This window comes from Zosterops lateralis, assembly GCF_965231275.1.
Source record: "Zosterops lateralis genome assembly, chromosome: Z".
NCBI classification, from domain to species: Eukaryota; Metazoa; Chordata; class Aves; order Passeriformes; family Zosteropidae; genus Zosterops; species Zosterops lateralis.
Window position 1 is genome coordinate 54229706 of NC_139800.1, and position 144179 is coordinate 54373884.

A 144179-nucleotide genomic window follows, 5' to 3' on the forward strand; every position below is an offset into this window, starting at 1 on the left:
AGTCATTGTTTCTTATGCTGGAAAAACTGCATCCACAGTGATGAAACAAAATCCATTTTTCTAAAAAATTACAGAAAATTGTCTGGAGTCACAGAGAAAAGTATTTGTGAATTACTGTGGGAAGTAAAACCTATGATCATTAAAAATATGAAAAAATCAGCCTGCATGACTTATTGAAATAGAGTCTTTAAGCACTGTTATGTTAACAGGTTTTTTCCATCACAAAGTTGTCTGTTGTCTCCTTTGAAAGCTAATGGTGCTCCACCTTGCTCAATTCTGAAAGGATTTGGCTTCATGCCAAGCACATTTAAGTGAAGAGAGAAATCACAAAACTCAGTGAAATTCAGAATAAGATGAACAAAAATTTACTTGTTGAGATAGTCAAGAACTGAATTTTTTGAGACAAAAAAGGTAATTTATTTCACTTGTCAATCTTGATTACTTTTTTGCTAAAGCTGATTAAGTGCTTCTGCTTGATTATCTGAATTTGAGATGAATGGCAGACTGGTCTCTGGATGTCAAACCAACACTTAGCTTTAAATGACTACTCACTGCCAGGCTCTGCATAGCTCTGACTACCTGCCCACTAAATGAATTTCCATTCATTAAGAAGCCCCATTAAAATCATTGAGGACACTTAACATAAGAAGGGTAACAAAAAAGGACAAAACCTGCCTCCTACTAAATTGGCATTGATATTCAGTGTCACAATGTCTTTCTGATTGATATTCCTTCAGTGAAAGGGACAAAAATGCAGAATTATCGAAAGGCAAGTTAAAAGTTTTATTCCAATGAAAAAGGAAAAGTTCTGTAGTGAAATGATCTGTTCTTTGTAAACCCAAAATTATTAAAAACTTTGTATGCTTTTGACATGTAAAATACAAGAGTAATCTGCAAATACAGAAAAAGTGAGCATAAAAAATTTATTCCTGAAGGGCTTTTTTGTTGTAGCTGAGTTAAAAGACAGACATGGTCTCTTGGGGACATGAAGACAATGAGACGTGCATTATTTTTCTATCCAGGTGCACAGAAGAAAGAAAAGGAATCAAAAGGAAAATGGCACTCCAGGCCGACTGTCATGCAAATGTTTCAATAGCCAATCTCCTCTTCAATAAGCTGTTTTCCTGCCAGATATCCCTCCTGTAAGCAGAAAAGTTCCTCTCTGTTTTTTTTCCCAGGTCTTCTTAGTAGCAAGAATTGACTTACTCTAAAAGTGGTTGTTTTATGTATTGAAAGATTGCATTAATATTTCCTTTTATGTTCTCAGCCTTGCACACAAATGATTATTTTCCTCTTCATCTGCTGCTTTACTGACTTTAAGTCTGCCAGCTGGAAGGGACAGGATAGTGACTCAGCTGGAAGTGGAGAATTAGTGAGTGAAATAAACTCACAGGTTTTGTGCCTCTCACACTCTCACTCTTGCGGTGACACAAGCACAGGGAAGAAGATTGTGAGTGGTATAGAAGGTCACAGTCTGCAGTCAGTCACCACATCCCAGGAGCAAGGACTCTTCAAGGGCAGCCTTGCTCATCCCAACAGCTGAATGAGAAGAGACTAAAAAAGGACTTAGTGAGCTGATAAAACATCATACAACAGGTAAGCTGAGAAATATACTTTGTGCTTAGGGAAATAGAGCCTTGCCAGTTTGATGCACTCAACAGCTGGAATAATTTTTTGAGCCAAAAGCTTCAAAAAAGAGATAATCAGATTCCATAATACTATTTCATCACTTTTTTTCCTTTTTGTTAATATTGATCAATTGATTTTTCTTTAAGCCTCTCTAAGTCTTCAGATAGCTGATGTTAATTTCATTTGAGCATGCTTTTGCTGAGGACACAAGGATTTCCTTTTTCAAATATGTGTTTCTACTCCGCATTGAGGTGAGCAGGACTAGCTGGATTGTGGGGTATTTTTCAATGCAAATAAAGCCACTGCTCTATAGCTTTACTGGATCACCAGTGTCTCTCAAACCTTAGATACTGCTTAAGTTTCAAATAACCACCAGTGGTCATTTATATTATAACTGGATTTGGGGATAGAGTCACATCTGAGTTCACAGTATAATTTGATAGAACACAAACGGCAGATTGAAAACCTTGTCCTTTATTCTGTGTTCCCCCATTAAATTTATATTCTACTCAAAAAAACAAAGACAGGAACTTTGAAAGATTTTTTCCCCCTCCTCTTTTTCACCTGCGAAGAGCTGAAATCTCGCCTTGTAAGAACTTCTATGAATGAAATAGAAAGAAGCGACTTTTTTTTTTTTTTTTTTTTTTTTTTTTTTTTTTTTTGCTAGAGGTGTTTGGACGACTGATATTGCTTACAGGATTCAGTTTTTCCTTACATTTTACTGTATAAACTTCATCACTATTTAATTTAGACCTTTTTTCAAGACATTAGTATATACTCCAACATTATTCTCTTATCTAAGTCTTGGCTATGCGTTTTCTTTTGTAAACTCAACACAAGTTCATCATGGCCAAATTTCTTTTCATTTTGTTTCCACTTTTCTATTGCTTCTTCTAATTCATAACTCTTATATAGAGGTACAAAATCAAAGATTTTCTATAGCCTGAGGATTCTAACAAGATCAAAGCTTTAAGATTGTACTTTTGGTTGTTAATCTGCTGAGAATTCATCTTAAAATATTTAAACTGTGAGAGAGATTGTGTCCTGATTGCATATCCCAGTACAGGCTCAAGGAAATACTCTAATATCTTTTAAGTTTCTGTTAATGTTCCCACAGTGTGAGGGAGGTCACAGCATACTACTCTTGGAAATAACCTTGCATTGCAGGTGCCTGTTACACAAATACCTCTGTAAAAATTAAGTGGCCATTTTTATTTGGGGAAAGGAAACATGCAAAATTTCTACTTTCTTCTCAGGTGGTACTTCCACTGCAGCCCATATTGGTTTTGTAAACAGCTTGGAAATTCTTGAAATACAATCAGTTGATAATTTTGGCTTTTTCTCATAAATGTGTAATTTTAGTAGAAAATTATGTATATTTTTAATATTATTGTCTACCATGGGATAAGTTGCTACATCTTGTGCACCTTGAAAAGATGTTCAAACATTTGTGTCCCAATAGTAGAGCATGTTCTAAAACAAACAGATCTTGAAATTCTGTGGCATTCAATAAGTGCCTGACAACTTGGTTAGCAAAGTAACTGGCTTTGTCTCTGCTTGCACAGAAATGTGAAAAAAATCAGACAGTTCATGTGGAAGCTGAGCATTTGCAGCTGAGTGACACAGTAGATTCATGCTTGTTTTGTCCTTCTGTGTTGCTTTTACAGATCAGAAAAGCCAAACAATTACCTTAGACTAGAAGACCTGTTCATGCCATTGTGGTATTTACAAGCTCCTTTGGAAGCTCCTGTGTGTAGTCATATATACAGATGGCAATAGGGTATTTTGTGGAAGTTGTTGACAATGTATTGAATCAGAACAGACACAATTAGCATGGTTAATGGCTAGAGAGGAGGCGGAAAAAAAAAGCTGTTTCTTCTAGTATGAATGCAACGCTTTTCAATATAAATTGGAATAGTTCCAAAATCCAGTATAAATATGAAGGTTTCTTCCACAGAAATTCTTGCTGCAGGTATATAGGTGAAATTCCATTACAGTAACTATAAATGTATCTATACATCTCTATATAAATCTGTCTGTAAACATACAAATATGTTCTGTAGTTATTTTTCTGTCCCTTCTGATTCAGACTGAAAATACTTTTCAACTGTCTGTCATAAAAATTGAAAATTTCTGTATCCTAAGTCAGAGAATGGCAATGGTTTAGAAGGTATGTGAAAATTGTGATTTAAAAAAAAAAAAAAAAAAAAAAAAAGAGAGAGAGAGACTTTTTCCCTACTCTGTTGTGTAAGGTTTGCACTCTAAAACAACTGGGTGTTTACAGCAAACCAAAGGCAACAATCCGAGTCTAAAAATAATGCAATATGATACTGACATGCCTTGACACTCTGCAGATGCTATTTGCATGAAAACACTACTGATGTGGGTAGTGCCAAAATACTTATGAAATATCTGCAAGGTCTCTTAAGTCCCAGCAGTTCTGTGCCAATGCCATGCTTCCTTTGAAGTCAGGGATTAGTCACAGCCTCAGTGTTCTCGTTGGCTACTCTGTGTACCTTGTTGCTATTTCCTGTGGAACTCTGTATGAACTGTTGTCCTGCAGCTATGAGGGAGGTTGGAGACCTGGCTGACAGAAACAAACTGGGCTAGGAAACCAGAGAGACAGTTTTTGTTCTTGGCTTCACTTGTGTGAATTGTTGTGTGACCTTCAGTGAGTCACTGTGGTGCTGGCCCTGGAGTCTCTCACTGCTCCATTGCAGCACGGCAGGAACAGGGAGTGAGGAAGCTCTGGGATCAAGGTGAAGACAGAGAAATCACTTACCAAGTACTTTCTCGATCCAAACCTGCAGTAAATTAATTTAATTCATTGCCAGTTAAAATTAGGGTAGGATGGTGAGGTACAAAGATAAAAAATTAAAGCAACACCTTTCCCCAACACCTTCACCAGGCTCAGCTTCACTCTACGTCTTTTCCCCACAAGACAGTGCAGAGGGATGGGGAATTAGGGCGGCACTGTGTATCAGAGATACTACTTCTTTCTCACATCATTACCCTGCCCCAGCAGGAGTCCTTCATGAAGAATTCCATCCTCCATGAACTGCTACAGCATAGGCTTATCTCCATGGGATGGTCTGACATGAGACACATCCTCCTTCTCCTTCATCTCTGAGCTCAGTGTCCCTGATCCTGTTTTATATTATTTTATTTATTTATTTATTTATTTATTTTTAATATTTTGGGATTTTGATCTCCCCCTCCCTATTCTGGCGTTTTTAGACTTTCTTACATACCTTAACTGCAAATGTTGGACACCTGCAGCTGACACAGTCTTGTATTTTCTTTTGCTTTCCTTCACTCTTCCTTGTCCATTTATGATTCCATTCTTGTCTAAAATTTTCAGAAAGTATAGACAACTCTGCACCAGTGTTATTTCATGACTATTACAATTGAAATTGAAGGATGATTTTATTTTATTTATTTCATGTCATTTCATTTCATTTCATTTCATTGAGAGACACAGGTACTTCTATCTCTGTGAAATGGAAGCCTTATTTTGGACAGAAGTTGTTGAAATTTATAAAATTTTCCTTCAATTAGAAATATATCAGATCTGGAGATTTTTAGGAACAAATATGCTGCACAACATAATTTATCAGACACATACTTGCAGTTACAGCTTGCCTTTGCTAGAGCAAATTACAATGATATTTAAGTTCCTTTTTCCCCTAGTTTTAATAACTACTTAGGTGCTTCTTGTTATAAAATGACATCCAAATGAGAGTCAGATCCAGCCCTCTGGTCTGTTGCCTTCCTGCTGAGCAGCCTAAAACAAACTGCTTGAGGTCCTGAGAAATATCTTCGGGCATTGGAAGTGCAGGAAGATGTCCATGTGTGATCACAGTCCTGTTTACTCTCTTGCATCCCTGTGTTCTGACTGGGGAGCACTACTGATCCCTGGGCATCAGCTCATGTTACATCCAAAGGAGAGAACTGAACAGGGAGCAGAAGGAAGTTCTGCCTCAAGCTGCGGAACTAGTTTAGTGTAGAAAATATGCACATATATGCACATATTGCACTATGGAAACTGTGCAATGCTGCCAAGTCATTCTCTAGACACATTGGAGACACCTGCAACTGAAGTACTTAATGCAGGTGTCTAGTGTATCAAACTCCTAATCAAGATATAACTTGTTTTTTAAATCTTGCAATCTCTAAGAAGTCTCTGGCCCAATGGAATCTTTGGGCTTGAATTTAAGTCATGGATAGGATAGCCTTTTATCTTGATAGAGACCCTTAAAACAAAAATAATCTGAGACAATAGGAGTATACAATTGAATTTACTCTAAATTGCTAAAATTCATCTAGAATTTGTAATCCGATATTTATTATAGCAACAACTGGATGTTTCTCTCAGTGGGAAGATAAGAACTTTTTGCAGCAGAAAAGGGCTGAACTGGAAACTAATGAACTTCCTCCTATTGTAGTTCTTGGCAGCTCTTTGCAGTCTTGAAAATGTTCCTAACTGGCACCAAACATGATGTGTTGGCTCACTGCTGGATATGAATGACCATTATGTGCCATGGCTGATGTAAATTAAAATTATGGTGGAGTAAAGAGTAAGCAACTGCCACTTAAGTATACTTCATATTATATATACAGTATTATATACACTAAAGTAGTATTTCACTTTCACCAGAGATAGTCGTGCTGCTGCTGACTCAGAAAAATGCAATAGTCTGATCTCTGCTCTAGCAAGGTAATTTCATTACCATAAAAACAGGCACTCTTGAGAAGAACTCCAGGTCTCCAGGCATCAAACCTCAGATCCTTCTGATCTGTGTGTCAAAACTTACCCTAACATCAAGGAGTACCAGATGCCCTTGTTGAAACCTACTGAATTTACTACTATTCTCTCTTTGGAGGAATTATTCCATACTTCTGGTCCAGTCACATCATCATGTTCTGTTTATTTCTTGTTTCTCACTTTTCACATCTGGCAGATGAATGTCAAACCCATTATATGTCCTTCTTTTCCTCTGTCTCAATCAGCTAATCATTTTCCAGATCACCTTTTGACAAAAAATTCTGCTTCTATTGTAAGCATGATTTCCTCTAATTTTTTATTTTGCTTAGCATTGACAAAGCTTTCCCACAGGCTTTGGGAAAGCTTTTCTGAGTGTTATTTTATCTAGTTTGTTGACTGAATTGTTGTGTCAGTTTTGGCACGGAAGTTGAAAAATTGCATTTAAAGTTGAAGTGTAGGTGAGGTGCAGCTGGAAGGGAAACACTGAAGTAATGCAAATACAGCGTAGGAGAAAGTAACAAACATGACTGACCTTGGCAGACCTTTTGACTTTAAGTCTTGGCATGTATAGGGACACCACTGTCACAGCTAAAATGCCTCAGCTCTGATCAAATATTTGTATTATTTTATACTGCCATCTTTGAAAGAAACCTATATAAAAACATGTATTGTCACACTGATGGACGTTGCATGGAGCAATCATTAGTGCAGCTGCCAAGTGCTTTTCAGGAAGCAGTATCAACAGCAATTTTCTGACTTCTCTCTGCCTCTCCATAGGGAGTATTTTTCATATCAGTTTTATGCACTCATCAGATGAACAGACTATTGGTTTCAGTAATCTTCTGCAGCAGCTTCTGTAACTCCAGCCCCCTATGCCTAATATTTGTCATAATAACTGAGCTTATTTCACAAAAGTCTCTTAAGTAGTAAAGGAGGAAGGACAAAATCTTTCCCTCCATCCTTAAGCTTCAAAAGCTTTCCTTGAGAGAATGTTATTGGAGATCTAAGTAGTAACTCTGAATGATTAAATTAAATGTAAGTCTGAAATTATTTTTTGTAGCTACTTAACAGTGATGAATCTGAATATAACTAGGAAGATTTGTCTCTCCCTAAAACTGTGTTCTTCAAACAGCTGTTCTTAAAAATAAAATGAAGTGTTTATCTACATCCTTTTTTGTTATTGTGGGTGTTGAAGGGTCTTCTCTGGACAGAGAAAGGAGCAAAGTTACCTCTTTGGCAACTCTAAATAGTGTGAGCCACTCAGAATCTGAGGGCATCCTGAAACCAAAGTCACTCGGTATTCCTCTAGGCTTGTACTGAGAGATAAGATAAAATTTCCATTGATTTTTGGTTTGCATCTTATCTTCCCAGTTTATTTCCAGGTGCAAATGATGAATACAGTCCCAGTCTGTAAACCAGCTTAGATTATATGAGTAGTGTCATAAGAAATTAGTGTTGGATTTGCTGAAGTCTGAAGACACTTATTTTCTCCATTCTCAGCCATTTTTCATTTTATTTCTGTTTGCAATGACTGTTTATGTTTGCCAGTAAGAAAGTTTCTGTTGAAGTGCCTGGCATCTAAATATGAAATCTGATAGGCATTTCTACAAGAGAGTTTTTACTTCTCATCACATTCATATAGTACTAACTGGTTTTTAATTTTTTAAAAATAATATTTCCCTTCTTGAAAAAAGAAAAAAGAGGGGTCATTGAGGCATTTAAAATAAAAGAAACTTGTACTTCAGGATGAATCCAAGTACAACTCACTTTCTTGATTAGAGTTTACAGAACAAAGATGACAGAATGTACAAGATGATCTCAAATGTATTTTGTTCAGGAGCCTCTTTCCTGCAGTGTCAAACCTTTTTTCAGTGATGATAATTTTGCAGTCTTCTGTTTTTTGTTACTTAATGATGGTCCAACTGCCCCACTTGTCCTGCTTGACATGACCCTGAATTATTTCCTGTGGAGCAGTAGCCAAACGGAATGCCTGGCATTGCTAAAGAAAAACTTGTGATAAAGGATTGGGGGTAAGTAATAAGAGAGAGTTTTAGATGAACTAAAAGAGAATCAACTTCAGGGAAGTAAAGCATGTGGAAAGCTGTCTACTTGAGGATGACAGTGAGGTTTCTGATATCACCTCACTGTTTAGTGACTTTAGACAGGACAGTGTTGGGCCTGGCAGTACCCCAGGGAAACAGTACTTCCATCTCCAGAGTAGGGCACTATTTATTCTCCAATAAGAGTAAAGGAACCTGATGTTCTCACATGTCTCTACATTTCAAATATGGAAATAGTATAGGCTTTCCCTTTTGTGACATATTTTTCAGCCTTTTGAATAGAGTGGGAAATAGTGAATTTCAAACAGCTACATTTATCTTTGTAAGCCTTTACTATCAGCAGATAAATGCATTTTTGGCTGCATTCACAACAGTGTTGCTTGCCACATTAACTAGAAGAGTTTATATGTAAAAATTAGTATCTTATTATATTAAGATTGATAACCAGGTAATATTCTGTTTATATCTGCTAAAATATCATGATTTTAGTTGACAATCTTGAACTGAAAACTAGAGATACTTTTGACACAAGCATCTACTCTTGTATTAACAGGTGGTGAAAAGAGCTACATGAGAAACAGTGGGGACCTATCAGTTCTTCCTTTACAGGCCTCAAAGGAGTCTTTGATGAGAAGCAATTGTGCTGATCCTCACCTACTGAGGTAGTGATAATACATGATCTAAGTGGGAACAAATTTTCTTCCTTCATGATATTCACACTAACCCACAGTGCATCTCTCTCAGGGGAATTTAAGAGAAAACAAAATTTAAAGACACTTACTGGAACACATGGTCCAATTTGCTGCATTCACAGACAGTTATTTCTGTAATCCCTTTAAAAACATGATCAAGCTCCACATTTGAGCTGGCTAGAAATTTTAATAAGAGCAATTTCTAGGATGCTTTCAGATTATGACTATTTTTTGAGTTACATATGTTTTTCTTATTTACAATCTAAATGTATTCATAGTCAATTTATCCTGCTCCTCCTCCTCCACTCCTTGCCTTGTGGTTTAGGCAAAACACTGATAATTTCCTGTAATCTTTTAATCTTTCACTGTTATTGCCAACCATGTAACTACAAGGAGAACTGTTCCTTCTGCAAGGAAACACTGTTAATGAATTGGGTTTTAAAAGTTCTGAGTATTTCCCAGAGGAATAGAAAAACTGCTTAAGGTCAAGGAAAACATTCTCAGTGCTGTAGTTATGCCATCAGAGTTGTAATTCTTTGCAGTCATGTTACACTTCAGCTCAATCTGTGCTCCTAAGCAGTGTGACTTAGCAGCTAACAAGGTTGTTGCCATGGTACTGATGTTGGCATGCTCACATTTTTTGAAGGCAGTAGTGAAGTTGTCTCAAAGAAGTATACTAGTCTCATCCTCTGATCTGAAAATCTGCTAGTGATTGGAAGGCACTGGGTCAGTCTGTGGAAAACATTCAATTTCCCAACATTATCTGGAAGAAATATGGCTGTTTTGGTCTGAGCCTGCTCCTTGGCATGAACGAATGGATGTGAAGGCAATTGGTTAATTCTTTTTGAAAACACACTCCCCATCTGGCCTACAGTGCTAATGAACCTGTTCTCTCTCATTCCTTCTCACTGTGGAAGACTGAGAAGGATGTTCCTAACTCTGGAACTCCTGTGCTGAAGTTTTGAGGTGATAACACTGTATTTCTACAAGCGAAACACTCAGGCATGCAAGGTTTAAAAATAAGTCTAGGGATATATTAGTATTTCTTTCAGCATAAAATGGAACTGTGAAACTGTGCTTGTTGGTTTCTCCTTCAGCATTGAGTTTGTATTTGATATTTGTATATGACTATTGATAAAATTGACTCTCTGTGGATTTTCCCGTTTTCATTTTGATTTTGGTTGTTTTTCGTTTGGGTTTTTTTTTTTGTGGGGAGAGGGGGAGAGTGGGAGGAGACCCTCCCCTCAGGCTGTATTATGACCTACTGAGTTTATAATTAGAGGCAAACCAAAATAGCACCACCAGAGAGTGCAGCAATGATCTCATTAAAAAGCCAACATTTGCTATAGAGAAAAACTGATGTTTAAAATGACTTTAGGTGGAAATTCTTGACAAGCTAGTTCACTATAATGATCACTAACATGTCTATTAAGGTTGCATTTCTTTTTGAGAATTCATCAATTTATTGTAGAAATGCTGAATAAAGGCGTAATTTTTTTTCTAATGTGTCATCTAGAAGTGGACTAAGATGCCATTATTTGCCATAGAAGCAGCAAAATAAAGGGCTTATAAGTTCTGAACTCTTTTTGATACCACAATTAGTACTGCTGCAGTTTAACCATTAACTAAGATGCCATAATTTGCTACTGAAACAGAAAAGTGAAGAGTTTATAAGTCATGAACTTTTCCTCATACCACAACTAGTATTGCTACAGATTAACTGTCTAGTACCTACTTTAGGTTGGTTGATGGGCATCCTGTTTTAAATAATTTTTAAAAAATTACTTAAAACAGGGAAAAATAACCACCTGGGAAGTGAGGTTTAATAAAGACTTGCTCTATTTCAAGTATTTACAAAAAAGGAGAAAAGAGTTTATCTTGACTTCATGCAGCTTTCAAGACACCTGAAAGCCTTTTGGTGAGGATGACAAGCTGTAATATCCAGCCTCCTCAGGTAGATGGTTCAAGGCATTGTTCTTAGCTACAAGTCTGTAGTGAGCAGAATGGTTGCTGAAGTAACTCTAAAACCAACTCTGAGTTTCAGATTAGGTTTACTAAAAGTGAAGAATCTCCGCTGAGCTGTTTGTAATTTCCATGAAAGATGGGTATAAGTGTTTATGGGACTGTCTGTGGCTGCCAAACCCAGCACATCCTTTCACTTTAAGTGTATAAGTAGTGCATATATTCATAGAAGCTGAACTGTACAGTCTTTATCACATGCCCCAGGCTGGATATCTCAACTGAGTACTTTATGGGACAGAGATTTAATGGAGCAGGGGAGAAGTATGGCACGTGGTGAAGGTTATCAGGAAAAGGCAGTGAACTAAGGGCTGGAATGAAAGATCAGTAAAAGGGCAGGATTGCAGAGAAGAAACAACATCTGAACCAGCCTTGGAATAAAAGGTCTTTGGAGGTGACACAAAAGGACTGGAAGTGCCAGGGGAGAGCAGATACGGGTTGCAGAGCAAAAGAATGTGGAATGAGATTCACAAACCTGGCTCTTACTTCTTTCATTCCTCATGCAGAGTGATCTCTGTAGGAAAATAATATCCTGTTGTATGATTTAAATCTATCAGGAAGTTATCGAATCACAGGACAGTTTGGCTTGGAAGGGACCTTTAAAGCATCCCATCCAAATATTCTGCCATGGGCAGGGACATCTACCACTAGACTAAGTTGCTCCAAGGTCTGTGCAACCTGATCTTGAATACTTCCAGGGATGGGACACCTACACATTGCTCTTTGTTTCAGTGCTTAAGTATCCTCATCATAAAAAGTATATCCATGTATCCAATCTCAAGCTACCCTTTTTCAGCTGAATATCATTGTTAATTGTCCTGTGTCTAAAGGCCTTGGTAAAACCTTTATTCTCACCTTTCATTTAAGCCGTCCTTATATAGGGAAAGGCAGCAACACAAGGTCTGCCCAGCGCCTTGTCTTGTCTAGGAATAACTCCAACACTCTCAGCCTCTCAAGGGTGTTTCAGCCCTCTGACCATTGTCATGGATCTTCTCTGGACCTGAGCAAACAGGTCCACCTCTTTCCTGCCTCTCCTAAATGGACGCCCTCTAGAGGGATATCAAGAGATTTTCCCTGTGGGAAAGAGATGACCAAACCTTCAGTTACAGTAATATTATGCCTAAGTGAGTGGAACAAAGCTAGGTGAACTTATAAACCAAATTTCTGTAACAGAAATGCTGTGAAAGCATTTGTCATATGACAGTAGAAGAAAGCAAGTAAAAAATTCAGGTAAAATTTGATTATCCAAAATCAGTTTATTCAGTCTTTGTGTCAAGAATACCCTCTACTATTCATTAAATAGGAATACTAGAAATTCTAGGCTTTTCATTCTAACTAAGGAAATCTTTGTTTTATAGTGCATAAATGACTCAAATATATGGGAAGACAGTCTTAAGAATATGAAAAGAGAGTTTTAGGTGATTGAAGAAGTGATATAGTGACATGCAGATAGGAAATATACTTCCTTTCTTTAATTAATGTGCACTAAATTCTTGATCTTGAAACTTTCACAGACTCAAAAGTTCAATGTGAATGCAAGCCAATCATCACTTTTTTACAAATATAGAATCAACATTTAGTCGCAAGTTGCCTTAGAAATGTTTGCTTAAGTCGTAGCACTTTGCCCAGTCATTTGAAGTTATTTGAAGTGTTTGAGTTACTTATTTGAAGTGTCACGTACATGAAGTACCTATTCAAAAAGTCTGAATTTTGGCAAGGGTTTTTCCTCATTGTGTATTAATTTTTGTTGCTGTTGTTTTTGTCTTCATTTTTTGCTTATGGTGGGTGATACGTGGGGGATTGGGGAGTTTCTGCACTACTTCCACCTTGCTTTCTGTAACCACTGACAGAATCACTTTCAGTAGCACCTTCCTCTAAGCAGGAAACAGAAGAGGAGGGATTCTTTTACGTGGTAAGCACTTTAGATATATTCCTTTAGATCAGAGAAACCTTGAGGTGAATGCATGATCTGTACCAGAATTCCCTCACTTTAGGATGAAAATGAATCTGTTTCATCTGCTTCCTACAGAGTCAAACTAGAGAGTTCAACACTAGAAATACACAATACAGTAGTTTGGGTAAGAAAATAAGGGCTTTTTAAGAGGGTACTGCTTTAAATGTTCACCATGTGCCTTTTATCTGTTGTGCCACTGAACTACAGCACACTTCATTGAGAAATTTCCAAGTTTCCGAGTTTTACAATAATATGGTTTTAGAGTGCTTGTTTTAGCAGATTAATAGAAATTGCTGAAGAGGTTATTTCAGAGCAATTTTCTGTCACTAAGAATCCCATGTCTGTTGTGGACCAAATCAGCTCTGCTATCATGGGAAAAGGTAGTTCCCTCTCTGTCCACTTTCTTTTCCTTCTCAGCTCCCATGTCACCCTGACTAGTCCCCTTGCATACCGTAGGATGTCCCTGTAAGGTAGAGATCCATCTCTGAGAGAGCTTTGCTTCACAGTGTCTGGTCCAGGATCATGATCTGAGAGCCTGCTGTGCAGCTGATTCTCCTGGGGCCTCCTTTCTCATTTTACCACTGTTAAGGTGTGCCCAAATCAAGCTATTTCTCTGTCTGCTTACTCCCACCAGACCTGACAAAATGAACTAGCTGCAGTCTGTTTATCACATGTAGGCTCTTCTCTCCCTCTTTCCAAAGGTGTTAAATATGAAAGCTAGCGTCAGTTTCAGTGCCTCTGAAAAGCCCAGGAATGCTGACCCTCAGCATTGCAAACCTCCAGCTTGCTGTCCACTGTGGAGGCACATAAAGAGTGCAATCCCAGAAGCTTGGTTGTAGGAAAACTCAGTTAATAGTTACTCCTTAGATTATTGAAAGGTTCCTGTCTTCCTGCCTGTATATATTTCTGAGACAAAACTCCTCCAAAGCAGACTGCAAGGGTTGATGTGGATGAGAGAAAGGGATATCCCCAGTGAATGAGTTGGGGCCCTCCATCAGACTTATTGTCAGGCCCAGAGGGTGTTTGTGACAAGTAGCTGTGCTGGCTGTACAGAGGGCTTGTGACACAGCAGGACACCTAAGCAGCCTGGCTGGAGCAGGGGATGGTCCTGGGTGATCTCCAGGGACTCCCACTATTCCCGCCAGCCCTCCAGCCTCCACTAGATTGTGATGTTACTGCTTAGTCCCACCCAGATCTGATTTTGTTGTTGCACAATTAGATAATTTCACTGGGGTAGTTGGAAGAACATATAAGAATTTTCTAAGCAAAACACAAAAATGCTCATAATCCCAAAGACAAAACTAACCCTGTGTGACTAAGAAATGCATATAAATAAAATGGCAAACATCTAGAATTTTTAGTAAACTAGAAATCAATACTGACTTTTTATTATTTCATCTCTTGCTATAATTGTAAGACACTTTAATAACAAGACCACGTCATAGAGGTAACATTTTATATGAATAGTGGTGGTATTGCAAAGTCTGAGATTGGTCTGAAAAGAAAATGGTTTCTTACAAGTCATTTCTTCCTTCTTTTCCCACTTAATTTACTTTAATTTATACCTGAAACCCTGCAGTGCTAACATAATCTGAAATCTTGAAAATTTTAGAGGAACTTTAGAAAGCTTGTTTTACTGCTTAGAATGTTTACAAGTCAAAGTCCAAAGAACAACTTTAGGTTTTTTACAGTTCACTGCAGAAGCCGTACCCCTCTATCACCTATAGATTCTTTCAAAGTCATTAATTTTTCATACTGAATAAATTGCCAATCTTTGATGCACTGACATAGTATAAAAGTGAAGACAAAATCTGTTGGACATGTTATAGAAATAAAACCCTATTTTAGAGGCTTGTGTGCATCAGCATTTCAAAAACCATTTCTATGATGCACTATCACACACTACAAATCAACAGTTATCACTGATAATCTTTTATTAGGCAATTTCCATTTCAAAGAGTTGGTGTTAATTTTTCATCTTCTTCTTATCCCACCCCGATATCCTTCACAGAAAAAATTAAAGGACGTTTATTTTGAAACAAAAGATAAGGTGACCCAGTTTTACTTTGAATAAGGCACTTCCATATACAAGTAGTCAGATGGATAAAAATTTACTCCACAAATGAATAAAAAATATCTCTTCATCTTTTTAAAATGTAGCACTATTTTCATACATTCATTTTAGAGTCCTGGAAGTAATGGAATGTTTTGCTCCAATGTATTACATAAAGTGTGAAAGAACATTCAATCTCCACAAGTATTTCTGATTGTGGTGCAGATTTTGGTCTCATTTATTTTTACAGTAGTGCATTCTGCTCTTCTTTGTGGAGTTGTCTCCAGCTTAAATTTTGTACCACGTACCAGAAGGAAACTCTAAAACCTTCACAAAATCTTGTTATATTCTATAGTCATCCTTTTCTTCACAAGGAGGGTTATGCTTAAAAAAGTATTTATATGCTTAGCTTTTCTTAGAAGTCTCTAAGCACAAAATTAGATATTCAAAAGTTTTCTGCTCAATTTCATCTCAGTCTTCAGGCTCTGAAGGATTTATTATTCTTCAGCCTCTGAACTTCTCTACAGACAGCATTCAGCAGCATGTATCCCTCCTTTGCTTAAATACCTTTGGATGCTTCTTACATCAGTCTCTTCAAAAACAATCGCAGCTCATTGGGAATATTTTCCTGTTGACCCATGAAGTGATTTGACCTCACACCTACCATGCTGCCTTGCTTCTTAACTTACAATGTACTCTCCAGAAGTACGTGCTTCTTAACTTACAGTGTACTCTCCAGTTCTGGTTGAACAGTTCTGTTCCTATGAAGCTGTTCCCCACAATCCCCAGCCTACAGCAGACACTCCACTTGCTTCAGAGTGTTTTGGAATAACTGTTGTGTATGTGAGTGCACAAACACAGACTCATTGGGCTTGGACAGGTGTCTGAGATCCTTCCAAAGAATGTGTTCAAATTTCAACTAATTGCTGGTATTCCTGCTTGCACTCTAGTTGATATTCCTTCTGTTTAGATCACAGTTATTTCAATCTTCCTTGCCTTAAATTTCATTATTAACTTGTTCTATTACAGTCTTTGTTAGTTTTCACTTAGCAGAGTTACTCAGCAATGAGTAGGTCCTTTGTCACTCTTCTTGTTGCTGTCAGACATGTCTGTGAGAAACTGAAGATGAGGCTTTGTTGTGCTAGCTTTGAACAATAAAGACTCGAAATAAAGTGCCCCAAAAAGTGTGGAAAGAGAGACAGCTCACAAGGCGTTTTTGTGTTGGCTGCTGACAGCTCAGGCTGTTTTTGCTGTGGTATCTCTTGGTTGGATTTGCCATCGGGCCTGTCCCTCCATTTTTCATCCTCTGAAGTGCTGTGGTGTGGGTGCTTGTGCGCTTGTGTCAGGTGGCACCATCTAATCTTGGCTCTGACTAGGTGGGAGACTTGTGGTGACATTCTCTGGCTTACAGCTGTAACTTTTTACTGTATTCCTCACAGGGCAGCAGTTGCTGCTTTAGCTGCTTCTATAATTTCTCACCCACCAGACTGTTGTTCTGCCACTGCAAAACATGATGGGCATTTCTCCTTGAACTTATTCCTCATAAAGGGGCAATGTAGAAACACATTGTTGGGTTAGATATGTAGATGTGAAAATCTCCAGGCTGCAGTGCCAGTGAACTGAAATATTTTATAGTCCATTCATAGAGTAGTAAGGCCACAGTAAGTACCTTGGCAGGCATAGGACATGTCCATCTGCAGATTCAGCTCATTTCATTCAGCAATTTTCAAAAAAGTTTGCATTTTAAATAACAACTTGGATGTGTTCCTTTTCTTTATTTAGAATGTACAGATTGGAACAGCTGATCCCTATGACAGCAATTATCATGATATTTTGATATAATTGACACACAGACCATACAGCAGAAAATGAGCACCTACAGATTAAGGTGTCCAGTGGGAGAGTATAGTCCAAATGCTGATTGAAGATGATTTCTTGGGGGGATTCGTTTGTTTATAAGTAAATGAGTTGCATTAAGGCTAATCAAAAGGAAGCAGCTGCTCTGTGTTTGTGTACCAATTCTTAAATGGTATTGAAAAGTAACAGAAGAGAGCTGTTACAGGGACATTTTAAAAAGTCATTATTTGGTTTCTCGGGAAAAATTTGCTTAGGAAAAACTGTTTAAGCCAGAAATCATGTACTTGTTTCTGCAATTTGGAAGCGGAACTGTAGTGTTATTCCTTAGTACTCTCCCCTTATTTTCTGTGAGGGGACGAATTCAAGTCACAACCATCTGTAGTCAAAGGCTTGAATTGCATCAGGATAGGTAGCTGCAAAGAGTTTCTCTGTTCATTTGAGTTAAAGCATTTTCACTAGAACAATAGAGAGACTAGAGAACAATGAGGATAGAGGACTTCTATTATCTATCATCTCACAGCGAATCAAATACTGAAGCACATGTATGTGGCCCTTCAGTACCACTTTTTGCTTCTTGTACCATTGAGAGGGCAGCCAACAATTTTCCTTGCTTTGCCCAGGTCCTTTTGCTTTTTCTTTCCCTGAGGAAGGTTTTGTGGACTGTCTTGCAGTCTATTCCTGCTGCTCCTTAGGCATCTTCTGAAATCTATCAAGTGAGATGCAGTTTGTCTACTGGTTCTCTTAACTGGGAAAAAAAAAATACAGTGATTAAAAAACTTGAAGCTATACCTCAAGTGACTGAAAACAGCACATGGCACCAAAAGATTGTTTAGTGTCTAGCTTCTGCCTGCACTAGGTGTGCAGCCACTCAGTATTAGGCACCATCTACACGTAACAGAGAAATTTTCCCTGCCTGGAAAATTGCTACAGAATAACCCCAGGAAATGTGCAGGTGCAACAAGCAGGAGAAAGGATATAAATCAACAGTGAAACAAAATTGGTTGGTAAAATAAGCAATGGTCAAAGCGTACCATCTGCTTTTTTTGTAGAGCCTACAAATCACTAAACAATGGCTGGAGTGAGTTTAAAAGCATTTGAGGAAAGAAAAATTATGCTGCTGTGGTTTCTGAGCATATGTGAAAAACTAGATTGCAATTGTATCTGCATATTTTCCAATAATTCATAGGGTATTACAATTCAAGGCTATGTTATTCAAAAGTATTTCTATTTCTGAACTAAATTCCTGATGGCCAAAGCAGCAGCTATGCTTACAATTCAGAGGCACATCTCTGCTGTCAAAACTCCAGGAAAAGCATCTGTATTGGAAAACTTTCTACGAGCCAATGGCAACTTCCTTCTTTTCTGAAGGAACATAACTCAAAACTGCTGTGACTTGTGACTTTGCCACATTTCCTCAAAACACACGGAAAAAATGCTACCTTCAAAAATGTGATCATATGTTAAATCAAAATGTTTTCTGAGAGCCAGATCTTTGGAAATTTATCCCCATAGGAGTAACATGCCTCTGCTTCTTCTGGCAGCTTCACTGAATGTAGACTTCAAACTGTGTAAAGGATCAGTACTGCCCTTTGCTAAAGAAATTTTATCCTTTCTTTCCTATATCAAGAGATTTGATAATATAAGAGGTACTGTGAAGCACATCCCAAATATACTAATGACCTAAGAATTGGATGCAAAATACAACTCTAGTTCCACATCACATACTTCAGTGAAATTGTCACTCCCTTTATTGAGACTTGCCGCATTATCAAGACGATACCAAAATCTACTGCATACGGTCTCCATTTTATATTATCCATTATATCTGAACTGTGAGCCTTGTGGCAGGTACAATTCCTCCTCCCAAACCCCACCTGCCTTGAAGTCTTATACCATGAACATCAGAAAATTGTAGTCCTGCCAAGTTGTTATTGTCACTAAGAGCAAAACAATAGTATTGGTCTAATATTTTAAAATAGGACTGGTTTTGATTACTGATGAACTTCTTTTTTTCATTTATTACACTAAGTTACAAACAATAGAAAGTAGAACGCAAAGTAATAGTATGCTTTCCTGCTGTTTCCCTGCTGACACTACAAGTACGTCCGAGATTAAACGATTCTGTTCATCTCCACTGCTTGTCTCATACCCTCTTTTAGGTGTATTTCATCAGTTATGTGGGAGAAAAACCCACTTCATTTGCTTTTTTTCTAGGCTTTTTAAAATGCAAGATTGTAATAGGCAAAATACTTGAAAGCTGCTATATGTCCTGTGGACAGCATTGTAACAGAGGGAAGCAGAAATACACAGAAATGCTAAAGAGTTAGGACTTCCCGCCTGGAAGGCCAAGGTGTGTTATCTAAGCTGTGTCAGGCCAGATGATAATATGTATTGCAGCTGGTAACCATCAAGGGATCAATTCATGTTCTGCTCCACCTGTTTTAGCAGTGTGTGAACAAATATTTGGGCATTCAGTAATCTCTTGTGTATTTTTTCTTGTTTGATAGGTTTTATTGTTGAATGAAGTCTTGAGGCATAACCTGCTTATGTTTTCAAGTAGCTAGCAGGTGTAGTCTGCTCCTATGCCATGAAAAACCCTGTATTTTGTTGTTTCTGTTGTGGTCTAATGAGGCACAAGAGTCTTACATTTCTGTTACAACTGTTCATTATTCATCATAGAGCATGCAGTTAAAACAAATACGTATTTTCTTACATTTGCATACCTCACAAGGGCTACATTCCCACGCTTTACTATTATGTTTCATTGCAGCATACCTCAGATGATGATTTGAGATTTTCAGGGAGAGTAAAAAAAGGTCATTTATGTGGAGGGTGTTGCAGATATTATAACAAATTTGAGGCCATAAAAGGTGAATAAAATTTCCAGTGATTGTTTTCCTATATGATTCTTAAAATCTAGGACATATGTGAAGTGTAAACATAGTATTTTTTCTTGGTTTTCTTGCAGAGAGTCTGAAACACTGATTTTATATATATATATATATATACACACACACACATATATTTAACACATATTTATTTTTGCTAATTTTATGAGAGAGGAGAAAATGTTTGTGAAGAGGAATAGCTTCTTTGCAATCTCTTTCTTAGTGGATTGGAAAAATCAAGGGAAAAAAGATGCTTGAGTCCTGGCTTTCTTTTTTCCTGCTGAAAATATGTGGGACAATTTACCCTCTGAGCTCTTTGGAGAAAAAAAATTATTTGTACATAGAAGTGCACTTGGACAGGGAAGGAATCAAAGCCTGTTCACCACACTTCCCTGCTTCCACCACAGTTGTCTGGCATAGCTCAACAAGGTAGGTAATGTGACAGAAAGAAACTCATAATAACTAAACGCAACCCTGATTCAAGTGCAGTCTCTACCAAGTACCATTGGGTTCTGGACAGTTTCCAACATTACAGAAAAACACAAGATCTTCTTCAGATTAATGTATATGTGATATAAAATTAATCCTGGAACTACGGGAGTTTTCACTGTTGTCTGATGCACTCTGAGGGGATTTTAGTTTAATTTCCTTTGGAAAGGAAACTGAGAGAAATCCTGTTCTTTCTATAGACAATAGTTGCCACTGTAATTTTTCCATGTGTTGTCTTGTAAGACACCAGTCTAAGCACTACAATTTCTGTAACCTTGCACGGGCTGTCACAATTTACCAATTTAATTGCTCTGCTACTGTTTAAGGCTGCTGGACTTATAAGTGCATCCAACTTTCTTCAGAAAATACTGAAACCAGATTTAATGAGTCAATATAGAGGAAAGGAAAGGAAAGGAAAGGAAAGGAAAGGAAAGGAAAGGAAAGGAAAGGAAAGGAAAGGAAAGGAAAGGAAAGGAAAGGAAAGGAAAGGAAAGGAAAGGAAAGGAAAGGAAAGGAAAGGAAAGGAAAGGAAAGGAAAGGAAAGGAAAGGAAAGGAAAGGAAAGGAAAGGAAAGGAAAGGAAAGGAAAGGAAAGGAAAGGAAAGGAAAGGAAAGGAAAGGAAAGGAAAGGAAAGGAAAGGAAAGGAAAGGAAAGGATGGGTATGATGAGCAATAGGAGGGCTTTGTAGCTAGCAATGTGCAAAATGTATGAGGATTTATCTTAAGTGGTTTTTTTTTCCCTGTCTGTCAAGTCATAAGTCCTTGCGCTCTCTTACAATGTCTTTCAGCTCCCACTGTGTGGCTGCAAGGGACTTACTTGTAAATTTCATCTCTTTTCCTCTCATCTGTTTGACTACTCAAACTTGGTGACTTCTAAAAGATAAACAAAAATCCAGACATTTTTCTTGCAATTGTCTTGGGAGAAGGCTTATTTCTACAGGGTGCATTCAGGCATCTTTGTGTTCATCTTTGTTTGCTGACATGCTATCTGGTAAGCTGTGGCAGGTTTTGGGCTGCTACACAGCTTTACCATCCTGGAAATAAAACTCTAGGTAAAAAAAAACAACCTGTACAAAATGAAAAAACAGGAAACCTACCAGGCCTTTTTGCATAGACAAGATTCAGGTATTATTTGTAGCCAGATGTTACATTATCTTGGATTCTTACCTGCTGACAGGAAAAAATCAAAGAAAACTCAGCAGACTTTTGCTAACTACTGAATAAACATGTTGCTATTATTTTTAGTTGTCTAGTGATTATTAGAGGTTTTTTTAAATCACTTCACAGTTAAAGAAGTTTATGTTTTAGGATCCTCTGTGAATGAAAAAAATAACAAAAAAATTGAAATATCAAAAAAAAAAAGTATCACCTACTACAGAAGAATGGATATATATTTAAAATTGCTCAAGAGCCATGCAATTTCCCTCTAACTTTTGATAATTTTCTCTTCCTTGGGGTTTTCTAAAAGAAGGGGTAAGGACAGCATAACTAGGAATTTTTGGCTTTGATTAGGTATTAAATTTTGTTTCCAGTCTTGCTGCAATAACTTCATACAGACATTCTTGGTGGGATGGGGTTTTTTTGTTGTTTTGTTTTGTTTTGTGGGGTTTTTTTTTTTGTTTGTTTTGGTTTTTGTTTTGTTTTGGTTTTGTTTTTGTTTCTGTTTTTGTATGTGCATTTATTTTCAATGATCTTACCGTTAATAAATCAGAAATTAAACTTGAGGATTTCTTTTTACTTTTTTACTCGTGTGGCTGGTCCAGTTTTTGCCTCTAGCTTTTAAAAGCATAACCTATTTCTCTCACCATTAAGAATCATCTGCATTTTTTCATGACCTTCATGCAACGAAACACTAGCATTGCTCTTTTTCCAAGGATGCAGTTGTTAAACAAACTTGGCATTCAGTGGTGACCATTTAAGTTACATTAGCCGTGGTTTAGAGTTGTGATGTGAAAATATGACTGCAGTCAAGTTCCTCCACTTCCAGCTGGACATTTAAGTGTAAAACATGCCCCAAAGTGTTTCAGCAGGTGGTCACAGCTCTAGAAGGACACTGGGAAACATCTTATTTGCATGTACAGTCAGATACTAATACTGTAGGAGGTGTACATGGTAATACATCTCCCTTTTCCTCATTTTTCTGTCCTATCCTGTTAGGATTTTTATTCACACTCAGTTAATTAAGTCAGATACTTAGCAGTACCTATAAATAAATATATCTTAGCATTGATGTCATAGTAAGATTTAAGATTTAGTTTCCTTGTATACAGTGTAGTCTCCATAAACATTTGGCACTCTAAAGGGTGCTCCTTGGGGCACTAAAAGAATTGGATGTTTGTACACTCTTCTGCCATATCACATAAACACCACAAGTAAAGGGCATAAAATTTCCTTGTTCCTATTCTCTTCTACACTGATGAAGAGCAGCATCTGAGAGGTGGGTTTGGCTCCCTGGTTCTCTCTTTTTGTAATGTAAACAAACATGGGAGTTCTGGTACTAACTTAGAATAAGTAATGGGATACAAGCTGTGGAGCTCATAGCCATGTGCCTCTAGAAGATTTGAAAGATCCTCTTTCTCTTCAGAAGCAGGAGTGCAGCAACCATTGTATGGTTTATTAGTTTCAGGTTGGCATGGACTGCTGCTACTTGTTCAATTGATGTTCAAGTCCAAACCTCTGGCAATCTCAAACCAAAGTGTTTCATGGTCACTAAAGAAAGGAGTTTGTAGGCTGCAAAGTTTGGACCAGTAAATCTCATTTGTTGTTAGTGCAATGTCTTTCAGCTTTTGTGCTAGGTTAAGCTTTGGATGGGTTACCAAAGATAAAAGGAACTCACAACCCTGGATAGACGTGCATGACTTTGCAGCAATTTGTGGGGAAAAAGGAAAGGCAAAAGGATTAGTCTGCAATATTTCACTAGTATGGTGTTAAAATTCCTCTAAGTTATGTTTTCATGATTAATGTGGTAGAATTAAAACAGTTAAAAATTTATCAAGTTTCACTTGGATGTTCACTTCAGAAATGTGGTGGATTGAAAAGCTATTTTCCTTGGATTGTTTGCTACAGCTCTTTGCCAGAACTTAACATGAAGGGATGGAGAGGATCTTTCCAGTGTTAGTTATTACCTTCAGGACAATGAGAACCATATTGACATTACCATGTTGTAGAGGTCACTCTGAAAAGGAGGCTGAGCATGATTTCCAGTGGTTCTGGATTAGGAACTGAACTCTCACTTTGGGCAATACAATTTGAACCATTGTACCAATTGACTCAGTAAGCATCTCTCTCTGTTTATCATCTTGCTTTGAGAGAAACATGAGAAAAACCTGAAAGATATTTTCAACTTGTTATTCAGATATTCTTTTTCATAAATTGGTAAATGGTTTTAGGTCTACAAGCTTCATTTTCTCTCTGAATGCAATAAGAGCAAACATACAAACAAAAATTAAATTTATTTTGCTTGGACTTCGGCTGTGCTAGCAATATTTAAAAATTTGCATATTTCCTGTATTTCACCTCTGAAATTTTAGAGGGAACTTCCTCTTTGAGGGAAACATCTGCATTTTATGATCTGGTTTGGAGCAGACATTAATTTCAAAATGTCAGTAGGATAGGGTGATTTCTTCCTATTTCTGCTGATTGCAGTCTCATTTTGAAACCATAAAATGGTTTGGGTTGGAAAGGACTTTAAAGATCATCTAGTTACAACCCACCTGCCAAGGGCAGGGACACCTTTCACTAGACCAGGTTGCTCAAAGCTCCAACTAGCCTGGCCCTTAACCCGTTCAGGGCTGGGGCATCCACAGCTTCTCTGACCAACCTGTTCCAATGCCTCACCACCCTCACAGTAAAGAAATTCTTCCTAAAAATGAAACTTTCCCATGATGTTTTCTTCTCTATTCTTTTAACTTTTTTGAACGTTTTTCATTGAAAACATCAGAAGGATCATTCTTTCAAAATAAAGCAAGCACCAACCAACACATTAGGGCAGAACAGAAGTAAAAAGTGTCTATATAAGATTTGCAGTCCACCTCTGTCTTGTCAGCCAAATGCTGCTGTTGCTAGCACACCTTACCCCTGAGATGACACATGAGGTTGAGAAGCTCCAGGTAGAAGAACAAAGCCCTATCTTTTCCCACCTCCAGGGAGCTCTGTCTGCCTTAGTCTTCTTAAAAGAATATATACATCTAAGTCAAGAGCAAAACAGATACTCTCTGTGATGTGCAAAATGATCACACAGTTTTCTTGGACATTGCCTCTCATTTTTGCTATCAAGAGGGCCTGTGGATGTAGGCTTCTTCTCCACAACAGCAGGAAAAGATCAAGTACTTAGCTCTCATACAGAAAAGCTGCAAATGCTATTTGTTTTTATATGGAATTTCTTCCATAAGATATGAAGATATATTGGCTTTTAATTTCTACTTTTGTTGCAGGCTGATGGAAGCAAATATTTAATCAAAACATTCTATTTACTGGAATGATAGAATCATAGAATGATTTGGGTTGGAAGAGACCTCAAAGAATATCTAATTCCAACCCTTCTGTTATGGACTGGGACACCTTTCACTAGACACTTTTACAAAGCTCCAACCAACATGGCCTTGAGCACTTCCAGAGATGGAGGCCATCTGCAATTTCTCTGGGCTACCTGTTCCAGTGCTTCACCACCGTCATAATAAAGAATTTCGTCCTAGTATCTAACCTAAACTACTCCCAGTTTGAAACATTTCCTCTTTTTCCTGTCACTACATGCTCTTTTTAAAACCCTCTGTCCATCCTTCTTCTCAGCTCCCTTCAGGTACTGAAAGACTGATTTGGTAAAAAATTAAAAAAAAAGGAAGAGAGTAATTATGATCCAAAAGAAGCAGTGTCTCCTACTCACTACAAAGAGGAATTATTTACAAGGCAGCTAAAATGTCATTCAAAGGTGGAGGAATGTAATGAAGAAAAGTTTTGGCAGAAAGATTTCAATTCTTGCTTTAAACTGCTCAAATGAGACATCAGTGCACAGAAACCCCAACTGTGAACAAAATTAATGCTCTGCAGCTATGCAAATTTTTAACATGCATAGGAGGATAACAATACGATAGAATAGATACTCTGCATTGTAATGCTGCCAGTGACTGTTGGATCAAAGACAATGAAAAAATTTGATGATGTGTATCACATTGTGATAAGAATCTATTAATTAGTACACACTTTTGCATGCCAATGTATTCATAGATTATGCAGCTTGCATGAGAGTAACAATGGGTCTGGAACAATGGTATGTGTTCAGGATTTGGTTTTGAATTACTGAATAAATGGTAGCCCATAGTGTTAATCTGCATTAGAAACTTTCAAAACAATTCTCATCTCTGCAATACCCTAGCTAACTGGCTTTACAGGTCAGCTAGGTCTGGTGGATTGCAAGAAACATTAATATTTTCTTCCATGTTTGTATAGAACAACCTATCTGAGAGAGAGAGTATACAGCACGTCTGTTTCTTTTCCCCTTACATGATTATGGTCAGGAGACCTTCTACAGGGGAAATTTTGCAGGGTGGAAGAATGAACTGACATCTTCTAGAAAAGCAACCCATGAGAGCCTCAAAGAGCCATACTTTTCTCTCTACTTCTTACTGGCTTCACTTGCGGGCTTTGCCTCACTCCAGAACGCAGTGGTCTTGATATCAAAAGCTGGTGAAGCAAAACTCTTTAGCATCAATGTAACATTAAAAAACAGACATTCTTTATTCATCAAGATGTACAATATGCTCTGAAATTCTGTACATGCTGAATACAGAAAAGGCTTCTGTTTATATATTTCACATGTATTTTCATTGGTTTTCCTGGAACGAACATGAGATAATAATTTCTTCAAAATCATTAAAATATGTTCACTCCCCTTTGTGCACATGTTCTTCTGTCTTGGAGATCTCTTTGGTGGTCCCTGGTGGTTGGTGACCCCAAAGCCATACCTGACAGCCTGATGAAGTACTTCTTTCAAAGTTAGGAGAAAAGTTGGCCTAAGTGGGCTGGTTACAGTCCCATTCTTCTTCTTGGTTAATGTTTAACCTGATCCTACAGAATAAGCATTGTGTGGTTCCATGGGCTGGTAGTTTTTGAAGAATAAGCATTGTGTTAATCCACAAAGTGTGCAAATGGCCCTTCATCTGGTAACAGTCTTAGAGAACTCCTGCAGATGGATGTGCCCCTGGAGCATGAAAACCTGCAATGAAAACAAACTAGAGCCTCAGAAGAACAAACTGAAATGGGCTTTGACATGTCACATTGTAACTAAACTATTTCTAAATTTTTTTTTCATTAATAGATGCATATGCTTTCCACATACAAGATTTGCCACAGTCCTGGATGAAGAAGATATGTAGCAAGGTTGCTGCAGAGAGGTTGCTCTTTAGGTGGTTGCAGTGTATAGTGAGCTGAAGGTATAAAGGGGCAGTTGTCTTGATTTGGTGGTCTGCTCATTCATTTTTGGTAATTAGGACAATTTGAGGTGCATATAAGATCATGGTCTACTAAGGGGTTTTTTTTATGTAATCTATCCTCTGATATAAATAATTTCAGACTCTCCTAGCCTCTCCATGCCAAAGGCTGATTTCAGACATCTCAACTTAGTTTCCTTTAATTTTTAATGCTTTTCTGAAGAATTAAGATTTTAGATTCAGCAGTAACTAGAGAAACCTCTGTTAGTGATTATCACTATGAAAGTCAGAGAGAATGAAAAGCTTGAAATTTAAAAGAAGATTGTCACTAGTGAGTAGTGTCATTTCCTCAACCAAACTATGGATCATTCCTTTAAATGCTATTGTTTCCAACCAGGTTATGCAATTTCCAAAGGAGGAGCAAGAAAAAATGTTAATAAAGATAATTTTGTGATAATAGCAGGAAGGGAGGAGAATATTATTGGATTTTAATCAGAGAGACTACCTGTACCATATTTAAAGTATTTTCAACTTAAAGCTTTTCTGCAGGAATAAAGAAGAAAGGGTGAACATGCAGCTTTGTTTACTGCGGGTATCAGTCCAATTGTATCATCAGAACTAACTATACTTGAAATAAATAAAACCATTTGTTACTCTAAATTAGAAGCATCATAGAGAAAGAAATCTATTGTTCTGAGACATTGACGAATTTGGCTCAAGAGGTCATTGCCATCAGCAGACAAAAGCTGACACATGCTGCATTGTGCTGCACTGCACGTTGTGCTCCAACAGGCATGCAAACACAATGTTGTTCACTTTGCGTCACATGCCATTGGTAAAACACCACAGTTCTGAAATGTTACAGAGAACTGCCTGTCCTTGTGCGCCTGTAAATAGAATTTAAAATTGTGTCACATGTGCCATAAAAGGGAACTTTCAATTATGTCACCCTCACAGAGCAGCTGATAAAAAAGACCAAGCCAGGAACAATACTGGATTTTATTTTTTTAATAAATCTTAATTAAAACTGAAACAACTATGAGTTTGGAGAAGGAGTCTTCCCTCCAGTAATGTGTCAGGGAGAAAAACACAAGGTAGGTCAGGAAGCATGGGTTTTTCTAAAAAAATCTTTGTTGTGCTGGAGAGGCAATGAGAGACAGCAGTAGTGACTGTGGCAAGAATTACATGCACTGTTGTAGATTAGGTCCAGAGCAGAAAATTAATTACCTAAACTTGTGAGCCACTACACACATTGGGCCAAGAATATGTCATGAACTTTTCGAAAACTAGTTCAGCACAGGAGATGAATATTCAGCTCTCCTAGACCCAGTAACAAGGAATACAGTTAGAAGAGACTTCTTAAGATTGTCTACTTCATTCCCAGCCTGAGGAGCTTTTCCAGAAATTTTCCTGGCAAAAGGTGCTTTTCTAGAAGATTCTGTATTCTTTCTTGCATAATACATTCCCTCTGTTAACCATCCATACCATCATAGACATATTATCTATATGCAATTCAGGATTATTGCTCTTATCCTACATCCAAGAGACAGAGGGAAATACTTACTAATTCTTTCACTGAAATGTAGTTTCTCGACTAAACAAATATCCCCATTGTTCTTGATTCCCTCAACACCTGAAATTTTGTTACCAGTTGTTGCTCTTCTCTGAAAGCTTTCCCTTAATATAATAGTTCCTCAACTGTGATGCTTAGAGCAGAGTATTTCCATTAGTAAGGCTTTCACTCGTGTCGGTCCTTAGTCAGTTTGACTGCTGATAGTCCTGCTAATAACTCAAATGATGCCATATTGGAAAAGTATGGGTTGTTAAAGCCTCTTTGATCTATGAGTCATTCTATCCCCAGGTTCTTTCCTACAAAGCTGCTTCACAGATGTTCTTCCAGTTGAACTTGCTCAGTTCATTATTCCCACAGAAACATAGCATTGTGCAGATTATCTCCTTGACTTGTCAAGATAATTTTGCATGACTTCTTTCTGCCAAAGTGGGTGCAATCTTTTCCACTTCACACACAAAAAAACATATTAGGTGCACAGTCTACTGAAGGGTTCAGTATCATTAATGTAAAAATGCATTTGATAAATTTTTACAGTTTAATGGTGAAGCAATAAGGACTACTCTGACTATTATTTTTTAATCAATTCTATGTTTGGTTTATGGTAGCTCCCATGGAACAGTATTTCTGCAGTAAAATTATGGAAAGGTCATGAGAGACAGACAAAACTCTCCCTAAATTAAGAGATATTGTATCTACTCTCTTTTATCTATCTACAAAACTTTCGAATACTTTTTTTGCCCTTGAGGAGATTGTCATAGACGGCAATGTATTTTTCGTCTACTTGTAGCTTTTACGTTAGAGAAACTGGTGTCTGGAATGCCAGAAGGGAATTGCCTAAGAGAATTGAGTATATGATATCTCAAGGTCTATTTCATCCTGATTTTCTGTGATAGAAAGACATTGCTGGCTAGATTGTTCTTTGGCACTCTGCTAGCTTTATATTAGCCTGATGAATACATCCTCCAGAGACTTATCACATAAAACTCAATTATATGTGCCCCAAGAAAGAGGTGGAACAAAGATATACTGGGTTGTTAGGGAAAAATATATTTTGGAAAGTGGAGACATGTTATGCAGGTATACATCATCCTTAATTAAGGATTGAGCCCACAGTGAAATCTTAGTGGAGTCTCTGCTTACATATCTTCTTTGCAGTTGTTTATTTTGTGCTTCACCAACAAAAATATCTTGTCAGTTTGAACTGAACTCCTCTCTGCTCTGCTGTCATTTCCTACTTGCAAAGCCACCAACAAGTTTCAAGCACTTTGCCTCTGAAGTTTTGAAACCAGCACAGTTTAAACCAGAGTCCATGGAGTAGCAGGAACCATTGGCACATCCTAGTCTCACACCTAAGCTTGCGTCCACCTGTCTCTTTGCAGAGCAGTGCTGAGACATAACTCTGCACCACCATTTCAGAAGGAACAATGGGTAGAAAGAGAGAACTGTGAACCATACTTTAAAGAGAATGCTCCAAGATGCATTGAAAAGAGACATAGTAACTGCTTTTCTTTGTGACTGTCGAGGTAAAGAGTATAGAGGGGATAAAATGTTTTATTTTCCATTTTAACTACATATGATTACTTTTTGTTTATTTCAGAGAGGTTTCCAGTTCCAATAATGGTTTGTAGCCACCTAGCCTTGTTGTTGTTACTATCCTAGCAGTGCAAGAGCTTAATAATAATTTAATGCACACAGTCTAGAACCCGGACTTTTGTCTTTACTAAAATTCATTTTTTGATCAAGTATTAGTTATATAACGATACATCTTTTGTTTTAATCCAGATCTTGCATTGTACAGGTAATGAAGTTTGACACCTTGTTTCCATGTTCTCCACTGCGCAAACACATTAACCAAGTGCACATAGAAACTACATGACAGTTATTTTAAAACTCCCAGGAGGCTTAGACAGAAAGATTGGATTGCACAGAAGATAAGCAGAGAAAGAAACTATAGTGCAGGGTATGCCACTTCTGAAAGCTGAGTATTTTCTAAACCATGTACTTGTCAACCCTGGTTTCTTCTTTTGGTAAGAAATATAGTTTGTCTGTTTCTTCTGGGGGCACAATGGCAATTCTTATGTCTCAGTAAATGTGAGTTGTAAAATATGTTATTTCCTGCTGTAAATAACAAATTACATAGTGAGCTATTTTGTTTTGACTTAGTAGGTATTCTGGCACTATCTTAAGAAGCTGGTTTTTATCTGTTGTTTCCAACGTTTCTTTATGGTCCAATGGTCTGTTAATTTTTTTTATACTACCTCAATGACTGGTCTTAAGAGAAAGTCTATCTGTTATACTAAAGTAGGTGGAGATTTGATTTGTAAAACAATTTGTAAGCTCTCATCCCTTCTTCTGTACATGCAAACACATACACTGAAAATATGGATGTGAGCATTTGAAAACTTGAGATTATCAGCACAAATACTGGCAGATAAGTGAATTCATTGTTGACAACCTTATGCTGATTTTTTAATAAAAAGTTGCATATTTCTGAACTTTTCTCCTTTTATATTTTTATTCACAAACAAAAGAGTCAGCAAACTCACTCTTCCCAAATATAGAAATGTGTTAAATATGAAAATATTTGCTTATGATGTAAGGGATAACATGCTCTTTTTATTAATTTTTCAATAAATGTATCAGGTATTTAACCACTCTTGTACACATAGTAATTTACTCAGGAACCACATAGGCTTTTTTGAGTGCTGGGAAGATACAAGGCAGTTTACCCCAAAAGTGAGTGATGCCTTTCCTGCTACTAGTGAGAGATGTAGGTTGCTGTGCTTCTAGTTTGACCTGTTACCACAAGGAATGTAACTTGCAAGAGCAGCATAACACATTAAAAATATAAAGGGTTATACCCAGGCCTATAAAAATACTCAAGGTTATACCCAGACCGGAGTCCATTTTCACTTATGCCCTTAATCAAATCATAATATAATATGAAATGCTTACATCCAGCTGACTGAAACTCTTGCCCTTTGAAATATTTTCACTGTGTTCCAGACTTGAACTAGCGACACAGACATTTTTCCAGTCTTTTGCTCAGGGTATTAGACAATGTCCCACTTTTTTTTCCACTGTGTCAAGCCATTGTGAAAGCTAGGATCTGCTGCGAATGATCACCTCTGGAAAGACAGCACTATCGGCATAAAACTACACCTGTGACTATGGACAAAATGTCCCTGGGCTTCACTTGGTTTCTAAAACATTTGTCAGCTACTGCGAAGATCTTAAAACTGAAAAACCACTTTCAGGAATCTTGTGTGAAATGAAAACATGTTTGTTTCATTTAACTTGTATAAAGTAGGCAATTTCATAGAAGTTGTAGAAACCTTTGAAAAATAAATGTATCACAGTAGACTCTTTAGCTTACAGTTCCGTGAATTCGAAATTGGACATTGGATCTATTCTAGAAAATAATGCAAGTCTAAGGATATAAGACCAAGCTTCCTGTGTTAATCCCTCTCAAGCCTAGTGCCACCTGGAATTATCTTGTTAAAAAGGAGGGGGAGAGTGAGGGGTATGTGAGTGGGTGGATGGATGGGTGTAGGGGGGATGTGTAGACATAAATACTTAGTCTGGATCAATATTCAATGAAAACTCCAATCCAATTCTGTAATCAGAAGGTGGGAGATATGATTATTCCTCCAGAATCTTACAGTAAACAAGTATGCAGTGGGTTGTCCTGTCTGGATCAGGTCGCCAGTATGATGCACTATAATAAACTTGATATATAATAGCTATGTTTCGGGAGGCTTCTTTATGTTTTGGGTTTTTTGGGATTGGGGTTTTTTGGTGGTTTTTATTTTGTTTTAGGGTTTTTTTCCCTGATTGTTTGTTTTGTTTTTGTTGTTTTGTTTTTTATTTTTCTTTCTTTCTTTCTTTCCTTCCTGCCTTCCTTCCTTCCTTCCTGCCTTCCTGCCTTCCTTCCTACCTTCCTGCCTTCCTGCCTTTCTCTCTCCCTGCCTTCCTCCCTTCTTTCAAAAAAGAAATAGATATACTACCTGCTACACTTTTTAAAGATCACCTACTTCAAAAAATTCTCAAAATATCATTAAAGGGCAGTACACGTAAAATGATTTGAATTCTCCTCCTAGGATGGCTACCATACAGTCATATAATAAGACTGTTGATTAGGTCCACTCCAGGGTAAATATTTATTTATTAACAGATAATACGAAGACTTTCTTAGCTTCTTTCCTGGGTACTTGTGTGTAATGCTTCATATGCCTGAATAGAAGGCTAATGATTGTAGAGTAATAAATAATGAAATCTGAGACCTATGTAATATAAATGCAGAAGCAAAAGACATCTGAGAAAACAGAATGCTATGGCTAAAAACTAAAGTCTCTGATCGTACAAAATGCACCCAGAAACTCAGGGAATGTATGAAAGCTTTGTATGAGCCTATCTGGTTGCAGAAGGGAGCTTGCCAAAAAAAGAAGTTCTGACATTTTGCTTCTGATCAGAAACAATCTGATTATGTTGGAATTACGTGGTTGAGGCCTGTATTTATCTGTTTATACAAATATTTATTCCTTACATTATGCTATCATATTAAATTCCAAAGTGCTTTAGTTTATTTTCAGTTTAGAAAAATTAACTGGGGGGCAAAAATGCTTCATTTTTCTCATATTGTAAGGGTTTAGGGCAATGGTTGAACACAATTGTAATTCATACCTTTAAATATTTATCTACCTTTGGCTCGACAGCTTGGATGATATTTAGTTCAATCAGTTTATATTTGACTTTATTTTAGGAGCAAATGTCTAGGGTCAAAACTAGCTTTATTCCTGAAAGGTACTGAACTCTATAATTTAAATCAATGAATACTACAAATGCTGATTTTAACAAGATGTAATGAATCATACTTTCAAGTGCTCAGCCCATCTCAAGGTTTCGTTCCTAATATGATTAATCACATAGGCATGACAGGCAGGGTTTGAACCTTAACATCCTTGCTAGCATAGCAAAATATACCCCAATAGTAATGAAAAAAAGCCCAGGATCTTTTAATGCTGAAAAGTGTCTTCCTGACCTCCAACCAGTTTGTTGTGCTAGGGATCTTACTGTAGATGAAGAAGAGTGGACTGTTCACATACTGGAGTAGCCAAGCTCTATTTTCTCATGTGTGAAGAGTGTATGTTGCACTAGGGACAAGCTGCCCAGGTCTTGAGACAAAAACAATGTAGCTGCACCGGAGTTCACAGACTGTAAACAATAATGTTATAGGAAGGTGAGATGGGACTGGCTTACAGGCAGAAAAAATCTGGCTGTGCTAAGGCAGCTAAGGAAAAAAAGGAAATTACAACATCCTTGCATATTATGTAAAAACTTTTATTTTCATGATTGAGGGGCAACATAAGAAAGAAGAAAGTTGCATTTCTATGTGAAATACCAGGTGAGGGTCAGTGGTTAGGGCCACCCAGAACACATCTTGTATTCTGGCTGTGTGCTGAGGCAAGAGTCTCTTTAAGAAGCTCGTCACAGAGAGGAAATACTTCTGCTGAAATATCACAGGATAAAGTCTAACAAATTTCTCTTGCTGAATCACTTCAATATTGTGCAACTCTCTGCTGTAACAACCATTTCCATGCATTGAAAGTGTCTACATTTCTAGTCTTCTCTATGCAGCTCTCTATTAACCAGTACTGCAACTTTTCTCTTCCAAAGCACCACACAAATAAATTATTCAGATAATTGATACTCTAACTCCTTACGTACTTCTCTCTGTTCACAAAGTTTCATTAAGTAAAGACTTTCTTTGGCTTTCACATATTTATAGTTATTCATATATGCCTGTAGCAGTGTCACACCTGTGACTAAACATCAGAAGACATCAAACCTTCACAGAAAACAAGAAACATATGTTACCAATTTGGTGATGATAATTAGGTTCAATTATTTTACCAAAATTAAAAAGTAATTTCCAGAGTTGATAATATAGTGATATATACAGTCAAATTCAATAATTGCTAATATATGTATTCAAGCTAGTATTATTTATTCACTGAAAATTCAAAATGCATTTGCTCTAGTTGTCTATTAAAAAAAGAAAAAACCCAACACCAACAGCCCCCACTTCCCTCTCCAGATTCTCAACTTATTGTGGGTCCAGTGAATTTCATTTTCTATACAAATTGTGGTTTAATTATCATGACTGGAAGACAATGCCTGACTGAGACAGAAGCCTTGGAGAGCAGTGGGACTTTGGGCATTTTAGTACTAATGGGTAAGACAGCCTTGGGCTTGTTTTTTTCTGCCACTCACCTTGAGACCGTAAATACAAGAAACAAAACCATAAGACATTCCTGAACCGACTGCATAAAAAGTTTGCTATTCCTAGATCAAAGTAATGTGCTCTCAACAATTTTACCTATTCAATTTGTATCTATCACATTAACAGATACACAACTCTAGTGAGAAAAAAAAGGGCTAAATATACTCAAATATGTATAAATAATTAAAATTCAACCCAGGGAATACTACATGAACAAAGACAGAATCATTTTTTGCTGTTAGTCATCTCGCCTGAGTCCAATAAACACATTTTACAAAACCCTAAAGCTTTTGCTAATGAATTACAGATAAGATCTCAAATGAACCATGGATATTTTGTGTTTTCTTTCTTATTAGGGACCAATCACAAGGGAAATGTAGGCAGACTCTGAATCACTAGAACAACGTGGGCATGCCAAAGAATGGCAACACGAGGGAGCTCAAGATTGCAGCTGTGCTTTGGTGTTGTGTTGATATAGAGGATACATAGGTGCACAAGATGAGAGAGATTTTTATATCCCCTCTTCTCCTTATCCACTTGAAAGCAATAATGAAAGTATGATAAGTATTCACAAACATTCACTTTCATCTGGAAGGACTTCTGGGATCTGTTTATTTCCAATCTACAGGACCTCATCCACAACTACTTTAGCTTCTTCCTCTAATAGTTTCCTGCACTAGAAAACACTGTTGTATCTTCGCTGTACAGTTAACACATAATCTCACTTTGACACAGAAATTGCATGTTACCACATCAGCCTCTTTGAGGCTGTGATCTGGTAGGCTTTTGTACAGCACACATTGTACAAAATCTAGAGGACTCCGGTTTTCATGAATATAACAACCAGGGGCACTGCTGTCTTCCAAGCACAGCTGGAAGAGGTAATGGAGGTGATGCTCTGGACTGGTATTGGACAAATAGCACAGTCTTGGACAGCAGGAATCCCTGTCTTACTGAATACTGAATAGGTTGTATAGTCATGCTTTTTCTTTCTCCAAGACTTTATTCAATGCTTTGGCAGGAGAGAGATACAGAAAATAAAATATTATTCTGGGAGGGTTTCCAAAATGTAGGAGATGAATTTCTATTTCCTAGACTATGATGCAGAAAGGAAGATGCTGTTTCTGTTTCTGTCTCTGTCTGTCTTCTATACTGACATGTTCAGGAGAGGTTTAGGGTTCTTAACTGGAGAGAGATATATTCCTCTGCTTAGTAACCTGGGGAACAGCAAAGGACATATATTGAATATTTTTTACACTTGTGTTTACCTATTAGCTAGCTCTTATAGTTCCTCTTTGGGAAACAGTATCTGCACAGAAAGCCTAAGTGCTGCAAGGATAATTCCCTTACTTCAAAGCAAAGCTTTTGCAATGCTCAAAAAACTGTGGCACCAGAGTGACTTCATGACATCGCATGCTAAATGTGACAGAGAGAGTAGAGCAGCTGATACCACTCTACACAGAGATTTGATTAAGCATCTGTTGAAATTAATATCCTCTTATTTACTCTTATTGGCATTTAATCCTACTGAATATTTGATTTTCAGGGTAAGGAATTTTTCTTATATACTTCGGAAAACAGAGAACTAAAAAGAAAGCTTAAACATAGTTCTGATAGAGACTTTATACGGGGACTGGTACTTCTGCTGGCATCAGCAGCAGTTACATGGAACAGGTAAAAGTTCAAGACCTTCACAGGCCTGCAATGACTTTGGAAGCACTGCTTTTGGTGATTTCAAATATTTTTAAGGTGTGATACTTGAAACTGGATTTTCAGCAACTTCTGAAGACCAAGACACTGTTTGAAGCGTCAAGTACACCTGTCAATAATTAATAGAGCCAACTTCTAAACTCATTTCTGACAGAAATAAATTAATTCTTTCAGGAGATATAGAAAAATTAGGTTCTTTAGCAAAGCACTTATGAGGAAGCACACTGATGAATTAAGCAAATGAACATAAGGTATGCATATAGATATGCTGGGATAACCCCACCACCACCATACTGTGTTATCCAGATCCCAATTAAATTTATGCAGAAGAGAGCTAGAAGAATTATTCAGTTCTTTGGTGCCTCAGTATTTTTCAACCACTTTCTCTTAAGTTAAAATCAAATTTTTTGTTACTCATCTACAAAGTACAAATATTGAGGGAAGTGATTTTGAAGTAGAAAGACATCTTTTTCATAATACTCTATGCTGCAAATCTGTAACTAAATCTAAAATAGATTTTTTTTTTCCTCTTTGGCCATGTGAGGAAGTACAAAAAACCAAAGCAAGTACAAAACAATGTCCCATATATTTATAGACTGGCTATATATAGTCTAGCTGCAAGTGTTCACTTTTAGTTTCTACAGTTCTTCTTTACTTTTCTTACATTTTGAAGGCTGAGATAAGCAACAGTATTTTTATGTAGACCACTAATGCTACTCCTGTTAGACGAAAGACAGAGAATTTGAAGGAGAAATTAATATACAAAGATTTGACTTCTTCCATTAACTGAATATATTCTCAACAGAGATGCTTCTCTTTTTGTAAGATCAGCATTTCTTGACACTGTTCTTTCTCTTTCAATAATCCTTCTGTATCTTTCCCCTTCAAATAACTGAAATCAATATTGTCAGATAAACTGCTTCCTAAATTCCCTTCAGCAAAGAGGAGTGATAAAATGCAATGGAGCAGTAGTTAAATTTCTCCTCATGACAAACAAATTTTAGGCATAATATTCCTTTTGGAAAGGTAAAGAAAAATGTTGCATAAAAATTGTTGACCAGCTGTCAATTAAAAAGTGATTCAAGGACCCTAGTCCCTCTCACCTCCGTTGCCTTGGTTTTTTTTAAATTAAATCAGTCAGCAATTGAATATTGTTATGTATAAAACTCAAGCTACTATTATAGCTTGAGTAAAGCTATGTAAAGAGGAGGAGAAACCTTTATGTGTCTCACCCTTGATGAAACTACCACTTTTGATTAAAAACTATATATATTTCAATTTAAAATAGAATTGCTCCCTCATCCAGCTAATTCAGTCATATAACAAGTCTTCCTCTAAAATCCAAGCAAAAAGATATTTTTCAGTATTTATTTATCTGGATGGGTTGCTCTCTGTTTGCCCACTGGCTAGTGAACTAGTTACATTAGCAGGGGTATTCCTGGTACATGACTCATATCCTCAAAGCAGGAAAAAGAAAAATATGCTGTATTTTACTGCAAAATTTTTGTATTCAGCTGCCATTTTCCTTTGTTTTATGTATTTACAGTAGGGCCTTGATGGAACAGCAGTAAGATTGTCAGAGGTGCTATACATCCTCTTAGAGATAAAATCTGGAAGTGTTTATACAGAGAAAATGTGTTTATACAGCTGTTGAAATCAATGAGTTTGAAAGGCTTTGATAAAATGACCTGGTATTTTGCTTCATTAAGTAATTTTAGTTTTGTACTCTTATCATAGTAAAGTCTATTTTAATATTTAAGAAAAACATTATGATTGAGTAAAAATGGTAATGATTATTTACTGAAAAGACAACTCTATTTCAGAGTCCTTTACAGATTTTGAAAGTCCAAATGTATTAAATGGTTGTCCCTTCTTAAGACAATGATAAAGTCTTGTGTTGACTTCATCAAAGAAATTAATTGAATTTTTAGATAGGATATGTGCTGAAGCGGAAGAAAAAAAGATTTGAATCTTTTCCAAACACATATCAACCTAAGTATGTACTAACTTTCAATATAGTTCTTACTGTTCTTTGAGGTTCTAACATCAGGTTTACTGGTCTGTAGTGTCACTTATATTCCCAGGAACCTTCACACTGTATTAGCCATTTGCCAGCTACCTGGTGTTGACGCAGCCTTTAGCAAGAGGTTATATATTCTGCAGTTAGTAATTCAGGTACTTCATATTGAAATGCATTTATAAATACTGGCTGATATTTCCTCCTTTATTTTTTTTTTTACTATATCCTCTTTTACTGCAAATACAATATAGGACAGATATTCAAACTCTCCATTTTTTCTTCTTTATGGGATACTTGGTGAAAGATGTAAGATCAGGGCTCAAAGCTTTGAGATCTTTATCATATCTACTACTTGACTATATAGATGTTATCCCTTCTAGTAGCCAAATTCTCATGTCATTTGTTTTTTGGAAATGCCCAGGACTAAAATCTTACAGCAGCTAAGCATCCAGCTCATGTCTGTATCTGCCTAGATACTGATTTTAAGTATTTTTTCTACCTTTGTCTCACCATCATGGCCAACTCCATTGGACATTTTTGCAACTTGCTATATAATTTCTCTCCTTCCCTTACTGCCCTCTTTGAACCAGAGGTGTTGCTACCTATTTCCACAAATTCACTTTTTTAATAATCTTAGGAGACAGAAGTGTTCCCTAGCATGTGAGAAAGCATGCTACAGATCTCTTCAGTGTGATAAAATTTTAAATCTCGCTGAGCAGGATCCCTAATTGCCAGAATATAGGCTAAGGTTTTTTCAATTACTCTTACTGTCGAACAGAATAATTAAATAGCCACCGCAAAGCTCTTCAGACTAATGGCTGAGGAAGTCATTTGGGACCTGGAAACCTGGATTCCAATCCCTGAACTAATGAGTGTTTAAAGTTCATTCTATTATTTCAGAAAACCCTATAGGTTAGTGGCTAAAGCATAGAGCTAGGAGATGCGCATTAAAACTCATCAAGTAGAAGGAGATATTGACCCTATTTGTTCTGCAGCATGGGCATGTGCTGAGCAGGTGAAATACTGAGTGGGCACTCCTGCATCTTGTTTGTTCTTCATCTTTTCTCCACTTTTGCACAGAGCAGTGATGAATTCTGTGCCTCAGGAAACAGTTTGGATGTGGGATCTATCTTGGGTGCTTATGGTAGTATCTCACTTCCCTGAAGTGCCATCATCTCTCCCAGAGCAGTTGCGTGCCGGCTAGCTTAGGTGTTGCTTCTCTATTTTACAGTTAGGTGATTAACTCCAAGTATATTAGGTAAAATTTCAAGTTGTAATCAGCAGGTAAAGGGTCCCTATTATATTAGTAGCTAGTTACCCAAGAACAGCTACAGTGCTGAGAAATGCAGCATCTACAACTATTGCTGATGTGGTGCACAGCAACTGAACCTCTGATTCAGGTCACAGAGGTCAAGTGATGCTCTTTGGAGCAAGGTCTGTACTCATGAGTAAGGATTTTCACTGGTTAACAATTTTAAGTACACCTCATTTATGTCCTAGAATAATAGAGTTCATAATTTTATGAAATGATTGTGAAGATATACTCAGGTATATCAAGATATACTCAGTGTAGACCATGATTAAGGAATCCATCTACTAGGAAATTTTCTGGAAGTAGAAACTTACAGTATGCAAGCTACTGAGCAGCTGTCCATAAGAGGCAAAGCCTGAAACGAGAAAAGTGTTCTAGGTACGTAATACTTACCTAGCTTAAATGACCACCTTTTCAAATTAAATTCTAAAATTAAGAAAATACAGTTAGAAAGATAACAAAGATTACAAACTAACTGTAATTTGGATTATCTTCTAATGGTTCCTTCTTTTGCTGGTGGTCTTGTGTGCTGCTCTGATATTTTCTCATTTCTCAAGTATCTGAATTATTATTACATCTTTGTCCCAGTTTGGTCATATTATTAGTGCTCCTTTGGCTCACTGAAAAGAACTAAGAGGAGATAGGCAATTTAGTGGCTAAAAATCACCCCTTAAACATTTCATTCTTGAGATATTCTAGGCATGCAGGGATTCAGAGACAATTAAGACAATGAAAAAGGTTTTTCTATCAAGTTATAAAAATGCTGATATTCTCCTTTCCAAACAAGAATAATTTTACTTATATTATTGTAAAATGTGGATCTTTGCCTCCATGATCAACTGGAAATGCTATTGCAAATAAACATTATTCCTACATGCAGGGGCTATGGGGAAAAAAATGCAAACAGTCAATTAATATTTATTAAATGCTTATTTAGAGTTAAATGCCAGTTGTTGTTTTTTGTGATCTCATTCCTTCATATTCTGAGATTCATCAGTGATCTCATTCTTTCATATTCTTTCAGTTTGTCAAAATGAGCAGGATTGTCTTTAGTAAAATACATTTCAAGGGATGACTTCAGCATAAGAAATTTCTAGAATTACACAAATTTTTTATAAGGTAATTCTATTCTTGGAGATTCCTAGAAAGCCACTATACAAACCAAAACTAAAGATTTGCTTCCTGTAAGAAGTACACATAGTCTTGTGCTTTGAATCTTCTTACCTCTTTTGCTCATGAACAAGTTCACACAACAAATATATTTATGCAATCTCTTTACATGGAAATACAAGAGTACAACAGCAGCTGGACAAACTCAGTAATATTGTGCAGAGTTTTTCAAATTTCTCTTTTTTTTTTCATCTAGCATGGCATTTTGTGTTCATTGTAATATTTTTACTGAGAAAGTACTCTCCAGTTTTCCAGAGCATCTGATATCATTATTAAATGCCTGTTTTCATATATTTTCTTTCTTCCTGAATTAGCCTCATTTCAGTAATCTACTTTTAATGCATCTTATTGATATTAATTTAGAAAAACTCTTTACACTCAGAAGAATCACCTGAAATTGCATTTTCACTATGATACTATTTTCTTCAGGCCTGGAATATTTTCTTCTGTCTTCTATTGAAAAATAAAGTCTTGTAATAGAAATATGAAAGAATACCAAATCTCTTAGCAAAATATTAATTGGCTTCATTTTCAGAATTCCTAAGCACCTGATATAACTGTCAGTTTGGCAAAATATATCAGTCAAGAAGTTCCAAAATATCTGTCACACCACCTCCAAGGGTTTGACATAACTTGCAGACTACCTGAGTCATATTCTTAACAGGTATAACAGAAACAAATCTGTCCCCTTGACTGCAGTGCTATGTAACAAGTACTTTTAGAAAAACATGAACTTTCACAAGCCTCCAGAAAAGTAAACTGGGTTAATCTTTGCTCATGCCTTAACAGGATAGAGGATGTTAAGAGTGACCTCATCATTACTAATCCGGTGTTCTTTGCTGGGACTCTGGAGATAAGCTTGGTTTCAACAAATTACATAAAACTAGGAACTTTAGGAAACTATTGCTTTAATGTAGCAACAAATGAGGAATTTTTAATGTTCTTTTAAAATGTCACCTGAGGTAGGAATATTAGACAACACTGCGGGTAACTCAGTGAACAGCTTCAGTATGCTGCCAGATAAAGATGTATATTAAAAATAGGATGAAGAATAACAAGAATAGCTTAATAACTTTGAAGACACTGCAATAGTGTTCTGCTTTGAAATGCTGTCCTGGACATTCCTTCTCAAGAAGGGTGTTTCAGTTCTAAAGGTGGCCAAGAAATGGATAACTTCCATTGGCCAGGTATAGAGAACGCCTTTGAAAGAAAAAACTACATGCACTACTTAACTTTTTTGAGTGGCCTTCTCTTGTAAAACACAATGTTATAAGAATAGGGGTTTTTTAAATAAAAGGGCCTAAAAATAAAATGCAACAAGAACAAAAGGAATAAGACTCATGTCTTTTATCTCTTATCAGGAAAGTTAGCAGCAAGTAAATGAAATATTAGACACAGGATTATTAAAAAATTATAATGGTATTCTTTTTATTTTTTCTAAAATGTGAACCCTACAAATTATTATCTTGGTGTGTCTGATCTCTAAATTCAGAGAGATTAGAAGGTGGATGGGGTATCAATTTAGATAATTTAGATTTATAACTAGTGTTTCAAATAAGAGACAAATAAGAGACAAATGCCATCATTCCAAATTTCCCGCCCTTCCTCTTTCTTCCCCTCAGCTTAATGTACTGAGCATGATGTCACATGGTCAGGAATATCCCTTTGGTCAGTTGGGGTCACCTGTCCCAGCTGTGTCTCCTCCCAGCCTCTCAGGCACTCCCAACTTCCTCACCAGCATGGAAGTACAAACAGCAGGAAAGGCCTTGGCTCTGTGTAAGCCCAGCTCAGCAATTACAAAAACATCACTATAATTATCAACTCTGTGTTCAGCACAGGTCCAAAACACAGCCAGTGTGAAGAAAACTAACTTCCCTAGGTGAAACCAGCACAAAATTACTAAGCCCTCTCACTTTAAAATTAGCTTTTAAACTATCTAGTCTTTTCCTTAAAACCACAGCAAATTTTTGGTTGAGTAATATTGAAATAAGGGATAAAGTAGAGAAGTGAGAAGAATTATACTTCAGGTAACGCAAATTTTATAAAACTTTCCATCAAGTTCTGGAATATCACTTCAAACAGTTGTTTAGTTGCACAGCTTATCCAGACAGAGAAAGCTTGAAGCAGAGACTGTTTGAGTAGCTCCCTACTTTGATAAATGCTTCCCGGTCTTCTACCACCTCAACTAGAAGTGCTCTCAAGTAATGTAAGTGTCCTGCTTCCTCTGCAGCAGGGAAGGGTGAGAAGAAGGGGTAATGTGAAAGGTAGAGGAGAAAAGAAAAGGGAATGCTGCAGACATAGCTATCTAGGAAGGAAGGAAATGCTCTTCCCTCAGGAAATACCTTGCTCCTCTTCTCAAACTCACTTCTCAAACCAGCCATCTCATAAATTAGAAAAACAAGCACACAATACAATCAAGTGTATATTGAATAGGAAGTGTAACTACAGGTAACATAAAATTGAACATTTGTTTTCATCTTTTCCCTGCTTCCATTTGTTCTGCAAGTGCATAAACTTTCCAGTTTGTTAAGAAATTATTTCTGCAAGCAGGACCACAACACACATTGATATTTGTGTGTATTATGACCACATCCAAAAAGCTTTAGGTGTGATGATGATAGCAATAAACTAGTGGACTTCTGTGACAAGAGATTTGAATGTGCTGTGGAAACCGCAGTCTTTCGGGGTATCAGGACTGCTGAAACAAATAAAAAGTCTTCCAGTAAACACAAAGAAGCAACCCTACATTTTATATATATTTTGAATTGTGAGGGCTACTGACTGGAAGAATCCACCATTAATTTGAAAGCACTCTTACACACCTGATAAAAGCATCGTCCATCTTTCACATTTTACAGCCTAATAGGAGAACCTGTTATTAAGTAACCTTGAAAGAACCTTCCAAATAGAACAAAGACAATGCAAATCTATAGCAATTCTGTTCTTAATCTAAATGGACCGCTGATGATAAAGTACCTATGAAAAAAAACCAAACCCAAACCTTACTTTTAAAATTGGGCAAAATTAATTATTTAGAACCAATTGCTACATGAATCATAAATTACATATTTTATTGAGAGAAAAAGCATGGCTAACATTCACCGCTGCAAAGTATAATCTTATATTTAGACGTAAGTGCTGTCTCACTGGATTTGACAGGTCAAAATGCTACAAAAACTATATTCTGCACAGTTAAAAGTAAATTCTTACACTTGATAATCCCATACACACTAAAAGTCCTGCTGTGCTCTTACATAGGCTGAAATAGAAAAAACTGCACTAAGTTAGCATTTCAGTAATTGTACTGTTATCTGAGTTCTGTTACAAAACTGCATTTTGAAATAATAAAAGGTAGTCTGATTAAACATAATTTAAGAATCAATTGCTGAGCACCTGTATCAGCTGGCTAAAACAGTATTAATATTGATATATTTAGCAAGCTAAGCAATTCTTTAAATGTGGCAGTATCCCTTGAGAATGACAAAAAAGCAGAGGCAAGAAAGGAAGTCATTAGGTTTATGTGACACCTTCCAGTAGTATTAAAAAATCCAAGAAAGATGGGAAAATGAATTAAGAAATACTTTTACCAGATATTTTTTTGACATTTAATATTTTCAATATGTATTTTTAAAAAAAGTTAAAAAACCCCAAACAACTCCCATTACTCAATGCCCCTTAACTGGGGAAGGGCATGCAGAAATTCTACATATTTCTTAAACTACATCCCTATGAATGAAGACATCCCCACTCTTGAAAACTTTCATTATTATTTTAGAGCTGTTGTCAATCCAGTGTCCTTATGTGCCACATCCTACACATCCCAGATTACAAATGAAGGTTTTAAACTGGAATGAACTTGCATTTTCATTGGTGGTCTTGCTGGAGAACCAGAAGAAAGTGCAAATTAGTGAAATTGTACAAAATCGAAAGTAGAAACAGCAAAGCACTCATCCTCCTAATACAAAATTGCATTATCTGTATGGAGTCATAGTATTTTCTTTGTCCCATTAATGTGCAACGTTATCAAAAGGTCTTTGAAATAAGCATAGGTGGTATTCCAGTTAGGGTATATAATTACATGACACCAGACATTGCTGGGTGAATGTTAGAGGTGTCTGGTGGGTAAAAGCCCTGCCATACAGTATGGAAAAGGTAATTTACATATGTGGTTCATATGGTTAGTTTCCATGCCCATCATCTCAGCAGCTGTACCGTAGCCATTTGGTATAGTCTCAAAAGAATTTTTATTGCTGTATAGATATCCTTGAATGATCTTATATTTACCCTATTGCTGCTGGTGTTTTTATTAATGTGACTCTGCTTTCACTGAATGGCACCTTTCAGTGCAATATTGAGCACTGCAATACTTGTTTTTTGTTGGTTTTGTTGGGGTTTTTTTTAAGTAGACAATGCATTTTCCTTTACTGTTTTCTAAAAACCCCTAGGTGCTGCTAAGAATATGCTGTGAGAATGGAATTCCCTAGGCTTTTTTCTTTTTTCTATTTAATTTCCTTTTATTTGCTGTCTTTCTGTACTTTTGACCTTATTATGAGTGCAGAATTCTCAGTTATTTTAACAGGAGCTTGTCATTAGTAGGGACAACAGGGTAAAAGCCAAAAGTAGCTTTCTAGTGTATTTTATTATAGTCTGTAGGTGTTTTACCTCTGTTGGGTGTTGCTATGTGAGCTTTTCAAATGACCAGCCAATACATATCACTTCAAATATTCCATAGTGGTTTTTATCCTCTCAAAAATCTAATTCTTCTTGTCTCTGTTGTGTTTCCTGTCCTGTTGTTAATGCAGTTTCGCTCAATACTGCTCGGCACTATTTATCTTTTTCTTGCAATTAGAGAGGCTAGGAAAAAAAATCTGTTTTTTGAGTATCTCGATTAATCATAATTATCAAGTGAGAGCTGCAGTAACTGTTTCTCTCTTACTTTATATTAAGGTGTGTATGCACATGCACGTAGACACACTCGTGTAAAACCTTTTTGGCACAGCAGAAACAGGCCCTATGACAATCAGTAAGAGCAGTTCCATTCAGTGTACAATGAAAAGGCAGGGAAAACCTCGCTTTATCCCAAACAGACAATGTTTCTTTCACAGGTGCTCACTGTTACGATGTTAGCATGATTTAGCAGTTCTGAGGTGATACACTAATTAATGTGTAGTACAAAAGAATGTAACAATTCAGTTCATATGAAGAGTAGAGTGGTTTGGGTTTTTTTGTGAAAACAAATACACTCATTCTTGAAAATGAACTTCAAAATTATTTAGCAATATAAGATAGAACAAATAGGTAATTTATTTTCTTTCTCATTAATCATGCCACAGAAGGGGAGGTTTACCTATTTAGTTCTGGAAATGCAAACTCCACAATTCTTAGTTTATACCTTGAAATCTTGATAAAATATCCCAGACTGCACAATGAAACTACAGTGAAACCTGGCTGATCAGTTTTCTAACACGCTATGTGATGAGTATGACCTCTTGTGTTAGACATGGGAATACTCATTTTTTATTCACTCAATGAAACAACCAAGTAGACTAAATATCCAAAAGCTCGTAACATCACTGTCCTTGCATTTCAACAAATAAACGGGATAGCAGGAGTAGAGGTATAACATTTGGGAAATGTGACTTCTATACATGAATTAGAAAAATAAATGCAATCATTTCCCCATAGAACAAAGATACCAGATATTTTAGTATAGCAAGACCTTAAAATGATTTTTTTTTCTTCATCACAATTCTAATATAAGCTTCCATGATCAGAGTAGATGAAGTTACAGGACAGAGCCTTGGTGACTTTTAAATAAAACATGGGGGGTTACAGATTTCTTAAATGGCTTTTCAAGGTAAACTAGGTCATGAAAATTTATCTCCTGGTAAAATGGAAGCTTAAAGGAAAGTACCTTTAAGCAAAATTAAGGACAAAGCATAACCAGAAAAGGAAAGAGGAAACCTTGCCTATCTAATATTTAAATAGTTCACAAAATGTGTATTTTGAAAGCATATTTCAGCAAGACTTTTATTTACAGAATAATAGAAGTCCAGGTTCCCTGGGATTTTAATTTTCAGCTTCCTGAGATTCAGGGAAAATGGTACCAGACATAATTACAGCACTGTGTTTTTTCAAAGAAAATGGAATATCTGAAGTTGTGTTAAACAGCCTATTCATTCTTAAAAATAAAAACACCTTTTATCTTGGTCATTGTTGTTCAGGGAAAATTCATGCACTACTGAGCATCCAAATATACTTTTTTATAACTTAGAAACAAAAGTATTTTATCATTTATCATACAATGAAGTGTGTGTGGATTTTTATTCAAAACTTGATTTGAATAACAAACAAATTTTATTTATGACAAGACATTATGATTTTGTGTGATTATGATATTCCCATTTATGAGTGCTTTTTTCAAAATAACATACTATGTAAACATAAATTAATTTAATCTGTCTCTAAATTTTTTTTCTGTATTGTAAACCATGATATTTACTATATTAGAGAGGGTTGTTTCATTGTGTGGGTGATACATGTGCTTGCTTTAAAAGCTACATCTTGATTAGGAATTAACTTTTAAAAATTTTATAACAGAGCATATTTAAAAACTTTGTTAATGACACTGCCTTACTCATCTTTCTAATCTACAACTCATCTAAGGGTTTCAAAGGAAATTGAATGCCACAGGAGACATAGAAATTACAAGGGCGCAGGCTTTTATTCTAGAAAGGCTTGGCGGACTTTGTCTTTAACATTGCTGAGAGATTAAAGATGTAAGGAAATCTTCTACACTATCAAATATTGACTAGGGAAAAAAAAAAAAGAAAAGAAACTCCCTTTTATGGTCTTACCTAGTTGAGAGGAATGACACAGCTGCAACAAGGCAAATCAGTTCCCATTTTCATCATTCTTTCCTTAAAGAATCTTTCCTTAAATAAATGCAGAAAGGGGGATTTACCGGTGCAGACACTGCTCTGCCTAATGGAGCTGCCGGAGTGGACTACTCAGTGGGGGCTTGGGAGGCAAAGAAGGGGGAAAAGGCAAAATGGCAGCAGACAGCTGTGGCTGGACTGCTCAGGACTGTGCCGGCAGTGCACGGCGAGGGAGCCGGAGCCGGAGGGGAGCTATTAGCGATACTGGTCCCGTTTCACGGTACAGCTCCGACCGACCCGGCGGAGCAGATCTGCAGCCCCCGAACCACCCCCGGCTGCCGCTGGCCGCACGCCCTGGCTGCGCCTCTCCCTCCCCCGGCTGAGGGAAGCAGGAGCAGCCGGCAGAAGCCGCGCGTCCTCCCACCCGCCCTCCGTGACAGGCCGGGATGTGCCGGGGAGGGCTCCCCGCCCTGCGCCGCGGCCCCCTCCAGCTCCCCGCGGCCCGGGGCGGCGGCCGGGGAGCGAGCTCGACGCTGTGTTTTGCAGGGCGGCGGCGGCGGCGGCGCTGCTGGACAGCTCCGAGGCGCGACGCGGCGCCCATGTTCCGGAGACGGCGCAGATGTGAGTGGGGAGCCGGGGAGAGCCGCCGGGGAGAACCCCGGCGGAGCCCCTTGGACGACGGGCGGGGTCGATCTCGGGAGCGAGGGCGCTCCCCGCCCCCGGGAAGCCCCGGGTTTCCGCGGCGCGGGAGGGGCGGGCGGGCGGCGAGGGCAGCCCTCTCCTGCGGGGGCGGGGGCGGGATCCCCGCGGGCGGGGGCCCCGCGCCCCCCGCTGACGGCGCGGCCGCTCCGCCCCCCCAGGTGACGTGATGCCCGTTGTTTTGGTGCGCCCGACCAATCGGACGCGGCGGCTGGATTCTACGGGAGCCGGGATGGGCCCGTCGTGGCGGCAGCAGGACGCTCCCCTGCCGACCGTCACGCATTGCGCAGGGTGCACCACCGCCCGGTCCTCCTGCGGCTTTAACGGCCCCGACATGGACCCGCCGCGCCACTTCCCGGCGGGCTTCGGCCCCGAGCAGCAGCAGCAGCTGCAGCAGCAGCAGCAGCAGCGCCCGCCGGCGCCACCGCACTGCCAGCAGCACGGCCAAGACAAGCAGAGCCTCCTCCAGCAGCAGCAGCAGCAGCAGCAGCAGCAGCAGCAGAGCCCGTGCCTCCAGTGCAACAACTGCGCCTACTACGGGGCTGCTGCGGCAGCCGCCGGGGATAACCTGCCCCTGCTGCTCCGCGCCTCCTCGCCGCTTTCGGGCGCCTTTCGGACGCACTCCTCGCCGCTATCTTCCGCCGCCTCCTCCCGGCACGGCAGCCAGCTGAACGTCAGCGAGTTCACCCCGTCCAGCCATGCTGGCGCGTCCAGACAGCCTCACCAATATTCCCAGTACCACCAGTGCCATAACCTACAGCAGCAGCAGCAGGCAGCCAGCCCCAGCAGCAGTGTCAGCAGCAGCGGCACTCACCATCATCATCATCACCACCACCACCACCAGCAGCAGCAGCAGCAGCGCCGGGAGAGCAACCCCTTCACCGAAATAGCCATGAGCAGCTGCAGGTACAACGGCGGTGTCATGCGGCCGCTCAGCAACCTCAGCTCGTCCCGCAGGAACCTGCACGACCTGGACTCGGAGTCGCAGCCGCTGCAGGCGCCGCTGGCCAGCCCCGCGGCCCCCGGCTCTGCCCCCGCCGCCGGCAGCCCCGCCGCCCCCGAGATCGTGGTCTCCAAGCCCGAGCACAACAACTCCAACAACCTGGCGCTGTACAGCTCCGCCGGGCCCGGCCCCGGCACGGGCAGCACCAACAACGGCGGGGGCAAGTCCAGCAAGAAGAAGAACCAGAACATCGGCTACAAGCTGGGACACCGCCGGGCGCTCTTCGAGAAGCGCAAGCGCCTCAGCGACTACGCGCTCATCTTCGGCATGTTCGGCATCGTCGTCATGGTCATCGAGACCGAGCTCTCCTGGGGCGCCTACACCAAGGTACCGGCCCGGGCGGCCCCCGCGGTGTCCCCGTCCCGCGGTGTCCCGTCCCCCGGTGTCCCGTCCCGCGGTGTCCCCGTCCCGCGGTGTCCCCGTCCCGCGGTGTCCCCGTCCCGCGGTGTCCCCGTCCCGCGGTGTCCCCGTCCCGCGGTGTCCCCGCTGGCTGCCCGGGTGGCGGTGCCGGTGGGGCGGAGCGGGCCCGCGCCTGGGTCTCTGAGGAACGGCGGTGTCTTTCTCTTGCAGGAGTCTCTGTATTCCCTCGCTCTGAAATGCCTTATTAGCCTCTCCACGATTATCCTGCTCGGGCTCATCATCGTGTACCACGCAAGAGAAATCCAGGTAACGCCTCGTTCTGTGGGTCGGGGAGCGCTGCTGGCTTGGGGGAGAGGGCGGGGGGGGGTGCGAGGGGGTTTGTCCGGGGGAGCCGTGGGGTAAGTACCGGGCACGTCCTGCCCCTTCACAAAGCAAACGTGCTCTTCGCAAGCCTGTCCAAGTTCGTGAATGGACTTCAGCCCTGGAGACAGGCACCAAACGACGGGCAGAGAGGAGCCGGGAAGCCCTGCCTGCTAGGGAATTCTGCCTGCTAGGGAATTCTGCCGGCTAGGGACTGTTGCCTGCAGTTGTGCTGTAGGATTGCTTAGCCCTGAGGTTATAAGATGCTTTCTGGGTGATGTGCCTGTCTTCTCCTGTGGCAGATGTAAAACAATAGTCTTTTATTTCCCAATGGCTAAATTTCGTGCTGTGCGTTTTCTCTTGACGGCAAGGTTAATGGTCTTCACTGTGCAAGGTATGTCATCTTCAGTGGGCTGTCTGATTGGTACAGGAGTATACTCTAGGCCAGTGTTTGAAAGGAGAGGGGAAATTGGTGTTTCACTTGTTTTATTTAATAATGCTGCAGCATCTAAGAATGTGACCAGGGAAAAGTGTCAGGAAGGACAGGGCGGATAGGGCTAAAGGTAAGAGGAACATAATGGCCAAAGCTATAGAATAGATTTCACAGATACTGTCATAGGTTCTGTCCAGGTGACTTAGTCCTAATTTCAGTTGCATTTTTTTACTAAGAAATTAAAATGTAGCATTTCAGCTCAACTGAATTGTATAACAGACAGAATTCAAAGTTTTGAAGGGAAAAATACCTTACTCATAGATATAGTCCTTTTGCTTTTTAGATTAGAGATTAGAGACTCCTTGAGCTCAAGACTGAAACGTCAGGTTTCAAGGGCAGTGAAGACTTTTCCACTGGTACCAGTCAGTTAAATAAAAAATAAAAAAAATAAGAATTGTATAGTACAATTCTTCTTCTGTCCAAATGAATGCTCTAGTTTCAACATGAAATGGTGCATAGTCTGCTATTTAGGGTAGTGTTTGAAAGGTATTATGTCACTGAAGACTTTTTGCCAAATTGAATCCTGTTACACAGTCTTTGCGCATACAAAACTTCTTTTCCTGGCTCAGAACCCAGTTTTTCTGCATTAAAGTCAAAGATATTGAAAACTATTTAATGATATTGTATTGAATAAACCAGTGTTCTGGAGAGAGAGCAAATTTCTAAACTACTGGAGTACTGATGAGCAGATTTCTTTATCAGTATAAAAATTAATAAGTAGCACTCCTGCAGTGTGGGAGCCTTCTCTGGTGTATCTTCCCACAGATGTTGCTTCAGGCATGAACAGCAAAACTGAGAACAAGCTGTCCGTAAGTGTTTAAAATATTCTATTATTTTTCAGAAACTTTAAATAGAAAATTTTGTGGAAGATAATAAAATAGTTGTAGGTCCATGCTGGTCCCCCAGCTTATACTGAGTAGTTACTCCAAAATTCAATTGTTTGTTGTTTTTTTTTCAGATAAAGATTTAAAAATGTTCATTGTCTTAGGAATCACATCCCTTATGGATCAGAAAGAAAAAAAAATTGAAAAAAATTGTCATTCCATTTTGGTTGTTTTTTTTTTAACTGATTGATTCAAAGAACTTCCTCATATATGCAACTACATGGAAGGAGTTGTGCAATCATACAACTTAATCGCGGTTAATGTAGTTTTCAGTGCTGCCGGACAGACTGCAAGAATACTTGCCTGTAAAACAGCAATACCCTATGTTTTAGAATGAGAGACACCAGAAACTGGAGTAGTTATGACAGTGCCCCTGGAGGAGCTGCAGCTTCAAGGGGTTCTGTCATTCACATCAAAAATGAAAATAAGTTCTCTGTTTCAAGGAGTTTGTTAGAAGGAAAGGATGTAGTATCCCCTGTAGCTATTAGATATCTGCTTACTTTTGAGCTTAACCATAGTATGTTTTTCTCCACACACTTGACTTTTAAAAAATAAGATGATGAGAGTGCAGGCAAAGACTATGTCAATTGTATGGTAGCAAAATTTATGTTGCACTAGACACCTGAAAAAAAAAAAAGTATCTTTAAAATCCCTCGGCTAAGTAGATAATGTACATATTCTTCCCCCCCCTCCCCCCGCAAAAGAAGATACTGTGTAACCCTGATAATTTAATGTTTTTAAAATAACCTTTAAAGCAGACTGTTTTCTGAAGTCAGATGTGTCATTAATTTGAGCAAACATTCTGCTCTGTGCAGAAAAATAAATGAGGTCTATAGAACATAGCCCACAGATGGTTGTGTCCTGGAGGACTTTTTGCACCAGTTGTTTGTCAGTCCTGTTCCCATTGGAGCATTCTTTTCTAATTATTATCTGAAACATACTTAAATATTTGTTATAGGGTAAATAAGCAGGAACTCAATGGTGAAGGAAAATTTGTTCCATAGAACAGAAGAAGGTGGCAGTATCCAGCTTGCAGCTGTGGCGTCTTTCATACTCTGGTGGGAGCAAACCAACCTAAGCATGAGTAGATTTTTCTACAAAGCATGAAGCAAAAAAAAAATGTTGGGAAATAAGGATCTAACAGCTTAGTAATTACTGGTTGCTGGATAAATACTGGCTGAGAAACTCCCAGTGACCTAAAATGCTGGCAAGTGGAAATCAGCTTTTTCGTACTTTTCCGTAGTCTTTGACCTCGAGTTATTGGTAAGAAGATCAAACAGCCATGCTGCATGGATGTCCATGGTACAGCAGTACAGCAGCACAGCAGGTGGCTTTAGTCTTCTATTGAAGTGACATTGCTTGCACGTTTTGTTTTGAGAACAGTCAGCCAGTTCAACCAGTCTCTAGAGTTTGCCTGCCCTAGACTTGCTGCATTTTTAAGGAAGTTAGAAGGGGAATTTATAAAGATTTGCCAAAATTCTTGCAAGAAATGGTACGGCAACGTAAGAAGACTGAGTTTTCGCTTCGTCTTTCCCCGCGGGCAGGCGGTGATGGATGTGCGGTGGGGAGTTGGAGCCCCTCGGGCGCGGCTGGGGCCGTGTGCGGCCGCCGGTTCAGCACCGCGGACAGCTCCGCGCGGAGCGCCCGGCTCGGGGCCACCGACACCTGCGCTCGGCGCGGCTCTGGCCGGGCTTCCCGAGAACTTACACACAGCTCTGCATCTGGCAGACCAAAGTCTCCAGTAGGGTGATGACAGCAGTGTTTAGACTAGGATAACTGTAGGGAAGCTGGGTAGTCTTTGTGAAATCCTGGAACTGTTTAAATATTTTCCAGAAGTATGTTTTCAGTGGTGGCACTGTATTAGTTATCTTGTAGAACTCTAAGAGTAAAAAATGTGAGCTGTTATGAATTTTAATAAATGTGAGTTAGTGTTAAGAATACAATGAAAGTCAGTTGAAAACATTTGGGTTCAAATGTTAATTCATAGCTTAATTTGTCATTTCCAGAAAAGAGGATAAAAATGGTGAACAAGTTTGCTTCACATCCTTCCCCCTTCTCAAAAAAAAATCCTAATGAGCAACAGTATCAGAGTTGGAGTTGAGGCCAGTGAGAACCCCAAAATGTATGTTCACCTTTTGTTCCACTTTTGTTGTGCCTATAATGCTATTAAAAATATTACACTTGGGAGATAATGAAATATGCATTTGTCTTCCTCCAGGTGTGTGTAGTTGTTGATTCAGTTCTGCAGAACAAGTGCTTTGTGTTTAAAAGATCAATAGGAAAAGTGTAATTCATCAATTATCCCAGACTAGAACAGGTATCTCTCTGACTGTTACTCCAGTTGAGAATTTGAAGTGGAGGGAAGAGCTAAAAAGACAGCATTACCCAATTATCATAATAATTTTTGATGTATTAATTATCCACTTCATGCATAAACAGTTTGTTATTTAATACTATTTTACATAATTAAAGCAGAGGCAGTATATAACATAATTAAAATTCTGTTCTTTGAGACTTACTATTCCATTTCACATTTCTCTAGTGTAATTTGGTCCATAAATAAAATGAAATTTAAGAAAGTTTTGAGTGGCCATTTATGTGGTAAAGCTGCAGTTTTTCTACTTTTTTTTTTTTTTAAATATGGACCTCTCTGCCTGTCTCTAGTACAGTTAGAGATATAAATGCTTTTTAACTATGCACCCCTGAACTACTACTGACACTTTCTTTTATTACTAAGAGCAAAAGGATTAAAATCAAAAGTCTGTGACTGCCATTCTGAGGTCTTTAATGTCTTTTGTTGGGCATTCCACCACAACTTAGTATTTTTTGAGAGACGGTGGTCAGTGGACGAATGTATTCACTGGAACACTTCTTTAATGCTGTACTGCTTGGTGTATCCTTTCTGTAAATAAACATACTGCCTGTCCTGAATAATAGTAACCTGAGTATTGCTAACCTGTGTTTTCTCAGACAGCATCTGAGCCTCTTTTCCTTCTCCTTGATACAGATGCAGTCACTCGTGCAGAAACATAAAAGTTGTTGGTGTTTGATAAAGCAAATAGAAATCTTGTGTGTGTGTGTATCAGGTGAGGTTTCTAACCACTTTTAAAATGTTCATACTTTGATAGAACACATGTGGAAAGGCGTGCAAACTCCAAGGTTAAGGTTAAGCTATTGCTTGCATAGCAGAGCCTCACAGGGCTGCTGGGAAAAAGCACCATCAATCCTGATGGTTCTGAAATGGTGGAAAAATAATGTGCTACTAATAGATTTGGAGTGAAACATTTTCAGTCTTCATTGCCTTTCTATAAAATTACTGCAGCTGAGAGTCCAAATGTCTTGCTGAAGAATCAAGAATCTTCCTTTCCCTGTGCCTGAAAACTTGAAAAAATGGAACAAGGAGTATCAGGTAACAGAAAAGAGTGGCAGTAAATACATAATACCTGTTTATTGTGCAAATGCATCCCATAATGTATGATGGTAATAAACACAGTTTATGGGAGTTTCATTATCTTACTGGCATCAGTGGAAAGTTTTGTGGTAAAAATTGTCGACTTGTGAACAGTTAAGCTCACTTACAGTTTCTGTTCATAAGAAGTAATGTTTATTCTACAGGCCAACTTATTTATTTTTTTATTTATCTGTTATTTATTTGTTTTATCCATGTCATCATTTCACCTTCACTGGAGCAGTACATGTGCATTTCATTGTCTTGCTGGCAATCTTTTGACTTTGTTTGGAGTTCAGCATGTCTTTGCTTAGATGTATTGAAGCATCAGAGATTGCTCGCACAGACTGTAAATCTTCCGTTTAAGAAATTAAGGAGTTAGACTAAGAGTACAGAGAGCAAGTCTGAGAAAAAACTGCTGCAAATCAAGAAATAAACGTAAGAGTCTTATTTAGCCTGGTCTGAAGTCTCTTGAGAATTAGTGATTTTTTTCCTAATTATTCTATGGATTTTGAGTCAAGCAACAACAAACTCATTGTGTGGCAGTTGATCAAGGATATGGTAACTTCATGTGCAGATTCAAAAATTCCCTTCTGCCAATTAAATTTAACACACCTTTCACTTCTGTAATGAACAGCAGAAAATCACACAGGAGTCCAAGGACACCATATCTGAAAAATTAACAGCATATCTGTCAAGTTAACACTGTAGACTATTTTTTGAAAACAATTTCAGTTCTGTTCAGTAAATTTTTGATAGTTTGTATGTGCAGATTCTGTTGCTGTAGGAAACACTGCAGGTGCCCATTATCTCTGAAATGCAGCACTGCAATGCATATGGCATAGAGGGCAGGCTCAGAAATCCTTGAATAGCGATCAGCCTTGGAAGGGGCAATAAAGTTAAACATGTCTTATGCCTCTATTTCCAACAGGCTTCATTAGATTGTAGAAGGAGATGGTACCTGGTGGTCAGTACACTGAGTGATTGGTCTGGCCATACCTAGAGTTGTCTGTTTATGTCTGGTGTTGTTCTGACAGCTTTTGAATGAGGCTGTTAAAAGTTTTTCAAGACATAGCAATGCATTATGAAGTGTGGGAAGACATGTCATTACCCCTGTTGGAGGAGAGAAAGCATAGAGAACATTTGTAATCAAAGATCAGATTCTGGATTTGTATAAATTGTGTAGCTTAGCTGAAATGAGTGGATACTCATCTGCAGTGTTAGAGGCATTCTGCATGCCCGTCTTAATGTGAAACTATTTTACATGTCAGATCTTTTAATTGTGGAACCTTCAGATTAGGAAATTCTATCAGGTGCTTGACTGCAGCTTTTTTTTTGCCTGACTTTAAGTGAAAGAATGCCAGAATTGATGAGTGTACATTAGTGCTTTTTTGGCTTTGGTTCTGGTTTGTATGTGATCTACTAAATGTAATTTCTTGTGCTTTGAGTTTGATTTGAGGTTATTTGACATCTGTTTTGAGTGAAGATCAGAACAGGAATAGCTGCTGTTTACGTCTTTGGAGAATTAAAAAGGTTCTCTTTCAATCCCCTGTTTTCACTGTTGATGATGAAAGTTGTCACCTTCCCTTAGCAGAGGACAAAATATTGCTCTGAGCCTATGAAGCTCATTTTAAGATGTAAATTACCACTAAGAGAAGAGGATGTAATTGATCTTGTAACTAGCCTTCAGGTAAGATTGAAATATTGATCACTGTAAAAAAAATCTTTTATGAACTGAGAATAAACTATTAAGTGTTCAGGAATTTTGTGAGGAAGTTTTCACAGCTTTGTTCTGTGGAAAAGAGAAAAGTTGCATATTGTGATAACATACACACACACAAATAGAATTTAATTTTTCTCATTCTTTTTTTTTTTTAATTTAATAACTTAAACACTATTACATTGAAAAACATGAATGGAAAAACTTCTGTTCAATAAATGTGATGCGAGAAATACACAGTGAAATATTTGAGGATCAAATCCCTAACATATAATGAGTACTCTAAGTTGAAATGCTCCAAAGATCCAGTTAATTTAGATACTCACAAATATAGATCCCTTATGTGATTATTCTTCATAGAGAAATATCACAACATATTCTTGATTCAGTTGTGTAAATTGACCTTGTCCCATTATTTTAATGAAAGTCACATTAAGAAATTTCTTCATGTGTCTGTCAGAAGATGAAAAGACACTGTCATGAGAACATGCTTTACAGCTTAGAAATAACTCTTTTGTAAAGGCAGCAGTCAAATATGAACATTTTATATCTTAAACTGGTGTGTCTTAACCCAGGCTTTTGCAAACAAAAGTTTTCAGTTAGTGTCATGCATAAATATTTTCATAGTTGCAGAGTAGTACACATTTGTAACTTACTGTTTGATTCCCTTCTTCCCGCTTGAGCAGTCCCTGAAATTGTGCCCTTCATCTGTGTGAAAACAGTCATTAATAAGCATAGTTTTGTATTGACATTTTATAAAAGGGCATGAATATTTTATATTCCATGAAGGAGCGAGAGGAATGGGTTCTGAAGAGCAATGTTTGTATCTTCTAAGGTGCTTCTTTATCTCTTTCATTTTGTTGGAGACAGACCAATCTTTTGGAATTAAATTCCTTTTGAGGAAATTCTAAACCTTTTCATGATGGATGGAAACACTCTTATGTGTTCCATATAACGTAAAGCAAAAGGGTAAGCCTCAAGTAACTTTATATTTTAAAGCCCTGCTCCTAATCTTTTCAAGAGTAATGTGCTCTAGATTTTTTTCCCCTACAGGAACAAAATCTTGTGTCAAAGTGGCAGATTCCAAACTTTTTATCTATACTAATACTGTAGACTTATCTTGATGTATAGCAGAGAGCTGGGTTCTCTGTTATATGACTGACCAACATAACTGTTTATGGAATTTTAATTTAATACAATCAAAAAGTTACTGAAGGCTGCAGGAGCCATGAAGGTCAAAACCAGAGAGTTAAAAGCCGGAATAGGTGTAACTCTAAGTATAGTTCATCTTCAAAACTCCTTCTTGTAAAGGTGTATATTTGAAATTAAAAAAAAAAATAAATTGAGAAGTAAATACATGTGGGCTCATACCTATAAATTTTATTTTCACCTGTGGATAAAGAGCTTCGTGACCTTTCTTCTCTGTATTCTGCAAAAAATGATGTAACTGCGTGTCTTCAATAAACAGTTATATATCAGTTCTGTGGCTCAATGAGTAGGTATAAGATAGTCTGAAAAGAAGGAAAAGCTTTAATAACAAGTATTTATGTTATAAAAGTATTTAATTGTAAAAGGCAATTACCCAGACAATTTCTCACCTTTTTTTTGTCACGTAAGGGATGTTTTTATGAAAGGCAGCACCAAGACTGAGTTCAAGTGCTGTGGATGTAATCTGGGGATGGCTTCATAGCTAGACTTGAAGCTCCAGCTTTCCTATCTTGTAGTCCTATGCTCAGATCAGTCATTTGTCATGTAAATAAGACACTGTAATTGCCATCCATCTATGCCTATAATTTTCAAGAATTACATGCCTACTTTAGCAGATGTCCCAAATACTGAAATACAAAATGAATGTAGTTCTCCACAATATGTTCTAATGAGGTACTGTTCTTTATGAAGCATTTTATTTCTATTAAAAGTTTTTATTCCATCTTTCATAGGTCTGCAAGTTCTGTAGCATTACTACAGATATACACAGGCATTCCCACTTGCCCTTTTACTGACCTCGTATGGTTGTGTCTTTTACTAGAGTAATGCATAATGAAGCTTCATTTTCTGTTACTTAATAAAACAAAGATTCATTCTAGTTGGTGAATGGTAATTTTTTTTGTTACAGTTTTTCACTTTTAAGACTATGATCTATCTGTTGAAGGTAGAGAATAAGGCATGTCTTTAATTAAAAATAAAAATGGCACAGTAACTTTGATTCAGTCTGCACTGTTGCATCCACAATGTAAATAAATAAATAAATAAATACATACATACAGATTAAATCCACATATATAAGAAATCTGAATTCAGTCTGGGAACCTGGAGAACAATTGAATGTCCAGGTGTGGCTTGACAGCACAAAATAAATTAGTTCCTACCTAACCAAATAATAAAAATTATTAGAAATAATGATCCTGAGCATTCACTGATAGCATCTAAGTTTGATGACATTTTTATCAAATTTATTCTCACTGCATTTCTGATGCAGTATTAGTTATCTTTTTACACCAGTCATGCAGAATCAGAATTTCTTGCGGTGCTAGTATGTCCCTTTGAGCATAAGTCTTGTGAAAATAAAGCTTTCTGAAACATTTTGAACAGCAGTTTTAATTTAAATTGTGGACGTTAAGGGGGTTGACTGCTATCAGTGCAAATATGTTTGATGTATTTGATTTCCAGAGATATTAAAAAAACAAGTTCCTTTCAGAACAGACCATCTTTTACCTGAGAGCTGCTGTAAACCAGACAGATTTGACGAAACCATAACATTCAAATAACTCTTGGGCAGCAAAAGAACTTTTGTATACAACGATGTAGGCTAAGACAATTTTTTTTCCCTGAGGAAGCAGGTGCAATCATAACTAGTTGTGATCAAGTGAAGTGGTATTTCATCTATTATGAAATAGAGGTAAATCACAGGTTCATTAGGTTAGAAGAGACCTCCAAGATCATCAAGTCCAACCCAACTCTAACATCAACTAAACCATGGCACCAAGTGCCACATCTTTCTTAAACACATCCAGAGATGGTGAATCCACCTGTAAAAAAATCTTGTACCTATGTTTATTTAACCCGATGTTGAAAACTGCCCTACTTAAATGGATTTTAAGTGATCTTTGAAGCAGTTTGTAGACTTCTTCTGCTATAGGATTTTGCCAGAAGCCCATTTTAGGCTTTCAAGAGGAAAAGATGTTAAGTACATACCTTCTTTATTGCTCCCACCTCAAAATTTTACTTGCCAGGATGTTGAGTAACACCACATGCCTCTAAACACTTGGAGTTAGTGTGTAACTATGTTTATTAAGGTTTCTAAATACACAAGTTCCTTTAACTCCATTCTGCTTTTCCTTCTGCACAATATACTTTTCCTTATTTTAATAGTCAGGCTTAAGGAAATACTTGGATTTTCCATTTCTAAATTTGTAGCTGTTTTTAACATGCACTCAAATGAAATTCTAGGTTAAACTGTGTTTCCAAGATAGTAAAATTACTTACAGGGACTTGGTGATTCCTGTGGTGCTGATGTGTACTCACCCACTGTCATTTAAATAAAAATGTAATCAGTTTTAAAAAAACAGCATTCAAACTTTCTCACATACCTGAAGTATTTAGGTAATAAATAAACACTAGAGAAGGAACCAAGAAAACAGATTTTTGTGTATATGATGTGTTGGTACCCATCATTTCCTAAAAACAGTTTCCTATTTTAGAGGTACTGTTGTGCACCTTTGGCAGAACAAATGAGTTAGCTCATCGTATTTAGCTTCAGATTCAGTGTGTCTTTCTTTAACTTCTGTCTCCCCTGCAGAAATATTGTCAGTTCCTTCAGAAAATATGTCTTTTTTTTTTTTTTTTTTTTTTTAAACTGGTTCCAGTTTTCCTAGTGGTAATGAAGCTGATCATCCCTGAAGAGAGTGAGACTTCTCTTGCAATGGCAGGTGGCAGTCGTTTTGGAAGATGGTGGTTTTTTTCATGCAGTGATCCATAGAACAAATTATTTTTAGTACTGAATGAAGAAAAATAAATCCTAAATGAAGAATTGTATAATAATTATTTTAAATAAATATATTGAAATCTAGATCTCTTCCTAGTGACTTTTGCATCTGCAAGAAAAATGTAGAATTCATTCTGTGTTCTTCATATACACATTTTTGGAATTGCTGCTCCAGTGGAAAGCTAAAATCATCCCTTAGTTTGATATTAATGTTTCCATCCTTGTACTACCAAGTTCAGTGTAGTAGTTACAGCAAACCTAAAAGATAAGAAATTTTTGAAGAGCTTGTTGTTGTTAGAGATCATTTTATTAGCATGGTTGTTTGTCCAATGTGGTCATTTTTTTAAATCTGTGAAAGTAGACCTGAGCAATCCATTTACTTTGCAATTTTCCCTTTTAGATGGTAATAAATCTGGCACAGCCTTTGTGCACTCTTTTAGGAGGGAGAATGGTCCAGAGCAGGCCAGCAAAAGCACAGGGCAGTGCAAGTTGCCAGCTGATGGAAGCTGAACTCAGAGCAAGATGTGTTGTGGCTGGGTTAGGTTTCTTAAGGACTGGCTATATCCAAATAGCCTTTCTCAGTCCTTAAAAAGTCTCCAAGCCCTCAGCACTTCGTGGCCTTCTTTGGACCTTCTCCAGTAGCTGCTTGTCTCTGTTGTACTGAGGAGCCCAGAACATGGCATTCCAGATATGGCCTCCCTAGGACCAAGTAGAGGGGCAGGATCACCTGCCTCAACCAGCTGGCCACAGGCGGCTTCTTGATGCACCCCAGGACATCACTTGCCTACCTGGCCACAAGGGCACTGTCATGGTCAACTTGTCATCCACCAAGACCTCTAGATCCTTCTCCAGAGAGCTGTTTTCCAGTAGGTCATCCCCCAGCCTGTGCTGGTACTTGTGGTTATTCCTCCCCAGGTGCAACACCCTACATTTGCCTCATTAAGTTTCCAACTGGCCGGCTCTCCAACCTATCGAGGTTTCCCTGAATGGCAGCACAGCCTTCAGATATGTCAGCCACTCCCCAGTTTTGTTCCTTCTTTGTTATTATTCTTGCACTTGAGTGATGTTCAGAGCTTTGTTAAATCATGCTGCTGCTGTGTCTGCCTGGAGGACATTAGTGATTCTCAAAGCCAGGCACAAGAGTTTTTGGAAACTTCTGATGCTGGATGGAAGCCTTCTACATTTGGTAACTTAAGGAGCTTATTTTGATTGTTTTAAGCACCACGGGGGGTAGTGTCTGAAACACTGGTATAATGAAATAGCTATTAAATTAAGAATATTCTTAAAATGAAGGAATACCTTCCATACACATTGACAAGTAGAAACTCCTGTTTCAGTCAAGTCAGTTGAGTCACATAGTGGTTATTCTGCTGAGTATCTCAAATGAATGTAGTCACCCTGAGTGACTGACTTTTATTTATGGAGCTGTGATTTGTTCAAAGGTTCATAAAAATTCAGGTAACTAAATATCTCTCTTGATTACAGATCTGAGGAAGCTCAGCTGTAATTGTTCAAGCAAGACTACAAACAGAATTATACTAGGAAATTGTCTTGTGAAATACCTGTTTAATAATGAAAGTGAAAAAAAAAAGTTTTTGTATTAATTCCGTTTACAGTTTATTATTAATAGTAAGCTCATTATCTAATTGCTTTGATTTTTTAATATATTTTTAAGCTTTTGATGACTTCTTAGCTCAATCCATAGTTAGGCTTTTCTTAGGGGATTCTTCTCTGTGTCATTGGGAAAGAATCCTGTTATCTTGGAATGTCTTTTCTATTTTTTTTCCATTGTAGTCCTCAGGTTTTGATTCCTAATACTATTATCTGCATAGAAAGTAATTATCTTTCAATAAGATATTATCTGGTGTATTTCACCTTCTTTGGGTGCCTAGAGCACATGTATGTATATGGAGAGACCTATATGAAAAGAAATTATGTATGTCCCAGCAATTGCTAGTGCTATAATGGTCTTTTGGCATTGTAGGCTGTTGAGGGGGGAGGAGGGGGTGTTAAGCTATTTCATAGTTTGGGATGAAGAGTACAGCTGAAAATCTGTACAGTACCATTTAAGAATATTGAGGAATGCTTCTAAATATCTTTAGAGAGAGAAAGCTAAAAAGAATACTGTTAGCATGTGGATTAAACCAGAAGGGAAATGTGGGTAGGTGGAATTTAACTTTGTGTGCTTATGCAGAATTTAACCCTATGTTATTCTTGATTCTAAATTCCTTTCTTTCTAAAAAATCTCCATTTTTAAAAATAATGATCTGAGGGATAGATATTTTAAAAAGACACAGAAAACTTGGTAAGAGCATTGTTTAGCACATCTGGTTTTTGAAATGGTTGTGGTTACTTGTGACCTGTCAGACTCACCAAGATGTACTGTTCAGATGTATTTTAATGTGAAATTTTTGGTACTAAACTTCTGAAAATATAATTCACAATGACTATAAATGCCCTGAGCACCTTTTTCCTGAGATGATAACATTTAAATGCTCTATTTGAGAGAAGTATTTTGGGCCTGTTTAACCACCAGGAAACATTAACATGGAGTTTGCTTTACATACATGCTTTGTTTATAGCAAAATATTAATCATTATAAAAAACTAATTTTGCACAGAGATGTCAAATTTAAATGTGCTACACGAATAATAATCTTTGTACTGAAACAAAGTACCAGACTTTTAAAATCTTCTGTTTGAATGACATGTTTATAGTTGGAAGGGGAATATGTGTGTGTATGCCTGTGTACATGTATGAGTAATAAAGCAGTCTGGCTTCCTCATTTGAATGAACTAAGCATGTTTAATTTGGTAGATAGCTATGGATCCATGGATCCATGTCTAGTGACCTACTAAAAACTTTGGTTTTGATTCTGGATGTGGGAAACATTCTGGCAAATATAAGGTAGCTAATCCCTCGTGTCATTTTGTGAGAAAACATATTATTTGCCTTCTGTATTTTATATATGCAGAAGGAGTTTGATGCCTCGTGACTTTACATATGTATTAAGCCCACTAATGTTTCTAATCTGGGGCATTGTACTTAGGATGAGGAGTACAGCAGCTTCCAGGAATTCCTGTAAGCTCTCCAAGGTCAATAGGCATTTGGGTAACTTACAGACCATTTGATTACATGCCTTCCAATGACGTGGGAAAGTAATTTCCATATCCTAGTTGGAGGCAATTGTGCTAAAGGCTTCAGATAGTGATCTCCTATCATGACTTGAAAATGGCTTTAAATAATTTTTTTTTAATGAGATGCTGTAGGACAGTAACTCAGCTTTTTGGAGTAGTGAGACAAAAAGAGTATCTTTTCGTCTACCATATTTTTCTCCTTTTTTTTGATTGTGTAAATTATACTTTATGTACTGCACACTATAGAAAAAATATCAGGTCAAAAATTCTGGTAAGTCATCGTTCCCAGAGGCTATATTTTGCTACTCAAAATCATAGTCCTATCAGTTCTTTCATAAGATTTAAGTGGCTCCGGTATTTAACCATTTTTAATTTGGATTCTTAAATTAAACAATTTCAACAATTCACTTGTAAGTAAAGTTGATTTCCTTTCTCTGAGGAATGCTTCCAGCACTACCGCTGATGCCACTTTATCACTGTTTATTGCTTCCCTTTTACTCCTATATTAATGTATCCCCACAGTATTACAGTAGGGAGGGTAGTTATGCAGTTCTCAGATTTGTTCTTTTGCCTGTGAAGGCATTTTTAAAACATGACTAGTTGTGTGGTTTTTGTTTGGGTTTTTTTTTGCATTCGCCAACATTAGGAAAATTAACTTCTCTCCTTTTGTTTCTCTCCTTCAGGGAGTCTCTGATCTAATTTGTCATTGTGTGAAATCTGTCTGTTTAGAATGCTTTTCTGTTTTTTTCTTCTGGTGTTGTATGAATGTAACTATGTAACACACAAGTGTTATGTAAATATACCCATACCCATCTATAAATATCTGTTAAATTTATTTTTATGTTTTTAAAGTAGGGCACTACAAATATCAAGTTTATTTGAAGTTAAAGATTGATTCTATGTCTTACATTCACATACAATATGCTAGAAAGGCATTACATAATTCCTGGTGAAAATAATTTCCAAATTTTTCATACAAAGTGGAGACATAGTAAAAGTATATGAGAGTTCTGTATTTGGATAACCTTGCAGTACACTGATGAAGTAATTGCATTAGATTTTAAATCTGAATAATTACAAAAAATTTGTAAATGATGAATAGACATAAGATATGTGACCTTGACTGAAGTGTGTCCTTCTCTGTGAAGTGCAGGACTCAAATCTAAAGGAAGGTTTGGTCTGTTATTACATTCTCTGTCTATTGCTAGCATCATTCTCCAGTCAGATGAGGAGTAGTATCTTGAAATTAATGCATGGTTATTACAGCCAGATTGACTGAAATCAGCCAAGTGTGTGCATACATACCCTTTGAGTTGTGCTCTTCTTGCAATAAGTAGATTGCATAATTGGAAGTATATAAAATGTACGTGAAATCCTGTCCTAATTTCTGTATCATTTTTTTGTGTCTGAACTTAATTGTTATTCACAGCATGAGACCTGTTCATGTTCTGGAGTGTTTGATATCCATCATAGTTTGAACCTAAGCAAAGAACTGTGATGAAGTCATCCTCATAAATATGATTTTGAAATGTTAATGTTGTTATGAAATAGAAATGTTTTTACTGGATCTTTATGACTTCTGGTGTTTTCTGCCTTTCATATTTCTACCTCCTAAATCTCATTATATGACAGCTTAAGATATTACTGCTTTAAAATATTAGTTTTCTTAGAAGAAATTGTCACAGCTAAGGTCACAGGAGGTTGACATCTTCTGTGTCCATAAGCATAACCCATTCCACTGAGAAGTGCAGGGAAATTTCTATCTGTGTTGCATGTTAGGATTTCTTCTGCTGACAGGTGGCTATGTGATCAAGTATGTATTCCATAATGATGTCTCATTTTTTTAAAAAAAATCACTCATAAAATATGATTATCTGCTATGAAAATGGCAAGATCAAATTTTAATGCCCATGTTTAACTTAGCATTCTTCTATTCTCATCTTTTAAATTGAATCATTACTGAAGGTATAATTTTTTCTTCAATTGTTTTTCTACATATAGAATTCTTTTTGAAATCTATGAGAAGTGTATGGGAACAGGGAGGAGAAAAGACCATTGCTTTTCTCATCAGATTTTGAAACTTTGTAGCACTGCCATTTTGACATGGATTTGATATGTATCTTCAAATTGAAATATTTAAAGTTGTTATAAATTTATTCTTTTCTTTGTAAACCCACATAGCATTTGAGAGATCTGACATTATCTATATTTTTTTCAGTCACACTGGTTACTATTAATCTGTATTCTGGGTGTTCTAAATATCTAGATTTCTTCATGACTGGTGTAACACTTCTGTGCTCTGACTGACAGCATTTGCAGGCTAATCACAAGAATCAAATACACTGGAGCTTTACAGTACTTTGAAAGTTTGGCCCTTCATACCAAATAGTGCATTTGCTACATGCAAACTTGCACTGTTTTGGTTAAACAGACATACAGACAGACATAAATTGAACTTCCAGTATTAATTCATGTATCTAATATCTGTAGCTTGCAGAATGACCACAGGTAAAAAAAAACCTACATGCTTGTGGTGCATACATTGAATTTACAGAGTGTTTCTTTAGCTTAATTCAACAGTGTATGACTTCATCCTCAAAAATATTGCAGTGGAGATAAGAACTGTATGTACATGTGGCAGGTTGATCTTGGCCAGCTGTCAGACCCCCACCTAGCCATGCTTTTGCTCTCCCTCTTCAACAGCACAAGGAGAGAATATAAGATGAAAAAGTTTGTGAGTTGAAATAAAGATGGAGAGATCCCTTGCCAGTTACTTGCACTGGCAAAACAGGCATAACTTGGGGGAAATTAATTTACTTTATTGACATTTTAAAGAAGAATAGGATGGCAAGAAATATGCTGCCTCACTCCCCTGTCCTCAGGCTCAACATCTTCATTCCCAGCTCCTGTATCTTCTCCTCCATGAGAGGTGCAAGGGAGCATGGGGAATGATAGTTTGTCCACAGCAGTTCCTCCTTGCCACTCCTTTCTCATCACATTTTTTCTGTGCTGCTGTGTGGGACCTCTCCATGGTCTTCAGCCCTTCAGGATAAATCTGCTCCAGCATGGGACTTACATGCACATTATTTCTTCCAAGGAGGATCTATTGCAGTGTGAGCTCTCTGCAAGTGAGCATTTTTCAGCAAATACCCAGCTTGCTCCAGAGCAGTCATCTCCACGATGTTCAGGGAATTGCCTTCTTTATCAAGATCTTTTCTCTCTGTGGGTTCATTTCTGTCCTGTGCCTGGAGCACCTCCTCTTTCTTCTCTGACTTTAGAATTTCCAGTGTTCTTTCTCACTTTTTTTCTTGTGCTTATTTCCTGGGCCATGTTTTGCCCTTTCTTAACTATGCTTTCACAGAGGCACCACCTGCTTCACTGGTGAACTCAGCTGTGTTCTGCAGTGGATACATCGCAGAACAACCCTGACTGCTTCTTGCTCACCTCATCCCTGCAGCCATTCCCAGAGCCAAAACTTTGTCACCAACATCCAGTGTAATAAGATGAAGAAAACATAAGGGATAAAAACCAGATCCACAAAGACAGGAATTATTTTGGTTTGTTGTGTTCCTTACTGTGGTTAACTTTATTTCTTTTAGTATCAGTTCAACACCAGTGGAGTTAATTTGTAATTTTCACTTCTCTAAACAGTTTCAGTAGAGCACTTTCGTGAAAGACAAACTGATGGTATTGTGAGGAGAATGTGGAATAGTTTTTTGATTGCTAAAAACACATACAGGGAAATCGAGCTTGTATTTTTAAACTTTTGAAAGAAGGAAGGGGGGAAAGAAGAGTGCAAATGAATAGGGTTTTGATGTGTATATAGTGTTTAGTGTGCTGAAAATACCTTTCTTACGTTAGAGAACACATTATGTACTTTGCCTTGTCACCCATAATTTTTGAATAAGCTAATTTTAAAGATTCTGCAAAAGTATTTTTTTTCCTCTTACCTGTTTACTGAACATTTTTTTTAAAATTAAAACTATAGTTGAAATGATGGGAAGGTCTTCTGTCTAAAATTGTACCTTCTTTGTACTAATGGGTTATGTTCCTCTCTAAAAAAAGTCTGTTTGCAAGGTCTCGCATATTTCCATTCTCAACTAGTGACAAGTACTGCTTGATTAGCTATTTATTTATTGAATCATCAGGCACATAATTTTTAAACAGTGTGAAATGTTTTAATACCTTTATTTCTGGGTGACAAGTTGAAAGCCTTGATTGTGCAACAGCCAACGTGTGCATTTAATTTTCCAGTACTAGTGGACATCACTTGGCTGCCTGAGCTACTCTGATATTCGATGGCTATTGTTTTTCATATTTGCACCATGAGATATCTTCTTGAGTCTGTGCACTTTCTCATGTACTTTTGTATCTTCCATTGATCAGTATTGGTGCCTTGAAGAAAGCTCGGATACTTCTACAGAAGCTATATCACCTTGGTTGAAGCTTAACAGGGATCTTAAGAAGTATTTTAAATTTGTATTTTAGTTATCTATTCAGAAAACAGTTAAATACTTCTCAATTTTATGAACTTAGAGTAAACAATTGATTTTGAATGGACAAGGCTAATGGGTCCAGAGTTTTTTTTAAAACAAAAGATTACAATTTAAAAAAATATGAGGAATTCTTACTTACTAATGAATGAAAATTTGGTTTTATATGCAGTTTTTAAAATAGTGTATTGAAAAATTCTTTTTGTCTTATCTAGAGTTATGTTTCCTTTCGTAGTGATGTAATAATATTTTCTGAGATGGCTTTTTTTTTGTTTGGTTTTTTTGTGGTCTTTAACAGCATAGAAAACTATGGTAATTTAAAATGGAATTATAAAAAAAATTTAAATTATGTACTAAATTTAACCTTATATTTTACTATTTCAGTTGTTCATGGTGGACAATGGAGCAGATGACTGGAGAATAGCCATGACTTATGAGCGTATTTTCTTTATCTGCTTGGAAATACTGGTGTGTGCTATACATCCCATACCGGGGAATTACACATTCACATGGACAGCCCGGCTCGCCTTTTCTTACGCTCCATCCACAACAACTGCTGATGTGGATATTATTTTATCTATACCAATGTTCTTAAGACTGTATCTTATTGCCAGAGTTATGCTTTTGCATAGCAAACTTTTCACTGATGCCTCATCTAGAAGCATTGGAGCATTAAATAAGATAAACTTCAATACCCGTTTTGTTATGAAGACTCTAATGACAATATGTCCAGGAACTGTACTGTTGGTTTTTAGTATCTCATTGTGGATAATTGCTGCATGGACTGTCCGAGCTTGTGAAAGGTAAGATTGGTTTTTTTGTTCAATTCTTTCTATTTGTCTTTCTATTTTTCACTCCTGTTCTGTCTCCTAAATTATGAATTCAGGGGACCTAAACATTTGTTAAAATGGATCTCTCTAGTCTTAGGTAATTTGAGTGTTGTTTGGCTCGTATTCTGTGACAGACCTTGTCAGGAGTGATTTGCCTCTTAATCTGAAGGACATCTGCAACGAGATCTGTGCCTCACTGTTTATTGTAGCACTACAATTTGATTTCAGTGTGTTGATATGTTTAACACAGTGGACAGATACCACAAAATGCTTTTAAGAGTAATTGTTAATGTCCTGCATTTATACCAATTTTCATTTTTTTTCTGTGTAAGATAAATGTAGTGAAGATAAGGTAGAAAAAATAGCCAGTGAGAATGCATGGAGGCGATGTCTAATTTGAGTTTTATTGTGCTGGAAAAAAAAATAGAGTGCAAAATGCAGTTGAGAAGTTGGCAAGATCAGTAAAGGGAAACAGGGAGAACATTTACAGTAGTATAACTATTTTTCTTCCAGTGAAAATAAGAAGTGCATTTGAGAGTCAAATTTTCAATTTCAGCTAGTTTTTCAACCTCTCTTTACCACAGACTTCAGTGTAGGTGCAGAATAAATGGCTTTCAGTGCTGACAACTTGAAATTGAATTTCTCAAACATAGCTTTAAGAAAAAAAGAAATGGGCTTCTGATTGGATGGGATTGCTTAGGAATATTTGATAGGTTAACTCTAAGAAGACAATTTGAATGGTTTTCTATAAAAGATTTAATGCCTCAGACAGCTTGTAGGTCCGGAATGGATTTCTCCTTCCTTAAGGTGGAAAATCATCAACATTTTTAAGGCTTTAGTGCTACTGTTTGTTGACCATTTCGTTTTTCCTATTCCTTTCCGTGTCTGTCCATTTTAGAATCAGTTTAGGGGAGTTACTTGTAACAGCTAGATGATTCAAGTCAGCAGTTAAATCAAATACTGTTACACTTTTTTAAGTTACTCCTTGCATTCCTTTTCAACTGATATAAGGAAAAATATCTGACCTTATAAAATGACTGTAGAAATCATGTTTTAGTAGTTTTATTGTTTAAATTGCTTTGTTGCAATATTTTTTCCTCGTATTACAGCTAGACTAATAGTTTAAGATTATTCTGAAAATACTGTATTAAGAATGAGATATTACAGTTTCAGAATATTCCCTCCCTGGCAGCGGAGGAGTATCCTGGATTTGGACTCAATCTATAGCAGCTATATTTTCATAAGCATGTTCTTATATCAGATGTAACTGACTTCTGCAAAGTCTTTCCTCTTTATCTCATATTATTCACTTCTCTTCCTATGAGTTTTGTTTTAATACAGTTGCTACTCAGGAGTTCTTGAGTGTCTACTCAGGCATTTCCCAAACTGTCAGTTGTGAAGTGGCTCTGAATAATTCGGCATCCATTGCTATCGTCATTACATATAACTGGTAGATGATGGTGATGATGATGATGGTGATGATGATGAAATAATCTTTTTTTACTAACGTTTTTATACATGTGCATTCAAAATAAGTTAGTACAACTCAGTGAAAATTACTGAAAAATATTTGCTACTATCTGATACATGTATTTAAAACGTATTTATTTGTTAGTATACAGATTGCAGGACAAGAATCTATAGTATATAAGTAATATTAAAAATAAAAGAAACAAAGACCACCTCACCCATTTTCCTGTTGGGGGAGTGAAGACAAGACTCCCATAAAATTTTGACTTTCTTAGTTTGCTTATTTATATTTAAAAAGCAGCACATTTCTGCATCACTGTTGTCTTTGTAAGATTATTTATTTGGTTAGGTACACTGAAATCAGGGTTGCAAAAAGCTGAATTTTCTTCAACTCTGTTGAGTTGGTAATTGATTTTTCACATTTTAATTTGCAGTTGCTGTCCTTGAATTGACTGTAATACTTTGGACAGTAGGCTGAATAGCCACAGACTCCTCTAAAACTGAAACACAACACAATGCAACTAAAAGCAAGTTAAATATAGAAGGGAATAGTAGGTTTATATATCTCTCGCATAATTGCCTTCTGTCACTGGATCCCAGTCCAAGATTCATATTTAAAAAAAGGAAAAAAAGATAATTTTATGTTTTAGAAACCTTAAAAGAATATATTTTGGCTTTTGGAATCATTCATGGCTAGTTGGCATTCACAGCCAGTTTTGTGTGGTTTTCCTCCAGTTTTTCCTTGAGGGAATATGTAAGTACTTTGCCACACAAGATGCTGACCCTGGATTCCAGTTACTAGTCAGCCCTTCAAAACCATTTAGATCTGTAGCCCGTACAGAAGTATGTGGTAAGAAAAAGTTCTCAGAAGAAAACCTCAAAACCCCACACGTTGGAATGCTCTTAATATTCTGCCATCTGAAGTTAAACATCCCTCTTTTTTTGCATAGTTGGAGGCAGATACAATAGCCATTTATCATGGGAAAGGAAAAATATGGCCAATGAATAATTTCTGTTCTGTGTAGAAATCAGTTCTCAGAAGATGCCTCACAAGGTCTTTATGGCTTTGAATTGCTTAGATGTTAAAAGTTTAGTTTACACAAATAAGGTATGCTTTTTCCCAGCTGCTCTTGATTTTTTTCTTAGTTTTAATTCAAGGAACCTTTTTTTATTAGAATTTTTTATGTACACAAAATGATCCTGAAAATAAATTCTATCATTAGGAGTGTTTTCTATTCCACTTGACACTATATATGAAAACATAATGAATTTTGATACATCTAACAAAAATTAGGAATTAGGCAACAGCCTGGTAGCTTTGGTTTGATAAAGGGTGATTTATATTAATAAAATTTGATGGTGTTAACTATTTATTTGCATCACTTCTGTTACATAGTAGCATTACATAAGAGTTTGCTTTATTTTACTAATACTACATTATTAGTATTTCCTTTGTGTTGGAACAAGATGATGATGATAAGATGTAATAGATTAAAATATTAAGATTTTGGAATGGTGAGGAAAGATTCTCTTTCTGTTCTATGTTCTCAGTGAGAAGGGAAGTCACAGGAGGCGGTGTCCTTTATTGTGGAGTTGTGTGTGCTCAGCAAAAGCTGTTGCTGCTGAATGACAGCCTGATATTCAGACTGTTCTTCTATTCAAAGTTAGGTTTTTATTATTGCAAATGATCCTGGGAATAGGAAGGGAGATTGGAAGGCCCATATTTCATTGTGAGGAAAGTAACATGAAAGAGCATCATTATCCACCTCTTGAAAGATAACCTGTGGAGACAGGTCATGGGTTGAGCCAGGCAAGTTCACTGTCTGAATAAAGACTTGACTGCATTAATGGTCATCTGACTGATCACTTGATATACTCTGAACTAAGACAGGACATGTGTCTTTCTCTAGTGCCTTAATGACTATATAGTTAGCTCCCAGAATGCTAATTATAGCAAGTGACACTTTGGGTTGGTGAGCAACGTATTTTCCATGATTGCTATTTAAGGTTGTGTATGAGGGCAGAACATGGTACAGATAATGGTGGTGGACAGCCAGCTGAGTATAAATGGGTTGCTGGGGTGGCAGGGTAATCTAGAGGAGAGAATTTGGAAGGTGAAGGTGGGGAACACATGAAGTGTTGCTGTATACATAATGTCTGTTTTGAGGGGGAGATTCCATTGCATAGGTTTCAACATCTGCCTTCTCATTGCCAGTAGCAGTATATTGCTGTTTGTCATGTGTAGGCTTCATAATGAAAATATATTTTTTTTATTAGGTTGAACTCAAAAGATGTTTGTGTTTATAACATCTCTGAGGCTCAGGATCTAGAACACTTATGAGAATGTTACTTCTATGTTTGAATTATGAGCCCTACAAGCAGATTAAATTTTGCAGTTTTCCATACATATGTTGTTACTTAAAATAGATCTGTGCATGGACATCAGTGGTTTGTATCAGTTAAAACAGAAAGGTTTTGTTTTTCAAGAAAAAGAAAGTATATATATTTGGCATTAAGTCATTGAAGAATCTGGCAAGTGTGCTTCTACTTTTCTGTTGAATGAGTGTCTCTTCTGTGAGAAGTGGGTTGCTTTTCTAGGTTGCCGCTTAGGATCTGTTTTGGTTTTTTTATGTAAAAGAAGAAGCAATATTGTCTTCTGGCTACCCACACAGGTATAATGTGCCCGTGTACCAAGCAGTATGAACCACAAATGCCCACATTAAACTGTTGTATGTCCAGAACAGATCATATGATGTGCCTGGTGTTTCTGTGAATTTGCAGAGGAGAACTGAAAACAGAACTGGATTTTCTTCTTCCTCAGAGAGCACACTTTTTGGCACAATTTGTTGTTCTATTTGTTCGTCTCTTTAACTTCTGGCAATGAAGTCAGTTCAGTTTGAACAGTTTGTTTTAGTCAGCATTTCTCCCTCTTGTCAGTTTCTGCTCTGTATTCTCTCCTTGTTTTAGCAAAAACAAACTCAAACAAAAAACACACACATATGCAAAATACCATCTGTGTATGATGGCGAAATCTTTTTCTGCTTTTTCTCATTCTTGTTTTCTACAAATAAATGTCTGTCTCATTTCTTGGAAATATAATACCATTACAAAGTTTCCAGTAAGCATCTCACACATGACAACTGGGAGGCAAATGTTAAGGATTCATTTGATACAAGCTAGTGGATACACTGACAGTTTCAGTTGTAATTCATGAAGGAAAAAATGTTTCTTAGCTATCTAATTTCCTCTAAGTATGTTTTTGAGTTCTTTGCTTGTCTTGAGGATCTTATCTGATGTTGTACATTGCATGCATATTCACAAGACGACCTTCTAATGGAAATTGCTTTTTACATTCTCTGCAGTGCCAGTGTCAAGATTCTTACTTTAAAAAAAAGCAACCAAAAACCCTACAAAAACCCCAACAAAAAAGCAAACAAAACCCAGCATCAACAAACCAAGCCTGGATGTTTAATTTTAAGGCTATTTTTAGGCTCAGAAGGTCAGAAGCAATGACACATGATTTTTATTTTTTTCAGTCTCATGACTGTCAACAGATCAAATAGTGTTTGTGTATAGACAGTGCCGGCTATTTATCATGGTTCTTTACCTTCCCTTGGCTCACAGCTCACTGAAAGTAGAATGTGCTACTGGCAGTCAGGTTTCTTCAGTGGTGGCAAACATTAAAAGGTTAATATTCAAAGCAACAATAAGGAAGGATGACCTGTCATCATGCTGACTTGCACCTGTGCTGTGAATGAATGGTTCTCTGCCTATGAGTCTTAATTCCTGGGTTTTGCACACACTGAGTGTAGCTTAACTTTAAATGTTAGGTTACTGTTCTATAATATTTACATCTCAAAGCAATTAATAACTAAAAACATATGTAACCAATTGCATTTTTGTTGCAAAAGTTATAAATAGGCCATCAGATCCATTATTTTATCACACAATGAAGGCAACAAGGGAGTCTATTCACAGGAGTACATTAGTAAATGTCTGGTAGGCATAACCCAGATCCAGAAAAGAGCAATTGATCTAAATAAAATATTCCTTTTTCTAGACGTATCCAGAAGGATTAATAGCTAAATAATGTGTTCTTTTGCTGCTTGAAAACAAAACAATTATGTATATTTAAGGGAGGAAGCAGATGCACCTGTTCTAATGCATGTCTTTGTTCTGATCAGTAAGAATGGTTATATACACCAAATTCTTTCAGAGAAGAAAGTAATTTATGGATTTTTAAATTATTATTTCATTGCTGGATCCAAAGTTACATATTCTCATATTTTTAGAATTGATAATTAAATTCTTCCTCCCTCTTTTGGCCAGCATTTTAAACTATTCAGAATGTTTTGCTTCAAAATGAGTAAAAACTATTTGCCATAGTATGCCAAAAGCAATGTTTGTAAAATAGAGTCATAGTGAAGCAAAAATCAATGTCTTGTCACTTCAAAAAAGAATTTGTTGTTCCAATCGTTTAACATCTTTGAAAAGTGCACCCTGAAGTGTGAATTTAAGCTTTTCTTCTGGTTGTTTTTTTTTTTTGCTTCTTGGGCAAGCTGAGGAGTATACACCACTATTACTTCACTGTGAACAAGCTTCCAATACGCTAGCTGAACTCTAGCCTTAGATATTGAAGAGTGGTTTCTATTGGGAATTTATTATTCCGTCCTAAAATTCAAATTTATGAGGTCAATATGAGGATATAGATAGCATTGTGGAATTGCACAGTTCAAGGGAATTAGTGGTTTTATGGCAGGAAAAATGAGGGGGTGCTTTTTCAATATTTTATATGCTCTTTATTTTCCTTTTCTGTGATTTTACCCTTTTAATTTATTTTCTCAATAGCAGGTTTTTCTTGCCTGGGAAGGTTTTTTTTTTATTGCAAAGTTCAGAATCAGCTATAGTTTTTACTACAGCTGTTCTGGAGATAGTAAGTGATTTGTAACATCACTTAGAAGTAGCAAGTATTGGCGTGTGTCATGATTTACAATTGTGTTCCCCAAAACAGTGACATTATACTAGTTCAGAGCTTGGACTGATCAATTTAGAGCATTTCTGATTGAGCAAATAGAACATGAGCATACTTGCAGTTGATTTTTTTTCTAAACCAGATTGATACCCAACATTTCTTTTTAAGTCTGGTTCTGTGATAAATTAAATTCCTATGGCTTTCCACAAGAGTGGTTCACTGAATTGAAATATATTAATTGAGCATTAAAGGCATCAGTCCAATGCGAGTTGGGCAAGTATCTTGGATTACTTAGGTTGCAAGCTTCTGGGTCAGGGGTTGTCTTTGAACTGTGTTTACACACTGCTCAGCACAGTGGTGTCCAAGAGTAACACATATATGGGATACTGCAGTACTAATAAATATAGTAATTTCTAATGGGGAAAAAATGGAGCTAAACACTTCTGAAGTGATGTTCAGATGCAGATGATGCCTTCATGTGTTGATAGGGCAGTTTTAGCTGAACTGTTCAGTTTTGATGGATGCTGACTATGCTGACAGCTTGTGCTGAGAACACTGCCCAGGCAGGAATTACACCCTGCTAGCTGGCTTGTTTTCCCTATGTACTCCCTTCCTCAAGTGGAGAGAAGCCTGAGGCAGGAGCCTTTGTGGTCTCACTCATGGAGGTGAATGTATATTCATGTCTGTTTGGTGGTGGGACCTCCAAGTGCCCTATCTGGTAAGGTCAGTGAAGCTATGCCAGGTGTGTGCTCAGCACTGCACTGCAGTCTCACCTCCTTGGTGAGGAACAGTCTGGCACTGTACGTAACTCCCTGTTCTGTACTTTGTATACGGTGCTTGTGACACACGGCTTAAGTGTATCTTCTGTTGCCAAGCTTGACAGCAAAAGAGACCCATCCCTAATCACTGGGAAGGTGTAATGAAGGTAAAAGTACTGCACCTGTTCCAGAGTAGCAGGTACCTGAATAGGATAAGAACACACAGAAACAGAGGGTGTCGACACTGTGAGAATACAGCCTGGTTTGAAACCTGGTGCAGAATCTGTGGAAGCCAGTGGGTGTGCATTAGCTTAAAATTCTTTAATGATGGGGCTAAAATGATTGCATCTGCCTGTGTAATCATGCAAATCATGTCAAGTTGATGGCATGAGCCTTGGATACAAACTTTAGTATCAGTATCTGGAATTACATACAGGCCTGAAAACTGGTTTTGCAATGTTTTGGGTTTTTTGTTAGTGCAGTAGGTTGTTTTTAAAGATTTTATTTATTCCATGAATTAACTAAATCTTTACAACTTGCAAAAGACTACTTAAAACATGAAAATAGCAATAAAACCAGTGTATGCTGTCTTTAAAACAATAAAACCTATTCCAATACATATATAAGAATTATTCAATCTGTGACTGCAGAACAGAAGATTCTTATTAGTATTAGTGTTAATGTTTGCTTCTATGGCAAACACGGTCAGCTGAATGTGTAAAAAAAGTATTTATGAAGTGAATGGGATTCATATTGCAGATATGCTAGACTTCAAGATTGTATGTCCCAGGCATAGGAGTGCAATGATACTTTTTTTGTTCACTAGTGCTTATTTTGTTTGATGACATTATAAAATAGACCATTGGTCATGTAAAAGAATATTTTAATACTTGCAAACTTGAGTAGATACAAATGTAGTTCCGTAACATTTGTTTTGTCTCATTAGACTGGCTGCATTAAAAATATCCTGCATTGTATGCAGTTTTGGAGTACAAGGCAGAAAGATTTTAAAAACCTGGGACTTGAAAGTTATGTGCAGGACTGGATAAATTAACTTAATTTTTCAAATATCAGGATTTTCCATTAGGCTGGAATACTAAAACTTGGCTTTTCCACAAGCAGCTCTGCAATCCAAAGGCATTCACTTACTACACTTCTGCTTTGGTTTCCTTGCCTGTAGTGCTGTGATCCCTCTGTTGGAGCAGGCTATTTGTGCATCTTCAATAGGTACAAAGAGACCCTACAAGCAAGGTATATACAGAGCTTGAAAGTGAAAAGCAAATTTTTCTTACTAATAAATAAAATATCCAAAATCTTAAAGTGGAATTTACTGGACTACTAGACTACACATTGGGATACTGACTAGCTCAGAAAGACACCAAAAGAACTTTTGCTGGCCATGCAGGAGTGAGCTAGGCACTAAAGGTTTGTTCTCCACAGCTCCCTTTGTGCTGCTGTATTCCTTCCTCTTGCCATGCTCTAGTGGTATTTTGTCTAGATATGTTTTCTCCAGATATGGATCGATGATCCTTTCAGCCTGCAGTGAGACCAACCAGCTTGACTGGCCCTACAGTTGTTTTTTGTTTGTTTGTTGGTTTTGGGTTTTTTGTTTTGTTTGGTTTTGGTTTTGGTTTTGTTTTTTCCTTTAGGACTTTACCCTTCTGCATTGGGAATGACCTTGAATCCTTGAGCTATAGACCATACCTCTCAAGAAGAGAGGACAGTTCCTTTCACTTAAAGAAAAAAATCAGTGATTTTACCCAAGGCATTACTAACACATGTATATCCATTTTCAAATATGATGAAACACTTGTATCTTGCTGCTTGAGCACAGCAGCTGAACTTTGATTTTATTTCTTTTATCTTTAAATCCTTTTATCTTTGGTTGGGTGTTTATTTCATAGGAAAAACTCAACAGCAGACTAGGAAAGCTACAAAGGACATGGTTTTAAAGTAGTGACCTTCTGGTTATTGCACAGTAGAGCAAACAACTAATCAGAAATGTGACTAAAATCTTTAAAAGTTTGGGACTTGGCTGTCAAAGCCTATATGATTCAACCTGTAACCTGGTGATCTCATAAGTTATTAGTATCTGACATGAAAATCCATATTCAGGAAGAAGGTGCTGACTGAATAACTCTTGATAAATTATTTTGCAGTTGACAGTTCTGTGATATGAGAGTGTAATTTTTTTTAGTAAGACTTTAACCAATGCTTAATTATTATCTGTAAAATCTGGGGGTTTTTTTAATAAACAAAGAGACATCTAGCAGGAGTACCTTGTTTTAGTTAACAGAAAGAACCATGAGCCAGTCTGTGTTTTAGTTTTCCCGGATATTTTTTAATGAAATAAAGCATCAAAGAGTCAAAATACATTGTTTCCTCAGCTGATGTATAAAAGTTAAATTGAAGAATTTTATGTGGAAGGAAGAAAGAATATTTTAGTCCCATTGTAGCCTAATGCTGCTTGCAGGGAGAAGAGGATTTTGGCTGAGCATGTTTTCTTTTTTTTTGGCTGTCACCTCTAGTACATACAGGGTGGATGGAGGACATGAGTTCTGAAGGAGAGAAGCTCTTGGTCAGCTCTGGCAAAAAGTACAGCTGACCATGGAAGGTATTTTGGTTATAATTGGTTGTGCCAGCAGGGTCAGTTGCATTGTTTTGAATCCAGTAGTTATCTATACACCTGTACACAGTACAAGGGAGAAACTTGGCCATGGGTTTGTAACACATACCTCAACAACTGCTGGGCTTGCAGGCGGTAGGAGAATGTGGAGTGTGCTCTGGTGCAGGTGATGTTTGGAAGTGCAGCCATCAAGCTTCAGGCTTGCTTTTGGTAGCTACAGAAGGATGACATTAATCTGTAGTCCATGTTCTTCAGTCACTACATTCTTTGTTGTTATCGAATAACATGTATTTACCAGTTTAATTTACTTTACCTGAGAATTGTCCAGAATATATATATGACCTTAGTGTCAGTTCAGGAGCTGGACTGTGCATTTTTTGGGCTGACAGTTGTACACGTGGAAAACAACTTTGCAAAATATTTACATTAAGTAATAGCTTTCTAATAAAAACAATGTGTCTTTTCACTGCATTTCGTAAAGAAGATACTTGGTGGTCTAATTTTTTGGGTTAAAGGTAACCTCTTATTATTTTTTACTAAAAAGAGTACAGTGAATGTAATTGGCAAGGCTTCTCACAGTCTGAAATTTGAGATACAGCATTCCCTAAAACAGATTTCAGATCAAGTATTCATGCCTGAATGTCTTTTCTTTTTTAACTCTGTTTTTAATCATTTATCTTTTCAGAAAATCATGATACACCTTCAGACTAATGAGTTTCTAAAATTGTAACCCTGACTGTTTAAACTGTGATGTTAAATTGCAGTCTTTTGCAGTAGATTCTTTCCAAGGTGTTCAAAGGCAAATTATGTGTTACATTTAGTTAATTGAACACCTTGATACTTGTCAGCTCTCAGTAATACCTTCTGCATTAATTTTCTTCCTTTCCCAAACCTACAAGGATTTAACAAAAACTGTGCATGATAACTCTTAATAATACTGCTTTTGGAGTGGTATTTTCTCCTTGCAAACAGATCACATCAGTTGCCTTCCTTGTTTCTTGTGTACTGGGACCTGCTTACTCAGAAAGTGTACCTCAGCAGGACATGGTTGTCCTTCAGTGATTGTATTTCTGATGTACTGGAGTATTTCTCTTGATTTTTAGAAAATCACATCAAGCACAGATATTAGGCCAAGAAGCAGATGCTAAGTCCTGGTCTAGTATCTGCAGGAGACACAACGATCTGTACCTGGAATTGCACATTCTATCGATCTATTATCATTTTTTTTTCAAAGGAAAATAAAAATTTAGACTACAATACTGTTAGCATCATTTTAGTAGGATCAGCCCTAGGACTCCTCTGTTATTGAGGTAAGTGGCAGTAGCATTTTTGGTAGTATAGAACACTGGAGTGAAGATTTTAGTATACCAACAAAAATATGCTAAATATATACAAATAACTTTAAAAGTCACAAAAACAATAAACAGTGCATTTTTTTATTATTTTTTGTGTCAAACTGCATCATTGACTGACAAAGAAAATGTTCTGTTTGTTTAAAATAGCATGAGCTAGAAAATCCAACCTGAAATTCTGTTGTGACCTTTACCAAAGTCATTTAAGCTCTTTGTGTCTATGTCATGCATAGAATTATGTTTACTGCTGTTGTTTGGTGTGGTGTCCCTATTCTGAATAAGAAAATTTATTTGAACTTAGTGAGTGAAGGATTCTACTAAAGTGTGATTGGCAGTGCTGATGTTTTGTATTGTTTCAAATTACTGTACAGGTAGAGATGCAATCTAGATATACTCATTCTGAGAAACCAGATGAAAGGTATGAAAATGAAAGAAATGTTAATTCTGCATGCTTACATTTTTCTTTCTCATGCTTTTGGGAAAGGTATTCAGAATATATAAGCCATTCCCTGCTGAAGTCCTTATGGCAATACCACAGCTCCACACATGCTTCTTCAGTCAGGACTCTGAAATTTGGAGGACCAATTGACTGAAGATGTACATCATGGAAAAGAAAGATTATAAATCTCATGTATTTTCCAAGGATCTTTAACCATATGGCTGGAATTATTTTTCCTCTCCCCCTTTAAGGGAGTCACAACTGAATTTTTGGATGTCAAAGGATGGAATCTAGAGAAAATCAAGGGGCTTTTCTTTTAAACATGAAGGATAATTTTTGTTTTAGTCACATCATTTTTTCAGTTCTCTAAAAGGTAACATACAAATGTAGTTGAATTCTTACAGGAAAATTTTTCTGTGTATACATCTATCTATCTATGTATCTATCTGTCTATCTAGCTATCTATCCGTCCATCCATCCATCCATCCATCCATCCATCCATCCATCCATCTATTTAAAACATGTGCTTGTTTATAATTTTTTTAAATTAAAGTATTGTAGCTTCAGAGTACAGCTTAGGTATACCATGGCTTGTACTCTACTGAAATGAGACAAACATCTACAGTTCAATGTCTAGTTTTTCTTTCCCAAACCAACTATGCTGAGATCTCAGACTTGTTTATTCTTTAATGTAATGGACTTTTTCTAATGGAATAAGGTGTATTCGACCTACAAGAAAATTTTCATTACTCATTTAAAATGAGGAGGGGGAAACCCCCAAATAAATAATCTCTTTTTGCTACTTTTCGTGATGCTTTCAAATTATAAATTTAGAAATTTTTATAAAGCGGGACAGCTGAAACAGTTAAAATACCAGAAAAGTTTTACCTCTCCAGTCCCAATAGAGTTCTTAAAAATTCTTGTGATTTTTTTTTCAACTGTATTGAGTTTTTTCTTGTATTTGTAAAGTCTTGCACATCCAACAAGTCAACGAAGGAGGCATAAAAACTCCCAGAGGGCACCATTCTTTCCAGAGCTAGACCTGCATGTGCATATTACACTTTCTCTGTATTTGTCTCATCAGCGAACTTTTCGTCTCATTCTCTAGGGCTAAGAGAGCACTGTAGATTAGATTCCAAGTTTGTTTAACATTTCATCTTCCAGCTTGTTGTTGAAATTTAATGCTAGTTATGTTGACAGCCTTTATGAAGCATTCCACACTCTGAAAAACAAATTTAAAATTAAATCTAGTTTTCCTAGCAAGTATAGTTAAAGACAGCAGTCCAAAGTTGAATGTTCCCATTGTATACATCCTTAGTTAAGCATGACTGCTTGTCTAAATCTTGACCAGGGAACTGAGTTGAAGTATGAAAGTCACATAGATAATTCACACATCTACCATGGTATGATTCCCATAGAATTTGCCTGTGGTGTAACCAATGGATATTAGATAACTTCTGGTTTATTAAGGGACTCTTCTAACATGTTCTATTTATAAACTCTAAGACACATGCATCAAAGGTAAAAGGTAAGTTCTGTTGCCACACCATCCAGAGTACTCCCTTCCATTAAAAACAGAGTAAAAATATGTATTTTTTTCTAAAAATGTCATCTGCTCAAGTTCCTTCAGGGTTCCTTCAGGGCACTCGTCAGGGCACAGAATTGCATTCTTTCTTCAGTACTTCATTGAAAGCAGTTAAAATTCAGTTTTGCATTCAAAAAAGTTTTGAATGAAGGCTGAGATATCAAGCAACAAAATGGTTTTGGTAAAAAAAAAATCCATAGAAAATATTCTGTTATGTTCATAGTCTTTAGAGAAATTAGTGCAAGATCCTTTATTTTTAATAAATGTTTGTCATTAAAATGAGGATGATCCCTACAAAAGTTATTCTGTCCTGAAAGCAAATGGCCAACAAACTGAAAATGCAAGGCTTTTTTGCCTGACAAGCAAAAAATCAGATTTTACTCATTTTAATGACAAAAAGGGTGAGAAAAGTACGAGGTTCAGACTTCATATAATCTCACACTAACAGTGTAACAGAAATCGGTGAAAACATGTCAAGGCCTAAAATAGAGCTAAGAAAGCCATAATTGTATCTAGCATATTTAACATATTATGGTGAAGGAAGGTCTCTTAAGCCTTTTCTTTTTGGTTGCATTTAGGTGGGCAACACATCTGTCTTCAAATGTGACACTGCAGAGGTCTGTATAAGCAAATGAGGATGATGTTCCTTTATTACCATTGCCAGAGTAAAGTACTACATGTAGCTCTATTTCATTTTTTCTAGCCTATCTGAAATTATGATATTCTCTCAACTTGCATTTGCCTTGAGGAGCTTGTGGCAGATTTTCACCCTTGATCTGTATAAACTCACTCTGCTGGAAGATGTACAGTAACAGAGTCACAAAAATGTCTTTTTGTAGATAACCTTAATCCCTGTAAATGAACATCTCTATATTAGTCACAAAAATTTACTCCAAAGTATTTTCCTAGCCTTCTGATTGGTTTGACAAAGAGGACAAAATTTCAAAAGGGAGAACCCTTGGGATTTTTTCTTAAATACTGACAATCACATGGTGAAGTTTCATAAATAAAAAGTAAGTGAAAAATATTTGTTACAAGTGCTTTCTTTGTTTTATTTGCTCCATACAGCAATTCACAGTTACGTGTTTATACTCGTTATTAAAAGTAGTCCCCAGGACTTCATGAATGAATTGTTAGTGCGATCCAGAACAACTTTCACCTGACTCTCAAGAGTACACAGACTTTGGGTTTGGAATTTTCTATAGAAATATTCAGTAAAGTCTGCTTAGCTTCAAGCAGTGACTTACCGAAGCTAAACCGTAAATACAGTCATTCCTTTTTATAAAAGAAATTAAAATATAATCAACAATAAGTTCAATTTGGCTGATGTAAATTAAGCACATAGCTGCAGCAGTGTTCCTGATACAGAGTGTTAAACTGGTCTCCAGTTCTGAGGACCTCAGTGGAACTTGAACTGACTGCAGGCTTCTGCTGTCATCCAAATGAAGTAAATCCTATCTAGATTTTTAAAAATGTTTACTTGTAAGGTGCTGTTGTATTTAAGCAGGTTTTATTCTCCAATTTATCCCGAACATACATTTTGATTAATCCAATATTCTGTTTTTCAGTTCTAAAGGAAAGGGAATTGGCATTTTATTTTATTTCACTTTATTTTATTTTGTTTTAGTCATCTGTTCCCAGTGTCCATTATATTAGGAAACTTGCATATGTTGCTAAAATTGCTGATATCCTAATGAAATTTAGACAAAAATCCCAAGCCAGCAGACTTTATGTCCATGAGCTTGTACTTCATTCCTTTTTATAGAAGGCAATACATCAGCTACAGAACCAGTAAATTTTGTGATGATAAATTAGTTCCATTAGAGAAAAAAATCCTTCAGAATGCTGTTTGTCAGAAAGTAATTTTGAAGAATTCAGCATAATCTTTGCTATATAATTTCACCTCCTCCTGTTTTCTCCCCCCATAAAAGGCAACTTTTACCTAGTTCTCCTGTTTTATGTACAAAAAAAAAGGTATGTTTCATTTAAAGTCTGTAGTGTTTAATTATATTTCTACTTTCTAAAACTTCTATTTCTAAAGTTTTTCTTCAGCAAACTAATTCAGTATCTTTAGGTATCAGTTGATTTTGATAATCTCAATTAAAAAAAATCTCTCCTCCTGAGAGAAGCTTAGGTATAAGATAATAACAGGGTATCTCCAGAGGAAATACAAAATGGAAGATAAGGGAAAATTTTAGGAGGGTTAGAATTAGTTGCCAGTGAATATAAATGATCCACAGTAGAGCTATTAAGAAACTCTGATTTTCAATGAGTCATATTTCTATCGTAACACAGATTTAGCCAGTGCTTTTGTGGACCTCAAAAAATTAAAGCAATCTTTAAAAATACAATTCCTTCTTATTATATTGACAAATTTTAATGATTAGACTGTGTGAACAATACAGCTGTAAGGAAATATGCATGCATATCTTTTAAAATAAGATTTAAAAGTATGGACAAATAGGAGTTTTCTCTCAAGCTTGCTTATGTCACTTCAGTTTCCTTCTTTCTTATATTTTCGTATATTTTCATATATTTAATATCACATTTACTGCCTATTTATAGTAGCTTGTTTTACAGAACAACTTCTGATAATCTACAGAACTACAGAAGAAACAGTTCTTGGATATTTCAGATTTTATTTCTAAGTCAGTGTATTTGCAGTCACTGTTCTTTCTGGATTACTTGTTGAATTTTGCTTTCAAAGCAGAGTTAATGTTTACTCGAACTGTGGCTTGTCAAGAATTTTAACAGACGTATTCCTTTTTTCCGCTTCTGTCTTAGGCTTTTCAGACAGTATGTCTCTCCACTGGATTAAAGAGTCATTTTAAATTTAGTTTTAAATTCAGATAGCTTCAAAAACATATTCTTAGATAGTTTGGCAGCCTGTATTGTAACAGGTAGAACAGTGACATGGAAATGCTGATGTAAATCAGCTTTATGTTTAAGAAGAGCCTGATAACAAGTTCACTCCCCATGGTCACTGCTCTCCTCACTAAAGTAACAAAAAGGTATCAACTACTAATTTTTCATGTGCTTTGTGGAAAGCCTGATGGTTGTTTACTAAGGATTTTTTTCTATGTTGCTTCATGTATGGATACCAATGCATTTAAGAGGCTATTTTGCTTCTTTGGGATATGCCACTATTTTTGGCAATATGAAGAATTTTGGTGTAATGCAAATTTTTAATATCTAGTTTAAGAGAATTATTTTTAAACATGTGTGTCGTTATAGAAGACTTTGAGTTCATTGGGTTCTAGCCAGAGCTTGGGCATACAGGCTAATGAAACTGAAGTGGGGAGGTGAGAGCTCAGAAGGTGAAGGCCACCAAGATAATCATCAGCTGTAACAGAAATTTTGACTTCATCCAAAGAGGCTATGAAAAATTAAATTGTGATATTTCATTTCCAACAAAGTGAGGCCAAAAATACTATGCCAATAATGTATTTTATGCTGTGACCAGTTGTGCTTTTCATTGGAAAAGATACTAGTATGCTTTTTGTGAAGACCAAATATGATCATGGAATTGTGAAGCACATTGTAATACATGTGCTGAAGTCCATGAATAAGGATACTTATTCATACCATACTGTTTTGGTGCTGATTGCTACTCCTGATTCAGCAACTAAACCCAACCATTAGAGCCTGATTTTGCCTCTTAAAGCTTGAGCTGTATGAAGCGTGCTTCTGCATGAAACATATGAAGCATATGCATATGAAGCATATTCTGCAGAGTCTGGGTGTGTATATAGGAACTGGGAAAGACTAGAGAGTTGAGGGTTTTAAAATCTAAAGGCACTCCTTTGAAACATGCAAACTCTTTTTATTGATGGCAGAATTTTATCAAATGTAAAGAAACAGCTGAGAAAAGCTGAATTCCTGAGCCTGCTCTAGAACATGAAGAAGATAGATCTTTCTGAAGGAAGGCAGTCTGAACATAATAAAATGTGTTAGTCCAAATACTTTAGATATAGCAGAATTTTCTACAAAGAATAATTAATGTAAGTTTTTTGAAATTAGAAGGATCAGTCATGGAACCTTTGTGACAGCTGCTACTGGTAGTCCCAGATTTCACCTTTGAGAGATAGGCCTACATGCCTTACTTTCTATTCTGCTGTGCATATTCAATTTTATTATAATGAGCCATATTTAGACACAGTGAACCTGATTGTTTTTCAAAACAGTCAGATTATATGTCTAAAAAAGACATCTGTAGGCAAAGGCCATTCAGGTATCTAGGAGTTAAGGGTTTGTTTAGGACTTTTTGTACAACTTTCCAAGTGCTTTAGGAATATTCATTATTCTGCTGAGTCACAACAAGTCACAACTTCAGTTATGCCACTGCAGGAACAAAATAGCTTGAAACTACTGAAAAGAACACAGTGGGAGTAAGAATGTGCCTGTACTGAGGGATAAGTACCAAAACTGGAGCTTGAGGAGAGGTGGGTGTGTTTCTTAATTGAGGCAAGAAAAAATTCTTCCTGAACTCTCTGAAAACTTTGATAAGAAACATTGTTTTCATATAGTCAGGACCTTCTGAAGCAGTAGTTACCACTTTATTTGCAGGATTACTATTTGATACATTGATACTGAGCTCTCCTATCTTCTTTCTAGTGGATTGCTGTCTGTCCTGAATTTAAAGCTTTTCCAATTTCCCAGTGTTTACAGAATTAATTCAACAGATTCTTCTTAACATTCTAAACACTATTATTGAAAGCATGTTAAAAAAAAAAAAAAAAAAAAAAAAAAAAAAAAAAAAAAAAAAAAAAAAGTCAGATACTTTTAAGGAACTTTAGCAGCATTTTTTCCTTGTAACTGAATGGCTTGTTTTGGAAAGATGGAAAATCTTCCTATCAACTACAGCTGCAGACAGATATACTGATTTAGCACAGCATCAGCTCTCTACAGCACCATTGAAGACAAGGCCTCCACCAGTGGAGGACAAATAAAAGCTTGGCACCCTTAGTAAAAAAGGCAGTTATTCCTTGTTTCTCTGCTGGTGGGTTAACTGTTGCTCAGGCATTGATGGGAGTGTATCTGACAGCAGCTAGGGGTAATTTTATGTCTTCACCCTTATATTTAAATATTTAAATATTTAAATATTTAAATAATTTATATTAAAAAATAATGATAAAATTTCTTGAAACCTACTATCTCACCCGTCTGATTTTGTGTTGATTTTTCTCTCCTACGTAATTTTGGTTTAGATTATATTTTTCATTCATCTTAGCTAGCATAATAATTTATTCTAATTGCATAGAATACTTCACATTACTTGGTTTTATTTGCTTTCTGTAAATAGCCTGAAGATGGTCTTAGCAGAAAAATCATGAACATTTTTGGCTGTGGTAGAAGCAATCCAGTCAGCTGACTCTCACCCATTACTTTTGATTGGGTTCACAACTGCTACTGTTGTGAGTCAGTCTGTTTAAATGCAGGCATTTGTTGTGGTGTTTTATACTTTCACTAAGCAGTTACTGTGACAAGAACATTTTTGCTGCTCTTCATAAATATTTAGGGGACACCAACAGATGTGTTAGAAAAAAAGATAAGGAGCAGCATACATTTTTCCAAGCTCTCCTTCTGATCCTAAGCCAATCAAGGCAAAATTTCTTCCATTGACTTCATCATATTTGGATTCTGCCCCACTGTTCCTTCCATGTGCCATTATAGATTTCTTTTTTCCTTTCTTTTAAACAGGAGGAAAGGAGAAGGGATACAAAGGCATCTCTCTTATCATCACAGATAAAATGCTGCTAGTACTAACCATCTAACTAAGACTAAAAAGGCAGTTAGTAGCAGAATGGTTTGTTACTGTGGGGGAGCTCTAATAGGTAGTTAGATCAATCAGTTTCTCAACAGAGCCTTGACAAGTTTCAGATTTAATGGGATAAGCCTGTTTCCAGCTGTTAATAGTCTAAAAGATTTTAAGATTTTACAAGAAAAAACTCAGTCTGAATCACCATTGCCAGGACTTCCTTCATGATTATGGTAGAAGCAGTCCATTTTCTTCCTTATAGAAATCTTATGATCTTTTCAGTCATTTTTAGTTCTTTTCTTGACTTCTTCAAGAAGGCAAAATCAAAGATAGCAAAGTATAAAGAGCTGTTCATGGAGGCAAGAGTAACTGAATTGAAACTGCTGACTGTGACTTAATGCACCAGTGGTCAAGCTTAGTGTTATTCTTTATTACTTCTTCTTAATCTCTTTCTAAGGTGAATGTGCCTTAGATATCTGGATGTGAATGTGTGATAACTATGTGCAGCCAAAAAGCAGATGTTTTGCCAATAAAATGAAACTTCATCACATACAAACAAGGAAGGGAAGCAGTACTGAAAATCATGATACTAACAGTGAAAGCAGAATAAAGAGATTGCTGTTGGATAAAGAATGCGAAATATTTCTTTGACAAGCAAAGCTGCTTCAGTATTGTCGCCTGAGGAATATATTTATATTTTTCTGAGATGAATTGTTAAACTCCTAGTCAGTTTTGCTTGAGAAGAAACTGAGTCATGCTATTTTTTGACAAATATAATCATTCAGCTATTTTTGGTTTAAATTAGAGTGATGTCAAGCCTTATTATATATACTGATTGGTGAGTACTGGATAGTGATGTTTCACAGGATGATGATTGCCTGGTGAATAGTGTGTTCCAGCTGCAGCCCTGCCTGCCTGCTGACATATCCCTTATTAGAAAAGAAGTGTGATAAATAATTCTTACGCCTGTGTGACTTCAGCCAATGATTTTTGTACACTGCAGGAATACATGGCTTTTCTAAATGACCCTTTATTCTGCAGCTGTGTGAGGCTGGGTATAATCCGGAAAATCAAACTGTATATAGATGCAGTTTTAATACAGTTAAATACTAGTTTCAATACAGTTAAATACTAGTTCTTATCTTCAAGTGACTCACTATCTTTCTTACGCAAGTTTTTATTGATAAAGAATAATGGGCTTTAAATATTTACATGAATATATTTGTCAGGACTAATTCAAAAAATTAAAAATTATAAAAATAAAAACCTTTATATAAATAAGAATTAATTACAACAAATCTTCCATTTTGGAATTTGGATGGTAATGACAAGATTCTGCTTTGTGTGAAACTTGTCACTGAAAGGAAATCTTTGTTTCCTTTTCTTTAATTCTGACCTTTCAAGTTTCCTAGCTTTTCATGGTAAAGTGTTTTCCTGTTGGATTTCAGAAGTCTCAATATAGAGTGAATGGATACTTTAGGAAAACTACAGTTGAATATTGAAATGTGTTACATCCAAGCTGTCTTTCACAGTCCAGCTACAAACATCTGTTTGTAGTGGCTTATGATGGCTGACAGTGAGTGAGACAGCTCTGCTTTAGTGCTGGTGTGGTTGGCTTTTCTTCTCTCTATGATGACCACTGGAACTGGGTCTACTGGGGTTAATCTCAGTAGTGAAGTGAAAGATACAGTTTTAGGAATAGCTTTTGTGAGTTCTTCTGGTGACCTCTGGTGCCATACATTATAGCTGGACTTACAGAAAAATATGAGAAAGTTTAACTTCTGCTGTGTCCATGTCGCTATTCCTGGCATAAATGGAGAGGTTCAGTCTTTGATGCTGGGATAACTTTGAAAGCAAGTCTGAAGGGAGTGAGTTGATTTCTTTCCCCCTCCTCAAAACAAAGCAATTTAAATGCCTCCAGTGTTAATTTGTAGCCATTTCCATGACTGTACAAGTAAGATTCTGCAATATTACTTTCTTAAGATGTCACTTTTCCTGCTTTGATACAGATGTAATAATTTTTTACCTAATTGTGGACACAGAGTAGCAGAAGACTCTCCTGGCTTTGCTGGTTCAGGCTTGAGTCCCAAGTGATAGTGGTGCCCAGTGACTTATTAAAGTACTTTGAAATATATGCTGCCACAACTGTAATCTTATGAAAATCCAAATTCAGATAAAGGATAAATGGATAAAGACTCCATCCACGTGTCTACATGTGTAGAAATGTACCAGAACTGCTAACCACAGAGATTCAAAAATTTTAAGTGAGGTTGCGAAAAATATGCGACAAGATTAAACCATCTTCTTAAAAATATCACAAAGAAATGATAGGATTATCATGAGTGCAATACTGGTTTCTACTGTCTCAATTTTACTTACAGATTTTTAACTTGAGAAGTCAGCCCTTCAACTTTCCATGTATGGTTGCAAGAGAAAAGGTTTTAGTTTTTTTAAAAATATTAAATCAGGCAAATTATGTAATTTGCATACTTTACTGTGCTTGGGCAATTGCAGCAATAGGAGGACACAAAGTAGCCTTTGTTTCTTAGTCACAGTAAATTCATTCCTAAGTACTGGTAATGATTTTTAAATTGAGCACACAACATTAGATTGCTGAACTATAGCCTTAAAATCATAACTAGGTGAAATACTCTGAGTAGGAAATCCAGGAGGCTTGAGATAACAAGATGGAAACATTTAAACAGAGCTTCAAATTGTGCCAACGAATATTGATGTAGATGGCTGTAATGAATTGTTCATCTAGGGAACCTAACTTGTCTCCATGTCTCCAATGAAACTTGAAAAACTTCTGACGGGCTTTTTAAGATTTATGTCACCTTTTTTAAAGAACCTATGTGTAAGTTGGCTTGTATGTTTTCTGACATGGGTAAAGGAGGATTAGTGGATAAACACTCTCATTATCTCTTCTTCAAGTTGTTCAGGGCTTAAGAAAGTAGTTTTGACATTCCTTATGGGTTATTTATTTATGGAACTTAGTGAGTTGTCGTTGAATGTTCCGTTTTCAGTCATATGAAGCATGGAAATGACCAGATTCAAAATCCAAAGACAGGCATTAAAGAAATGTATTATAAATATTTATGTGAGCATTTATTAATATTTACCTGAGTTGCTGACCTTAGAATGTATTGTGGCTTTAGTATCCTTCTGTGAGGCTCATCCAGACCCTATGGATCATGTCTTTTACTTGATACTCTGTGAGGATTAGCATGATAGGTACACAGGCTTTCTTCTTGCCTTCTGGATGAGACAACTGTGTTTTCTCTCTCTGCATCCATATATTTCACAGCTGTTACTTGCTACATGGTTAAGTGGAGACTAAAATCCATAACTTTTAGTGCAGTCTAGAAAAATAAACAATGTAAAATAGTGTTTTGCTATATGCAAAGCTTTGTGGTCATGAGTTAAGTCTGCTGGGGTTTTTTTTCAACTCTTTTTGCTGTTGTGGTTATCACTGTTTTTGTCTTTAAGACTTCCAAATATGGGCTTTTACTACATTGTTCTAGATTTTGTTCTAGACAAAACAGAAAATCCTGTATAAAGTTTGTGAGAGACAACACTGACACCAGGAGAGAGGAAAATGTAGGCAGAGTGTGGAACAGAGTTGATTGGAGTGATTGCTGTGGTCTCTGGCAGTCAAAGAGCTTTTATGTTGTATGTAATCAACAGACCATAGGTGGGACTTTGAAGATAGCATTTTGCAGATATTTATGGTGAATATGGAATTTCTTGAGAGTGCCTGTGTGCTCGCTCTGCATTCTTGGTCTGTCACGGAGATTGTGGTCTGGAAAGGAAGGAAACAGAAGCAGTTATTTCAGTTATGGAAAGCAGGTTGTTTACAGATTTGTGAACTAATTAAATAAATGGCCCTCTGTGACCCCCTGTGAGACAGAGATTTAGGGACTGTCTAAAATAATACCCTTGTGGAATCTAATAGCATTTAGTTAACCTGAGGCTTCACAGCAGCTGCAGGGGTGATTGCAACCTTGAGTCTGCAGTGGCTGCTGCAGATAGTCTCTGTGGCAGAGCTGCTCTGTCCAGGGAGCAAAATTCCATCTACTTTAGGCTATTAGGCATTTTTTTCCCCACCATAGAGTGAGTGGTGACAACAGGTTTTTAAACCTAAAATGTATCTTCACCTTCTATTAGGTGTATATGTCATGTGAAGACAACATTATTAATCTGAACTCAGGGGGTTTTGGAAGAGAAAAACTGAACATACTCTACTATAATACTGAAACTAAGTCAAGAAATGGCACATCATGACATTTTGCATAACAGCTGACTTAACACTAAAGGGAGTTTTTGCTGCATTTAAGGTACACATCTTTTGATGGTGATAAATACAATGGCATACTTTTTTTTTTTACCTTGAACTTGTAGAAGGAGAGGGAAAACCATATGTTGTCTAAGTCAGCATTTATGTGTTAGCTCAGGGTTGGATTTCTGATCATAGACTTGCATTTAGACCAGGAGATGAAGATGTACTTTGCTGTCTGGTTGTGCACACAACCTTTTCTGACTCTCATATTTGCCACAGGCTGCAGCAACTGTGGTAGAATGATGTCTTATGCTACTGCAGAATATTACCAGGATTTGTACCCCTGATGAAGAGATTCTGTTAAAAACAAAGAGATTTCTGCTACTTTACGATAATAACCAAATACCAAATTATAAACCATTTCTACTAGTAGTGCTATTTTTATACCTTCTGATTCATTACTGCTGAAGTAATTGTATTTGAGTTATACTTAATTCCTTACAGCTGCTTCTAAAATGAGATTGTATACAAAAATGGTTGTATGACCAGTTAATACAATTTTTTCCGAGAGCAAAAGAGTTTAACAAACGTTTTCATGATAAAGAAATTTTCTTCTTCTTTTCAGATACCATGACCAACAGGATGTTACTAGCAACTTCCTTGGAGCAATGTGGTTGATTTCAATAACTTTTCTATCCATTGGATATGGGGATATGGTACCAAATACATACTGTGGAAAAGGGGTCTGTTTACTTACTGGAATCATGGTGAGTGAATTTGCTAATTGGATATGAGATTACATTTGCTGTTAAGTAATTTGAAATTAAGCCCAAAACTTTTGGTAGTCATAAAGAAATATTTATCTGCTGGTTTGTAGAGTGTATACTTAATCAGACCATTCCCAGTCTCATTCCTGTTAATGAAATGGAGTTTTCTTCTTCTTTAGGCAAAAAATTTAGTAGCAATGTAATGAAATACAGAGGAACTAATTGCATCCTGACATTATTCAAACTTCAGAAATCCAGTGAAATCTTTCATTAAATGTTAAGGTATCATATCATCTTGATCATCTTTGGGCATGTGTAATTGGACCAGTACTAATAATGGATCTTCAGTTGTGACTTTTCTTTCTTAAAATTAATCACAAAGAGACATATTGGTGGCTAAACACTTAAAAGTCTTTTGTTTGATCATAGTTTTCTACTTTATTTCTTAAAAGTCTTATAACGTATTATTCATAGCAGTCCATTGCTTTAAGTGGAATTACATTGTGCAGTTTGCACAGTAAGAGCTTTTGCTACCACTGATACCACGCAGCAATTTTTAGGTCATGCATGCTCAATATATATTTATAAAGTTTATTTAATGTCTGGTTTTACTTTTTTGTACTGCACCATTTGGTCAAAGTTAGGCAGGGAGTAAGGCAGTGTATTGTAATGCCAGGAAAATTTACACATATCTACAGTAAATTAGATGTAAACAAGTTCTGCCACTCTTACTTGTAAAAACTTTTGTGTAAATGTCCCTGTGAATGAGAGAGGGTGAATGATTGTCATATATGTAATGTATACAACAATAAGATACATACTTGCTTCTGAATTTTGCCATTGATTAAAAGTAATGCAGTTCCAATGTCTACCTCTGTTAAAACAATGATATTGGGATTATGACTGAAAGCAAATGGTATCAGTGTTGTCTCTTTTGAGCAGATAGGTTGCTAGAATATTTGTTTATAATAAGTATATTTTATAATTTGTATATTTTATGTCCAGAGAGTAAACAAGGCTTATTTTTTTTAATGTTTAAGGATTTTTTTGCAAATGCTTCAAACAAATTAATAAAAAACTTATAGGTTTCAGTTTATTGAGTTTTATTCATAAAGACTTCCAATGTATTTTGCAGAGGGTGGTAAAGGCATATCTCCTTAAATACAGAGTTTACAGTTGAGTTAAAAAGTACAGGCTAAAAGCAGAGGAATTTCTCAGAGGGTTATTTTAAAGGTTCTTTGCTGAGCTCAAATCTGCCATCTTCTGGGGCATTCACCTTTACTTCTTTCTGTGCTGGATACTGATGACAGAAGAGAATGAAATGTGGTCATAAATTCACAAGGAAAAGGGATGGAGAAGCAGTGTTTATTGCCACCTTGCAGTGCAGGGATTGCAGAATGAGGACAGAGCCCTCATATAAAGTGACTTCCAATGCTTCCATGAAAAACTCAAGTGCGGATTTATACATGCAATTTTCTTGCATTGGCATCTCTTTTTCACAACTGCTTGACTTGTAACATGCATGGATGATAGCTTCATGTCTCTGTTTGGGTTTTTTAGTGTTCTGCAGCTACTTTGGAGGAACAAAGGTTCCAATCAGGATGTCATGGTAATGAATTTAGGATAAACATCTTCAGAGACATCATTCTTAACAAAAAAAACCCAAGCCAAGTAGCTGCTGCATTATGAGAGGTAAAACAGTAGATAAAATAGTGAAAGCTTCACCATTAGTTACATTAAAGTAATCTTTCAGAAAAAAAAAATGGAACAGTGAGAAAAAGTCAGATGCTGGAATTACTCTGGGTTTTTTGGGGCTTGCATTTGTTTTGTTTTATTTTTGTTTGTAAAGGACCTGAGGAATATGAAGTATATAATAACAAACTCTCTTCTAGCCTAACCTACAATACTGAAGAGCTTACAGGTCTTGAATATCATTCTTTTAAACTAATTACTCTTCTGAAACTTGTATAGTAACTAATTAATGTTTGTTGTGGAAAGTATAATATCCTGAAAGAGCAGACCTAGTGATTTTTATTTCAATAGGAGCAGTTGATGATCTAATTAAAAGATGCACAAGGGTAATTGTTGAATGGTAGTAGTAAATGTACATAGTAATGTAGTAAAATAAAAGCTTATATTTGATTTTAGGAGGTAAAGTGTAATTCACTATCATGTGAAGCAGCAATTGCATTGGATTAGTGTGATCAATGCCAAATACCATTGAGTGTTTGCTTTTGGGTAAGGTCCTCATTAAAAAGGATGGAAGGGGGAAGAAATAGAAATACTTGTGAATACAAGAGTAGTTACACACATCACTGAACAATTAATATTGGCTTTGTGGAACTGGTGGCCCAAGGAATCCTCCTTTGGTGTCTTGATCCCTGTGAAGGAAGAGCCCTGGTGCCGTGTCTGTTCTCTCACTTCTGCTTCAGGAACTCCTTTCTGTGCAATGGAAATGGGAATGCTCAGGCTGACCTCTGCCCTTGTACTCCAGCCTGGGAAGTGGACTTTGTGCAGTCTGCTGGTGGCACCAAATTTTGTTGAAGATTGGAATTGTAACTACTGCTGTCTTGGGTCACTAGTGTCAAGTGACATCTTCTAAACTCTAAAAATGCACATTTCTGGAAAACAGTTAAATCTTTACGCCTATTCAGATTAAACCAAAAGGAAAAATGCCTTGAGAATTGTGGAGAGTAAGATAACAAAGAAGTTTGATTTATATATTAGAGAAATTGGGAAAAAGAAACAAAAAATACCCAAAAAACCAAAAAAATCTTGTGAACGAAAAAGGCAAACAATGAAAAAATACTAACAATTTACATTTTGATCTTGCAAAGGATTTAAATATAAGAAATTTTCATAAAAATTCTAACACAGTGTGTTACGAAGAGGGGTCAATACAGTGATGTTTTACAGTCAAGCAAGTGAATCTGAACTGGATGTCTCAACTCAATTACCAATCTGTGTTTTTCCAATGAGATTTTACTAGGCAGCAGCAGTATACTGTGGGCCAAGTGGACTGTAAATTGATAGCATATGTATCTTCTGCCACCAGTATACGTTAGGTATGTCTGCAAGAGTGTGAGGGATGGATGCACATACAGCTGCTGTTGCTGTTCTCAGAACAGGATGGAGAGGAAATAGGGAGAGCTATGGCATTTTCACCGTGCCACGCAGCTCGTTGGTGTCCTGTATTTACATGTCTTTTATGCCTACTGAAGATGCCATGCCTGGTTGTCAGTGCCCACTCAAGAAGGTGTCTCAGATGCTCATCAGCAAGGTGATCTCAGCTACAGGTGGAACACTTTCCTTTGCATGATTTCTAAGCAGAACTGATTGTGTAGGCAGCACTTCCACTTTCTTAATGGCTTTTTTAAGCTATGGCCTTGGAGTAGTTAGCAAAATTTTCCTTGGTTTAAAAGGAGGATAATGACATTAGCAAAAATTTAAAGAATATCAGTTGTAAGAAATTGGTAAGGAGGAGCGTAAGAAGATATGGAAAGGTGTATAATTGTGGACTGTGAGATGGATAACTTTTGCAGATCTTTGTAAGCTTTTGCGGTTACACAAGATAAAACAATGGCAATCAGTTCTTCTGACTGCAAATACAAGGACCCGTTAAAAGTTTTAAGAAGGATATTTTTACTTTTAGATCCAGCATTATGTGGTGAGCTGGTGCATTTATTATATGATGCAAAGTTTGTGATGTAGAATCTTCCTGCAAAGACACCCACCAGCAGTTTGAAGCAGACATGTAGGCCAAACATATGTTGCTACAAATAAAATGGATTAATTGCAATTATTCTGTCACAGGATACAGTTGGTTGGGTATAGCTTGATGAAGTTTGCTTTAAATTAAATAGATGGTATTTCAAAGTGTTTGCTTTGCTAATGTGGAAATTACACTTTAATTGCCTCTCTTATTGAAATTAACTTCACAGAGGTTGTTAGGCCTATGAAAGTACCAAGTAGATAACAAAAGTTTCTTAGATGTATACAATAGCTGTGGACAAGATTAGAGTTGCACCATGCAAAAATTTTAAGTGGCATTTTTTAGCTACGGTATTTGAAGACCACTCACATAGATGAAGTATTCTTATTAGAGTAGTTGCAATGCAGTCATTGTGTACAATCTGGCTTTAGGGACAACAGTTTTTATTAGTTCCAAATGGTGAATCAAAAATTAATGAGATCTCTTTTAAAGCTTCTCATGCTGAAGGTTTTAATGTGTTTTGGAAGTCTGCATTTATTTCTAAACAATCACAGTTTCTTTCCTGTATATCATGAAAAAAGTGATGAGGGTGAGGTGTTTCTGCTGTAAGAACAGAGGACTTTTCATCTAAGGCTTAATTGTGATGTTTGTGCAAATGGAAGTTGTAGACAGCCCAGTCTTACCAATAAACACAGAGAACTATCTAAAAGAGGAACATGACACTTAGCAGCAGTATCTAACTGTCTCATTTTTTGTTGATAGCAAAATCTGAACTGTATTATTTTTGAAATTTAATAGTTGCTAGATTGTAAGAAAGTGAGATGAAAAAGTAGATTCTAACTGCATAGTTAACATTGTCTACGTCTTCTAAGATGAGTCCTGAAAAAGAGAAAAAATAAGGTAAACATCAGATTTGAGCAAATATGAAAATTATTTTTCAGAACTCTGTGGATAATGTATAAAAAGGTCATAAATTTATTGTGCATAATAATGTCTAAAACGTGTGATTTTATGAAAACTTTTGTTCGTATTGTTTAATTGTGTAGTATGTTAGAGAAACATAACAGTTTGTAAAATACAGAAATGTATTTTGAATTACACTCTAAAAACTGAAGAAGTATGAACAGTTCTAGTTAGAGCACTGTGGTGAATCATTCTGTGGATAAGAGGATATTTCAAACATCTTAAATACTGCACAGTTTTTACTTCTCTGAAAGTACAGAAAATATGAAAAGCTTTTCATGTGAATTGATAGCATCTTGGGTCCATGTCTCAGATATATGCTAGAATATCATTCAGTTGATTCTGATAATTCAGTGATAACTGTAAGTAACATCAGGATTTAGGACAGATTGTGTTTGTTCCTTCTAGCATAGTACAACCTAAGTAGACAATGTGTTGAGCAAAAACTTTATATGGAGAAGACAGTTAATGATGCTTACATTCTTAGGGATAAAGCTATTAAAAGGTGGGCTGCTGAGAAATTTGTCAACTCCTCTAATGTTATTGTTCCAGCAGAACAAATTGCAAAAATGGAAGCTTTTGTAGGGAATAAAGATAGTTTGGGATTATTTTATGTCCATGGCTTGTTGTATTGACATTTATAGCTGAAGTAAAGAATCATGAATTATCAAAATCAACCTGAGAAGGTTCAAAACATGATCCCTTAAGTAGTGGTTGAGAGAGCAGTAATCTGAAAGGTGAGCGAATGGCAGAGGCTGTACTCCATTTGAGTAAACAACATCTCTTAAAGGTTGCACCCTCTTTCGAAGCCAGAAAAATTAAGGTAAAAAAGCTTTTTCAGAAGGTCTTTAGTTTGCACTAGTAGAGCAGGGAAGTCTTTGAAGTGGCAGATGACACAGGAACTTAGGTCTAGTTGTGGATGCATTTCAATAAATTCAAAGGCAATTAATTCCTGGCTGGAATGAGAAGCAGTTGTCTCATGCTGTCCTTGTTTACATAGGTATGACTGGAGCTTGATGACTGTTGCAGCAAAACTTCTTTGTTCTGAGGAAATGTAATTTCATTTGCAACAGCCTTGGATTAAATACAGCAGTTTTCATATATTTTACCCATATTCTCATGAAACTTTTGTATTTACAACACAGGTGAAGAATAAGAACATCACTAGTAGCTTTCATCCTGAATTATTAAAATGGTATTTCCCATCAGCCTTATAGGCTGTTAAGCCTGCTCATTTAATGAAATCAGACTTCAACCCTTGCCCAGCCAGAAGTTTTTTGTGCATTTTGGGATAAACTCACCAGGGGTATTTTAGCTGTTATGACTACTGAAGGTTTACCCGAAGCCCATTCAACAGGATTTAATTGTCAGGCTTCCCTGAGTTAACGCTACAGTCATTTATCGGTTCCCCTGTAGAAGAGATATTGTCTTCATGTTATAAATCATTATGTCCTGTGCTGTCCCAGATGTCTCTCCTAGTACCCAGCTTTCATTTCTCAAGAAATTTGCTTCACCCTCACTTATGACTACCCATTCTTATGTGTGACAGTATTTAATCAATTTCACATTTATATGTAACATTTAATGGTCTTCATAATTTTTATTTTTGCAACATTGCTAAAAACCTTATGGACTAATTAGAAGCAAACAAATCTACTCATCTACTCTTATATAGATCAGAAGTTTAAATGTTGCAATAAAATTCTAGATGTGATGCAGACAAACTCCACTAAAGATAATAGTAGCTAGGCAAATATTGAATACATGAAAGTATAAATAATGTGAAGGTATTTTAGATCATCCTTTTGGCTGAGATAGCATAGTTGTTGTCCTATTACTCATTTTATTTCAGGCTTTCAAGGTTACATATCTTTCCCAGTAAACAGTGACAAATGCAAACCCACATTTATACAGCACCATTTCCCTAGCCTCTTTCTTGTTTGGGAGAGGTTTTTTTTACTTCAAGCAACATTTTTTTTCATTTTTTTTCCCCCTTCCCTGGTGGTCATGTACGTCCACCTTTGAGAGACCCAAATGAACAAAATGCCTGTTTAAATTCTTACAGGATTTTCATTTTATGCAGAGCAGCAGGAGGAATGTTGTGCCTTTTCTGGTGCAGAGCTAGATTTCCCACCAGAACCATATGTCTGCAAAGCGCACCTTCTCTCTCCCTCAGTGGATCCCAAGGGAAGTGAGCAAGAAATGTGGCAACTGCCTTCTTTCAGCTACAGGCAAGTATAGCAGGACATTTTTGTGACACCTACACCACTAAAGATTGCATTTCACTTCCAGTCCAGTAAACCCAAGATGCCAGGTGACTTTCAACAGAGACAGTGATACACAGTGTTGCTTCCCTTCTCACCAATAGCACCCTCCAGGTGGTTGGTTGCAGGACTGACTCAATTCTCTGTTGTCTTGCAAAGGTATTTCAAAACCTTATCAAAAAAAGAACCAAGTGACAATGCCAGAAGCATTTACTTAGAGGACTACGGGGTTTCTCTACTGACAAAATGCTGCTTTCAGTTCTAACTGAAAATGCAGCCAGTGCTAAGTTTTGTTTGCCTTAGATAAACCCCTGGTTGAAGAGTTGAAAGCACTTCTCTGGCTGTCAGTAAAACAAGAATGTTAGATGTACATGCTAGACCACTTGAAGTCTGAATCCTCTAGTTTTGCAATCACTGTCTTGCAGCAGTGTGAGTCTTCAGTCTTAGCACTTCTGAGTGGTAGTAAAGGTCTTGATCCAGATTTGATAGCCACATTTTCATTGTGTCTTGTAGGAAACACCAGCTTTTTCCCTCCAGCTGCCATGGCTGTGTGAGCTGTGGCTTACTGTAATTCTCTGTAGTAATTTTTACTTAGTTGGCTTTGGTATTGTGATGCTGCTGATACCAGCAGAAAGCTCAGGGTGCATGAGTGCAGAGGACAGTGGATTGTGGTTGGACTGCAAAAGGCATCTCAGCTGGTATGTAGTAAGTATACTGATGAATAACTTTGACAAGGAAGAAAAAGACAAGGTCAGGTCTAGTATGATGTGCACACTATAACTGGATTAATACAGGTCTACCACCTTTATTAATTCTTATTTATATTGCTGTAGCCCTTCAAGCTACCTATCCTATTGATACCAGTACTGTATAAAGAGAATAGAAATACGTAGTCCAAATTTCTGAAGAGTTCACCATTCCCACAGAGCAAATAGAATGGAAGAATTATGTAGGATCAGTAGAAGTGATCTTGGCTTATGAGAATCTGATGTACCTTCACTGGTTTTGCTAGGCTTTGTAGTCAGCAAAATCCTAAACAAAGAAGGGGAAGGTATTAGAAGAAAACTATATATTAGATTAATATTTTTCTAGGGACCTTTTACTGAGTAAATAAGTGATGCTTGACTGAAAGGGCTTATTAGAGCTGAAATCCATGAGAAGTCATAAAATATTGCAGCTGAGGGCAAATATGTAGCATTGTTCTGTATATGATGCCATATAGAAGAGACTACATCAACACAGAGCAGAATAACATTGTAAAGAATGACAGGCAAAGAAAATAATTATTACAGCAATCTCTGATGTGTCTAAGAGATAGTTTGCTTTGTTAAAGCAGTTGAAAGAAGGCTTGCAATAATTCAGAACTAAGTGCCAAGAGGAGAGACTGTGCAGAAGATAGGGAAAGTTGCAATTTATAAAGCCTGAAAGTAAAGTGAAAGAAAAAAACAAGTAACAGTCACGCTTTTTTCTGAGGGTCAAGTTTAAGAATTTTGTTCAGTTGCTAAATTTAAAGTATAACTTAAAATACAATTAATTTAAGCTTTCTCCTTTTTCCCTTTTCAAATAGCTTTTGGGCTTGACATGGGCTTGACATCAGTGCCTGATGACATTATTATTTCCCCCTCAATTTAATCCATCCTTCCATTCATTTTTTAAAGGAGTATCAGTCATCATTTAGGTTTATGTAACAGAGAAAATTATTATCCTACTACTGTTTAACAACTGCCTAACCATATGTGAGTAAAATGCTGACATACACTTCCACTTACATTTCTATTAGGGAAACTCACTTTGGATTCTAGGCATCAAAGGGGGCTAGAGAGGAGAATGGCTTTTACAGACTCATGCATGCCTGTACAAGCATTTGGACTTTAGGTGTCGTTCTTTGTCCTTAACAGGAACAACATATTTAGAATTAAAGATACAAAGAATGTCCTCAAGTTGCTTTCAGTAACATCAAATTGTTTTCATAAGGGACAACAGCTTAACAGATTGTCAGTCAAGGCGAGTTCTGTTCTGTGTAAATGGTTGTAAACCTTATGTTAAAGGGTGTGTTGCTCATAAATGTAAATTCTGTATCACCATCACAGATCTGATGCCACTGTGAAGTCCAGAGTTTTTTGATTTGCTCAGCTGGAAGACTGTGTATATGTTTATTTTCAGACTTCTTGCTTTTACTGTAGACTAATAGGCTTCACTTCATATGGAGCAAGAAATACTGTGGGTTCAGGATGAAATCCATATGCTTCATTTTCTGATCCTTGCAAACAGGAAATAGACATTGCTTGGCTCATCAGTGGAGTCCTAATCTTGCCTGTTCTTAAATCTGTGATCTTTAAGGGCTTCTCATGCTTTAGTAGATAGTTTCATTCAGTTTGTAATGCTTTCTGGAAAATAGAAGAATTCAGGTACATTAGCTTTCAAAACAGGTGGCTTGTTGATCATAGAGTTCTTGAACACCATCAAATTAATGGATGGTTAATTCTGTTTTTACCTGTTTCCTCTAAGTGGAGCAAATGAACAATATAGTCAAACCTTAGCCTTGACTTGATCAATTTGCTTACACTGCATGTATTGTAATAATTTCTGTCATAAGTGCCCTTAAAATCAGGCTGCTTACCAAGACAAAATAAACTGCAATAACTCTGTAGTGCAGGAGATGGTCAGGCAGCTGATTAAGGAGCAAGAATTCCAGATAGAATTGATTAATGCTTTGATACTTGAAAATATATACATTCCTACTTTTTTTCTTAATCTTTTTTCATTTTCCTCATCTTACGTATAATTCTCTTGAACAACAGCTTGAAACAATGATTTATTTTATTGTTTACTTCAAAACTAGATAAAAATAATGTTGTTGAAAGTTATAAAATGCAGTAATCAAATATAAGACTTTATAGAATTTTATTCTCTAGAAAACCCCTCCCGTGGTTGAAATAATTATTAGTGTTTTTACTTAATTTGAGTAATTTTAATAAATAAATAGCTGATGCATTACATACTATTGATATAACAAACTGGGCATGTAAGTTGACCTACTGATTTTCATGTGAATCAGCATATTCAAAAAACATGGCAAGTGTCATGCACACAATGCTACTATTCTTAAAATAACTATATTGCCTCCATTTAATTTTTGCAATTTTGAATCATTCTCACTTTATGAGTATTTTTAAGGATGTTGAGCCCTTTAGGGAAGGCATGTGATACTGCAGGTTGCTGTAACATAAAATATTATTTGGCTTTATGTAGTTAAGGGTGGAATTTTAGTCATTGTTGTAAGCTGCTATGAGTGATTTTTTTTCCCTTCACTATGAAATGTAAAAAGGTTTATTTATATCACTACAGTAATACAGTATATTACTTCCTGCTCCTGGAGAAATACTAAAAGAACTCATGTTCATGTCTTGAGATCCCATCATATACCACAAAACCAAGAGGTTTAAACTGAATCCAGAATACTTGCCATCACAATAAGCTGTTCCGGAGGTGAGGAAGATAGCAGCGCATATACACCATAGAAGGGGTTGTCACATCTTGCCAGTGACAGTCTTGCAATGCTGCAGGCAGTATATTTTATGTGAGACATAAAACTCCTACTTTTGACAGCATTTGACCCTTACAGCTGTTATGCCTCATTGAAAAAGTGTGGGACTTAATCACAAAGGCTGGAATGATTTTGCCTCAAACCAAACTCTTGCCTGCCACCATTCCTCTAGCCTTTTTGAGCAGGATTTGGAAAGAACCATCTAGTATTTCTCTCCTCCAGTAAATTGGCTTAAACCAGTGTTTTGTGCCAGTGGTGTCTGTATTAATAAGCTTGTTTCCATTCTAGCTTTCTTGCTGTGAGCAGGCAGAACTCCGGTTATGTCATTAAATCAACATCTGGCCCTGTTTTTCTTGACATACTGAACCAAAATATGTCTGCTTTTATCTTCATTTGCTTTTCTTTTCTTATATGGGGTATTTTATTAATTTATTTGCCTACAGAGAAGTTCTCTGTATGCATATTAGAATTTCCCTCGACAGGAAGAAGACCTAAAGAGCACTGTCTGTTTTCTGGGAAGTTAGGCCACGTTTGAGCATCTTCTGCCTTGTCCTCTTCTCAGAAGGCTCAGTGGCCTTCTGGAGTGCTTAGCCTTAAGCTGCGTGGGCTTTATTCTTCCTTTTTAACTGTTGGTGAGGTCTGGAGAAGCAAAAGAACTTTTAGCACCATTTTGACTCATGCAGAGAGCAAAATTTCAAGTAAATTCCCATGAACTTCCATTGTCACAAGACTGGAATACAGAGAGACAGAGAAGAGCAAAGCCTTAGTATTGAGGACAGGAAAGAAGGAGGAAATACAGCAAATTTATGAAGGAGTCATTTGAAGAAATGCTGGGAGCTTTGAGGATGGAAAATGAAAACTAATTGCAGCAAATGAGGTGCTTGAGAGGAATTAGATGGATTTCTTGGAACAAACTACCAGGGAAATGGAGAAATTGAAGACTTGAATTAATTGAAGGCTTTCACAGAATTCATTGTGTGCCTCAGTCAGTACACAGAGAGACAAGATCCAGTTTTTTAAGGAGACTGTGGAAAAAGGGTTTCCAATGAGTTAATTTATTTTGGAGTCTCCATGCGTTTATTAATGGATTTTGTATTTTGAAAGCTAAATTGTGGGATTTCTTATGGATTTTCTGGAGAGGGTAAGACAGTTATACTTGTGGGGCATAGAGAATAAATTTATGGGAGAATTACAGAATGAGTAGAAAAAAATTCTGTGAATGAAAATATGTTAAGCTTCAGTGAGAAGTAACGAGAAATTGCTTTATATTGGAGTGCAATAATGACACAAGTGCAATAAGAACTGGATTAGAATGAACATGCAAGTTAAACACTTGCCTCCTATATTTAATGAGGTACTGATACTTTTTTTTTAAGAATCTGTAAAAAATTGTTTACTAAAACAAAATATTAAGGCAGCAGAACTTATAAACAATGTAAAGTAAATAATACCTCTAAATGTGTATAATGCTTGATACCTGGCTCATTTTAGCATTCTTTCTGTTTCTGCCCCATAAAAAGGGATTTAAATTTGTGATGCTGATAAAGGCACTGTCATTCCAAAGAGACAAGCACCTTCTGGAATAAGCCTGTTGTGCACATACATTATATATTCCATATATATACATGGAATGTATATAGAATTATTAGAAAATTGTATATATTGTATATAATTGTATTATATAAAATTAGAAAATTGGTTTTTTCTCTGTACAAGTTTTGAAGACATGGTCCTGTGTATGCATTCTTTTTTATATGGTAATAAGATAAGCAGAAATAATATAGGAAAAGATCACTGAAGGATGCAGAACAACAGGAAAATATACTAAAGTGAGTAAATACTAACTTTACTATTATTTTATGCCCAGCAGAAAATCCTAAGAAACTTTTATTTTTTGTGTGTGTATGCTAAATATGAATCTAATCTTATTTCCTCTATAGCATTTGCTATAACCTTGATTAAGAACAGGGTACTCTGTTACTAATATTCTGAGTTTAAAAAGTTGTTTTTATCACCTCTTTTGTTTATGCATTAGAAATGGGATATGTTCAAATTTTCTACCCCTGCAGGAAAAAGAGAAGCAGAACATTTAAATCATTATGCTCACTAATTATTTTGGTGCCTTGACAGTTTACCAGCCTGTGAATATTGACTTTTCGTAATACTCTGAAATGAAATTCTTTAGCATGTTCACTGTATTTATCCGGGATGAATCACCTGATGTCTGCCATACTTCTACAGGAAGGGAGAAACTTCCTCTAAAAACTCTGCAAAATGCAGTAGTAACATCTTGGGGGTTTGTTTTATTGTTTTCAGGGTGCTGGGTGCACTGCACTGGTGGTAGCTGTGGTGGCAAGGAAGTTAGAACTTACCAAAGCTGAAAAACATGTGCATAATTTCATGATGGACACCCAGCTAACTAAAAGAGTAAGTCACACTTTGTACTCACAACTGAAAAGGAATAATGTGTATTAATTTATTTATGCATTTGTTTTTAAGAAATCTCCTGCTTGGTATCCCGGCTGAACTTTATTATGGGTATTATTTTGAAAGATTAGAAATTGAATACCTTGAGTTTTTCCCTAAATTGAAGGCAACTACAAGTTGTCAGCAAATTTTAAGGATTTGAATATTGTATAGAAGATCCTTGTAACTGGAAGGTACTTGTTGTTAATTAGATAATAGTCTAGTTTCGCAGCAGTTAAATGCTGTGAAACTAGACTATTGTATTAAAACAAAAGCTTTTGCATAGCATATGAAAATTTTTAAATTTTTTTGTAGCTAAAATAGGTGAAATGACAGACAAAAACAAAGATTTCAAGCTGTGAGAGGTGTTCTTAAGAAAACAACATATTCAGGGTTTATGAGTGAGGCAGTCTTTCCAACTGCTGTTTCTACACAACACATGGTTTATTTAGTGGCACACAGTACTGAAGAACCTTGAAAGATGTTTGTATATATTATTTTTAGTAGAGACTATTTTTTTACAAAATAGAAACCATTGGTATTTATAGAAATATTTTAAATGAAAGAAAATGCAGCAAACAAGGCAACAGAAATACTTGGCTAGAACAGGTCAGTGTTGAGGGAGCAAGAAAATGAGTAGCAGCTGTACAGTCCACTCAACTTGTTCAATATACATTATTGAGGAGAGTCAGTGTGGACACAAAGGTCCTTACAATCACAACGGGAGCTCAGCAGTTTCTCCTTCCTGATAGGTGCAGAAGGATGTCAGTGCCTGAGATGGAGACAGTAGTTCTGCTCCAGACGAGGAGAGGAGAGTGGCTGCCCTGGCACAGCTCCATCCTGTGTTGCAGAGAGCCCTGTCCTATCCCCTCATGTTGTGTTTCTCAGAACACTGCCCTGGCTGTGCTGACTCTCTTTTCTGTGCTGCTCACCTCTAACAGCCTGTATCTCCTCTAAGGAGTAATGTCAGGGAAAGACTGAAGATGAGTGGGAAAACAGTTCTTATATAGGTATAAAGAGTTGTCTGACAAGGTGTCTTTCTGAGCTTGTTGATTTACATTCCTATTGCAGTCAGTTGAGGTCTTGTTGATACTAGACCACAGCAAACAATTTGTACCTTCCTAACAGTTACTTTTCTAGTGTTATCTGACAGCTGAGCCCAAAATGTGCCTCAGAGATTGGCCAGATTTTGAGTCTGGTGTTTGTTTATGCCTTTTGAAGTTTATTTTGTTCATCTATACTTCATGTAAACATCAATGTTAGTCTAATACTTTATCCAAGTGGTGTGTTCATAACTTCAAGCTCATTAAACTCAAAGTACATGAGAAATGGACCAAGCAAACAAATCCAAGATGCACATGAGATCACAAATCACACAGTTGCTGGGGAGCTTTCCTCACAGCCTGAAGATAGGCGTGTACCTTATGGAAATAGCAAGGGCTACTTAGGGATTGTGAGGAGGTCTCTAAAGCATGGTTATGCTTTCAACGAAGACAGGACAAGGTTCTCCAACACTTACAGGTGCAAGATAGAGGAGCCCATTGCTGGGCGAAGCTATTGCATGACATTCCTGCAATGTCTTAGCCACTGACTTAGCTCTGACACTGCAGTTAATGGCATGATGTAAAGCTGGAGGGAGGCGAAATAAAGGTGAATAATCAGGACTATTTTTCTTTCCAAATAACTTAGTCATTCAGCCATTAATCAACATTGCATTTAAATTATTTGTATGTTTTTAAGCATTCTTGAAAATTTCATGGGCCTAAAAAGAGAACTGTAGATACTCTTAACTTTATATTTTATGAAAAGTCTCATATAAAAAAAAAAAAAATCAAACTACTTTTTAAATAGAACTCTGCCCACATTAATTGACTGCGTAATTTTTCATCTTCTTGGAGAGTGCTAAAAAAAGAAACAAGTATAAAAACAAAACACCACCAAAAAAAAAAAAAAAAAAAAAAAAAAAAGTACTCAAGCAGCTCTGGAAGTTTAAATAAAGAAATGTTGTGGTCCTATTGAATACACTTAATCAACATTCAGATAAAGCATTAGTATTCTTCACTGTAATTTATATTGACATAACCACCAAACAATTCCAACTTTTTGAAGAGGGAAAATTATTCCTGGATGCAGAAATATTTGATCAGAATATGACATCTATATAAAAAGGAAACTGCTCAGCTGTCCTGTTAATCCAGTTGTTGCTTTCTTCCCTCAGTGCTGCTGTTTCTTGAGGTACCCACTTCCAATAGTTATGACAGCATTTCAAAAGCTTTAGGAAGAGCTAATAGCAGAAAAGTGAAAATGTAACATAGTACTACTTTTGTCAGCCTGGTGTTTTTCTTTATTAAACAGGTGAAAAATGCAGCGGCCAATGTACTCAGGGAAACATGGTTAATTTATAAAAACACAAAGCTGGTTAAAAAAATAGATCATGCAAAAGTAAGGAAACATCAACGCAAATTCTTGCAAGCTATTCATCAGTAAGTACTATTTTACTTTGCTTTTCCTCTCAAAGTGTTTTCTCTTAGTTTCCTTCTCTTTCTCTTAGTCCCATCCTGCCCCTCTCCTTCTTCTTCCTTTACCATTCCTTTCCCTTCATAGATAATTGTTCTGGAGGTTGATTTTCTTTCAGAGTAAGACAAAGAGAAGGTTTTGCTGTATTATCTGTTTACTATAAAATAAAAACATATGCTGGCAGTTTATGTCTATATAAACTGGTTGATGTTTTTTAGAAGTTTTCCATGCTTCTTGAATTATCTAAGACTTTTTTTTGTTCTTTGCCACTGAGACTATCCTTGTTTTTATGCATTTGCTTCCAAAGATGCAAGCTACAATAGACAGAAGGAGATTTTAAAAAACATTTTCTTTGTAGTTGACATTTTAATATTTTAAAATCAGAATGATGTGATAGAAGAGAGTATGTATATAGTGAATAATGACAAGAATATTCATCAAGTATCATTTTGTGGCCCACCAGCATTTAGTTGCCTCTTTCCACTGTATATTCTCAGTGCTTAAGATCAAATGTTGGTATGTCAGCAATGACCCCTGCCATCTGTTCTAGGGAATAGGAGTATATGCCAGTCGCTGAGACCACTGAGCACCTCTGGAATTATTCAAATGAGTTGCTCCCCTCTACTTTAGGGCCTGAAAACAAGACTGACACCTAAAACTCATAGTAGGATTAAACTGTGCCATGGTATTGCCGAACTACATTTATCTAAAATTTGCAGTATGTATTTGTCATAAAGCACATCCAAATGAGCAGAATTGCACAATGGTTACTGTTCCTTGAACTACATGGGTGGAAAAAATTCCAGAGTTTTGTCCTCAGGAACCAGAATTCTTTTGAGGAATGGTCAAGATGTTTATCTATTCTATTTGTTATCCCCATCCAGCCTGAGGCAGCTATTTGTACAGGCTGTGAAGATCATTCCCATGAGTTACAGTGAAGAAATAGATCAATTAAGTTTGATTTCAAAGTGATAGTTTCATAACTTTTGAGTGTAGATCTGTGCCTGAGACACCCAGTGAAGAGATGTGAGGAAAGCATCCATGATGAAAAGAACATCTATGTAGCATCTTGCAGGAAAGACAGGAAGGAAAGGCCAGGTTTACTCATTTCCTATTAGTAAATTTAGACTAACAATCATTCTCTCTTTCATAGCAATGTTTTAAAGCAGTAGGTAGCTAAGCTTAAGGTATGAAGTATTCTGTAAACCTTGATGTAATACAGAAATGCAATACAGTATTGCATTTAGGAAACTTGCAGGATTAAATGTTACTGTGTAATTGTGGAAATGCTTTGAGGAATTAAAACACATCAGAAGTTAAGGCATTTTTGTGTGAATATAAAAAGTATATTTTTATAAAGCAGTTTGGCTGCTTAGCTGAAAGGATTGGGAGGTGGAGGGGAGTGGCAGAGGTTCTGGGGAGAGGATGGTATGTCATGTGCAACATTGCTGGACTTGAATCCTTGATTGCAAAGGTTGTTCCTTAGCATTTTAACTTTACTATTTATTTTGTGTGTGTGTCTGTGTGTCTGCGTGTGTATGAGCACATATGTTCAGAAAAGAATCTAAAAAGCACAGCAGGCTCGATCTCCAGCTTTTTATATCACTCAAGCTCAGAAGAATTTTGCAGGATATGAAATGTGTTTGGCGCCTCCCTTAAAAATTAATTAATCACGTGGGGTGAAAAAGGTGCCATCAGTAATTTTTTCCTGGCTGTGACGGCTGGATTGCACAGCTATTTTTATCACTTCTGTCTGTCTTTTACCACTTTGCATTGCAACCCCAAAACTTTTGTATTCAGGAAAACAAACAAAATATAATTTTTTCAATATGCTGAAGAGTTCACCATGGATGAAAACATTGCACTAGCAGTTTGCTTTCTTCCCATAGCTGAGTAAATAGATGCAAATTAATTCTCCATCCCTTTGCACTTTTTCTCAAGTGACTAACGGTTTTCCATCTTTCAAGAGTCTTAAGTTTTGTTTGGTCCTCCTCCTTCACCTTCCAACCATATCACTGGAGACAAAAATAAAAGGAGTAACATTTCAGGGCCAATTTCATAAAAGAAACCAGACTAGATCATGATAACAGCCAGAGTCATAGCTCTAAAATGTGTTCAGCTGGTCTGGGTGTTCTGTTTCTCATGCACACTAGGTAAGATGAAGGTGAAATCACAAAAAGGTATCTTATGTATCTTATGAATAAGAAAATATACAGATGATAGTTGATGGGAAGAATTGAAGATATTGTACATTCTGTTCATCATGAATTGAGTGAGTTAGACTCTTTCTCAGGCAGCTACTGATTGAAAGTAGCAACTCCCTAAGAGTTTTCATCTGCTGAATCGAGCCCACTGTGCTCATTTGGTTGTTTTAGTATATTTTACACTTTGTTTTCTTTTGTTTTGTCTTTTTTTCAACAAAATGAAAATAGAGCTCGGAAGTAAGTTGTATAAGTTGTTCCTTTCTAAACTTGCAGAATTTACCACTGTCTGCATGCAAAAAATAGAGTTTTTATTTGTGAACTTCAGTGGTCTGATTGCTGCCATGGAAACACGATCCAGAATCATGATCTTTTTCTGTGATAAGTGAAGTTCATAATATCAAAATTTTATCTTAATGAATTATACCATGAAAGGCTGTTGGTTTTCTTTAAATCCGGCTGCTGCAGCTAAAGACTTGCCATATCTGTACATTCTTACAGTCTGTGGTAGGTGTTGGGTTGGTTACCATGAAGAATTATGTTGGTGTCAACTGGTACTTGTACTACTACAATAATAATGAACTTCCTGGAATTTTAAAATTAAAATTCTGATTGTCAAACAGATAAGTCAATGAATCTTAAGAAAAGCAGAAAACACATATTCTGCAAAATATTTGAGAGAATGGTCACCAAAACACTGGGGTTGTAATTCTCCAGTGAAATAATTTCCTTTGAATAGTTACTCTGTTCTGACAGTGTGATGATACAATTCTGTACCTTGGAGACTCCTTCATATTGTTTGCTTTATACAAACTCCACCTTGTAGCCTCTGAAAACACCACTCCTACTGCATTCATGTTGTGGTCTGAAAGAAGCTTCCAGGGGAAGAGGAGCATATGACATTCCAGTAACAAGCTCCTGGAATGCCAGTTTTATGTGATTGGTTCATTTCTACCTTAACAGAATAATTTATATTTTGAAGGTATTTTAAAATGATATTTCACTCTCCAGAACTTGCTTTCTCATACCAGTTAGCCCAGATATGAAAGGAAATGGTTGTAAACTAAAGAGATGAAAGAAACTTTCTGATGTTGAAGTACCTTCAAGAAGGTTTTCTTTAAACTAGCTTTCTAAGTAATACCATCATTGAGAAACGGGCAGAGAGTGCATTAGCAGCCCACCTGTCACAAAATGCTGCCACACATATTTCTGTTTGAAAGCTAACCAAATGGTTATTTTGGTTGGCCCTTGGCACACTAGTAAACTGAAGTGTTATCACACATTGTTTATAAATTGATACCTTGGTTTTTCAATACCCTATTTCCTGCTCTAGAACAGCCAGAAAAGTCATTGAAAGTGCAAGTATGGATCTATTATGAGGTGTTGAACAGTTCTGTGAATCATACTTAAGGGAGAAATTAGCAATTTCTGAAAATGAAATCCACAAACCACTTGTCTAGTAGTTAATCTGAAAAATATGGAGTTTCTATCAGGGAATGTATAAGAGTGGTCATATATCTTACAAAAAATGTGCATAGTCTGCAACAATAATGCAGATAGGTATGCATCAAAGAAAAAAATGTACCCTTGCTGCTTCTTTCAGTTTTTCGTTGTTGTTTAAATAGTGCTTTGAAAAAGAATGATGCAAATTTAAAATGTAATCATATTTAGATTCACAAATTATCTAAGAAAACCAAATGTATTGGCAAGCATGTTGGTTATTTAGCTGCTGGTCAGATGGAAGTTCTGTTTAAAGTAAGGAGAAACTCACTTATCACTGTATGTTCATCAGGTCCCAACACCTGCTAACCCAATCCATTTCCGACAGAACAGGGCTAATACCTGTATCTAGTCATGTAGGCATGGGAAGATTCTTGATTACTACAACAATAATGACAAAAAACTGTTGTTCTGTGTTTCTTCCTATATCTACTTGTCACGATACTGAGGCTTTGAGGAATGTTTTGGCTTTCTTTCATGTAGTCTGGATAAATTGTTATCTTCCCTTTTGAATTCAACTTTGCCCATGGCAAATGGTATTCTCAAGGACATCACATTTCCTTGCTCTTTCCTTTTCTGCGGTGTTAAAGAAGCATGCTTCTCATTGTAGCAGGCACATGACTGATTCTGACTCTACACAAAGTAGTCAAGGCATTGTCCATGCAGTTATTTGCTCTTGTAAGTTTTGTGCATGCTCTCTAGAAATCCTAGTATGACCTCATACGGAAAAAAAAAAGCTGACTTAAAATTCCACTTTTTAGATTAAGAAGTGTAAAAATGGAACAAAGGAAACTGAATGATCAAGCCAACACTTTGGTGGACCTGGCAAAGGTTAGTAGGCAGTTACTGTTGTTTCAACATTCATCCTTTCAAAATGATGAGTTTTTAAGTGAAAATGTTATGCTTTATGTGTGCAAATATTGTTAACAAGGTTGTTATTTGTAGCAAATGAAAATATGTATGTATTTTGTAGTAGCACCTACTGAAAGAAACATCCTGACAGAGGTTTGAATGTGCCATGTTTATTTTTTTTTTTTTTGTACATTTGAAAAAGACATCACAATTGAGAGGCTGATCCTGAGAGCTCCTGAGGTGCCTGTGGTGGTCATGGTAAATGCTGAATTGTGAGTGGGCTGTAGTGGTGTAGTGCTGTGTAGTAGGAATATTTGCCATGTGATGATAGTGACTCTGCCATAACAGACTGTAGTAAATAGCCTCTAGACTGGAGTTAGAGGTTCTTGTTTCCTGTTCCTGTTTTATGCAGCAGTAACTTTGGACAAGTAAATTTAGATTTGCATTTAAGTTTTTATGATGAGTAATAGCTGCCTACTTTTCCAATATGTCATAAGGCTTTTTAAATATTTTTTTAAACCATTTTACTTGAGGAAAAAAAAGACTATGCAGTTGCAAGCTGCTTGTTTACTGTTGCTAGAATTTTTCATAAATATATACTAACAAGAAAACTAGAGGTCTGAGCTGATAGCATTTTGGATTTCTCATTAGTTCTTAATATTTAAAGTTACTGTGAGCTTAATTTGAGGCTACATTAGAAGCATTCTCTTCCTAAGGGTTTCTTAGGAACCCTTAGGTTCCTAAGAACCTCTTCATTTACCTCTTCATTTACCTCAAAATTCTCTTCAATTTCAAGTCCATCAAAGCAAAGATAAAACTCTTCAGTGTTCATTCCCCTCTTGCTTTACAGAATCACCTGACAACTTCAGGTGAAAATGCAATTCAGTCTAATGCTTCTAGCAACTAATAAAGACTTTTAATATACTATTTTGTGTAGGCTGCTTCACTTTCAAGGGTTATGCTAACATTCTGAAACAGGAGGCACAGCAATGGGTTATAATGCAGCTGATACTGAAGCGGTTTACACTTTAGGCAGTCATTCAATTATTTTTTCTTTCCTTCGCGTGGTTCATACATTTCAACTGGTTTTCTACTGAATTACATCCAGTTTGGACTCTAGTTTAAATAATTTAAAGCCTCAGTTTATAAGAGGGAGACATTCAACCATTATTTTTAACCAGTTCTAAGTCTCTGTGAAATAACATATTTCAGATTACATTTTTACTGACCATTGTGTCATTTTAAAGTAGACTCTATATACTTGCTGTATTCAAGCAATGTTTTGTAGAGGCCAGATAGATTGGAGAGTGCAAAAGTAGAAAAGCATATAATTGAGTTTTTACTCCTTCCACTATTTTTCAAAAACAATCCCTTCAACTCCTCTTAATTCAAGAAAATCTGCTCAGTTTAAAAAGCAAGCCAGTGAAAAAAATTAGTACTGTGCTTAGAAGAATGAAGGTATTTAAAACCAGTATCAAGAACAGTTAAGGATGGAGCACATCAGTGGAGCCTTCAGTCTCCTGGTGGCTTACACTGACTGTTCAAAAAGCTTAGCCTTGTGTACTCCCAAGCACCTGAATTTCAAAAAAGGTCTGGTCTTTAATTTATTTTGACTGTCATGTCCAAAGCGCTACTAAACGACATTACATTTCTGCTCATGAAATCTAGTAGAAAGTTCACTCTACTGTAATTTAATCTACATGGAAAATTATTTCACAAGATTTGATATTGTTATAATATTCATATCCTCTTTTACAAACCCTTGTAGAGTTGTGCTACTTGTTACAGTACTTGTAAGATCTCTCTAAACCTTTACTTACATCCTTCTACTTTCAGACTCAAAACATCATGTATGACATGATTTCTGACTTAAATGAAAGAAGTGAAGATTTCGAGAAGAGAATTGTTACTCTGGAAACTAAACTGGAAACTTTAATTGGTAGCATTCAAGCTCTTCCTGGACTGATTAGCCAGACAATCAGCCAGCAACAGAGGGAATTCCTCGAGGCTCAGATACAAAATTACGATAAGCATGTTGCCTACAGTGCTGAACGATCACGATCTTTGTCAAGAAGAAGGAGATCATCCTCCACAGCACCACCAACTTCATCAGAGAGTAGCTAGAAGAGAATAAGTTAACTGCAAAATAAAGACTCTTTGCCATCATATGGTCAATATTTTAGCTTTTATTGTAAAGCCCTATGGTTCTAGCCAGCGTTATCTGGGTTCTGATGTCAGAATCCTGGAAACCTGAACACATTTTAGGCCAAAATGAGTGAAAACTCTTCTTTTTTTCCCCCCTCCTCCTCTCAGATGCACAGTGAATGCACCTAGTATTGCTATATTAGATTGTTCTTCCTGTAATTTCACTTTTTATTCATGCACTTCAAACAAGCTTTACTATTACAATACATAATCTAATATAATAAAAATGTTAATTTCTGCACAGTTACTTGATTACTTTGACCTAACAACCAAAAAAAAAGATCACAATGAAAAGACCTAATTATGAACTTTTAAGAAACTAAATTGAAGCTTACTAATTATTTCTCAGTATGAAAGCTAACTGTCTAAACTTCGCTTGCAGCGGAGGGGGAAAAAAACCAATATTAATCTAACAGTGTGCTGTATATGTCTAGTCATTTTAAAAGGTCACTGACAGTTTTGATTCCTGAAGTGATTAGTGAAAAATATAGTTTATCCTAGAAAATAAGACTCAGAGTAAGCTATGGGTTTTTAAAATATTATTAGGACTTTTATTTAACATGTATTGGTACATACATACACACATAGATAATATATATACATATGTATTTATGTATATAAAATTATTTATGCAATGCCCATAGCAATGGTCTTTTAAACTGACTATTTGTAAAGCTACTGGCATGGAAAAAGCACAGGCAAAGTCCTGTTTACTTATTGATAACAATGCCAGGTAAGTTTGTCCAGATCAAAAGCATCACTTTCACCCAGAAGTCTCCTAATAATGCTATTTGGGTTTTGAAAGTGTTAGGCTGCTACTTTCTCCACTCCTTTGTTTGTGTTTCTGGAGTGAATGACTGACACAGACTTACAGTATACATGGTTATGTGATGGCAGCACAGTGTTCTGTATACGTTATCTTTGGGCAATCCCCATGGTTCCTGCTATGCAGTCAAGCTTAGCAAAACACTTCTAGCAATATTTCCAATTTCTCCTGTAAAAAGCCAGTTGTAGACTGGAGTTACAACAGTAGGGTATCTATAGTACTTTATTTTCATGCATAAAAATAACATCTCCTACCTTATTAAATAAAAATAAAATTTAAAAAAAGAAAAAAAAAAAAAAAAAAAAAAAAAAAAAGAAAAAGAAAAAAAAAATTAAACCCACATAAACCAATCACAAAGCATAGTCACCAGTAGGCACTGGTGAAAAGCTTTTGACTGACATTTCTCCTGGTTTATGCTCCAGAGTAGCAAAACTAGGTAATTTAATTGCTCAGTACATGCAACTTGCATTCACAATTCCTAGTTACAAACAGGAAATTTTTTGACTTTATGAGACATTTTTTAGTATTTGCTATTTAAGAAATATGCCAGTCCAGTCTGCCTCTCCCCCAGTTTAGAGACAGGGTTGACATCTGTAGCTAAACAAGTAGACGTGGCTGTCTGTTTCTAAGGAATACTATGTCTGCCTAGAGGTAACCAACTTGCTCATTGAAGGAAATGCATATTGCTCCATGAAACACTGTGACTTCTGGTCAGCAAGGACAGGCAGGAAAGAGTAATGCAGAAAGTCAGGGCAAAGCCCTTCTGGGCAAGACAGAAGAGCTGTTCTTTCCAGAAACCAGAATTCCCCAAACCAAATACATAATCTGAAAAACAGCAGACACTTTAGACCTAGTCAAATTAAAGGATCTTCCTTTTCTAGTGTTACGAATGTATAAATGATGAATGTATAAGTGACATCCAGAGGTATTGCATGCTTATTAAATGGTCAAGAATTTCTCCAACTTTTTATGTCCTTGAGAAAGATGATGACTTTGCTTTTTTTTTTTTTCCCCTAGAAAAGGACAGTTGCATGCCTTTGGCGTGCCTTATTTACAGACTGTGATATTTTGTGACTGGAAATAACAAGCAGTATGCATAGTATTTGCAGTTCTGCTTTTGTTTTTATGGAGTTCATTTCCAAAGGAAAAGAGGGATATTATATAGTCCTAATACTTTTCTAGTGCAGTCCTTAACTTGTCAAGTCAAGTTTGAGTATTCTTTTTTCTTCTTTTTTGCATTTAGTTTAGAATACTTTTCTTGACATTGAATGTGAAATACACTTTCTCTAGCTTGAATACATTCCTTTTTCTCCTGTCAGCTTGAACTAGCTCTTTCATTGTTTACATCTTTTTAATATATGTGTAACACCCATTTTTTGCACACAACTGAGTTTTTAAAGAACTGTAGCTCCACTTTGAAAATTCTTGTCAATCTGTCAATTTTAATTAAGATCCAGCTAAAAGTATTGAGCTGGCTGTTTCTGTTTTGAAAGAGCAGCTGTCAATCTTTGACCTTTCCATTTATTTTACTTACTAGGACTCAGAAGCCTGAACTTAATTTTATTGCCACAGCTTTATGCAATGGTGAGATGCATCAGGATTATTTCCATCAGTAGCATTCTGTAAAAACCTGCCAAATTATTTTGGATTCCTTTCTTTCTTTTTAAAGCAAAAAACAAATGATGTCACCATGTAATACTGCAGTTCTACATGTTAATTAACTTTCAAGCTCACTACAGATGCTTTATCTGCATTTTCAGCACATATGATTTTTTTTCTTGTAATATCTAATTTCAGCACTAAGGTGCTGCATGGGGATATACTACATGAAAGGACAGATATAAACTTTTATTCAGGAGAGCACAAAGCACTCTTGGTTTGATTTTCTTACTCTGGACACTAAACTCCTTTTAGTCTTCCCTTGTCTGACTTTTGTAGTACCACAAATTCCATCGATGATTTTTTAGTTCCAAAACTTTAGCTCTATCATTGTCAACATGTATGATCACCAAAAGGAGAACATCTTGTTATGACAGATCATGGAAACTGTATATTTAAATGTAGACTTTTTTTGGAAACATTGTTTACAAATGACAAAGAGTCTTTACCATATTTACCATATTACAATTGTAAAGCTTCATGCACCTCTTGCCTTAGTTTCACCAGTAGGAAAATTCTGCTTTCTGTAGCTATTAAATTCCTCCTTTTCACTGCATTCCAGACACTGATTCCATTATCAGTTTCTTGGGAGTCTTGTTGCTAGTCCGCTTTTTTAAAGACACCAAGCAAAGATACCTTGCTCAGAAGGACTGAAATGTAAGATCACAAATAGACATGTTCACTATGCTTAAAATTAAATGCATTGATTTAAATAGTACTTTTTACTTACATTAGCTTTTTTTCAGAATCAGAATAATACATATGTTTTATGCTTGCAAATGCTCTGCAATTCTTGATTCTGTAAATCATTATGTATTTTAAGCCTGCAGATCTTTCCAGACAGACTTGTGCAACTCAGCTTTTCTTTACCTCCTGCTGCTCCATAAGGATGTATCTAATATGGAAAGAGATTTTCTATCTAGAAGTTTGGCATCCAGCACAGGAGCTCTAAATGTCTTCTGGAGGTCCATACCTTGTGAGCTATTTCAAAACTGCGGCTCCCCAGACTGAGTTGGAATTACTGTCATCATCGCAGCAAAGATATGTGATAAGCATACTGTTTTGCAAATTGTAAGACTCTTTCCATGTCAGATCATGTGTAAACATTCAAATTGATATGCCACACATTAAGAGCATACCTAAGCATAAAAGAATAAAAGGTGTTCAATGTGTCTAAAATTCAGAATAAAATCTGTAACTCTTATCAATACTAAAAATTAAAATTGTTTGAAAACTCTTTTTCCCTAACTAAAAGTTATGCAAGATTCTTACTAAGTTTTATCCACAGAAGGTTTTCTGATTAATAAGTGTGTTCTCTCCATCTGCCAGACTTCATATCCATTCTTTTTCTAAATCAAAGTCCTTGAATTCTTTTTGTCCTTTTAGTAATAATTATTAAGGGGTGACAAAATAATTATTAAGGGGTGTCAAGCAATGAAATAGAGGGAAAAGTACAAAGGAGCTAACACTTATGTGTGTCATTTTCAGAATTCCACCTCTGCATCGGCATATCTAAATGCTCAGGTAGAAATGGACACAAATTTTAGCCACCACTCCTGGCTACCCAGATCTGAGCCAGCCCTAGCCTGGGAAAGAGCACTGCCATTTCTGAACAGCACTGAGGTGGAGCTCACATGCACTTAAAAGCTAACCATTTATGTGTATGGAAATTTGTGTACACAGAGCCTTACCTATGCATAATAAAATTACCCTTTATTTGGTAATTAGGGCTTATGAATGTGGTCCTATATCTGTTGGCACAAATTCAGAGAAAACAAAGTTATAATGTATATTAGCCTTTTTATTCTGAACCTTTTAAGGTAAGGAATCTGTTAGATCTTCTCTCTCTCCATGATTTAGAGAATAAAGAAAAAGAGACACTTAGAAGATGGTTTGGAATCACCAAAGTGCTCTGACTTGCTTGAGTGCCTCACTGCACACTAAGTTTGGTCCAGAAACCACAGGGTTTTATTCACTCCAGAAAGAACAGGTTTCTCTCAGTGTAGAGGGAGTTAGTACAGCACTGAGCAAATAAGTCCTGTCTATCAATTCAGTCTGATGTGCAAGATGATTGTAATAAGTGGGAGAGGAGGATTGTGTTAATTTATGCAACTCTGCTCAAGACAAGGCTTAACACAGCATCAAGCCCAATGCAGACACTTGATTCCTTGCCAAGAATTGCTTGCAGCTGGACAGTACAGCACATGGTTGGAGCAGGTGCAGTGTGGTCTGAACCAGGGTATGTAGACATCCTAAACTGGAGGCAGTTACCAGAATTAGCATCACCATACAGCCATATATTAGACTTTTTTACAGTGATATAGCTGTAGATCTATTAGATAAATAGTTTTCAGGCCTTTATATGAAGAAGATTGCCCTGCAGAAAATTGCAAAGCTTATCTGCACATTGAAGAATATGCAACACGGTGTCAGTGAAAGAAAAATAAACGTAAGCACAATCTTGAACCTGTTGCGAACTAGCATGGCAAGTAACAAAATCAGATGGAGAACTGAAGCTTTGTGGTGACTTCCCTTTCATTCAGATTCACTTAAACCCATTAGTATCTTCAAATATTTAGGAGAATCTATACTGTTTTCAATTATACATGAAGTGAGCTACAAGCTTTTAGTTAGATTAAAAGGTTCTACTTTAAGACTATGCCTATTCTGACCTACTGTTCCCTTTCTGAATTTCAAAGTACTTTGAGTCAAAAGAGGACTGCATATTTTCCTATGTGGATTACAGCAATGTAGGTCTCTGAACAAAAAAGCATCTCCAATCCAGGTAAATGACCAACAATCATATAGCACCAGGAATAATAATGGAGTTAAAATGTTTGAGTAGGCAAATTGACCAGCTACAGGCTTCAGAGCTTACAAAAGGTTTAAGTGAAGCCTCACTCCAGATAGGAAGTTCATGGGGATCAATGGAATGAAAGAGACTGTGCAATTATATTTCCTGACAATGAATTATAGGGACACACTATGTGTTTAATACTAGCTTATCACCTTATATGCGGAAGTTCTCAAAATGTGAATAATATGAAGGCTCATCATCACACAGAAATAATGCAGGATTTTTTAAAATTAATAACTCCAAACTCTTAATAGAAATGTGGAGAAGATCTGAAGGAGATTGTGCTAGACTATTCTCTAAAAAAACAGGCCCCTAGCCTCCATAGGCTAATATAAATTGCAAGAGATGAGGTTTTGAGTGGTTTCAAGCAAAAATCAAACAAAAAAAATGTATCTCAGGAATAGTTTGGAACTTACAAAACATCACTGTGTTTGTGCTCAGTAGCACAAATTGCACAAAATGAAATGTGGCTGATCAGTTTTCCTGATGGAGGAGTTTCAATAATAATCACATGAATATGACATGCATGTGCATGTAGGAGAACAAGAAATCTGTCTTGGAACCACTCTTTAACTTAACCTGCAGTTTCAAATAGTATGGCACCCTAGGTAATATAATAATAATAATAATCATTAGAGCTCAAAATTTTTTTTTTTTTTTTTTTTTTTTTTTTTTTTTTTTGCAAATACCACTTAGCAAAAATCAGTGCCTTTTGGGTAAGAGGCCTCTGAAGGGCGCATGTCACTCCCTCTGATGCTCCAGCACACCCTCAACCCTTTGCTCTGTGCTTACTCCTCCAGAAGCTGCTGAGCATTGGGAACTGTGGTTGCCGCTGCCAGCATCCCTGGTACAAGGCTGCCTGGGCTGATCTGAAGGGAGGTGGCCCTGGGGCACTCAAGAGGCCACTGGCCCAGCACCTGTTACTGGAGAGAGCAGACAGCAGCACCCAACTTGAAGGTGGCCATGGCCCCTCAGTGGGACAGCTGCATGCTACCTCTGTTCTTCCTCCCACATCACTGTATCACTACATTCTTCTGTGTCTTAAATGGTCTAATAGACTGAAAAATGCTTTTCTTATCACATCTGAAATGTGATGTCACTCATTGTGACAGGCTGTGCTACTGCTGTGAAGAAAGCACAGGGTCTGGTTCTCCACTGTGCCACTCAGCAGGACTCTTTCAGACATTGACCTGCTTTCTAGATAGAAACCAACAACATTTCACCAGCACCAGTTATCGGGATTCAAGAGAAATGAACCAGTGCTCTGGCTTGGCAATGAGATTTGGGATCTTGGCTTCTCAGTAGTTAAACATTAAATCTACTTTTAAAAAAAAAATAGGAAAAAATGGCACAAGAAGAGATGTCAATTAGCCCAGTCTGTGCTGGCTGGAGTTCAGTTTCACTTGTGCTGCATGATTATGAAACAAAAGACTTGTAGACTGACTCCTAACTACACAAGTTCAGAAAAGAGTCCCATGGTTGAAATGTGCTAGCAAACCACCTTATTTCACTGGCTTGCTTTGAAACAGCTTTCGGTCAGTGTGGCTGGTAATGGCAGATCAAACACATCACAGTTCCAGTGGTTTCAACCTGTTTGAAAAGCACGTCTTTCTGCAGAGCTCAATACCCTTGCACTGACTTGAGGCTGCTCAGCTGGCACTGCTGCTGAGCCAGTTCCACAGACATGGCAGAAAACATCTGTGCTCATTGAATTCACCTGGTCAGCCCTACTGTAACATCTTTCACTGAACTTGGGACATCACCCCCAGTCAGGTCTGCAGAAAAGAAGCTTTTTCATAATTTCCGAAGCTGCTTTGGCAAATAATGGAAGAACAGCTGGAAGAGTTTCTTTCCTTTCAGAGTTTTTAGTTGCAATCTACACACTGAGGAAGCTGTTCAGTTATTAAAAGCACAGTGGTAGGAATTTAGGTCATTTTTTTTTGTTGTTATTAGGTGCATAAAAATGAACACAAAAATTGAACATAAGAAATAGATTGCTTTTCCAGAACTTATATATTCAGGGTTATATTTCCTACTTTTCTACCCTGTTTTATCCAGACTTTAAAATGCATTTAGTAATTCAGCTGTACTTATTTTCAATTTGAAGCAATTACTATAATACAGCAGCATGAATAGATGCATTTCCAGAATTGCCAACACTCTTTTCAGTTGAAGGGAAACAGAAGAGAGAGGGGCAAAAGGCAGGTAGGCTCTTCAAATAATTTTGCCATGAATTTTAGAGAAGCAAAAGTAGGACAAGAGGCGTTTGATCCTCAGCCTCCCTATTAGTGGGCTATGGATACATCTGAGTTGTCCCTTGAAGCCTGTGCCCATATTTGCCATGGTGAGGAAATAGGCCATATCTGCAGATAGAGCAACAGCATCTGGTATCTCATAGCAGCACAAGGGCATCTCTGTTGCCCACATTTCACTCGTGAATCTCTACCTCACCATCAGCTTTCTGCTCGAAGATCTGCAGGTGAAGTATACAATATTCAAAAAGGACCACGCATACCCACACACACACATTAAAAAAAAAAAAAAAAAACCTGGAGAAAATATTTCTTACATGTGTATGAAATGGCCAGAGACTTACTGGTGGTATTTGAATGCACAGTTCAGAATATGAAGAGTCTACCCTCTGTGACTCATGCCATTTGCCCTGCAAAGGAGAGCCACAGAGTAGCACACCTCACACTTATCAAGCTTCACAGTTTTTGAACAGTTCTGACTAAGTACAGCTGAATGCATGACAAATACAAATACAAAAGGCTAAGCAACACAGCTGGGTACAGAGAAGCTGCACAAATGAGCCCCGCAAAGAGTCTGGTGATTTGATTTTGTGAATGGAGGAACATTTTTCCCACAACTCTGTTTAATTCATTTCAACAGAGCCAAAAGTTTCCCTGAATGTGTATTATTGTTCCAAATGACTTCCAAGATGACTGTCAGAAAATTTTGATAGAAATAAATTGTTTATGTTGTAAGCCCTGGCATTTCTGCTAGATAACTCTCATATGGGAATGGAAGTCTCTGAAAACAATGAAGTTATTTTTCCAAAGTAATTTATAGGAAATACCACTCTTTTCACTGAGATTATATTTCTAACCCATCAGGGACGGGTGTACATCACCCATGCCTGTAAATAGACGTTTCCTTTTATCTTCAGGCAGGTGAAGGAGAAGGAACATTTGAATTAACCCCAAAGCAGGGTAGCAATTACATTTGTAGGAAAAAGATACTTTTCATTTCTGGAAGGTGTAGCTGCCTAATTTTCTGTATCCTCAGAGGACTGAAATATAAAGATACCTAGAGCAAGCACCAGCATTCTTCTGCTCTTTTCCAGGTCCATGCTGTAATAGCTACCCATTCATCAACTTCATTCTTTCAGTGACAGAATGTTTTCCCTGAGAAAGCAGGAAAACTGGGCTCAGATCCCTGTAGAAAGTAGTAAGTACATACTTTCCTACAGCCTCTCTCTTTTCTTATTGTCTGGGAAGAACCCTTGGCAGCTTGGTGCTTAGCTTCTTCCACTGTGAGTCAGAGACAGTCTGAACTTCTGCAATCAGGCAACACTGTTCAAGTGTAACATTACCAAAAAAAAAAAATGAAGCTGTTTCTGGTGGTGTTTGAAAGCCCAGACAGAGAGCAGGTCAATGATGCAAGTGCCAGACACTTAATGCCATTGGTAAATACCTTGTGTGAAGTTAGTCCTGGGCTCTTCCTGTCCCCAGTCGGGTTTTGTGGGAAAGAAAGAGGTATTAAAAAAAAAGCCTACAGCATTTTTAAAAGAGGAAGGAAAAGATAATTACTTTAAAAATACTTCTATGGCAGAAAGAAAGAACTAAAAATAAAGTTCTCCAGAAATAGTGGAACCATTCTTCACTTTGGAGATTAACCCTGTAAGGAGCCAGAATTAAAGACGGGCAGTTTCACTTGCCCTATCAAGTTCTGTGCTTTCGCTTTCTGATTCAAGTACAAGTTACTTTTTTTTCCTCAACATATCTTTTCTTTACCTAATGTAAGGTATTTATACACTATTATATATATATACCTTCACTTCAGTAACAGAAGAGTACTTCTCTGGATTTTGTTTGAGGTGTACAAAATCACATTTGTTCACACAAATATGTTCATCTTTGCAGCTACCCTTGGCCTCTTTGCCTCAAAGTATGTGACATCTACCAGTGAATTAAACAGAAAGCAGCAGAATAAAGCAACAGGCTCTTGAAATCAATGGGTGCATTACACTCTTTGTTTTCTTTTCTTTATCACTAGTACTGTGGATTATCTGTAATGATTATAGGAAAAATAAGTTTACTCTGGTTAGGAAAGATTAGGCTTGTCTTGTTTAGGGTGTCACTGAACACAATGAGACAATTCCTACTCTCTCTCAAATGCATTTCAGTGTATACAAGTTTAAAAGCATGGGGGAAACTCATCTACCAATTTTGCCACATGAAACTACCACGGAATTTCAAGGTTTCAATCTAGACTGGAGCCCCAAGCTCATAGGCCACCAGAATTTCTACCAGCAATCTCTTAGAAGTTCTCTGCTAATCATGTGGAATCTGCATATCACATTTCAAAAAGACAGAACCTTTCTGATACATTGTCTGCAAATCCTTGGCACATTGTTGTGGTTTGAATAGACAGGTATTTGCTAAGGAAGATTGGAGTCTTTCTTGGAATGTAAGCTTCTTCTTTCTTCTTTTCAAATTATTATGAATTTGCAATTGAAAGGCTGTTAGGCAAAGATTTTGGGAATAGGTATAGCAGTTCTTTACTAGGGATATTAAAAATACAAATGTTGTAGTACCAAAGAATAAGCAAACAAACAAACAAGGAATCTCAGAAAACCCTGACAGAGTCAGAAATACAACCTGACGCCGTGTTGGTCAGGGTGTTGGAAACAGTCCAAAGTCAGCCCTCCTGGAGTGGCAGATGTGACCCTGTTGGAAGCAGAGATGGTCCTGTGGAGCCAGGGGTCCCAAGGTGGGTCCAGTCTTCCTTTGGGAGTCCCATGGGAACACTGGAGTGCCTGGTGACACTTGTGGCTCCTTTTTATCTAGGTGAAAATGGTTTGGTTTCTTCCCCTGGGTGGAGCATCTCACAATAGGATGATGAAATGTGTCACGCCACTGGTGAGCTTTAATGGTCCATTAACAGAAGATATTCCCATGGGGGTAGTGGAAGAGTGAACAGAGATAAGAAACACTACTCTATTTGGTTTTAACAGCTGGCTTGAGAGGCAGTGGAAGACTGAGCAGAGATAAGAAACAATACCCCACCCAGTTTTAAACAGCTGGCTTGTTATCAGGGAAGGCAGTTATCCCCTCTTTTCTGGAGATACAACAGACAAAGAAAAAAAAGTCTCTAACTGAGCTTTAGCCATCTTTTTGTTTAGGTCAAGTACTCTGTAAGTATCCAACACTTAGTCTCCTTGGTAACTTATGGGGAAAAAATTCTTTAAAGTAAAAAAGGAGCAAACCTAACTCCCAACACACATAACCTTGGCAGTCAGGGTCACACAGGATAAACAAGAAAGTGCACGTCTTGTTTAACCAAAGCTTTTGTCATGACAGTTCCTTCCTTTTTTTCTTCTTTGGTGGTTTTTTTTTTTTTTTAAAGGTTGTTTTTTTGTTGTTGTTTTTGTTTTTGTTTTTTTTTGGTTTTTTTGAGGTTTTTGTTTTGGTATGTGGGGGTTTTTTGCTTGGTTTTTTTTTTTTTTTTTTTTTTTTTTTTTTTGGGGGGGGGTGTTAAGTTAGATTATTTTTATTTCAAAAGGTCAATATGTCAGTGTATTAATTTTATTAGTACAATTTTTGCACTACATTGAGATAGTGCCTTTAGCCCAAGATATATTTTGTCCAAAGTAACCTCTTCAACTCTATCAAGTTATAATGCTAAAAATCTGAAAACTTTTATTAAGACTTTGGATTTCCGTGCTCCTCTTTATGTAGTCTTCCCTTCACTTTCCTGATGTTGGTTTCAAGATTTGAGGTCTCTCTATATATCCACTGTAACTTTGTTGGCCACAGCAACTGGATGGGTACCAAATAACATAAAAATTTGAAGACCGTTCTCTATCTAACATTAAGAAAGCTAAATAAATAGCTAATACTGTAGACAACTTGTTTGTAAGATTTAAGATTTAAAAAAATGTATTTCTAAAATTAATTTACCTGAATATTTAATCTTTGCTATTTTTCTTCTGGTCCTAAATTCCTGAGAATTTCTGCAATTTCTCTATTTGCTTTGGAACTCTCACCCAAGATCTTCAGTCCTTACAGCCTTGCAGTTATTTCCCCCTGAGAGAAGGCAGCCAGAGACCAAACAAGTGGCAAACTTCCCTGGAGAATTCCACAGAGGCAAATACAAAAATGCTTTTAGCAACAGATGAAGCTGGAAAAGGAAAGAGAGGAGTCCATGTTGATTAAAAGTATGTTGCCAGTTAGACAAGAATAATATTGGGAAATCCTTTTGTGATGTCTGTACCTTCCTTACAAATACTTGCAAGTTTTAATATAGCTGTGAGACAAAAACAAGGGGGGATTCTGGCCTAGCTGGGTCTTGCAGATGAATAGATGCTGAATGTCAGCTTAATCAAATGGGAGCTCTCACAGATGCTTCTAAACCTCGGCACTCTTTCAGCTCAGGCATAGCTACATCTGCACAGGTGGTAATTTTACCAAGCTTCAGAGAAAAAAAAAAAAAAAGAGAGAGAGAGAAAAAAAAAACTCACAAAAAACAACAACTAACAAACCCAAACATCTACAAAGCCAATTAAAAAACCCAAAGTAAAACCTATCCACATTTCTCCAGACATATCACTCAACACCCTCTACATAATTCACAAATACTGACAGATAAGCATTTCCTTGAGTGGAGGAACCACAAAATTGGTTGCCCAACAGAAACTGTGTGAGGATCCTGTTTGTGCAAGGGTGTTGCCACTCAAATGGCTCTTTCACAAGTAGTGTAGTGTTAGTGATAGATCCTCTCTTTCTCCAGCTCCTAAGATCCTAAAATTTTTAAAAAATATTTAGTTTTAATTTTCTACTACAGTGTTAGCTTTTTTCTGAAATTAGGCAATGCTTTTAAGAAGAAAGAAGGGACTGATTAATCCCTTCATGCCTCCTTGCTTTAGGAACCCTGGTCAAAGTACTTTATATACTGTACACATTATATAAGTGCTTTGGTAGAGATTGGTAGCAATCTCCATCAAAATGAGCTAGCTGGTTTGCTGTTGCAGTTATTGGTAGCTGCCTGAGTAATAAAATCTCGTTCCCCTAGAACCACAAAGAATCCTCACAAGGCTCCTTCCACACAAACGCATTTGCTAATTAAATCTCCTGGCTGACCTGTGGTGAAGATACACGTTTACCTTCCAGAGGCAGATGATGGGTGCAAGTGTAGGAGTAAAAAAGGGGGAAATTGTCTCTAGTTTTCTAACATATGCTTTATGCATTAACTACAGGACTACTTAGAAAGTACTGTCAGTTCCTTAGGAGCTGGAGTCCACAGTATCTGGAGCGTATCCCACCCTGACTACTTTACAATACAGGTTTTCAGGCCAGAGTTACCTAGCCACCCAAATACAGAAGCAAACCAACATTTGTTTGTGTACACATAAAGAAGGATATTTTCCTTCTCAACCCACATTTACCACTGATGCTCTGATTTCTTCTCCACATAATGCGATATTAGCTATCCATTGTGTTTTAAAGTGTGTGTATGTTCACTGGTAAGGTACAACACCTCAACCCACCCTGCCTAGAGATCACAGAACCACAGAAAACATGAAGGCTAGTGTTATGGTTTGAAAGCAAAACGAGTGAGAGGCTTCAAGTCAGAAATATAATTTAATAAGAAAAAAAGGTTAAAAGGTAAAAATAAAATAAAATAAATGCAATAACACAAAGGACCACTGACAGAGTCAGAATACAACCTGAACAGGATGGTGGAAGCAGTTCAGATGAGGTGGTCTTCCTGAAGCAGTGATCCTGTAGAAAGGTTTGGTAGCTCTGGTCCTCTGGGAATCCAGTAGGTAAGGGTTGGTTTGTCCTTTCCCAAATCCCAGATTATATCCAGGTGAGAATGCTTGGCTCCTCCCCCTGGGCGGAGCATCTCACAATGGGATGATGAGTTGTGAAGTGGGTCCTTGATGGCCCATTAAACAGAGATAATTCCTGGAGGGAGTTACCTGTGACTCACAGCCAAGGTGTTGATGGGCCATTAGCAGAAGACAGCCCTACACTAGAGTACTGCCCCACTTGGTTTCAACAGTTCATGAAGATGGTGATGGAATAAATACTTTGTGTACATCCCACACTATAACACAGGACAGCTAGGTAACGAAAGGGGTATAAATTGTGCAGTTGTCTTTAGCCTAACAACAACAAAGTCAAAGATTCTCATTTCTTCCTACCTCATCTCCACTCTACCAGACACCTCAAATTTGTGCTTTCATAGAAGAAAGACCACACCATAGTAATTCTGTCCTAGATACTTATGTTCAATAAACATGTATGTTCAATAACCATGTATTCAGATATTTTATTGCACACACATAAATAAAAAAACAATAAATGTAATTCTCAACCTTTTGTGCATGTCTTGGCAGTCATGCCCGTGACTTGCTATTTTGCAGAGTAAGTCCGCAGTTCTTAGTCACAATTCATGTGTTACTCCAATCCACAGGATGTACATTACATTCATACATGCAAGAGCTAAAACAGACCAAAATTCTTCTCCCAAAAAACAGTTAGCATTATTTCTTCACTGGAAATAAAAATCTTGTAAACATTACTTCAGCACATCAGTTATCAAGTGTTCTCTTTAGGATATTCTTTCCACAATGGCTTTTACTAAAGAGCCCAGTTCATTAAATGTGAACACCTATCCAACTTGTATTTGCCATGGATTGGAAAAAAAATATTTGACTGGATGATGTTATGTGAAAAATAATCGTAGAGAGATGCCAATATATAAACCAACTTATTGGTGGATATATAGTACACCCCAATTTTCCTAAACACTTCAAAATTTTAATGCTGTTAGAAGGACTTAGCTTTGTTCACAGTTACATGATCACACATTTCTTAGTGTAAGTTTGAGGAGAAATATTGGCTTCTTTATGTTGGCCTTAAAAGACTCCAGATATAGCTCCTAAATCCATATACCAGTTCGGAAATAGCCAGCTTAATTTTAAAGCTTAGAGAATGCATTAACTTCTATAAAATTTCCTGATACTTCACATATTGTAGTATTTGTAAAGTATTTCGCTTCCCTAAAAAACAGCATCCTCCCCTGAATTCTGAACATACTGTTTAAACTGTGTTTTGTGAACAGGTGAAACTGCTGTCTGTGGTGTGAACAGAAATACCATTGTCCGATTTGATCAGCTTCCACTGCAACATAATTGCACCATCCAAAAAACTAAAACTGAACTGTAATTGCATCATCTGCTACTGTTTTTCCAGATACTGATTCTCCATTCTCTTAAATATGTTACATTTTACTTGAGGCACTGTATGCATCACATTTCATAGAGATGTAGTAAAGAAAATAGGAAGGGATATGATGGATGGATTGTTGTTATTTTTTTTTCTCCAAAACAAATCCGGGACATCCAGAACTCCAAGAGGCAGTATTCCTTATACTTCAACTCATAAGGAAGACAGACATCCTCTTGCATGACCTCTTGCAATGGGAGCTTTCCTCTGTCTGCTATCAAGATTAGTTGCAGAGAGAGAAAATATCAGCTATCCTTCCAGTGACTTCAATGAATCTTCGCGGTAAACACCTGAGTGAAGGGTAACAGAAAACAGAAGGAAAAAATCAGACCTTAGTGATAAGATAAAATTAGACATAAAAATAAATAGTTCTGCCATAATTATTATATTCTCTTACAATGAAATGGAGTTTCTCTCAAATGTGATAGAAGGCCAAGATGATATAATCGATTCCACTTGTGTTGCAGATCTTTTTTGTTTTTTTTAAATACGTTAATGCTAAAAGGAAAATATGTGGTTCATATTAAGTACATACTCAGCAAGAATGTTAAGTGACATATTGCTAAGCAAATTCAAGTATCATACGGCAAAATAAATATCAACTGCAGTCTCCCTTGTAGAGAAGCAATCCTCTCCATCTCATATGAAGCATTATTTGGCAGCAAGATGCAAGGCTGACTATAGCCTTGTAGTAGCCAAGAATTAATGTGGAGATCCAAACAAAACATGGAACAACTGTGCTTGTTTCTCTTGTGGTCTCCTATCCCCTGGTATATTGGTGTCACAGGCAGCTTCAGCCAGTATCATGTATCTCTAGAGACACTCAGCTTGTGCTCTTTAGCACCTGACACCAGTATGAAATATGGTGTCCCAGACTTATTTCTTTCAAAATTTTGTGAATTTAACCAAAAACGTGTTTTAAATTTAAGTGAATCCCATTTAAAATGAAAAGCATACTGAAATGTATTTTTAGTTCCTAATCTCTTTGCTTCAGAAGAGATATGGATCAAAATCTTTAAAGAGGTCTTCCTTTTTCTCTGTGCTTCCTATTTGAGATAATGAAGAAAAAGGAAATTGGTGCTTTCAGATGTGAGACCTTGGAAAATGAGGAGGCAGGGAAAAGGAGGAGAGCAAAACCAAAGGAGATTCATCTTAGCACTACAATTCTGAAATTACCCCTCAAAAAGTAGGGGTCAGAAATATTATATTTCTTTCACGTGCAAAGATACTTATTACTGAACGATATTCTATCTTCCTAAACAAATAACTACCTTAGTTCAAACTTTTTTGAGCAATGATATTTCTCGCCATGATGACATTGGAATAAAAATTCATCTCTGGGTGCACTGGCAGTGAGTTCCTTTGGGAACTGCTTTCTGGCATAAACTAGACTTTTTTTTTTTCCCAGTACCACTAAATAGTGGAGGATCCTTGTGAAGCATTAAGCCTTCCACAGGTTCGCAGCAGGCAGCTAGAGAAGGAAATAAATACTGAGTCTGTTATTCCTTAGCACAAAGAAAAATGTAGTCTAAGGCCTATGCAATTCTATCTTGCTGCTTTAAATACTGATCAGAGACTAATGCAAGTAAGGGCTTGGGTTTAGATTTATTGCTGTCATAAAGACCATGTTCAGCAGTCTGCAGGAATATTGTGTGCCATTTACTGACATGTGCCCAACAACAACTGGGTGTGTGGGAGAGATAAATGAAGCATGTAACTGGATCTTGTTGTCTTGGATGATAGCAGTGTTTCTGACATGATCTGTATCTTCACAAGAAGATGCAGCAGTTCTCCACAGATGGGGGATTTCAGTGGATAGCCCTGTTGAGTGATACAGAGTCTGGTGCTGGGATTACCTAATGTATATGGCTTCCACATGGCGTGATCTGCCTTGTACTGATGTAAGCTGCAGCCTTCACACCATCAACTAAGAAACTAACTAAATAACAGACCTCAGGAGAGAATTTTATATCTTGACCTTTACCTCTGACCATGTCATGAAGCTTAGACAAAATCTATCTTTGTTTTGGCTACAGCTCTCAGCATCCTTTCCCTCAAAAGCCACAGAAGTAGAACTAAGGACCACTGGCTGGACAGTTAGTGGAAATTTTCTGGAGTATCAAGATCTTGCTGGCTACCATTAAACCATTGATAGCAGCCATTTTGCTCTCCTTTGTGAATCTGGAAGCACTCAAGAAAAAAAAGACTAAAACAGCATGACTGCTGCTTTCAGTCAGAAAACTGAGGAGTTGAAAAGATTCAATTTTTTAAAATAAATTCTTTTTCACACAAAATGGAATATTCTGCAATTATTTTGTTTTACCATCTAAAAGGTCTTTTATAGGTTTGTGAAGAGTCCATAAAAATCTCCTGTTTATGATTGAGGTCATCAAATGTCAACATGGCTTCTTTTTCTGAAACTATGGTCACAGCTGGAAAGTAAAGAGTTGTTCAAAAGATAAGGGAGATGAAGAGGGTCATTAACAAAATGGAGATAATGCTACTGTGACCATATTCTGAACCATCTTCTATCTATGACAGGAAATCGTGTTGACCTAGTATTGCTTTATCTTTTCTTTTACCTACAGACAAGTTTTGCATTGTGTACAACAAAGGACTTGAGCATACAAACATCTATACTGAGGAAGCCTAACTCTTTTTTAATGGAGTTTGGGTAGGGCAGAGGTGGACATGAATAGTGAGGGGATGTTCATAATCATAAGGTGCAAGATCTTTCCCTGCTACTCAGAGCACAGCCACAAGAAGCACCTAAAAATTACTTTTTAACTTCACAAATCCACAGTCCTGTAGCACACATTAATTTTGGCCAATAGACTGAAATTCCATGAGCAGCTGAACATGAGCAAAATTATTATTGAGAGCACAAGGTTGTCTTTCAGCAGCTTCCTGAAAACCGCTTACAACAGTCTTCTAGACTAGAAAACTGAGCCTGGTGGGAGATCCAAGTACTTCTTTAAACTTAGCATTGACAGCATATCCGTTTGGGGAAGGGAAAACTTAAATTAGGTTGCTATAAATACTGTCAATCCCAGTGTCATAAGAGGAAGTTCAATCTTAGACTGGTCCCAAACTCATGTTCTGAAAATGAAATTATAAAACACCATGTTGTGGTTTGATTTTTTTTAATTAGCCATTCTGTCAGTTGCTCTGAGGGAAAGCTCAGTGTAAGAATGCAGGAGTCTTCTGTTAATATGCAGCAGCTGTTTGTAAAGGCTTGTTGAAATCACCATGAAACTTGAACTGTATTGGAGGCAAGACTGTGAAACAAAATAGCCTGTAATGAGCAGCTGTGCCTGAGGAGTTCAGCTTCACTGTTTTTAAACTGCCAGCTCCTTGCAGAGAGCTTTTTCTAGGCTCAAGAATGGATTCTCTTGATACAAGGGTCAGAGGAATCTTTAAAACTTTCTGGATCAGAGGACTCATTTATCTCTTGATTTCTTGCTAACCCACCAGACTTTCAAGCACTGATATCATCCCTCTCACTGGTAAGGGACTGGAGCAGCCAACCCAGGGAGACAGCACTTGATCTATTTTTAAATATCTAGGATTGCTTTCAATGCAAGTTAAGCCACCTTGTATTCCACTCCCTCTGCTACAAAGGGCAGAGTCAAGAAATTCTCCAAATACTGCTTTTCCCCAGTGAGTTGAAAACAGCTAACTGTAAACATCGCAAAAGGATTGCCAGATTAGGAGCATTATTTTTTTCCTGGTTGCTACCACAAAAGACTCACACAGAACCGCAGCATACAGTACTTTTCAGAAATTTTCAGATATTTGTGATTAAGACAAATAGGAAAGGTTTTAATCATAGACCTAATACTGCCTTTGTAGTACTGGCAAGAAAATCATTTTTATAAAAGAATGTTCAAAATCTAAACTGAAGGAATGAGGAAAGGTCAGAACTCCTTAATAAGACATCTGCAGAGACACAATGCACCCAGATCTCAGGAAGAGCCACCCAAGAGTAGCTGTTGCACTCTGAAGAGTAGCTAGCTCTTTTGACACAGCTTCTCTCTTATGTAACTACTGGCACATATAAAGCAAGTGGAACTATATAACCAATTTAAAAAAAACAACTAAAAAAAAAAAGTAATCCTCCCAGAGAATATAAAGTCATCTATAGCCCAAACAACAAATTTTTGCACTGCAAAAAAAATCATGTGAGCATGAAAGGCCTGCACAGATTTTGCCATATTTGTAAAAGTGGGTTTATCTGTGTTTGGGTAGGGCAAATTAGCAGGTTTGGGCCTAACCCCAATTTGGTGTGTTCAAGAGGATGGCACTTAGACAGAATATGAACAAACTGCTGTAGGTCTGCACAGCCTTCATGACCCTAACCTTAATCCTCTACCCTTTTCCAGCTTGTAACTCAAAACTGCAGCTCACAACTGGAGTGGGGAGCACAGAAGCACTTGAGGGTTCATAGCTGTCTCCCTGCATCTCTCATAAGCTCTCCAGCCTTTTTGTCTCTCCAGCCAGAAGGAGGGCACTCAGCTGGACCTGCAGAACTCCTCAGAGAAGAGGCTGGCCTGCTGTCTGCACCCATGCTGGCAGTCTTGCACTTGTCATTTGTCACCAGACATTGCAGGGCAAGGGCTGGCTCACCACCATGAGAGCTGCATCTGCTCCGGGGTGGATTTATTGGAAGATGTCACTTAGTAAGGTCTATCAGAACCAAGACTTGTTTCACCACAGAAACCAAAGCTAAAAAATCACAATCTAATTATAATAGATAGCATATTTGTAAAGGAAAAGTGGGATATTCAATTCAAGTCAAATCTGAGTTCATCCCTACAAAGTCAGAACAGTCAGTGTAGTATGCTTCTAAACCCTGACTTTTCTACTTGCTTGGTCATTTTGGTGCTACATGAGGTTGAAAAGGGAGGGGAGGAGAGGGGAAACCTAAAGATGGGAGTTCGTCTTTGGAAACAGTCAAGATCCTTTGAGTATAACTTAAGAGGTGTTTTCTCCATTTACAAGATGACTTACCAAACAATTCACAGCATTTCACACTCAGTTCTCACAATATTGCACTTTCTTGCCAATGTGGGTGTCTCAAACTCATATGGTACCAAACTGAGTCAATCTGATAGCACAGCATGAGGACCAACAGAAGGCGTTGCCTCTTTCACAAATCCCCATAAAGCCTCCACCCCCATCACCACAGCGTCTCTGTTTCATCCCTTTGTGTTATTTGGTTTGCTAGAATAAGTAGTGCCAGAAGGAGGTATGAAAGGGAAGGTTTCAGAGGAAGACTGTGTGGCTGCCACATACATTTTTGGAACTGGAAAACAGACTCAACAAGAACAGGGACAAGGAATCATAGATCTCCACTGGCATGTTATACTGGGGTCAAGGGAGTCAACCAAGACAAGGTTAAGAGTTATCCATTTCTAACACTTTCTGCAGTTGTTATGTTCTGTTGAGAATGTAATTTCAGAACATATGTTTGTTCTGCTTACTTCTAACTGACCATTTGAAAGAGATCAACTTTAATAGCCTGCCTGACACATTGCTATTTACAGTATGCTTTCCTCATCCATAATCTAAAGTCCAGTTGGTGGAAAGATTATATTAAAAAAATATTTTAAAAGAGAACCCATGAAATATCATATTAAGAGTTCCATGATCCATAAGCCTTATTTAAATTTAAAAATTAACTGTGACTTTTAAATGTTGTAGGATGACAGGGCCCCGTGAGAAGGGCACACTACAATCTTCCATACTGCTTCTCAGGGTTTAGTTGCCTGTGTCTATGGTTTGCTCTTCCACAGTGCTCTCTTGGGTGAAATTCCTGTGTTAACAATTTTGTTGTGAGAATGAGCTGATTGATGACTCTTGGAGAACCTCTCACCCATTGGCCCAGGAGGTACATTAAAGCTCAGGGTATTGCTCCTTGATCATTGCTTGAGCCATCATGCAAATACACATTTCCCTCTGCCTGCCTTTGTCAGCAGCTGGACCCTGACAAAGATTGTCTTAAAAACAAAAAAAATTTTGAACCAGAGGTGTATCAAGTATTAGCATCACAAACTTATCTGGAGGATGCACTAGACTACTCCTCTTGCAGTTGATTTTCTGCTTTCCTTCAGAGATGCTCACCCCAGAACATCCTGAGCAGCTGCTCTCCTGCCCTGCCTGCCTATTTTCTTTTGCAAGGCTAAGCCAGTGTGCCAGGGGCAGAAAGCAAGAAAGCCTGATGGATTCCTTCAGAATTTGTTTGAGCAGGGGTGGCTGGTGGGGAAATCCATGAGGAGCATATGTATCTTCTCCCTCACCCTGTAAAACTGCATGCCAATCATCCTGTGCAGTCTGTGTGGTATCCCAGGGGTGCTCAAAAGCAGAAATCAGGACATATTGGAGGATGTATAATTCACAAATTATGTCTGCTTCAGGGAAGGGGTACTCCTTACATATTTGGTGGCCCTAAGCATCAAATTATTGTAATCTCTGTTTTGTTTTCAGAACATGTCAGAAATCTCTGAAAACACTCACTGAGAAACACTTGCAATCATTCCAGTGAATTAAGTGCTCATTTTGGGACTTTTACTTCTTCAGCTTCTGAGGTTTGTCTAGGAAGGAGGGTTAGGCTGATCTAGAGCACTTTCCAAGTGCTTTGATTTGGATCAGGCATTTGCTTCTTTGCTATTCATTTTCATGTAACACAAGAGAAAAAATCAAATGTCATCTGGGACATAAGTTCTTTGCACTTTTGTTGTGGTATGAAGAAATAGTTATTTGCGGAATAGGAGGAATAGAAAACCCTCATTCCTCTTATTTTTCCCAACAGCTGTGTTAAGACATTGGAAATTATTTCTTTAAAAATCTCTAAAAAATCTTTACGAATACATAATATCACATCACCAATTGGTAGGAGTTTCTTAAGCAAGTTGCCATGTATCATTTTATCATGTGAACTATGTAGCAAAAACTTTCCATGGTAAGCATTTAGTTTTTTGCTTATTAAAATTGTGGCATCATATTTTATAATACACAAATATCTGCAAGTTGCTGGCATATAAATGCAGCTACTCTGAGCTATCTCATCTTTCAAATTAAACCTTTTGTTTTACTCTAATTTCCATCAGGAAGAGAAAATTTTACCATACAATGCTACATTTTCAAATAATGCAGCTCTTTATGTATAAACAGTGAGCTGTCTGCTCACACTTGCATTCCAGAAGAAAACAGTTGTTAGGATTATACTGGTTTAATAGTACACAGGTTACAATCCAGTTAGATTATATATTTCAAATCTTTCACGTTTTGGACAAGATTCTGTTTTCAAAATCTGACATATATAGAAAGCAATCCAGCTGCCAGCAGCATTGGAGTCTCATGTCTGTCACTACTGCACCTTATTGTGTTATTAAAAGATGTCCTTAATTTGGTAGTTTCTGTATTCCTTCCCACACCATCATATCCATTTTCTTTAAGAAAATCATCTCATCTACTGTCATACCATACTCTGCCCTAGCTGACCTGTCTTGTTAGTGAATTGCTCTGAAAAGCACCCACCACACTGCTGCAAAAATGAACCAAAAATGCCTTTCCTCACCACTGCCATCAACTCTTCCACATGCTGTATTGACCACGACTGGCTACTAGTTATTACTTTTTCTTTGATAAGCAAGAGTTACTCTGCAGGTGTTTTTAGAGCACCACAGTGATTACACAGCAAGTGACTTTGGCATTGCTCCTGGCCCAAACCTTTGTAGCTAAAAAATTAGCTTCTGAATGTGTTTCCAAGTAGTCATGAGGATTTTCTGAGACTGTACATTTCAACATCATAGAAATTCAGAAACACAAGATCAGATCCAACAAAAAAATCTCCCAAAAGGCCAAGACAGCACCCAGAAAATTAGCATCATTTTTAATATTACTGAGCACATTTGTTACATAGTCTTCTCAAATACATTCTGAGAATCTTTGTTGCAATCTAAGGTTAATTGAGTGGCTGCAGAACTAAAACAAATATTATCCTTCTACTACATTAAAGCATTGCCTTTCCTCGCTTCATTAGTCCCAAACCTTTTATTAAAAGGCAAGATAAATGACATCTAGAATTAAAACTACTGATAAAGTTTATTCAATGTGCAAACAAAACAAAGCTGAATATAGCACAAAAAGTCTGAAAAAAATAAGCATTTAAGACTTTTCCCTCCTATGCTTTTAAAAAAAGAAGGCAACTAAGAATTAGGCATTTTTTGTTGTTGTTTTGATGTTGTTGTTTGTGTATTTTTGTTTGGTTTTGTTTTTTGCTTTGAGTGCCTCATGTAGATTGTGTTGCAGAGAGAAAACTACTGGGGCAATACTGCGGCATTTTTCCATAACTTTTTACAGATTTCAGCGATTATGCAGAACCTCAGAACACTGAGAGTCATAGAATACATGTGGAAACACATGCCAAAAGGAGTCAGACACCTGTAAGCTTGTACAGAAAGGATTTCTACATGCAAATAAGGTAGACATATATATTTTTCCTTGAAGATATACCTTTTAACTTTGAAATCTGCCACAATCAATCTTCTTCCACAGCAGAAGAAAAAAAAATTAAAAAGACAAAAAAAAAAAAAGGAAAAAAGAAAAGAAAAACAAACAAACAAAAATCCCTCAGACACACTTTTTTCCATCCCTATATATGTAGTTTCTGCTTGTTCTTTGGCATGCTCACTACTCTTCTCCTCTGTAATTATAATTTACTTTTGTTATTTCTATCAGAAACTACTATTGCCTTTTAAGAATAAAATCCTCTAGGAGATAGCTAAAAGCAAGCCCCATGTTGAGTTTCATAATTTTAACAGCCTAAGGCTTATGTCCTTATCATACACTTCTATATGAACAGCTTCCTGATCTGCACTGTCTGGTACAGATTCACCTTTTCCAGAGATTAATGCTGATCTTTTCCCAGTCCAGTCTCTAGTCAATTCTGAGAAATTGTTTAAAATTTCTTATAGACCTCCCAGATATTAAGATGTTAAAACTGAGGTGACTGATATCCAAATATTTGTCTTTTCCCATACTAGACTGTATACATCCAGAGTTAGGCTTAGAAGTTGTTACAAATGATAGTGTTTGAGATTGCTTAAAAAATCATCAGTAAGTGTATGAGCAAAGTCAGATTCTATATTTAAGTGGCAAAGCACAACAAGTTTGTTAGCAAGATGAGTGCATCTTGCACTACTACTTGCAGGACAGCTAAGGCATGAGGGAAATGTAGCAAAAAAACCAAACAATATCCAGGCAATCAAACAGAAATTAACTGAAACCAATCTAAGAGAGTGTGTGTGTGTGTGTGTGTGTGTGTGTGTGTCTGTTCAGGGGTCTGTGTATGGAGGCAGGAGGTGTCAAAAGCCAGTGCAGGCAAGGATAAAAACACGGCCTAAAACCTTAACAGCATTCAAACTTAGCAGTACTTTAATTTAACTTATACCTTAAGCCTAGCAATTTAACATTGAAAAAACACTTAACTGATACCCAACTCAGCTTATAACTTCATTTATAGCTTAACCTTAACCATCTAACAGAGGAATAACACTTAACAGCATTTAACCTAAGTTACATTACAACTATTACTTCAATGTTAAATTTAGCAATTTAACAGAAGGACACTTAGTAACACTTAGCTTAGCTTTAGCTTATAATAATTTATTATAAATTATTATTTATTTATAATAAATAATTTATAATTTATAATTATTGTAAATTATTATATATTATTATAAATTATAATTATTATGAATAATATTTATTAGTTATAATAAATATAACATGTATTGTTCTATAAACATATAACTTATGTTTAACAATTTAGAAAAAGAACAACACTTAGCAGCATTTAAGTAAGTTTATAACTATAACTTAACTTTGCTTACAGGCCTAACTTACTTTGAGGTGCAAGGTACTCAAGAATCTAAAAAAGCATTATTTCCCTCAGATTTGCTGTAGAATATGCACAGGGGCATGTGTGCAGACAGAAATAGGCAGTGCAAGCAAGGAAACCTGTGAAAAATTCCCCTCAGAGGTCGGTGAAATTCTCATTTTGGATGCTTTTGCATCTCCCAGCAGGAATAGGATCAGGCCTCGAAGAGTGAGGTATTGGCCCAGGGCATTTGGAGTTTTGGCAACCCTTCAGGTACAGCAAACCTGAGGGTTTTCTGGCTCTAAGAGGTGTCCCACTCAGAAGGGCATTGGTGGTCACAGGCCTACTGTGGTCCAGGAGAGCTCAAAGGGTCCCATTTTGTACCACTGTTTATAGGGTCACAAGAGAGTGGGCTTAAGTCACAGCAACATTTCATCACAGCCACAGTTTGGATCAGCACTTTCTTTGGAAGTGTAAGAACAGGAATGTTATGCCATTCAGGCCATAGGAATATTTTCCAAGGCTCATCATAACGTAAACAGGAGCTTGTTAGAAATTCCTGGGAACAGACGGTGTTTCTGACAAGCTTGGAAAGAGCTGAGCCCAGATACTGCTTTCAAGGCCAAACAAGAATTTCTCAGACCATATTGCCTGAAAAGGGGCGGGGTTAATGAACCGCCACAGAGGTATAAATGCCAGCATAGATGAACTTAGCACTGTAGGATATTTCCTGCAGTAAGGAACGTGTAAGTGTAGCTGAAATAGAAGGTATTCTTTACAGTGAGATTCAGTCATCATTGTAAAGGCCAAACATTTTATGTTAGGTTCATGGCTCACAGCAGGAAATCATCCTGCATCATCCTTTTAGATTAAGAGTTCCAAAGAGTTTTGCAATATTACATAATTCAGAGTAACTTTTAAAATAAAAATAAAGAATTAAAGCAATGCATTCTTTAAAAACAAATGCACACTAGTGAACTAGAGGCAGTCCATTTTGTAACTCCACAAAAAGAAAATTCTGCCTCTTTTCTAAATATATTTCCCATTTGCACAAGAGTAAACACATTTTCTCTTTCAAGGTGGGATACAATTAGTGTGTGAACATTAGGTTTTAGTGAGACAATCTAGATAAGATTCTGGTGGCATTCAATCCAGGGACAACAAAGGTATTTACTCTGCAGTGCTACAAACACATTGCCTTTAGCTCTTGAACTTTCCGTGCTGGACCATAAGGAGTTGCAGCCATAAAGTGCACAGTCCTACTGCAGTATAAACTATTGTGAATAAAACACATTCTCACAAAAAGGTCAGTTTTGCATAAGCAGGCTTTGGGCTAGTTTTTTCCTGACTAGTAAATGAAAGACAAGGTTTTGCTGTTCTAATTTCTTTACTACATCTGACAAGTTCTACAGAATTGCAGTCGCATGCCATGCCCAATTCAGATTGTTATCCATGAGTGACTTGAGTTCATACTGTGCCTATCCTGTTTTATGATTGTGGAAACAGCAGTCAAAAATGGAAGAGATGTTTATAAGACAACGAACCTTACACCTATGAGTAAATTCTGTTCCATGTGTGGCATATGGAAAGTCATTGGGAGATAAACAACTCTACCATCTTCTTTAAATATCTCTCCATTGGTTTTTGATTTTGTAGCTACATCTGTTCTTTTTTCTTGAGCCTATTTTTTTAACAATAGTTAATAAAAGGCTGTTGTTTATACTGAGGGGAAACTAACCACAAGTTCATGGCCTGGTACTGTTAAAGTCAATGTCTCAAATGTTGTCCCTCACTGCCACAAGTGTTTAAATGCCTGCATTCAAGGTCAACTCTGCCATGGTGCAGCCTTGAATGGAACTACTGGGAAAACACAATGTTTTCCCAAACAGAAAGAAGAGTGAGCTGTGCAATGACTTGCTAACCATCTACCTTCCTGGCTTGAGAGCTGCATGACAGCTCAGGCAGACCCTAGCCATCTTTGACCTGCTGATTTGGCTTCCTGGCTGTGCCATCCTCCTCAGTGGTGCAGCTGTGGTGGCCACAGATCCCTTGGTTGTCCCCGGACACTCTGCCAACCCTACACCTGGGATGTGATGGTTCTGCACATGAGCTGATGCAGGCATACTTCAACCTTCTTAACATCTTCAACACTTTCTCCTGGCTCTTAAAAGAGTATTAGGTCAATGAAATCCTAGACTTTTCAATCTCCTCTTTTACCCCAGAGTTAAGCAGTGGTTCTCATTTTATTTCAGCTATTTTCAGCTTTGAGATTGTGTCCTTCCGTTGCTTTTTTTAATGTACATTCTAGAAGTCTCAGGGGAGATTATCTCTTTTTATTAGAAGCTCTCAGGAAATTAGCATTTCACACTACTTACAACATTAGTAGCAGACTATGTAAAGTTAATTTTTTCTAGTTAGAGAGATAAAAAAATATTTTTGCATGAAAACTTTTTCCTCCCTAATTGGAAACTGATGGTCACCTAGAGACAAGAATAATTACACGGCTCCCAATTAATTTTTTTTCACACAGAACACTGAATTTCTGAATTTTTCCTACAGCATACTGGTTATTTATGACAGTTTTTAACCTCTCTAATTACAATTTGCCTTTGGATGTTGTGACATTTAACATACTGTAACTTCAGGTATCATGAAGGCAAATACTAACTCAAGCACCTTAAATATCTCTGTTTTCCCAGTGCCATAGTCTGAAAATGAGCACCATTCAAATCCCACAGCATAATTCAGATCTAAGTAGGTCTCTTCACTTTTAAGTGTTCATTTAGTGCTCCTAGCAATTTTCTCACAATGTTTAAATATTCTTTTGCTGTTTTCATTATCATCTCTCTCAGGGTTATTCTTCTTTCCATGGCAACCAAGTCACCAGTACCACTGATCTTGTCTCATAGAATAGTCAGTAGTCTCAAGACTAGTCAGTGCTTTAAAAGCAAGCTAAGCACTGCAGAAAGTGATACTAACTGGCTTTTCCAAAGTATTCAGTGCAGAATTGATTGCACCTCTATGACTTCTATGCTGCTTTTTATCATAGTAAACAACTCAATTGTGGAGCAGTTCTGTGAGCCAACTTTTATTTTTGTTTATTCAGTACATTATTAAAATTATTTTGCATTACTTTGGGAGAAATGGCTATGATACAGATACATTTGGATACTTCAGTGAACATGAGATAGAGAAAATTACCTTTCCTGTCTCTCCATTCAGGAAGGCAGGAGGTTAGGTGGGTAATACAGGACTCTCCAGAACAAAAGATATTTTTCCTTTTTCTTTTATTTATCTTGTACCACACTATTATTTTTATCCCCATAGGAGCTGAATTTCCTTTAAAGCTCATCATAATGCACAGGTTAGGAAACAGCAGCACTGAAATTTAAGACGCAGCACTTCTTAAGTGCTGAAATTGTAGTGTTCATCCTCATGGCTCAATAGCTGTACGGGGATTGTAGGAAGATATGAGAAATGTCATGTTGACCTTTGTGCATAACAATAAAATGAACATATCAGAAATATGCCAGCACCCAAAATGAAAAGATATTCCTTTTTCCATTCACATCTTCAAAGATGGAAGGGAAGCACAGAAGGAGCTAGATGGTCCCACAGACCATGATGCTTACTTAAAAGTTATACTGATGCCCTCTCAACACCTACTCTTGTAATCTTACAGGTCTTCATCTCATTCAGATCTTCACTTGTGCAAGATGGCTCTGCAGCCGTGAGTTAAGGTCTTGAAAACTAATCCAGTGTGTTCCTGAAAGACTTTAGCCATCCATTTGCACTAGACACTTGCCTGAGAGGACTTGTATTGGCCATAAGGTGCAGCCAGCTGGAGATGACAGTTCCTCAAGTTGCAGCTGATTCCAAGTCACTTTTATCTTTGCTCAGCTTCCCTTCTGCCCCATACACTTCCTATCCCTGACACTGTCTAGCTGAGTAAAAGGCTAACTTAAATTTTACTTCATTTTAAATGTGCTGTTTCATAGGGCATATGTGATGAAAA

At 37.0% G+C, this 144179-nt stretch overlaps 1 protein-coding gene across 1 annotated transcript; it reads left to right on the top strand.

Annotated features, from left to right (window-relative positions):
- Window positions 1-48375: 48375 nt before the first annotated feature.
- Window positions 48376-119106, top strand: KCNN2 (potassium calcium-activated channel subfamily N member 2; the record flags this gene model as incomplete). The annotated part of the gene is made up of 9 exons (XM_083883237.1): window positions 48376-48397; window positions 48637-49805; window positions 50049-50144; window positions 68743-69161; window positions 93053-93194; window positions 105997-106107; window positions 108502-108629; window positions 113126-113195; window positions 115053-119106. The coding sequence occupies 9 exons, from the start codon at window positions 48376-48378 to the stop codon at window positions 115338-115340; spliced, it is 2445 nt and encodes an 814-aa protein (XP_083739363.1). The 3' UTR covers window positions 115341-119106.
- Between the last annotated feature and the right edge of the window lie 25073 nt (window positions 119107-144179).